The sequence below is a fragment of the Myxine glutinosa genome, chromosome 13, assembly GCF_964187855.1.
Source record: "Myxine glutinosa chromosome 13, kmMyxGlut1.1, whole genome shotgun sequence".
Lineage (NCBI taxonomy): Eukaryota > Metazoa > Chordata > Myxini > Myxiniformes > Myxinidae > Myxine > Myxine glutinosa.
Window position 1 is genome coordinate 95,709,163 of NC_136273.1, and position 144,179 is coordinate 95,853,341.

At 42.7% G+C, this 144,179-nt stretch overlaps 1 protein-coding gene across 1 annotated transcript; it reads left to right on the plus strand.

Annotated features, from left to right (window-relative positions):
* Positions 1-508: 508 nt before the first annotated feature.
* Positions 509-67,252, plus strand: LOC137439126 (tyrosine-protein kinase Src42A-like). The gene is made up of 8 exons (XM_068134838.2): positions 509-1,202; positions 26,832-26,953; positions 29,331-29,494; positions 36,253-36,421; positions 36,905-37,063; positions 58,990-59,171; positions 61,079-61,238; positions 64,248-67,252. The coding sequence occupies exons 1-8, from the start codon at positions 901-903 to the stop codon at positions 64,457-64,459; spliced, it is 1,470 nt and encodes a 489-aa protein (XP_067990939.2). The 5' UTR covers positions 509-900; the 3' UTR covers positions 64,460-67,252.
* The last annotated feature ends 76,927 nt before the right edge of the window (positions 67,253-144,179 follow it).

Consider the following 144,179-nt stretch of genomic DNA (forward strand, 5'->3'; position numbering starts at 1 on the left):
CTGGTTTGGAGGAGGAGCCATCATGTGTTTGCTGGTGTGGAGGAGGAGGGGCCATCGTGCATTTGCTGGTGTGGAGGAGCCATCGTGTGCTTGCTGATGTGGGGGAGGAGCCATCGTGTGTTTGCTGGTGTGGAGGAGGAGGGGCCATCGTGCATTTGCTGGTGTGGAGGAGCCATCGTGTTTGCTGGTGTGGAGGAGGAGCCATCGCATGCTTTCTGGTTTGGAGGAGGAGCCATCGTGTTTGCTGGCGTGGAGGAGGAGGAGCCATCGTGTTTGCTAGTGTGGAGGAGGAGCCATCGCATGCTTTCTGGTTTGGAGGAGGAGCCATCGTGTGTTTGCTGGTGTGGAGGAGGAGGGGCCATCGTGCATTTGCTGGTGTGGAGGAGCCATCGCATGCTTGCTGGTGTGGGGGAGGAGCCATCGCATGCTTTCTGGTTTGTAGGAGGAGCCATCGCATGCTTTCTGGTGTGGAGGAGGAGCCTGCTCTTGAGTTTGTTGGTGTGTCCGAGGAGCCACAGTACCTGTTTGTTGGTGTTGAAGGATTTAAAGAGTAGGCTGAGCGTCAGCCACGTGGAACGCGGAACAACGCGCACCCAATCGTATCACATACCTGTAGTGCACACGATACCTGGTACTGCACGGCTTCGCACGGAAACTTTCTTGCGGAGAGGAGAAGCGACAAAACGTTCGAATAACATCCAGCGAATCATGGAATAAAAGTATCAACGGTGGAGAAACGAAAAAAGAAGGTTTTATAAAGATACGAATCGTCGGAGAAACAGCTGTCATTCGCACCTGGAACAACACCAATTCTAACCTCCTTGGTTGGAAGACCGGCCAGTGAATCATAGTCCATCCGATGCTACCTGGTCCTTATCGCAGAAGGACGTACTTGTTGCCATGGGATCCTGTCTGCATAAGTTCGGTAAATTGTGCTGCTGCTGCTGCTACTACACCCCTGATCAACCGGAAGTCTCGGTACCACCTGCACCACCTGTACCACCTCCATGGAACATCTACATCGCCATGTTCGATTACCAACCTCGTACCAGTGAAGATCTGGGTTTCAGACGCGGGGAGAGCCTAACTATTATCGACCGGTCCAAAAACTCGTGGTGGTTGGCACAGGTGGTGGGCACCGATCGCAAAGGTTACGTGCCGTCCAACTATTTGGCACAAAAGTCTGATCTGCGGGCAGCACCGTGAGTCTCGTCTCTTTCCTCTCTCACTTTTGCTGTTTAAACCACCAGGTGCGAAATAGGAATGGACAAACATTATTATACGTTGTTTGCAAGTAAAAAGGTGTGCGAAGCTCAATGACCATTGGACCGTGCCCCTTTGTGTGGTGGTTCATGGTGCCTCTCGTGGAGATTCAGGACTTGCACACTTCGCCTTAAGCAAGGGAATGGGTGGGGGGAAGGGGCATGGGGGGGGGGGGCTATGGGAGGGAGATTAATATTTAATTATTATCTACCTGGATAGCCGTTTTCAATGGGTTGTTATCAATGGTCAGGAGTCAATATAAAGAGCTTTCTCACACCTGCAGGGAGAGGGTTAACCCTTCCTCTCAAAGAGGGTTACCTCCTCCCTTCCCCTCTCCGCAAAAATATTTCCATGACATTCCCAGGTCTGAGACTCTTCCACAGACGAGTTAAGAGAAATGCCCTCCTCAGGAATTGGGGGTGACCCCCAGGGAAAAAAAGTAGCCATGACATTCCAAGATCTGGACGTATCCATGGAGTTATTACATGTTGATCCGTTTAGGAGTTTAACACACACACACACACACACACACATATATATATATTATATATATATATATATATATATATATATATATATATATATACATATATATATATATATATACATATATATATATATATATATATATATATATATATATATACGTATATATATTGTATATATATATATATATTGTATATATATATATATATTGTATATATATATATATATTGTATATATATATATATATTGTATATATATATATATATATATTGTATATATATATATATATATATATATATATATATATTGTATATATATATATATATATATATATATATATATATATATATATATATATATATATATATATATTACACACACATAGGTGTGCGCAGACACAAACACCACTCACACACATATACGTGCGCGCACACACACACACACACACACACACACACACACACACACACACACACACACACACACACACACACACACATATATATATACACGTACACAAACACATTCTGCACACACACATATAAAAGTACACACACACATATACACGTACACACATATATATGTACACACACACATACACACGTACACCCATATATATATGTACACACACATATAAAAGTACACACACATACACACGTACACACATACAGTCATGTGAAAAAGTAAGTACACCTCATGTAAAGTTTTGACTTTTCCAACATATTTCAACATATAGCTATTTGATCTTCATTTCAACAATATTGATAGATAAAGGTGATATAATATAACAAATATCATGAAACATTTACATTTTGTAGTCCATTGTATAATTTAAATAAACATAAATGCAAATTTCGCATGTGGAAAAAGTAAGTACACCCTTGGCTCTAATAGGTGGTATTTTAGCAGTTGCCGAAGACGATAAGAAGAGGCCATTTCGTTGGGTACAAAAGGTAGTTTATTGTACAGAAATCTCCAGCAACTGCCCACGAACGGAAGTCGTAATGGCTTATATAAAACAAGCACCCTCTTCGGAGGGCGTGGCTCCAACAGCCGCGCGTGCGTCACGACGACACAACCAAACGCCCGTGTGCGTGGGTTAGAACAAACCCATCGTAATGGTAACCGTCACATGCGGATAAGTGAATAAGGTAACCGCGACATGTGCATAAGGTAACCTCTACATGCGCCCCCCCCCCAGAAGGCACGCCACGGGCGTGTACGTAGTTCGCGGGTGGAACAGAGCCGGGCCGCGGGTGGAACCGAGCCGGGCCGCGGGTGGAACAGAGCCGGGCCACGGGTGGAACAGAGCCGGGCCGCGGGTGGAACAGAGCTGGGCCGCGGGTGCTGAGCAGCAGTAGCAGTTGTAGGTGCAGCAGTAGGAATTGCGGGAGTGGCGAGCAGCAGCATCAGCCTCGGGATCCGTCGTAGGAGCAGTAGTAGGAGTTGCAGGAGTGATGGACGGGGCGTGGCGGCGCCCACGAGGTGTGCAGCAGCATCAGCCTCAGGATCCGCCGTAGGAGCAGTAGTAGGAGTGGCGAGCAGCAGTACTCGGCCTGTATGCACGGAGGCGACGAAGTAGCAGTACTCGGCCTGTGTGCGCGAAGGCGATGGGCAGCAGTACTCGGCCTGTGTGCGCGGAGGCGACGAGCAGCGGTGCTCGGCCTATGTGCGCGAAGGCGACGAAGTAGCCGTGCCCGGCCTGTGAGCACGGAGGCGACGAAGTAGCAGTACTCGGCCTGTGTGCGCGAAGGCGACGAAGTAGCCATGCCGCCAACGCCCCGTAACGGCGTCCTTCGGAGGGTCCCGGAGCTGGTTCGCCCCTCCAGTGTGGAAGAAATTGCGATCGCAATCCTGCCGTGTTCATTCGGCCCCCGAATACGTTCGGGGGCAACGGGGTCACCAGTTTAGCGGTTGCCGAAGATGATAAGAAGAGGCCATTTCTTTGGGTACAAAAGGTCGTTTATTGTACAGAAATCTCCAGCAACTGCCCACGAATGGAAGTCGTAACAGCTTATATAAAACAAGCACCCTCTTCGGAGGGCGTGGCTCCAACAGCCGCGCGTGCGTCACGACGACACAACCAAACGCTCGTGTGCGTGGGTTAGAACAAACCCATCGTAATGGTAACCATCACATGCGGATAAGTGAATAAGGTAACCGCGACATGTGCATAAGGTAACCACTACAGTATTGCCCCCTTTGGCAGGAACAACCTCAAGTAGGCGTTTCATGTAACTGTCTACCAGTCTCTGACATCAACTGGGAGAAATTTTTGCCCACTCCTCCATGCAGAATTCTTTCAGCTGTGCGATGTTTGAGGGGTTTCTTGCATGCACAGCTCGTTTCAAATCCCCCCACAACATCTCAATGGGATTTAGATCCGGGCTTTGATTTGGCCGTTCCAGAACCCTCCATTTCTTTCTTTTCAGCCATTCCTTGGTGGATTTACTGGTACGTTTAGGGTCATTGTCATGTTGCAAGAAGTCACCTTAGGTTGATCTTCAACTTTCCGACAGATGTCCTCACATTATCCTCAAGCACCCTGTGGTACAATGAATAATTCATAATGGATTCTATGATAGTGAGCTGCCCAGGCCCTGATGCAGCAAAGCTGCCCCAAACCATAATATTTCCACCACCATGCTTTACAGTTGGTATCAGGTTCTTGTGGTCAAATGCTGTCTTTGGTTTTCGCCAAACATGTCTTCTGGTACTGTGGCCAATCAGCTCTACCTTTGACTCATCTGTCCAGAGCACATTCTTTCAGAAGTGCTAGTCTTTGTCTCGGTGTTCATTGGCAAACTTTAGTCTTGCCCTGATGTTCTTTCTGGACAGCAAACGTTTCCTCCTGGCACACCTCCCATGTAGATCAAATTTGTGCAGCCTCTTTCTAATGGTAGACGCGTGCACTTTGACATCAACAGTGGCAAGAGCTACCTGTAGGTCCCATGATGACATTCTGGGGTTCTTCGAGACTTCTTTCAGCATTTTGCGGTCTGCTCTCGGGCTGAACTTGCTGGGGCGGCCTGGCCTGAACAAGTTGGCAGTTGCTTGGAATCTTCTCCACTTGTAGATGATCTTCCGGACAGTCGAATGATTGATTTCAAATTGTTTGGAGATCTTTTTAAATCCCTTCCCAGACAAGTAGGCATCTATAACCTTCTTTCTGAAGGCCACAGAGAGCTCTTTTGATCTAGGCATGGTGACGCCACACACTTCAACAACAAAGAGCAAACCAAACTAAATGTCTGAGGTTTAAATAAGACAGGTTCCTCCAAGATCCTCTCTTAACGATGTTCTAATCATTTGCACCTCAGCTGGTGCACCTGATTCTAATTTTAGGTATTTGAAGTAGTGATAAATGTAGGGGTGTACTTACTTTTTCCACATACGAAATTTGCATTTATGTTTATTTAAATTATACAATGGACTACAAAATGTAAATGTTTCATGATATTTGTTATATTATATCACCTTTATCTCTCAATATTTTTGAAATGATGATAAAATAGCTGTATGTTGAAATATGTTGGAAAAGTCAAAAGTTTACATGAGGTGTACTTACTTTTTCGCATGACTATGTATGTACACAAACACATTCTGTACAAACACACACACACACACACACACACACACACACACACACACACACACACACACACACATCTCGGATTTTTCATTTCTGTTCCTTACTATTCTATCCCTCTCTTTCATTCACAGACACACACACACACACACACGCACACACACACACACACACACACACACACACACACACACACACACACACACACACACACACACACACACACACATGTTCGCCACTCCATCCTGTGATACCCTGAAAGTCACTTTACCCCTGATACATTCCTCACACTCCCCCCCTTGGTGTAAGTAGTAGGAATGAGCGCATATAGACACAATGATTGATCCATTATTGGAAGTCCTCCACAATAAAATCTGTGTATTGAAAGAGTTTGGCAAATGGGAGGGGGTAAAGCGACTTTCAGACCACCCTGTAACTCCGTAACTGCTCAGGTATGCTCGTCTTGAATTAAACTTGATTTTTGCACCGACTAAAACTCACCTGTTTTCATCAAAGACATCGTCACATTACGGTGAGTCATATTCACCCTTTGGTTGAAGAATGTAGTTGTTTCACATTCTCCCTCCCTCCCTCCCCCCAAAGCATACGGGATTTGCATACGGGATTTGCATACGGGATTTACACGAATTCCTACCTGCCTGTGAACAATGCCCAATATTTCATTCTTCATGAACCCACACGAACCCATTGTTCATTTACACTGTGAAAGGGCATCATTTCACTGCTACGTGCATACCGTGGAACGTTCAACTAGTTCTCGGAACAAGAATCACACAATAGTGCAACACCTGCAACATTTCACCTGCCAACATAGAGGTATATATGAAAAGTTAGAAAAAAAAATCCATTACTAATCATATACATAGAACTACATACATGTTGAAAAACCCCTAAAAGTTGGCATTTATTGGGTATCTTGTTCTTGGAACTTTTTGAATGGCAATCATACAATCTCATCGACCAAATACTCCTGAGATGATAACGTAGTCTGCATAGTTATTCCTTCGATCGTATGTATGACAACACAACAGATACCAGGTAACTCACCTGCCTTAGCAAGCAGTCACTGAATTGTCTTTGGCAAAAGAACTTAATGTCGAGGATTTACCTGCGGGTTTGGGAAACATGAGGCTGTTTGCTGCAGTAAAACACGATCTACCGGTTCGGTAGCTTGTAGTGGTAATATGAGACACAATAGATAGCTTCTAGTACTTTTATAGGGGACCAAAGTAATCCCGACATGTTAAGTGGTCGCCCGGGATGGAAGTTTTCGTCCTAAGTCTTTCACGAACCGGCTGGCCAGGCTTCCCGTTTGACTAAATAGTCCGGGCAGGATTTGGAATTTGTTCATGGTGCCGGCGATGGCTCGCACACTCTTCACGAAGGACACCGTGGGGTCTTTAACGTCCATCGACTAATGCTGGCATACAGGACAACCGGCTTAACGTCCATCGACTAATGCTGGCATACAGGACAACCTGCTTAACGTCCATCAAATATCTAAGCGATGGTGCTCTTTGCGATGGAATGCGCTGCCTGTGAAGCACCTGCCTTTAGACCCTTCTTCTTCTTCTCCCACTCTTCCCTTTATAAGGTGTGTGCTCCAATGAGGCCAAGCTCCTGCCCTGTCTCGACCACGATACTCCTCCACCCCCCTCTGTCCTCAGCCAACTCCCTCCACCCTCCAAACACCCCACCTTACCTCTTCACACAATCCTCCCATCTCAACCGCGGTCTACCTTTTTCCTCCTATCTTGCTGCTTCAACCTATCCGTTCTCCTTGCCATTCTCTTCCCCCTACCCCCATCCGCACCAAGTATCCAGCCCATCTCAGCCGACATTTCACCAATCTCCCCGTCAAGCTCATCCGCACACCAATATCCTTTCTCAATTCATTCATTCTCCTTCTATCCACTCTCTTCACTCCTGCAACCCTCCTGACCGGGTTGTTCTCCCAAACCTGCAGCCTCTGTTGTTGTCTTTCTGTCAGTGCCACCATATCCAGACTGTAAAGGTAGGCCGGCGTTACGCAAGACATCAGAACCTTTCCTTTAAATGTCCTTGAAATATTTCTGTCTGAAATTACACCCTCCGCCCTCCTCCACGCATTCGCATCCATCACCATGATAAACAGGAGTGGGCTGACAGCGCTTTCTTGTCTCAAACCGATGTTCACACTGAGCTCCTGCTGCATCCCAGGACCAACCAAACTCTTCCCTTCGTCCACTAGTACATCCCTTCCACCAACCTAACTTCTGCTTCCGGCACTCCCATCCATCTCAGTGTCGCCATCACCATCTCTCTCAGGAGAGTGTCGTAGGCCTTCTCCAGATCCACAATTCCCAATGCCATTTCACCATGCACCTCCAATGTCTTCGCCACCAGCTGTTTCAGCACGAACATCCCATCTGTCATTCCCCTACCCTTTCTAAACCGCTGCTGCTTGTCTCCAATCTCCTTCTCAACACTTCCTTATCCTCCCATCCAGAATCCTCTCCGGCACCTTCATGACATGACTAAGGAGTCCATTAAGGAATGCCCCTGTACTTCCCCAGATCTTGAACATCCCCTTCCCCTTCCACAACGGCACAATTAACCTTGTCCTCCACCCCTCTGGAATTGACCCATCTCTCATATAGACATTCAACAACATCTTCGTCCACCTGACTCCGACTTCTACCGCTGAAATTGTCATCTCTGTACACATCTCATCTCTGCCTTGTGCCTTTCCCATTTTCACCCTCTTCAGTGCCGTCCGCACTTCCTCTTCCATGATCTCTACCAACTTCACTTTCCCCTCCACATAACTGACTAGCCCTCCCGGTGCAGCAGCTCTTTGAAATATCCTTCCCATACCTTCAATACTGCCCCCTCTCTGTCACTTGCTTCCCGCCACCATCCCTTAATTACTCCCCACCCCCCTTCATGTCCTTGCTATCCTCATACCTGTCACAAGCCAATTTATAGATCATCTTTCTCCCACAATCCTCTTCCATATAATTCCTTGCCTTATATCCACAGCCCACCTTGCTGCTTCCTTATTTTGCTCATACAGGGGCAGCAACCCCACATCCGGTTGCCTCCCTCTATCCTTCATCTTCTCTATCTTCTTCCAAACCTCCTTCTTTTCACCAACTGCCTCCACTACTTCCTCCGTCCACCATACCTGGTTTCTATCCCTCGACGATGCACCCTTTCATGATGTTCTTCCACACAACACTTTTGCTATTCCCCTAAATGCCTCTCCATACTTCTTCCACGTCTTCACTAAGTTGCTCATACCTGGCTCTCACCCTCTCCTGTACACTGCAGCGACATTTCCCCGACACTTTCCCCACCTAATAACCTTCAGACCCCCTGTTCTTAACCTTGCTCCTTTTCTTTATTTGTACCACAAATACCACAGGCTCACGCTAGGTGGTAACATGCTCACCCACCACTGGCATGTAATCCTTAACCCTCCACAGCTGTTGCTTCCTTACCACCACCAAATCCAGTTCTCTTCTGTACTGTCCACTCCTACAGGTAATCTTGTGGCTTTCCCACTTTTGAAGGAATGAATGAGCTACAGCCATCCCATTCCTTGCCACCAGCTACACCAGCTCTTGACTCTATTCCTCATTCCCCAACCAAATTTACCAACACATTCCACTTCACCTGGCTCCGCTATTCCCACACGCATGTTAAAGTCCCCCGCAATGCACAGCATCACCTCCAGGTCAACCATTCCCATCAACCTCTCCAGCGCATCCCTGAATTCCTTATTATCCATCCTAGACCTTCCCATTTGTAGCCAATATACTGACATAGCACACACCATTTGCCTCTGTATCACCACCCATGCCATAATTATCCGACCCTCCCATCTTTCCACTCTCACCACCTGCTTGCTGATCTCTTCTGATACTATTATTCCCACACCATTTCTCCTTCCATCCCCACTTGTGTGCATGGGTCACAACAGCTTTTATGGTATGCTCTAACAGCTAACTACCAACCTCCTCGCTCTGTCTCCTTTCCAGAGAAGACAGAGCGAGGAGACTCCTGCACGCACAATACTTCCAACCTCCTTCTCTGCATCACCTCCACCACCTCAACTCATCTCCACCCCAACATTGATCCCACATTCAATCTACCCAGCCTGACTTCGCTTCTGAACTACTGTCCATCTTTATTACTTTGGGAAGATAACCATTCAATTGACCCAACATGTAAATTCTTAAAATGTCAGGGCAATTGGATGAAAAGTGATGATTTTATGTGATGCTGACCTTTGACCTTTTGATCAAATTATTAATTTGGCTTCTCCATATTCTCATAATGCTTTGGTGAAAATTTGATGACAAAATATCAAATGGTAAAAAGGTTATGGCCCCCCACACACACACATACACACACACACACACACACACACACACACACACACACACACACACACACACACACACACACACACACACACACACGTGAATGCAAAACCATTTCTGTGACCCAATATGCAAATTATAAAAAATTCAGGACAGTCCAATGAAAATGGACGATTTTATGCAACTTTGACCTTTTGATCTAAAAAAAACCTATCAGCATCTAGCTTTTGATTGGTGAACCAATTTAATGATGCAATATGCAAATTCTTTAAAATTCAGGTCAATTCAATGAAAATGGATGATTCTATGCAACCTTGACCTTTGACCTTTTGATCTAAAAAAAACCCAAAAACAATCAGCTTCTAGCTTTTGATTGATGAACCAATCCAGTGACCCAATATGCAAATTATTTTAAACTTCAGGTCAAACAGATAAAAATTGACGATTTTATGCATCCTTGACCTTTTGACCAAATTATCAATTTGCCTTCTTCGGCAAATTCACATTTGTCATGTGTCTACCCTGTAGTGAAGACCTCAGGGCGACAGATGACCAAACCAGTGCCGTGTATATTGAGAGTCTGGCCAACAGAAATACTGGCGCCATGTTGCATACATAACTTCGTGCGCTGGCACTGCGAGATGTATGTCAGCTGTGGCAATCCTGTAGTTCTGTGACGAGGGAATCGATGTTATTACTGTTTGGTCGCAGATTTAATGAGGAACAACTAATTCAAGTAAAAGTGACGTGTTGTTTGTTATTGGAATAATAAAATCTGCAAGCGGCGTCATTTATTCACACGAATTGTTTGCCTGTCGCGGCACACGATTTATTGCACACGTGCCGCAAAAAGCGGCACGGCCGATCGCAGCACAACCCACAACGTTGTGCAGAGTCCTATCTATTGAAACAATCCAAATTAACTGCTTTTTTTGGCAATATAATATTTGGAAACAGTATTATTTTCCCCCCAAAAATGCTACGTTTTCAAAGAACACTTTACTCAGGAAACTGACACAAACAGTGACAAATATTGCATCATAAACAAGTATTTCCTGATATATAAGCATATATAAACAGTGCATGTTACAGGGTATATGTATAATAAGGGAATATGTATAATACCTGATTTTCAGTTATTATACTGTTATGGGGTCCTCCCCTACCCTCTGGTCTCGGTAAACCTCCGAACCCCGAGAAAGTCCCCGGCAGAAAGATGTGTGGTCCTTAGTTGAAAACAAGCCAATAAATAACGAGTCCACACCAAGGGTTATGAACAAACCACAATATATTATAAATCCCCCACAGGAATCACGACCCCAATTAGTACAGCACTTCACCATATAATTCCTATCTACAGGTGGCACCACCTTATCGAGTCCCTTAACCCCCAAACTCACGGCCCTTTCCCCAATGTCTCTGTACTCCTCCCAGGCGACGTTGATTCACTCCAGCGATCGTGGCATCAATCTCTGATTCCAATCAGTGGAGGTGTAGACGATCGAACCAACCCGCAGGTCACGTGGTCCAATCCCCAACACGATAGCGGTAGAATGGGAAACCTCCCAAAGACGATTTCTGGTACGTACACGGTTGCGGTTCAATCCGCGAGTCTCCTCAATAACCCTCCAAAAGCCACTGTCTTGTACAGCCGTCCCCGGCACACCACCGGAGAATAACGCCGGCCGACGCGACACAAAAACCTGGTCACTGCCGGTTGTGCGTGTGGCGAAGATGGCGGACGGCTTTCTCTCGCACCCGGGTTTGGAGGTAAGGATACTCGGCAACCTCAGTGAGGATACCCGACTACGCAGGCTCCGCAGCAATCCGGCGGTCTCCTATCGCGCGGACCTCTTTTCAAGGAGGCAAAGTTCCCTTGTACTGTACGTGTGACTGCTCGGTCTGGAGCTGCAATCAGAAACGTCTGCTTATGATCTTCCCCCGCTTCTTCTACCCCCCCTCCCTATCTCTTCCGGGTCACGATCCGATTTCCAGCCACCTTTTACCAGGAGCGCTTTTAACCCTTTTAACCACAATAAGCATCATCTAGAATCGACCATGATAACAAGAACCACCATAATTAGGGCCGGTATCCGTAACAATACATAATCCCTTATATATATATACCCTATACACTGCATATGTACACGAAAAATGTTACAGGGAATAAGTATAATATATATATATATATATATATGGTTGACTATATAAATGTTAAGCTCACCAGAGACCTAATACACACATGTCATGTCACTTTTGATTTGAAACCAATATATATTAAGCGATTTCACTTACCGAACATAAATATGAGTAAGGTGATGGATTCCATCCAAATCGGCGTATTTTAACCGCCCAAATAGCACTTCGTTCCTTGTCTCGAGGAAATCTGTGCATTATACGACCTTGTCCTGGTCTAACAGAACATCCCCAAGCGGCACAACACACCATATTCGTTGATTTTATTGAAATATTACTCAAATGAAATATGCAACGATACGAAGCAATGGCACTGAATGGGTGCAGCGGGAAAGCTGCTCGGCTGAGGTGGTATGCAAAATGGCGCCTGTAAACCACGTGACGCAGGCTCGACCAATCACGGCGGTAGTTGAGCAGATCAAAGGCTGGCCAGACTCTGTTAATATACGGCACTGGACCAAACGAGCTTTAACTCTGAGGTGTTTTACCCAACTATGGCGGTAACTTGTGCACTCGCGGGGGATGGAAGGTAGCAAGGGCTTACCTGCACGGCCGGACTCGACTGGGGTTATCCGATCCCCACAGACAAATAAACGCAAAAGACAAGGAATTGAAAATGTAACAAATAATGGGTTTAATGAAAATATATGCAATACAATGAAAAGGTAAAACAAAATTTCTGAATGAGGGACCCTCCATTCAGACTCGATTACATGACACAGGGAGAATTAAATGAATGTAAAAATTAATGTGTAGTGTGGTGCGTTGACTGGTACTCAGCTCTGATCTCCCTCACACGACCCTCAAACCATGATGGTTGTCAACTGGGTCCCAGGTCCTGCACGGGAAAACGCCCAAGGGTGTGATGTCGTGCTGCAACCAGCCGGTCTCCGTGAGGTAGCCAAAATCGCTCCTCCCCCGATGGCCCAGGGAGAGAGAGAGAACAATGGCGTGACCGCTTTCACCAAACCAGAGAGAGAGAGATAGAGATAGAGATAGATAGATAGATGCGTCCACTTCCACCAGCTAGGAACAGAGAGAGACAGGGAAGTGTGACTGCACGTGATCAAGCCCAGAGCCTAGACCAAGAGAGAATGTGACTGCTTGCGATGAAACACAGGACAGAGAGAGAGACAGAGACAGACAGAGACAGAGACATTAATAGACAGACAGAGACATGAATAGACAGACAGAGACAGAGACATTAATAGACAGACAGAGACAGAGAAAAAAAAATGGCGATGCCCTGCCTTTTTACTCCTCGGTCTCGAACTTTCTCTCTGACGTCACACATGGTCCAATCACCGAGCGTCACTTGCTCACCTCATTGTTCTTCAGGACGTGGCCTCACGGCCACATTTGGCGCCCATCGAGAAGATTCACTGGGTGGTGTCAGTAGTAGTGTCCGGATCCGATTGCGTAATTAAATTTCGGTGCTGATCGCGTGGCTGGTTGTGTAAGTGTCATAAGAACAAAGGGAGAACTACAGAGGCATTTGCACATAGTAAATTTACCCTAATACCCTAACTAATTAGCATCGCCCCACCCCTCACCATGGAGACACATAACACTTCCACCACATCTGGACCTGACTTAAATATAGGAAGGTTTCTTCTTTGCGACATTCAGAGCACATTACCCTATACAATTCTACCTTAACTAAGGTATTTCATTACCTAGCCCCATACACATAACACAGCTCCCTCCCACCCCTGGAACTGTAGCTCCTGCAAGGTTCAATGCAGGCGTTACCGTTCCAGCCTTAACACTTACCGACTCACACAAATTAGCCTATGAAATAAATTAGGCGGGGTTGTGGGAAGCGAACCATCGCTAACTTAGCTGTTCTCTTTACCATTCTACACCCCTTAAGCAACAATTCACATATTTACACCGTTGAGTCCTCCGTCAATTCCTGGGGCGGGTAGAAAATGGTCAACACACAAAGTCTACCATAACCACAAAACTTTAATAAAATTCAAAAAAACATTTCTACAAACCCTGGGTCCCGCTAAAGACCACGTCCCCCCGGTGGATGCCACAATGCCCAACTTTACCTGGGGAGTGTCGTGGAGGTGTGTTTGGGACTCAAGACTCCAATGACCGGAAACAGGTTTTACAACAGGTCTAGACTTTATTAACTGGTTGTTCACTTCATTCCAATACCAAATAACTACCGTTTAACTCAATGGACCAGATAACTCTATCCGCATAGTCCCTCTTCCTTGGCCGATGTCTTCTCCGCAGCGCCGTACTCATGGTACGCGTTCATTCCATCGGGCAGAGCTTCTGATGACAAGTGTCTTGACTCAAAGTTTGCTCTGGTTTATATGGATAAATTGGAGTTAATCCCCTGTGCGCTAAAAGTTAATCCTCCGTGCGCTGAAGCTCCTTGGTCATCCACAATCGCCCTGCTGGCACCAACTCGCTCCCCTCCTGCTGTGAGTTCCATTTACCTCACAATAGGAGGGTGCTCTAGCCCGGGGCTGTACAGGAGGTGGACAACGGACTCCCAGCTTTAACAGAGCGAGATACATTCCTAACATTCTTACGACCACCTATTGGTTCACTCACCAATCTCATAACTAGTTACATAGTATAAAGATTTATTCTACCACAATCCCTCATCTTTTTGTTTTATGTTTATATTAACCATTAATCTAAACATCAATTTAAGTAAACAATAAATCACTACAAGTAAACATCAATACAAGTATAAGTAAACAATCAATCACTACAAGTAAACATCAATACAAGTATTCAAACCATAACTTTGGTAATCCAATTTCCTTAGGCATACACCGTCATCCTGCAAGAATCACAAAACATTTCGTTGGTCATTGACTCCTTCCATATTGTTAATTCAATCTATTTCACTTGCATCACAAATATCTTTGCAAAACAACACTTCACCATCACCAAGACGCAACAATTTCACTTCATTTTCAAGTTTTGTAAAGCATCTGCAACATCTGGCAAAAAACGTTTGCCTCCACACAAATGTTGACTCTTTGTTTGAAAGGAAGGGCTGATCACTTGTGTTTGAATCCAGGTATGAAACATTTTCTCCTAATGTCTTCATAAACACCTGCACTACTTCGTGTAGGGTCTTGCTGTTTGTAATAACTGCACGGAGTCATAGACTGACCCTGCTCTCCATGTAGCATTCTTGCCACTCTTGCTGTAAACCATAGTAATTCCTGAACAAGGCCTTCGCCCAGTTGTAGTCGACTTGCCTCCTCCCTCATTATGAGTGGGCAGCAAGTATTGGTGTGACGTTGATTGGCCAACAAGATGTGGAACAGGGATGCCGGATGCATCCACAATGATGTTGGGACCATGGTGTTCAGGTCATTCATGATCCATACCAGGAGCAACCAGCAGAATCGTGCACAGCTGTTGTGACAAGGGCACAGCCGTTTGTTTGCAGCTCCATGCTGGTTCCCCGGAAGTTGGTGAAGTAATAACATATGTCCCCGCATTTCACAGAGGTTGCAGGTAAAATGTCGTTGTCCTGCAACTTCTGATGTGATGAATGTTCGAAGCCTTCAAACAAGAGTAAGTGATCGCCTTTCTTTCATATGTTGCAGTGTGATCCAGGCAAATGGTCACATAAATTTCCTTGGTGAAGGTAAGCATCCATCTCCAAGTTACATGGGAGAATGTCTTCATCATTCTTTGAGAAAGAGGGTGTATGCCGCGATTAACTTCATTTTAGCCACAAATTTTCTTTCTCGAACTTCTTCCCAATTCCATTAGCACTCCCTTCAAAATGTGATCTCGTCTTATCCTTATGCTCAGTCACATCTGAATCTGCTTTCCACACACACTGAATCAGATAGGGTACGTCTTACCATGAAATCAGCATAATCATGTATGTCTTCCGACAGTTTCACATTCAACAATTTGTTGTTTTTCCTTAAAACATTGAAAAGTTATATTCATTTATATGCGTCACACAAATAATATTCAATCAGGTATGTATTTCACTACTAAACTAAGAATAGCATCCACAAATGCTTTCAGGTTAATATAGTTCAAAAATTAACTCATGCAGGTATTTTAGCACTACTCTAAGAAAATAAATTGTATATGATTACAATCACAAACGGGAATATCTAATTCCCAACAACAATTTTCCCAAACCAACAAATTAAGCATAATGTATTATTACCATAATTCCTCTCCACTTTTTCTTTTCTCCTTTTTTTTTCTTCTTTCTAACAGTGTGTCACTCGTGGTGATATGAGTTCACTGATCTTGTAATTGACACAACTCATAACATTGTCGTTATGCCATTATCTTAATTCTACTGTATTCATTTGCAACATCACTTGATTTAATCTTTCAATCTCAGTATTTATGTCGCCATAAAAGTCTTCCTCTTGTGGTTCCACATTTCTTTCCTCATTTGTCACTTCATGCGTTATCATCGTGTTGTTGGTTACCTTATTCAAACACACCGTCACTAAGGCTTTCAAGCAAGCCACCACTAAACAATTGCCAATATAACTACTAAACCAACAAACAAATATTGGAGTATCTTAGCTGCCACTCCTCCAAATGTGTTTCCCAACCATGCAAAGGCACCCCCTTTTATATAATCGTGGTATCTTGCTCCCTCTTGTCCCACCTGTAGCCATCTGTAAAACATGTGAGCTACCCCTTGTATATGTTCATACCTATAACATAATTATATGTCAATGACATTCAACATTATATACCAAACTAACAAGCTTCCTAAAAGGTAAATAAAGAAAATCCCTTAATATGTAACATAAATCAGTTTATTTGTCTTACCCTGATCCCCCTATCTCCCGGGGTTGAACGAAATCCCCTGATCATGAGTGTAGTTGTGATACATTATCACTCATGCTGTATTTATATCAGTAGGTAATTGTATGTCATGTAGGCAAATAAATGTCACTATCTTCCCTAATTCAAGTAGGAATATTAAATGTTGAAAATGTAATGTTTATCAATGCAAGGGGTGTTAAAATGTAATTCAAATGAATGTAAATCACGACTATCATTTATCCGCCACTGAATGTTCTGCTGGGCTGCTAAGTGCAGCCTCATTTTCTGTGGGATCAACCACCTTAGCCCCATGTGCGTGCTTGCAATGAGAGGCATGAATCCAACTTTCTATCTTGGGTCCATATTTGTTTCTATTCTTATCAATCTCCTATGGTTTATCAATTTGTTCCAAGATACCGCAACCAAAGGTTTTAACCAAAGCTCTACCAAACTATTTCCAATGTGAACAAAAAATGCCAGTGAAACAATGATTCGAAGAATTATCTTCAAGGGGTCAATAAATTTATTCTATAACCAGATCTAATTTTCCCATCCAATAGTTTGCCTTGCCACATGCCATATTATAACACTTTAATAAACCTTCGAAAAATGTTTCCCATCTCCACAAATTTCCTTTTTACAAATAGCCATGTGTAACTTACGTATTTAACTACAATTTCCTCTCAATTTGTTTGGCCTAACTGGCCGCAAAAGTGGCTGCCAGCCTGCAGTACCGTTTTTTATCTACCAAGGAAGTGCTCGTCCACACAAGACCTCTACCAAAATGTTGTTTGTAAAAACAAATCTGGGATTTCTGATTACATGGGTGCACACTCTCAGGACATTTTCAGGCTGCTGTTAACAATCCACTACGATAAATTAATTCCTTTACCCACAATCAAATAATTAGTACAAATTGAGGATATTATCCCTATCACATTCTTTTATAGATTCATTATGTTGGATCTAATTTTTTTCAATAATTTTCCACTGCTGTAAGGAAGAACAATAGCTCTCATAAGTCTTAGTAATATCGTACTTAATTTACCCAGCATCGAATAATTTATTTACTATCCTTTCTCATCTGTTAACCAGTGACTTTGTTTGAACTCCAGAACTCAAAACTCACAATAGTTCAAACCAGCAAAATTTTCTTTACTATTTTCCCATATCATCTATGCCTAATACACATCCATACATACAGCACAATTTATATGCTGATAAAATTCAAGTTTATATATATAAAAATCCGTGAGCAGAGTACTCTGGGAAGTCAGTGTAAGACCTCTCCCAAATTTGGCTAATTTTGTACTCCCACATTTTTATGAAGCTCATATCCATAAATAGCTTTGATTCTCATATAAATTCTATCAAAATGGAATCTCAAGATTACTCCCAATTTTTTTTTTATCAATGAATTTACTATCAATGAATGGCTGCTCATAACTCAGCAAATCAAATCTTTATTCTCCATCTCCCTTGACAAAAGTGATAATTTTCATAATCAAATTATATTTCTATTTTTTTTTTTTTTTTTTTTTTTTTTTAACGAATTCTCTCGATATGCGATCCCATCCCCATGGAACTATCTATTTTCAGACAAGGCACACTGTCGGTGTCAACAATCTTGTAAGATTGATACACAAAAACAAAAACACTAACATTGACACACAAAAATACCCACACACGCATGCATTATGCGTATTTGTTTGCGTTGAAACCATTATTTACAGATCAGGATGGGTGTCAATTTTATTTCATTTTCATAAAATTTGTCCTTCAATTTTATAAATGCTAATACGCAAATGGACCAAAAAGTTTATTTTTTAGAAAACCCCTATGATGTCACATTGAAATTACCCTTTCAGTTCCCACCATAATTTATCCAAATTTGACTACAAACCCATTTGCATGTCAGTCGACCACTGACCGATCAATCATGCGGAACACTAGTCCGAAATTCCCACCTGATCATCATGTGACTCTTGTCACTTGGTTTGCCAAAAAAATTGCAAAGCAATTGTTTCAAACTTTGTAAATTTAAAATTTTGTGCCCAACATAAAAGATCCAATTTCGGCATTTGATCAATTAATTATCAATTTGCTTACAAGCAAAAGAAAATGAATAATTCTTGCTCCGAAAACTTTTCAGACACAAGAATCATCGACAGTTATTCATGTTTGTCCAGTAATCTAATTTGTTGAGGCCAATCGTCATTTGGGATTTGTCACAATGAAGGCCTAATCGTTGTCTGAGGTATCGGTAAGCACTGGTACCCTTGATCTTGGTTTACCCTATGAACTTGTCTTCCTGTTGGTATACGGACATCTTCTTTTCCAATGTCCCATCTGTCCACACTTGAAACACCGGTTTCTGTCGTTGCCTGGTCTGTGCACCTGTGCACTTGTATTGCTGGGCTGCATCTCTACATCCCTGAGTTGCCACTGCAATCTCTCGTTATCTCCTGAAACACGAAAAAATTCTCTGTACCGTCCTTTTTGGGGAGACAAATGGGAATCAGATGGGACAACTGTCACTTTCATTCCTAATTTCGAGGGCAGTTGTGCATTTGTCTCCTCCACTGTATCTTGTGGCCTTTTTATTTTAAGTTCTAGATCCGTTATCCGTTCTTGCTGTTCCCGTTGTCTGGATTCACCATTCCAAAGATGGAATGCAAGCCAGTCTACCGTTAGATTCTGTCTCTTCCTGGCTTTCAATCTTTGTTCCAATCTTTCCAATCGACTTCGCTCAAATGTACCATCTCTTGGAAACTCCTCATCATGTCCCTTTGTCCACAAATACCAATTCTTGAGCTGCCTTATAGCTTCGGCACCATAATGGTCGTACATATGATGTGTACAAGTACCTTTTTGTGGAATCTCTGGTTGTCCTTGTGTATTCTTGCAGGCTCCATTTTCCATTCTGCCTTTTATCAAAGTAGCGTTGGATGTGTTGTAGCTTGTTCCTCTAAAGCTTCACTCGTACCTCCAGGAAGGATCTCTCCACCTGTTCAAACGGTGATTTCCAGAGAATCTCTCTCACCTGTGGCTTTTGCACAATCCAATCTCACAGATCAGTATTTGCAGATGAGCCAAAGGGTCAGTATGAAATGGGTGAATCCTCAGGTGTCCGCTCTGTTGAAGGGGAAATCACACAATGGTAACCGCACATATATATCTATATATAAACTCACCACCTTGCTCAATTTTCCAAGGTTGTCTTCACATTGATAATATCTCACAAAGATATCAAAGCTTCTTTCTTGAGACCGCATTTTCATCAATCAAACAATCAATATATTCAATTCAATTTATTCAGTTCAATTTATTCAGTTAAATTTATTCAATTAAATTTATTCAGTTCAATTCAATTATTCAATTTCAATTAATTTATCAATATTCATCAATAAATCAAATTAATCATTTTGGATGACTCCTTGCATAAGCCCTTTCCCCAATGATGTCAGGACAGGTCCATCTATTGACTGAGATTGAAGATCATCGGTCGTCACCTCTGGTTCATACCTCATGTCAATTGACGAATCACTGTTCTGTCCTAGGGTCATATCTGACATATTTTCCCATTTTGCCTGGTCTCCACAAATTTTCTTTGAAACCACTAAAGGCAACTCATCCTTCATTCGTGAGACAGCCAAAATGGATGGCAGATATTACAGTTCTTTGGGAAAAATATCTCATCATTTTTCTTTTAATAGTACCCAAAATCTCTTGGCAATATAAATTTCGTAAAACTCCTGAAATGGGACTGTCAAATTCCTTCAATCATGCTAAATTTTGAAACTCCATCACTTGTAATACCCAATTTATCCCATAGGGCTTGAAAGTTCTTTTCCAAGTTCGTGCAATCATTCTGCATTGGAACCCTATGATATCATTCATTATAATCATCATGATTTTATAATCATGGTCATATCATAATCATCTATTTGAAAAACAAACATTTCCTTTATCACCACAGCTATGTGGTATAATCAACAATAAAATAAACTGTACATAGCAAAAGGCTACCTCCTGACCACTTAATCATCTATTTGAAAAACAAACATTTCCTTTATCACCACAGCTATGTGGTATAATCAACAATAAAATAAACTGTACATAGCAAAAGGCTACCTCCTGACCACTTAGTATACCTATTGACAATAAGTCATAACAATATCGAATAATCATTAAACAATTAAAAGAAAAATCGCTTCTACTGCTCCAGCCGCAGCATTCGTCATTTTGTCTGCTCATCCGCGTGACCAAAACGAAATAAAGGGAGCTCAACCATTACACAGCGCTTTTAATGGCGCATGCCATAGGAACTCAACGCAACTTCGACTCGGCCAGAAAAATGAGCAAATTTTGCAGGATGTTAACTGGAATTTGTTGTGAAAATATATACAAGTTACACAAAAATATATACCCACAAAAATAAACAACAAACCCAAACAAACCCAAGGTCGACCATATTACACAATATTACACCATTCCAGGTGACATGAGAAAATCGTCATGATTGCTGAAATGTTCCAGGGTTTATGCACACCTTAAAAGAGGTATGCTTTGTGGTGTTGCCCACCTACCACGTTTAATTAAATTACACCATTTCAGCATCGTATTGATTGCTGAAATGTTCCAGGGTTTATACACACCTAAAAGAGGTATGCTTTGTGGTGTTGCCCACCTACCACATTGATTAAATTACACCATTTCAGTATCGTATTGATTGCTGAAATGTTCCAGGGTTTATACACACCTTAAAAGAGGTATGCTTTGTGGTGTTACCCACCTACCACATTGATTAAATTACACCATTTCAGCATCGTATTGATTGCTGAAATGTTCCAGGGTTTATACACACCTTAAAAGAGGTATGCTTTGTGGTGTTGCCCACCTACCACATTGAATTAACCATAAACATTTCTTCCGTTCAACAGAACAAACATTTCCTATATCATGACATGCATGTCTTCAAAAATTGTATGACCAAGAGAACAATGAACAGAAAGAGTGAAAGGTAAAAGTAAAACTAATTAAAACTGCGGGCAGTGATGATCCGGGGACCATACCGCTCCATCCTGATTGGACGGGTGCGTGCCAGAGTCGTTAACGACAGTCCAGATCCGATTGTTCAAAAGCTGAGCACATGTTCAATGGTGGTTTTGGGGCGAAATCAGCAACCCACCGCTGTAACAAACCTGGCAAACTGCCCAGTGCAGTTGGCAATGGAGACTTGGAGGGGATGTAGCTGGAAATGGAGATTTTGGGAATGGGAATGAAAGGGGATCTATCTTGTTTCACTTGGTGCAATGGAGTGTCATCTTAATGGAAGACAAGGCCTTACCCTAATACACATAATAAAGATATAACTATCAGCAAGGGGGAAATCTATGATTGGTTGACGTGATTGTTTATGACCTAATTATGGGACGCCCTTTGACCTTTATACATAACTGGAGTAAGGAGGGTCCAGAATAAAGCAATAATAACAAAAAAACACAATAAAAAAACCACAATCCTCATATCCACAACAATATATATATATATATATATATATATATATATGCTATCAACTCAGGCTAGACAGAATATACAAGCTTAATCCGAAGACATGGTCTAAGCAAGTACTTATTACATCAAGGTTTCTACACGACATTCGGAGCACCTACTTATACAAATCTACCTTGACTAAAGTATCCCTACCCCCACAAACGTAACAATATGTATGTATATATCCGATCCGCTATATCATAGTCTATTACAGAGCGTTGGTTCTGCTGAAGCAGTTTCTAGGTCAGGGATCATGCTAGGCGGTAGTTTTGGCAAGAATTTGGAATTTGTTCACGGTGCCGGTGATGACTTGTCTTGTGTTAGCAAAGGACCTTTAAAGTGAACCAACGATTGACAGCAGATGGGACGCCAGTGTAACTAACATCCATCCAAGGGACGATACATTGCTGAATCCACCGACCTGTGAAACACCGGGATGACAGTTTATAGTTGGGTCGGGATTCAAACTCAGGCTAGACAGTTTAGAGGTGAGTGAAGAGTCCTTTCCAAAATTATTATTTTAACTCGGCATGCCTCGGTCACTTCGGTCTTTGGTTTAATCAAAATACAGCATGTTGTACTTCACACACATATTTACCTCCATACTTGTCAATTTGGAGCTGCCTAGCTGACTGTGTTTCTTAATTGTCCAGTGATATGCTGTTGATTTCAGATGCGGACATTTTGAAAGTCATCAATTTCCTCGTGGGGTCATTGAATTTTTTATTTATAGTTGTGCTAGGCCTTCACACGGCAGAATATAAATTTATCATTTAGGTATCTAAGGGGGAAGTGTGGGGTGGGAGGGTGGTGATGTGTGGAGGGTGGTTGCTTCATAAAGTTCTGCAAGCACCATGCTCATGACACTCGAAAAAAGTATCACGAGGCATGGAATATGTACAAGAAACCTCCAAATATTTTCTTCCAAATTGAATATACTGATATATTGAATACTAGAACATATTGCAGCTTCTTGGAGTACTTCTTGGAGAATTACTACCTTTGAATACTCTTGAATATTTGATTGTCCCACATATATGATGGCAAGATTGGCAAAATGACCTTCTTCAGGGTGGCCTGAAAGTAGCTTTACCCCTGATAAAGGTATTGCACCTCCCTCCATCCATCCCTTCCACTCCACCTCCCCCATCATATGCCGCAACACTGATTTCACATTGGAATTGGAGTATCATCCTTCACACGTGATGATATGGGCAGCAATTGCCTCGAGACATGTATTTGGTCCATATTTTTGATGGACCAATAAACGGCATAGGTTAAGACATTTTTATTTTTTATTATTTATTTATTTTTTGTATACAAGATCGAGGCTCGTGAAAGAGCTAACATTAATCACACAAAAAGACAAAGCGACACACAAAACACAAAAAACAAGGGGAGCGGCAGACAAGATGGGGAGAGAGGGGGAAGGACACAAAAGAGAGGGGGAAGAGGGGGAAGGACACAAACACAACATTTGAGAGCAGGGACATCGGGAGGACTTGGGGGGAGGTGGGAGAGGAATAAAACATATGAACACTGCAAGGACTCTGGGGTGAATTACCGGGGGTAGAAAAGATCAAGGTTTTCGATGGGGGAAGATAAGAGATGGTGGTGAACAGCTGTTTTAAAGACCTGGAGGGAGGAGTGGGATTGAAGGGAGTGGGGGAGTTTGTTCCAGATGCGGGAGAAAAGGGGAATGAAAGAGTGAAGGTGAGCAGAGAGCCTGGACTTTGGCAGTTTAACCATAAGAGGGTTGCAGGCAGATCTTGTGCGACCTGAAGGAATATTGGGGGGACAGAGCACAGAGAGAGCTGGGGGAGCAAGGCCGGAGAGGAGTCGGTAGAAGACAGAAAGACCACCAACCTGCCTGCGGTGAGTGAGTGAAAGGCCCTCGGTGTTGACTACATCGCAGGAGATTCCAATGATTCTGAAAGCTTTGGCCTCAACAGCGTGAAGCCGAGCAAGGTGTGAGGCAGGAGCACCAGCCCAGAGGGGGGAACAGTATTCCATTGAGCTGCGGATGAAAGCCTTGTATGTGGTAAGGAGCTCAGGTGTGCCAAGGAAGGACTTCGCACGACGGAGGATGCCCAGTCGGCGACTGGCTTTGGAGGCCAGCTTGGAAATGTGGTTTTCCCAAGAAAGATCATGGCAGATAGTGAGACCCAAAAGCTTGAGCGACAGAACTTCTTGGAGAGGATTGTTGAGAAAGTAGATGGGAGGGTTGTCCAGTCGGTCCTTTCGGAGAGACATTGTAAGAGTGTGAGATTTGTCAGGATTGAAAGACATGTTCCACTTCTTTGACCAGTCTGTGATTTTGTCCAGGTCTGCAGAGAGTGAGGAGGCTGCAGACTGCCGATCTGAGGGATGAGGAATGGAGCGACAGAGAGTAGAGTCGTCAGCAAAGAGATAGAGAGGATTTTCAAGAGAGTCAGAGAGATCATTGATGAAGACCAGAAAAAGCACAGGGCCCAGAACACTGCCTTGGGGAACTCCAGCCTGAACAGGAAGAGGAGATGAGAGAAACCCATTCAGGGCCACACGTTGACTACGACCAGAGAGGAAGTCCGCCAGCCATGCGTGGAGGTTTCCATGGATACCAAAGGAGGAGAGTTTGGTGAGCAGAGCAGGGTGCCAGACCGTATCGAAGGCATGTGAAATGTCAAGGGAGACAGCTCTAATTTCCTGTTTGGCATTGAGGACCTCCATCCATTGTTGAGAAAGCAGAAGCAGCATGTCCAGAGTAGAGTGACCAGGTCTGAAACTAAATTGATGATCAGAGATCAAGCCATTGGAGAAGAGGAAAGATTTAATATCTGAAGCAATGATGGATTCCATGACTTTGCTGATAATTTGGAGAAGGCTGATTGGTCTGTAGTTGCTGGGATCTGTTTTTGCACCTTTTTTGTGCAAACCGGTGATGTTGGCTGATTTCCAAGCAGATGGCAGATGACCTTGAGCAAAAGAGAGGGTGAAGAGAACAGAAAGAGGGAGTGAAAGAGCAGAAGAACATGATTTTAGGACCCGTGGGCTGATGCCGTCAGGACCAGTTGCAGAATCAGAGTCGAGGGTTGACAGAAACTTTTCCACCTTGTCAGGAGGAAAGGACACAGAGTCCAGGAGCAGCTGGGTACGACTGGGTACGGTGGGTACAGAGAGGGATGGGTTTGGGACACAAGATTTAGAGGCAAACACAGAGTTGAGGCATTCAGCTTTTTCACGTGCGGAGTCAGCCGTTAAGCCGGTTGAGGTGAGGGAGGGGATGGAGGGGGAACAAACACCAGAAACAGATTTGACCAGACGCCACCAGGATTTGGAAGAGGGAGACAGATAAGAGAGTTCGGTCTTGAGAATGGTGAGGTATTGTTTCCTGGCTCTCCTGAGGGTGGACACACACTTGTTTCGGGCTTTGTGAAAGGAAATGAGATTTCCTTCCATTGGATTTGCTTTCCAGGAGACGAAAGCAAGTTGTTTCAGGGCAACAGCCTCACCACAAGATTCCGTGTACCATGGACGGGAGGAAGGGTATGACAACTGAAGACGAGATGGTATAAATCTGTGCATGAGAGAGAGCAATTTACTTTGAAAGAATTCCCAGGATGAGTTGATGTCACTCATCCTGGTGACATGATGATCCGCGTCCAAATATCTGGTGATGATCCGCGTCCAAATATGTTAAGAAATTGACTGGTACCTCGACTTTACTGCTGGAATAGCTGAAAGTGTCTGGTTTCAACAAGACAGCGCATCTTCACATGTTGCGTTGCATGTTTTCTGGATTGTGGATTTGACGCGGATCATCAACATCACCAGCTCTCTCCCACGGATACCAAGTAGTGCAGATCTAACAACTCCAGATAACTCTTTATGGGTCTTCATCAAGTAGAAAGTGTCGACAAACTGGAGTGGGGCATTTGAAGAATTTTGTGCTGCAGTCGTGGCCTCTTTCACACAGGTGACCCCACAAATGCTACACAATATGTCTAAGAGGCACCTAATTCATTAGTGAATTTCAAGTTCATTGGCAAATCCAGAAACGATTTCAAGTGATTCTTCAATATTGAGTGATGGGACCAAAAGCGATAATTATATAACACAATATCTAAAAAAGCTGTGGACGGATTGTGACAAAACTTGGTGGATGAGATGGGTGGGTGACAAGAACAAGCCGATTGTGGATCAGATCAGGATGGTTTCGTTGTTCTCTGTGCTGAACTTTTGTTGATGGATGATAAAGTTCGCTCAGTATTTTTGGCGAAGTGTCGGCGTATTATCGCTGGCTTTCTGAAAAAATTGTAAAATACCTGCTCAAATTACCTTCAATCAAACGTCAGGCCGGGCCTACCGGGATGCAAAAGACTTGGGACAAAAATAAAATAAAATCGTTGCCCGGTCAACCAAAAAAGAAGGTGGGAATACTTGGAGCTCGGGTCAATGAAATCGTTGAATTTTAATTTGGTGTGCGGATATCAGTCAGATATCAAAACACACTTATAATTTAAATATAAAGTGTTTTGTTTTAATTTGGTTGAATTGTCACCTCTTCTTTTCCACAGCTGGTTTTTTGGAAAAATGAGTAGAGCTGACGCTGAAAAACTCCTGCACACAGCACCAAACAAAAGTGGTTCTTTCCTCATAAGAGAGAGTGAAACAATCACAAACTCCTATGCACTTTCAGGTATGTTTGCACACTACCTATGAGGTGATTGCATCACTTTCCCCCTTCCTACAGTCACACATACACACAGTCACACACACAAACACACACACACAGTCACACACATAAACACACACACTGTCACACACACAGTCACACACACAGTCACACACACAGTCACACACATATACACACACAGTCACACACATAAACACACACAGTCACACACACAGTCACACGTACACAGAGTTACACACATATACACAGTCACACACACAAACACACACACACAGTCACACACATAAACACACACACTGTCACACACAGTCACACACACAGTCACACACACAGTCACACACATATACACACACAGTCACACACATAAACACACACACAGTCACACGTACACAGAGTTACACACATATACACACACATATACACACACAGTCACACACACACACACACACACACACACAGTTGCACACATATACACACACAGTCACACACACAGTCACACACATATACACACACAGTCACAAACACAGTCACAAACACACACACACACACACACACAGTTGCACACGCAGTCACACACATATACACACACAGTCACACACATAGACACACAGTCACACACAGTCACACACACATATACACACACACACAGTCACACACATATACACGCAGTCACAGAGTCACACACAGCCACACACATAGTCACACACAGTCACAGTCACACACATATAAACACAGTCACACACAGTCACATACACAGTCACAGACACAATCACACACAAAATTACATTTTTACTGTGAGTAAACTCACACATTCAATTCTGACAGCTCAACAAAAAAGCCTCAGTCTCCCCCTCCCAACTCCACCCCGTTTTTGCTCTCTCCCTCACCCACCCCAACCCCAAGTCCTCACCCTTCCACTCGCAACCCTAGGACATCGATCCCCTCTCCACACTCCAAGCCTTCAAACCCACACCATCGCTACACCATCCCCCGCCCCCCCCCCCCCCAACCGGGTGTCTTGAACACTGGTCCAAAGCAGTCCCATCTTTAATCTCACCCTCCTCCATCCCACTCATAAAAGTGAATGGGCATTCGCACGTTGAAACATGGAATATGTAACGCTTTCTGCCCCGCGATCATGCCATTACCGACTTCACAGAAACCATCACAATATAAAGACGAAATAGTTAGAAATAATAGCAAACCTGCGTAACCTCTGCAGTAAAAGCGCAGCTTGAGAGGATAGGCTTTCGAAGGGTAATTCTAAAGGGTAATTCTAAAGGGTAATTCTAAAGGGTAATTCTAAAGGGTAATTCTAAAGGCTAATTCTAAAGGGTAATTCTAAAGGGTAATTCTAAAGGGTAATTCTAAAGGGTAATTCTAAAGGGTAATTCTAAAGGGTAATTCTAAATGGTAATTCTAAAGGGTAATTCTAAAGGGTAATTCTAAATGGTAATTCTAAAGGGTAATTCTAATGGGTAATTCTAAAGGGTAATTCTAAAGGGTAATTCTAAAGGGTAATTCTAAAGGGTAATTCTAAAGGGTAATTCTAAAGTGTAATTCTAAAGGGTAATTCTAAAGGGTAATTCTAAAGGGTAATTCTAATGGGTAATTCTAAAGGGTAATTCTAATGGGTAATTCTAATGGGTAATTCTAAAGGGTAATTCTAAAGGGTAATTCTAAAGGGTAATTCTAAAGGGTAATTCTAAAGTGTAATTCTAAAGGGTAATTCTAAAGTGTAATTCTAAAGGGTAATTCTAAAGGGTAATTCTAAAGGGTAATTCTAAAGGGTAATTCTAAATGGTAATTCTAAAGGGTAATTCTAATGGGTAATTCTAAAGGGTAATTCTAAAGGGTAATTCTAAAGGGTAATTCTAAAGGGTAATTCTAAAGTGTAATTCTAAAGGGTAATTCTAAAGTGTAATTCTAAAGGGTAATTCTAAAGGGTAATTCTAAAGGGTAATTCTAAAGGGTAATTCTAAAGGGTAATTCTAAAGTGTAATTCTAAAGGGTAATTCTAAAGGGTAATTCTAAAGGGTAATTCTAAAGGGTAATTCTAAAGGGTAATTCTAAAGGGTAATTCTAAAGGGTAATTCTAATGGGTAATTCTAAAGTGTTCGGGTTAGATGCACGCACGCACGGGAGCACGCACGGATGCACGCACGGATGCACGCACGGCCCCTTTTATGGTACAGATTAACATAACCTTGTAAGTCAATTGAATGTACCATTAACTCGGAGTTTAGTTATATGTTAACCTAAAACAAACACAATCCAAATTTAAGCTTTAACCCTGTAAAACTCACCCAAACTTTCAATCGCAGTTAACCCAGTTAAACGAAATTATTACGAATTGGCCACTGTGTATTCCGCCCCGCAGTGCGCTCTCCGGAGAAGATCCGCCATTACAGAATATTCCCCATGGACAATCACCACGTGTGCATCTCACGGAACCGAACATTCGAGAATCTCTACGAGCTCGTGGGGTTCTACCAGAGACAATGCGATGGACTCATCACGCTTCTCATCAATCCATGTGTGCAGGTAACTGTTGTTTGCTGCTTCTTGATTCATGATGTGTTCAAGGGGAGAGATGAATCAATTTATAGACAAATGATCAGTGATTAGGTTGCATTTATAAATCATTCAGTGATGGATGGCAGTTTTGTTACATCATCTGCCATGAAAATAAAAATGTCATACCACGATTGGTGGAGTTGGAATGCATCGTAGTTTATGAGCAGGAAAGTCATTAATTAACTAGAACAATGCGACTGTGTCACCAATATGCCCCCACATAGTCCCATAACAGGTAGATGCCATCACTCTCCATATGTATGGGTAGGGGATCACGTTTGTGAAGTTTCGTGTTGATCGGATAAGGTTCGTTTTTTTAATCCAAGATGGCTCCCAAACCACGTGACCTATGACATCATCATTTTCAATCCATATGCAACAGTTCTGTTAAAGTCACTCAATAATCTTAATAGCAACATTTGATGGAAACCCCGAGCGAACTGTAATACAGTATATCTTACTATAATTCACCAAATGTATGTCCGTCTGTCTGTATTTCTGTCCGTCCGTCCGTTCGAAGGTACCACAAAAACGGCTGAACCGATCGCAACGATATTTTGGGTGGGTAATCCTGGGACCCCTTGGAGTAAAATAGGCTTTATTGGTTTTCCAATTTTTTTCTAATTTTTACAATATTTTTCCAATTTTCCAGTTTTTCCAAACACGATGGAATACTATTTACCGATATGAACAGTGATGTGGCTTTTATTGAAATTCTACAAATACTGTTTAGATTTTGATGATTTGCGTGTGATATGATTTGATGGATGTTTATATAAATCGTTTAAAATAAAAAAAGCCTTAAATTTCTGATATTTTGCCTTTTCATTTGGGCCTCCCCATTGAAGCCCCGCCCACAGGGCGGGTACCGTTGCTAGTTGTTATAATCCAACAAACACATCAGGTGTTGGGATAAAGGCTTAAATCAGGAAACAACTAATGTTCATAAACACATCTGATTAGTTGGTGGCTATTTTAATGCTAAACTAGAAAGGTACTCGGTAGATCGCATACCTCCACCAGGTTGAATAGTTTACGTTTTGCATCCCACTGACAGGTAAGATCTGTATTCGGACCTGAACCAAAATCTAATCGGCTTGTTCTTGTCACATAACCAACTCATCCACAATGTTTTGTTATAACTCGTCCGTATCGATTTTGTCCCTATCTATCAATGGTGAAGAATCACTTAAAGAATTTTTTTTAAATCTCCATTCTGGATCCGGATCTTCACCAAAACCGAACCAAGTCGTTCGTGTGACACACGCAACCTGTCCACCATGTTCCGTCCAAATCCTTCAGTCCACTTTCGGTGGTGGAGGTAACTACGTTTGCGTCTTATAAACACATTTTGCAGAAAAACAAATCGTAATTGTCATTATCTCATTGATTTATGAGCGAATTTACATTATTAGCGGCTAATATATTATTGTTCGACATGAAATAAACTACCAACCTTTACTTATCCTTCAAGGTACAAACCCCAACAACCTTCATGGTTACATGTTATTGTGAGAAACAAATGCAGAAACAGTATTATAAATACAGAGGCATGTTATTCTCTCAGGATCATTGTCTCCAACCATCAAATTCTCATCTGTCACATCAAAGGTAGTCGACATGCATCATCATGAAATAACACTGATAGGCCTCGAAAATCTCGAGATTCAAATGAAGACACGAGCATTCGCTTAACAATCCATTCGCTTCACAATTGAGGTTAACAATCCATTTGAGGCCTTGCGTAGGGAGCAGAACGGTAAACAACCCTCGCCATGAATCCCCATTACCGGAAAGAGCAAATCATGAAAAAGATTAAGCCTGGATTATCCCGAACGGGAAATCAAGTCAGCAGGATCAACACTTATCAGAGGAGAAATGAAAGCTACCACAGATAAAGTGAAATTAGATGGATTGAAAGAAGAATGCACGTTTATTTTTTATTTATTTATTTATTATTATTATTTTTTTTCATACAAGATCGAGGCTCATGTAAGAGCGAACATTAATCACAAAAAAAACAAACGGACACACAAAACATACAATAAAGGGAGCGGGAGACAAGGTGGGGAGAGAGAGGGAAGCACACAAGTACAACAGCAGAGAACAGGGACATCGGGAGATCTGTGGGAGAGTGAGGGCTTGGGGGGGAGGAGGCATGAAACGGGGGGAGAGGTATAAAACACAAGGACACCGCAAGGACTTCCAGGAAAAAAGTCGGTATTTCAAAAAAGTGGATCTGGGGTGAATTAACAGGGGTAGAAAAGATCAAGGTTTTGGATGGCGGAGATAAGAGATGGTGGTGAACAGCTGTTTTAAAGACCTGGAGGGAGGAGTGGGATTGAAGAGAGTGAGGGAGTTTGTTCCTGAGGCGGGAGTAAAGAGGATTGAAAGTGAAAGTGAGCAGAGAGTCTTGATTTTGGCAGTTTAACCATAAGAGGGTTGCTGACAGATCTTGTGCGACCTGTAGGAATATTTGGGGGACAGAGCACAGACCGAGTTTGGGGAGTAAGGCCGGAGAGGAGTCGGTAGAAGACAGAATGACCACCTACCTGCCTGTGGTGAGTGGGTGAAAGGCCCTCGGAGTTAGCTTCATCGCGGGAGATTCCAATGATCCTGAAAGCTTTGGTTTCTACAGCGTAAAGCCGAGCTAGGTGTGAGGCAGGAGCAACGGCTCAGACCGGAGAGCAGTATTCCATTGAGCTGCGGATGAAAGCCTTGTATGTGGTGAGGAGCTCAGGTGTGCCAAGGAAGGACTTCGCACGACGGAGGCTGCCCAGTCGGCGACTGGCTTTAGAGGCCAGTTTGGAAATGTGGTTTTCCCAGGAAAGATCATGGCAGATAGTGAGACCCAAAAGCTTGAGCGACAGAACTTCTTGGAGAGGATTGTTGAGAAAGTAGATGGGGGGGTTGTCCAGTCGGTCTTTTCGGAGAGACAAAGTGAGTGTGAGATTTGTCAGGATTGAAAGACATGTTCCACTTGTTTTACCAGTCTGTGATTTTGTCCAGTACTGCAGAGAGTGAGGAGGCTCCAGACTGCCAATCCAAGAGATGATGAATGGAGCGGCAGAGAGTGGAGTCATCAGCAAAGAGATAGAGAGGATTTTCCAGAGAGTCGGAGAGATCATTGATGAAGACCAGAAAAACCACAGTGCCCAGAACACTACCTTGGGGAACTCCAGCCTGAACAGGAAGGGGAGATGAGAGAAATCCATTCAGGGCCACACGTTGACTACGACCAGAGAGGAAGTCCACAAGCCATGTTTGGAGATTTCCATGGATACCATAGAAGGAGAGTTTGGTGAGCAGAGCTGGGTGCCAGACCGTATGGAAGGCATGTGATATGTCAAGGGAGACAGCTCTGATTTCCGGTTTGGCATTGCGGACCTCCATCCATTGTTGAGACAGCAGAAGCAACATGTCCAGAGTAGAGTGACCTGGTCTGAATCCAAATTGATGATCAGAGATCAAGCCATTGGAGAAGAGGAAGGATTTGATATCCGAAGCAATGATGGATTCCATGATTTTGCTGATAATTGGGAACAGGCTGATTGGTCTGTAGTTGCAAGGATTTGGTTTTGCACCATTTTGGTGTCATGCGGTAATGTTTGCTGATTTCTAAGCTGATGGCAGATGACCTTGAGCAAAAGAGAGGGTGAAAACAACAGAGAGAGGGTGAGATAGAGTGGCAGAGCAGGATTTTAGGACCCGTGGGCTGATGCCGTCTGGTCCAGTTGCAGAATCAGAGTCGAGGTTTGACAAAAACTTCTCCACCTTGTCAGGAGAGAAGGACACGTAGTCCAGGAGCAGCTGGGTATGACTGCGTAAGGTGGGAACAGAGAGAAAGACATGTTCCACTTGTTTGACTAATCTATGATTTTGTCCAGGTCTGCAGAGAGGGAATTGTTTAAATCTGCAGAGTTTAAATGCTGAAGCTAACTACTTTGATGAAAATGTTTGAATAAATGAATGGCTCTTTAAATATAAAAATATTATATTTTATGTTTTCCAAATATAAATAAATATAAATATAAATATTGTGTTTTTTTTAATATAAAAAGATTATCAATAATATTACAGGAAATAAATATAGAAATAAAAATAGGCTCAATAATAAAAACCGTAAATATTGCCTATTCTTGTGGGAAAATATTTTACAAAAGTTATTTGGAGAATTAGAAGCACCTCGTATAAAATCAATGCGGATGAACCAGTAGATAGGATTACTGATGAAGACCTACCAATAAGTACTGATCCTTTCACTGTGCAAAGGCTTAAGGATGTTATTAAAGCCAAAAAATTTGAAAAGCAACTTTGCTTGATGAAATACCTTCTGAATTCTGGGAAATAGAAGAATTTTCTATCATCCTTCTTCGATTTTGCATCCATTTATTTAAATACAATCAAAAACCCGATGTCTTTAGAAAAGGTGGTGCAGTTCTTGTTCCCAAAAATGGAAACCTAAGCAACTAGATGGAATTCATAAAATACTAACCCTGCGCAGTCCACTTGGTGGGAGCCAACTCTTCTAATTTTGAAAACTGTTTTTTGGTGTGATCAAATATGGCTGCCAGACCACATGATCAATGACATCATAAATTTATATTCTCTAATATAATTGTTGTGTAGATCACACTCAATAAATTTCAAACTGATCAGGCTAAGTGTTGTCCCTGTCGAATTATGACGTCATAATTATGGCACCAATGACGTCATCGGTAGAACACTTACTCCCTATGTGGATTACTTGACAACGCACAATGTTTCAATTATTTCCATGGAGCGATTTTCTGAGATATATAGGTGCAACGTTTTTCAGTTTTTCCAAGATTATGCCTGTACCACGTGACCTATGACGTCATAATTATCATTAAAATATTCTACAGGAGGAGGTGCTCCTATGGTGAATATTTCGTATTCATCAGACCAACAGTTGGTGAGAAACAAAAATAATACTGATGGGATCAAGCGTTATACTTGTCGAATTATGACATCATAATGAAGGCAGGGATGACATCATCATTAACATACCTTATTCCCCATGGGGAGTACTTAGCAATGAGCCATGTTTCATTTTTTTCCATTGAGCGGTTTCGGAGATATAGAGGTTAACGTTTTCCCAAGATGGCGTCTGAATTATGACATCATAATTATGAATATAAATATTCTACAGGCGGAGGCACTCCTATGGTGAAAATTTCGTGTCAATCGGACAAACGGTAGCCGAGGAAAATGAGTTTTTAAACTGCAGACACGCACGCCACATGTCCGGACGCAACCAAATGCCTAACCCTGCTTTTCGCTTTACAGGGAGCATGGTTGGAAATTATCATGGAAATTCTTTAACACCAATTGCTCTTAAGATGTGCAATCGTATTACTTTGGTCAACAGTCGTGATCATATTGGAAAACCTCTTAGATGGAACCAAAACTGTTTCAGGAAAAGGAAATGCCACCCTGATCACATCCTAGCGCAACGACGTCTCCTTGAGGGTTCTGTGACGTCATAATATGGCACGTTCTCTCACTTTCATCGTCTTAAAAAAAACAAAAAACATTTGACCCAATGAAATTTCCAATCATTCGACATTCCCGAAAAGATTGCTCATGCTCTCAGTTTTTATGGGGACAATGAAGCAATTCTCTTGACAGAAGGTGGAGAAACAAAATGTTTCATCATAGTTCTGTTGTACCGCAAGGAGACGCCATTGCTCCATTTGGATTTACAATAATACTTGAAGAACAAGAGCTTGGATTAATCATTCAATGTAGATGTAGCAGAAGATAACCTGCTAAGGTTATCAATCACTTAAATTATGATACTGATGACATTTTCTTTGATTAACAACCGCTGAAAATAATAGCAATTATTGTTACACAAAGTTGAATTCTTGTTGCACAAAGCTCACAAAAGCCTCAATGTAGTCCCATGTCCTCAAAAGCCTCAATATAGTCCCATGCCCTCAATAGCCTCAATGTAGTCCCATGCCCTCAATAGCCTCAATGTAGTCCCATGCCCTCAATAGCCTCAATGTAGTCCCATGCCCTCAATAGCCTCAATGTAGTCCCATGCCCTCAATAGCCTCAATGTAGTCCCATGCCCTCAATAGCCTCAACGTAGTTCCATGCCCTCAAACTCCTCAATGTAGTATTATGCCCTCAAAAGCCTCAATGTAGTCCCATGTCCTCAAAAGCCTCAATGTAGTCCCATGCCCTCAAAAGCCTCAATGTGGTCCCATGCCCTCAATAGCCTCAATGTAATCCTATGCCCTCAATAGCCTCAATGTCGTCTCATGCCCTCAAAAGCCTCAATGTAGTCCCATGCCCTCAATAGCCTCAATGTAGTCCCATGCCCTCAATAGCCTCAATGTAGTCCCATGCCCTCAATAGCCTCAATGTAGTCCCATGCCCTCAATAGCCTCAATGTAATCCCATGCCCTCAAAAGCGTCAATGTCGTCCCATGCCCTCAAAAGCCTCAATGTAGTCCCATGAAGCACATAAACAAAAGGGATACCGACATTTCCAGGTCTTTCAACTAAAGTCCTTAATGTTCGATAAATATAGAATAAATTGTGCAGTTTGTGAAGTCCCACGACTAATACTAAAAGTTTTAGAATGTTCTACAAAGTAAGGTGGATCAAGCTGGAAGGCAAAATGGTGGGGGAGGTTTGGGTTCCAACGACGTCCAAATCATTTACACACTTTGGGTCATTTATCTTTACAGATGGAGGTTCCAACCACTGAGGGACTTTCCTATGACACAGTGGATCACTGGGAGATTGACAGGTCGTCAATAAAGATGGTGAAGATCATCGGAACAGGGAATTTTGGCGAGGTCTGGGAAGGGCTTTGGAATGACACCACACGCGTCGCAGTGAAAACTCTCAAAAAAGGTAAGCATGTTTGGGGCCTTCAAAACGCTAAATATTGTGTCTGAAAGAAAGGTAAGTAGAAGTAAATTGATAAATATATATTAAAATACGCTGGGTATAGTGGGAAGGTAGGGAGGGTGGGAACAGAAATGTGAGAGGGTGAGGAGGGGGTGATGCAAAGGAGGATGGGAGAAAATACGAGTTATGGAAGGGAAGGAAATGGGGTGCACTTGGATAGTATTCGGTGTTGTACCCAACACCATGTTCTTGGGTATAACACCAAGTACTGGTAGTGAAACAAGAAAGATCACACCATGACCAGCATTTCTGATTCAAGTAATCAGGACTCGAGCACCGATTGATATAGATTGATGGTCTCGGAGCAGTTTTATGGAGGGATCTTTTATGGAGGGACCAAATGTATGGAGGGAGAAGGAAGTATTTTTTGTCTATCATGAGTGTAAGTCGCCATTTTTAAACTTACGTTTGGACTGTCATTCGCAGGTAAAATGGATAAGAATGACTTTCTACAGGAGGCACAATTGATGAAGAAACTTCGTCACAAAAACTTGATCCAACTTTATGCAATATGCACCCTGGAGGAACCGATCTACATTATAACAGAGATCATGAAGAACGGCAGTCTACACGATTACCTGAAACGTATGTAGCAACCTTGATGACTTGGTCAATTCCTATGTGATGCGGACTTGGTCAATGTAATCTGCCAGGATACTTGACTTGCATGGATGCCTCCTATAGGAGTGATGTTACAGAGGATGGCATTCTTAACGATATCTTTTCAAAGAGCATTGAAAATCCAAGTGATTTAGCAAAAGGCACTTCACATCCCTGAGAACGGCCTTTTGATGGGAATGGGTTGGAGGCCTGTACTGGTGTGGGGTCGATTCCATTGGCTGCTCACAAATCGGGTTCTCAGAGGAGACGGACACAACAGATCTCCTTGCCTATTAGTAGCGGTACTTAAACGACCTGTAAAAGGAGTCCTATAATTCCCATCATCTTCCAAATGAATAAAAGGCATCGGACATTGCTAAAATGCTGCGCTGAGTAGGTCTACCTTTCACCTTCTTTGAGCTCGGACGCCTAAGCCCACTCATCCATTGTTGCATTTTGTCCCCCTTTACCAATCAAAAGCAGCTTTTGAAATTTACGGTCACACCTCCTATTACCCCTTCCAACTGATCTTCTGCACTCTCAAAGGGTCTCGTGTTCAATCAACCACACACTCCATATATTCTCCCAAATGTACAGCATCATTTTCCTGTGTCCATCTAATCCTGCTTTTTACACCTGTCCTTGGAGATGGGAGTGCAGCCCTAATTTATCATTTCCCCCTTCCTGTCCATTAAGGTTTACACTCTTGCGACCTTTGCTTCCTTGTCCACTCCCAATCTACCCAAGTCAGCATCTTGCACCATCCCTTAAAATAGTTATATGTCCAAACATACAGGCCATCCTTTAACAATGTAATATCTCCTCTTTAGTCACAGGTAAGTTTGAATGTATTCAACTCTGTTTTTCATTCCAAAATGATATTCTTGTTTTGAAAGAAAAATAACAAATAACTTCTTAATTTCTCTTATATCGTGTCTCTTCTCCAATATCTGTGTCATTCTTGAACAACTCAATGATATTGTTACGTTTGTGGGGGGTAGATGAAGAAATACCTTAGGAAAGTCAGGAATGTATAATTTAGCATGGACCGTGTGACGCATAGAAAGCCCATTTTGATGTACAGGCACTCCCCGGGTTACGAACGCCCGACTTACGAACGCCCCTACTTACGAACCGACCTCCGTAAAGCCTATTATTAAATATATATATATATATATAAATTTTAATTTTTTTTTGTTTGTTTTGTATACAGAATCGAGGCTCGTGAAAGAGCTAACATTTATCACACAGAGAAAAAATCAAACAGACACACAAAGTATATAATAATGGGAGCGGTAGACAAGAGAAATATGAGAAAAGCTCTGTTCAAGCCACCCTTGATGTTTACTTTAAGAAAATTGACCAGCACCAGGTCAATCCTCTCCAGCACCAGGTCCATCCTCTCCAACACCAGGCCCATCATCTCGGAGAGATATATCAAGGTATGATCGTTTCAAGGTTTGCAAGACATCAATTGGAACGAGAGTAAGTGTTAACCTTTAATCATTATCTTTTCTTTTCTATCTAAACAGTTTAAGAAATGTTTCTTTCATGTTTTTTATACCTATAGATGTTTTAAGTAAAATACATACTATATACTAAGACAACCATTTGACTAATTGACGCTAGATGTGAACCGTACGCAACTGTTCCGACTTACATACAAATTCGACTTACAGACAGACTTAAAAACAGAACTCGTTCGTAACCCGGGGACTGCCTGTACATAAGCAGGGTAAACGTGCAGGTTAAGAGTGTTTGCATGTCCCCATAAGGGGTGTGGCTTTTGTGTTAACTAGTTCTCGGGCATAAGATTAATAAACCGAGTGTGTAATTGGTCTCCTGTCATTTTTCCCTTTGTTCTTATAAAATTCACTCAGCCATCCATGCAATCGGCCCATTGCCACAACCACATCGACAAGCCCAACAGAAACCCAACACATTTGCCGATCGGCAAGGGAATCCCGCACCCAAACATTCTCGATGGGCGTCAAGAAAGGCCGCAGGGCCTCGCACCGAAGGGAATGATTGGTCATGGCCATGGACTGAAGTGGTGGGGCGTGGGGATTGGCTTTGAGTGTGATGTCAGCAAGAAGAGGGGAGGGTGTGTTTCCCCCCTCTCTCGCTCTCTATTGGTTTTGGCTTTGTGGCGAGCGGACGCTTTTGTCTCATTCTGGCTCTCGGCTCGAGTGGGCGCTATTGTCTCAGGTGCGCTGGCGATGAGATGTGTTGGGGCTTTGGAACTTTTGCAACGTTGGAGGAGGTCCAGATAGAGCTGACGGTGGTGTTCGGTGATGCTGGTTGACGGCAGTGCTCTTCGGAGACGGAGGAGGTCACGAGCGAAACATAGAAGGATCCTGCCTGCTTGCCTCACACCAGCGGCTGGATATGGGTGCAATTCCATGCCATCTTGTGCGCTTCCCACGTGATGACTCTGGTTCAATGACCAGCAAGCCCTGCCAGCTATTTGGGGATGCAAAGCTGAGCGCCAGACGATTATAAGCGCATTTTATTTTCTTTATCTTTCCCTGTGTCTGTAATTGAGTCCGCATGGAGGGTCCCTCACCTTAGCCTATTTTTTTTATTTTTTTTTGTATACATAATCGAGGCTCGTGAAAGAGCTAACATTTATCCCACAAACAAATCAAACAGACAAACAAACAAAGTATATAAAAAGGGGAGCGGTAGACAAGATAGACAAGAGCCCAGAGAGAGCTGGAGGAGCAATGCCGGAGAAGAGTCGGTGGAAGCTAGAAAGACCACCAACCTGCCTGCGGTGAGTAAGTGAAAGGCCCTTGGAGGTAGCTTCATCACGGGAGATTCCAATGATTCTGAACGCTTTGGTTTCAACAGCGTGAAGACGAGCTAGGTGTGAGGCAGGAGCACCAGCCCAGAGGGGAGAGCAGTATTCCATTGAGCTGCGGATGAAAGCCTTGTATGTGGTGAGGAGCTCAGGTGTGCCAAGGAAGGACTTCACACGACGGAGGATGGACAGTCAGCGACTGGCTTTGGAGGCCAGATTTGAAATGTGGTTTTCCCAGGAAAGATCATGGCAGATAGTGAGACCCAAAAGCTTGAGTGACAGAACTTCTTGGAGAGGATTATTCAGAAAGTGGATGGGAGGGTTGTCCAGTCGGTCTTTTCGGAGAGACATCGTAAGAGTGTAAGATTTGTCTGGATTGAAAGACATGTTCCACTTGTTTGCCCAGTCAGTTATTTTGTCCAGGTCTGCAGAGAGTGAGGAGGCTGCAGACTGCCGATCTGAGGGATGAGGAATGGAGCGGCAGAGAGCGGAGTCATCAGCAAAGAGATAGAGAGGATTTTCAAGAGAGTCGGAGAGATCATTGATGAAGACCAGAAAAAGCACAGGGCCCAGAACACTGCCTTGGGGAACTCCAGCCTGAACTGGAAGAGGAGATGAGAGAAACCCATTCAGGGCCACACGTTGACTACGACTAGAGAGGAAGTCCGCCAGCCATGTGTGGAGATTTCCATGGATACCAAAGGAGGAGAGTTTGGTGAGCAGAGCGGGGTGCCAGACCGTATCGAAGGCACGTGATATGTCGAGGGAGACAGCTCTAATTTCCTGTTTGGCATTGAGGACCTCCATCCATTGTTGAGACAGCAGAAGCAGCATGTCCAGAGTAGAGTGACCTGGTCTGAAACCAAATTGATGATCAGAGATCAAGCCATTGGAGAAGAGGAAAGATTTCATATCCGAAGAAAAGTTGGATTCCATGACTTTGCTGATAATTGGGAGAAGGCTGATTGGTCTGTAGTTGTTAGGATCTGTTTTTGCACCTTTTTGTGTAAAGCGGTAATGTTGGCTGATTTCCAAGCAGATGGCAGATGACCTTGAGCAAAAGAAAGGGCGAAGAGAACAGAGAGAGGGAGTGAAAGAGCGGAAGAACAGGATTTTAGGACCCGTGGGCTGATTCCGTCAGGTCCAGTTGCAGAATCAGAGTCGAGGGTTGACAGAAACTTTTCCACCTTGTCAGGAGGAAAGGACACAGAGTCCAGGAGCAGCTGGGTACAACTGGGTACGGTGGGTACAGAGAGGGATGGGTTTGGGACACAAGATTTAGAGGCAATCACAGAGTTGAGGCATTCAGCGTTTTCACGTGCAGAGTCAGCTGTGTAGCCGTTTGAGGTAAGGGGGGGGGTGGAGGGGGAACAAACACCAGAAACAGATTTGACCAGATGCCACCAGGATTTGGAAGAGGGAGACAGATAAGAGAGTTCGGTCTTGAGAATGGAGAGATATTGTTTCCTGGCTCTCCTGAGGGTGGACACACACTTGTTTCGAGCTTTGTGAAAGGAAATGAGATTTCCTTCCATTGGATTTGCTTTCCAGGAGATGAAGGCAAGTGGTTTCTTGGCAACAGCCTCACCACAAGATTCCGTGTACCATGGACGGAAGAAAGGGTATGACAACTGAAGACGAGATGGGATAAATCTGTGCATGCGAGAGAGCAATTTACTTTGGAAGAATTCCCAGAATGAGTTGATGTCAGAGGTGGTAGAGATGGGAGACCAGTCCAGATGATTGATGGCTGCTTGAAGACCATGTCAGTTGGCCTGACTGAAATGCCATACTCGTCGACGCTGAGGAGGCTCCCTGAGAATGGTCAGAGAGATGTCCACTTTAACAAGCACATGATCAGATGAGCCGATTGGAGTAGAAGAAGAGCAGCAGACATTTTCAGGGAAGTTAGTCATAACCAAGTCCAGAAGAGAATATGCTCCGTTGACTGAGATCCATGTCGGGAAATTGACAGATTGTGTCAGTCCCAGTGAGTCGCAGAATTCCTTTGCTGAGGAGCCATGGCTGGTGAGAGAGGTACCCACACCCAGCCAACTGGCATGGTGACAATTGAAATCACTACATATGAGGAAGAGAGAGTTGGGATGAGTAGATAGAAGTTGGTCCATATTATCAGACAGCGAGATGGAGATGGAGTCATCACTGTTTGGTGGACGGTACAACACACAAATGAACAAGAGGTGGGAGCGAAGGGGAAGCCATAGCCAGAGGTATTCCTGGGGATAAGGTGGAGACAGGGCAGTGCAGGGAGAGTGAGAAAGAGAGTTTTTGATAAAGATAGCAACCACACCTCCAGGACGAGGCTCAGGTCTATCATACCGGAGGAGGGAGTAACCCGGGAGAGATACTAAGGATTCAGAGACATCATGAAGGACGAAAGTTTCTGTTAAGCAGATCACATCTGGTTTGTCAAAAGCAACCTGTATGGAGAGATCAGTTAAGTTTGAACGAAGGCCCCGGATGTTTGAGGTCCATACCGTTAATGAAGAGGATGGGGGATTATTGGGGATGGGGATTACTATTCATTTTACCTCAACATTTTTATTGTCTTTGCATATATTTTCATTAAATTCATTATTTGTTGCATCTTACTTTTGTGTGTCTTGTTTCGTTTCTTCGTGATGTGGGTTCGAATGAACCCCATATGTTCCCGATTAGATAAGGCTTTGGGCCTTTCCCGTAAAGTTTCGAAATACACTTCGGAGTTAAAGCAACATTTGGCTATCTGCCACCCGTGATCTTAATCACCGGCGACACGACAATATATTAATTTATTATTTTTGTATCATGAAGAGAGACCCACCGTGGTCAGGTGGATCATTCAATCTGATGCTTGTGGAAAGAACTTCAAGTGCATGATCTTACACATTGGCATGATAAATATTTCTTGTTTTGTTGAACTCTCGTGTAACTGGGAATAATTTGGCAAAAATATATAGTCACGTGAAAAAGTAAGTACACCCCATGTAAAGTTTTGACTTTTTCAACATATTTCAACATACAGCTACTTGATCTTCATTTCAACAATATTGATAGATAAAGGTGATATAACATAACAAATATCATGAAACATTTACATTTTGTAGTCCATTGTATAATTTAAATAAACATAAATGCAAATTTCGCATGTGGAAAAAGTAAGTCCACCCTTGGCTCTAATAGGTGGTATTGCCCCCTTTGGCAGAAACAACCTCAAGTATGCGTTTCTTATAACTGTCTACCAGTCTCTGACATCGACTGGGAGAAATTTTTGCCCACTCCTCCATGCCGAATTTTTTCAGCTGTGCGCTGTTTGAGGGGTTTCTTGCATGCACAGCTCGTTTCAAATCCCCCCACAACATCTCGATGGGATTTAGATCCGGGCTTTGACTTGGCCATTTCAGAACCCTCCAGTTCTTCCTTTTCAGCCATTCCTTGGTGGATTTACTGGTATGTTTAGGGTCATTGTCATGTTGCAAGGTCCACCTTCGGTTGAGATTCAACTTTCCGACAGATGGCCTCACATTATCCTCAAGCACCTTCTGGTACAATGAAGAATTCATAGTGGATTCTATGATGGTGAGCTGCCCAGGCCCTGATGCAGCAAAGCTGCCCCAAACCATAATATTTCCACCACCATGCTTTGCAGTTGGTATCAGGTTCTTGTGGTCAAATGCTGTCTTTGGTTTTTGCCAAACATGTCTTCTGGTACTGTGGCCAAAGAGCTCCACCTTTGACTCATCTGTCCAGAGCACATTGTTCCAGAAGTGCTGGTCTTTGCCTCGATGTTAATTGGCAAACTTTAGTCTTGCCCTGATGTTCTTTCTGGACAGCAAAGGTTTCCTCCTGGCACACCTCCCATGTAGATCAAATTTGTGCAGCCTCTTTCTCATGGTAGACTCGTGCACTTTGACATCAACTGACAAGAGCTACCTGTAGGTTCCGTGATGACATTCTGGGGTTCTTGGAGACTTCTTTCAGCATCTTGCAGTCTGCTCATGGGCTGAACTTGTTGGGGCGGCCTGGCCTGAACAAGTTTGCAGTTGTTTGGAATCTTCTCCACTTGTAGATGATCTTCCGGACAGTCGAATGATTGATTTCAAATTGTTTGGAGATCTTTTTAAATCCGTTCCCAAACTCGTAGGCATCTATAACCTTTTTTCTGAAGGCCTCAGAGAGCTCTTTTGATCTAGGCATGGTGACGCCACACACTTCAACAACAAAGAGCAAACCAAACTAAATGTCTGAGGTTTAAATAAGACAGGTTCCTCCAAGATCCTCTCTAACGATGTTCTAATAATTTGCACCTGAGCTGGTGCACCTGATTCTAATTTTACGTATTTGAAGTAGTGATAAATGTCGGGCTGTACTTACTTTTTCCACATGTGAAATTTGCATTTATGTTTATTTAAATTATACAATGGACTACAAAATGTAAATGTTTCATGATATTTGTTATATGATATCACCTTTATCTATCAATATTGTTGAAATGAAGATCAAATAGCTGTATGTTGAAATATGTTGAAAAAGTCAAAACTTTACATGGGGTGTACTAACTTTTTCACGTGACTGTACCTTTTTGCACATAGGTCGTCCCTGAATGGCCCAGAAGGGGAATGCTGAACTGTTTTCGTATAACCTTAAGGACGCAGCAGGACGGGATGATGTTTGACTACATCACAGCATTTTGTCATGTTGTTTCCTCAGGCCATACTGACTCAAAGAACAGAATAACTCTTTTTTCAGTCTTGTTAACCCTACATGAATCAATTGACTTGATTAAATATGACTAAATATGAAACATCTTTCTAAACTGCCTATCTGGTCCCAGCATAACTCCATAGCAGAAAGAGAGGTAAAGATACACCATGCAATGGGTTGCACTCACTCTCAATGATCTTTCTAGGCCACTGAACGAGGTATGGTATTGTTATGAATTTGGTAATGCAACATCTAGAGCTAGGTAGATCTGAATAGGTAGGTATTCGGCTGTCGTGACAGGGACTCTACATGTAATAAGTTATTGATGTTCAGGCGGTTGTCGGGGTAAGATGTATGAGTGTGGATCTACCTGGAGATTCGAGTGTTAAATAGTGAGGGATTAAAGGTAACGCCCCTGTGAGTATCACCTAGTAATCAAACCTTTGTCCTTTATGGCACTGCAAACCACATAAACATTAGTTAGGTCCTTAGCGCAACATTAAATAATCCCCTTTCCCTGACAAGGACTTCGTAATAAATTGACAGGAAACCAGGTCAAAAACACCGCCACGATTGGCCGCCACCGTGTACACCTCCAAAGGCCTACAAACCTGGCCGGCACGTGTTATGCCAGGACCGCAGGGTCGCGTAACGGGGGAGATGTCAGGAGTCGCGGGAGGCTTTGATTGGCTGAGGAGTGCGCAATGTGACGTCATCGGCCACCAATATAGGCGACGGTCGGACGCCATTTCAGGAGTTGAGTTGAGTTCGTGGCAGGCACTGGGAGACGCAGGCAGGCACCAGAGAGTTGAGCGGTGGTGGAGAGTTGGAGAGGACACGCCATTCCAGTCGCAGTTCGAGTGCAGTTCGGGTTGTAGGGAGTCGCAGGAGACACACGAGAGCACACCCAGTTGGCACTGAGCAGTTCGTTGGCACTTGGCTGCCAGCACTCCCGCGTCGAGTCGAGTGGAGTTGAAAGGAGTCCTTCCTGTCCCTGGTCAAGTGGAGCCGCTGGCCTGCGTCGGACGCGTGGTGCTTGGAGCGAGGGGCCTCGTGGTGTGCGATCGGGCCGGAAGGAGCGGTGCTGGACACCAACAATACAAGACGACAAAGACAGATAAGCCCGATCTCCGCGTATATTTTGAACGACGGGACGTGTTATTTTCGTGATTAATCTCCCTCGTTTGTGTTTGCTGTCAGTCGTGTGGGGACGTCCCGATTTAGGTTTATTAGAGTTATTAGATTTACCGGCGGGCTTTTTCACTGGCTTTACTTTTCCTAATAAACCCTTATATTACTTTTTGTACATAATATCTGAACGCAGTTTTCCTGGGTGTTTGATTTTAATAGATAAGGTTGCGGAGCCTTCGCTGCGGCCCGCCATTCCGCGCGTTGGTGTTGAACTTGAGTCCGCCATTGAGTGTTCGCCTCGGGAGTTAAAGTCTCGCAAATCGGTCATCCGTAACTGTGGTGTTAACCACGGTTACGCGACAAGTGGTGTCAGGAGTGTAGGATTTGAACCCGTCGGACAAATTTTTTTGTCCGCGGCGAGACATCGACACGGTCGGGCGTACATTGCGTCCGACGTTCGAACGCAAAATTTGTATAGGCGAGGCGGAGAAATTTAATAATCAATTGGGCATACGGAGCGCGATATCGCGTCTTCGTCAAATTTAAATTGTGTTTTTGGTATTAAAATAAATACGCGCGCGGGAAACAACCTTCCGAAAGGCGGATGTCGGAGGTCGACGAAATGGAGGTGCGCAGCGAGGCCTCCGTCAGCGTCGGGAGTGAGCCGGAAATGGGGGATAAGGAGGATAGCGTTGGAACTTTCCCCGCCGGTGGGACGGCCCCGATAGATCTCCAGACCATAGTAAATTTAATAAATGCTCAGAGGGCCGAGGGTGAGCGAAACCTTGCAGAAATTCGGGGAGACATGAGGGCTCAGAGTGAGCGATTGGGGAACCGGATGGATGCTCAGGGTGAGCGATTAGAGGGCCAAATGGGGATAATGAGGGACGAAGCGAGGGGTACTGGTGAGAAGTTAGACAATAATTTTGAGGAGTTAGACAAGAAAATCGGGAAGTTAGACAATAATTTTGAGGGGTTAGACAACGGGATAAAAGAGGTGAAAAATGGGTTAATGGGGGTAGAAAATAGAATGGCTGCCCAGGAGAATCAGATAGAGGGAGTGAAAAATGGGTTAGAGGGGTTAGAAAACAGTATGGAAGGAAAAATTGGGGAAATGGCACAGCAGCTGGGGGAACGAATTGATGGCATAGAAGGGAGAGTGCAAAACCAAATTACGGACAGACTGGGGAAATTTGAGGGTAAAGTAGAAACTCAAATGGGGGAGATGGAAAAAGCCATAGGGGTGGAAATTGAATTGAAACGGGAGGAATTAATGTCGAAAATAGAAGAGGGCGTGACGCAGGCTGTCCAAATGGGGGAAAAGTTGGAGGGTCAGATTGGTGCCACAAATGCTCGAATTGATAAAGCAAATGGAGACCTGGAAGGCTATCGGGGCCGGGTGGATGCCAGAATGCTACAGCAGAGTGAGGAATGGGGACTGCTCAACCGACAAGGGGGCAAATTGGCCGAGGAGGTGAGGGGGTTGGAAACCCGCATAAAAGAGCAGGAGCAAGGGTTAATTGAGAAAGGCCTGTGGGGGCCACTAATGGATAATGAAAGGGTGAGTGATTTTATGCAGGAGCGACTGGAGATCTGGGACAATACCATCAAGCAGGAGGTTGGTCGGGTTCAAGAGAGCCTGAAGGAAGAGGTGAGTAGGTCGGTTAAACATCTTCAGGACCAGATTAAGGTGACCCAGGAGACCCTCACCACGAGCCACATTTGGACACCAGAGGCTCCGAAACGGAATACCCAGTTGGGGGGGTGTTTTGGCCCCGGACTGGATTTGGACAGAGAGGAATCGGGGAATAGAGTCTCTGGAAAAACAATCCCCCTCGTACATTTTGACGGATCAGGGAGCCTCGAGGCTTTCCTGACACAATTTGAGTGCGTGTCTCAGCTCAATGGTTGGGGAGAGCGGGAGCGCATGGGGAATCTGGTGGCGACACTGCGTGGGTCAGCCGCCGACGTGTTGAACGTAGTCCCAGAGGGAATATTGACCAGCAAGGCCATTTGTGAGGCCTTAAATAACAGGTACGGGACAGGCGCAAGGTGCGACCTGGTCAGGGCACAGCTGCTGCATCGCAGGCAAAAGCCTAATGAGACGTTGCAGGAGCTGGCCCAGGATATATACCAGTCTGTGAGGATAGCATACAGGGACCTACCAGCACAGGCGTGGGACAAGCTGGCGATAGAAAAATTTATGGCGGCTCTCCCTGATCCTGAGGTCCAGACGTTGGTGGAGTTACAGGACCCACCCACGGTGCACCGGGCAGCGGAATGCGCGGCGAGACTGACCTTTTTGAGAAGGTCGAACCGCGCATCGGAGAGGGCACCTGTGACGGTACGGCAGACCGAGGTGCGGGATCGGGAAAAGCCAGAGGATGACATCGGGCGAATGTTAAGGGGAATCAGCCGCCAGCTGACAAATTTGATGGGGGGACAAATTGCAGGGAGCGAGTCACGACAGGGTGGTCCAGGTTGGCCATCAGGACGGCCTGATTTTTATCGGGCTGGGCCGGGAGAAAGGGGGGCTCCACCTGGCTACCAGAGGGGTCCGTTCTTGGGGACTTGTTTTAGATGTGGGAGAAGAGGGCACAGTCAGAGGAATTGTCGGCAACCATATGGGCCCCCACCTCCTGACAGGCTTCGCAGTCCAGAAAGGAGGGGGCCCCCAGTAGGTCCACAGATGCCAGACAGAGGACCACCACCTCCGCCTGGGCCAATAGAGGTAGAGTGTGCGGGAAACTAGAACGAGCCGAGCATACGGGGCCATGCTCGGCTGGCAAGTGTGTGGAGAAGCGCCCTCCTTTGGTGGAAGTAGTGAATTGCGGACAAATTGGCACGGGTAATCTAAGGGTTAGATGCAAAATTGAGGGAGAATTTTGTGAGGCTGTGGTGGACACTGGAGCCAGTGACACCATTATCAATCCGGGTGTGCTAGACCAGAGTGTTGGAGGCTGGGACAAAATTGATAGGGTAGAAGGACACAGCCTTCAACTGGCTACGGGGGCAACGGCACCAATATTGGGACGCGGAGTGGTGAGGATGGGGTTGGGTGGCCTGGAGGTCAGCGTGGTTGTGTGGGTGGCGGGGGTGTGCGATCAGTGTCTGTTGGGACTGAGTTTCCTGGTGGAACATGACTGCCAATTAGACCTTGGGCGTGGTCATATGTGGTTGGGCACCGAGAGGCTGCAGTTAATGGGACTGGGGGATGACGAGGAGGTGCAGGGGACGTGGCTGGAGGTGCCGCGCACTGTGACCGTGCCTCCCAGGTCCGAGAGAGTCGTGATGGCAGAGTTAGCAGCAGGTGCTCAACCCATTGGCCAGCTGGGGCTAGTGGAGTCGTGGTCCTCGCAGGGGACGGAGGAATTAATGGTGGGTCGCACCCTCATAGACACCCGTGGGCCTATGCTGGCAGTCAGGCTGCTCAACTTGTCCGACAGCCCCCGCACTATAAGGGGCGGAGCCATCGTAGCCAAATGCAGTAGTGTAGTAGAGGTCACCGGAGGAGGTGGATCCACATGCTTGCCAGTACAGCCGGAAGGAGGGCAAAATTTGGGGAAATGTGATTGGTCAGAGGGAGTGCGGGACATGATGGCGCGCTCTGAAGAGGGCCTAACATCGGAGCAGGTAGAGACGTTGCACAATTTGGTTGGTAAGAACTTGGGTGTTTTTTCTCTCTCCCCCGAGGATGTTGGACGTACGAGTCTCGTCAGGCACAAAATTAGCACTGGCGAGGCTCGGCCTGTTCGCCAACCGCCGAGGCGGCTCCCTTTCGCTAAGAAGGAGGAGGCAGAGGAACAGGTGAGCAAAATGGAAAGAGCCGGATTTATCGAGCCCTCGGTGAGTCCTTGGGTGTCACCCATTGTGCTGGTGAAGAAGAAGGACGGGACCACTCGGTTCTGTGTGGACTACCGCCAGCTCAATCATGTGACACTCAAGGACTCGTATCCCCTGCCAAGGATCGATGACACCCTCGATGCCGTTTCAGGCTCAACGTGGTTCTCCACGTTGGATTTAAAGAGCGGTTATTGGCAGGTGGAAATGGATAAAGAGGCGAGGGAGAAAACGGCGTTCACCACAGGAAAGGGTCTCTGGCAGTTTGTCGTCATGCCCTTTGGATTGTGCAATGCCCCTGCCACGTTTGAGCGTCTGATGGAACGTGTTTTAATTGGCTTACCGTGGCAGACTTGCCTCGTCTATTTGGATGATGTATTGGTCCACGCTCCCACATTTGAACAGGCTGTCGAGAATTTGTCAGACGTATTTGGGAGATTAAGGGGTGCCGGGTTGAAATTAAATCCGAGCAAGTGTGAAATTTTCAGGAGGGAAGTGACTTACCTGGGTCACGTGATCAGTGAGAGCGGCGTGGCCACTGACCCAGGAAAGGTAAAATCTGTACAAGAGTGGCCCGCCCCTAAAAATGTAAGGGAGGTCCGAGGATTTTTGGGCCTCTGCTCGTACTACAGGAGATTTGTGGCAAATTTCGCGGAAATTGCAAGACCTTTGCACAAATTGACAGAGAAAGGAGCCAAATTTGTATGGTCAGAGAGCTGCATCGAGGCATTCAGTCACTTAAAACAACGTCTGGTGGAGGCCCCAGTTTTGGCATACCCAACGGATGATGGCAATTACATCCTGGACACAGATGCGAGCCAGGAGGGATTGGGAGCTGTGTTGTCACAAATGCAACAGGGAGTCGAGAGGGCTATTGCGTATTACAGTCGGGCACTTTCGAGGCCCGAACGAAATTATTGCGTTACCCGCAAAGAACTATTGGCCTTGCTGTCTGCAGTTGGACACTTTCACCCTTACCTTTATGGGAGGGAGTTTGTGATCCGAGTGGATCATGCCTCCTTGCAATGGCTCCTTCGGTTCAAAGAGCCGGAGGGACAAATTGCAAGGTGGCTTGAGAGGCTGCAGCAGTATAATTTCACTGTGCAACATCGGCCTGGCAAAGCACATGCCAATGCAGACGCTCTCTCTCGGCGCCCCTGTTGGGAGGCACAGTGTAAATTTTGTGATAGACAAGAAGCCAAGGATCCAATTGGGCAGGGCCAAATTGATGCATGCCTATATGCAGCGAGAGTGACCAGGCGAACTTTGCCACAACCCCCACAGGAATTGGGCGATGTGAATTGGCAAGAGAGTCAAAGGGAGGATCCCGTTTTGGGGCCCCTTTTTCATTGGCTAGAGGAGGACAAAAGACCCTCTTGGGAGGAGATTGCTCCACACGGAGCCCAGGTAAAGGCCTATTGGGCACAGTGGCAGATGTTGGGGTTGAAAGAGGGCTATTTGTTCAGAAAGTGGGTGACACCAATGGGTGATGTAGCTTCCTGGTTGATAATTGTACCTAACAAATTGAAGGAAGTGGTTATGGGGCACGTGCATGGGACTAGGACAATGGGACATTTGGGCGTGGCCAAGACTTTGTCCAAATTACGACAGAGGTTCTACTGGGTGAATTCGGGCAGAGACATTCAAAATTGGGTGAGATCCTGCGACCTCTGCCGCGGTAAGAAGGGACCCCCACGGGCGCGCAAGGCCCCGCTCCAGGTGTACAATGTCGGGGCACCGCTCGAGCGGGTGGCAGTAGATGTGGTGGGGCCCCTGCCAGCCACCCGCCGAGGGAATCGGTACATTATGGTGGCAATGGATTACTTCACCAAGTGGCCAGAGGCCTACCCATTGCCCAACCAGGAAGCCCGGCTGGTAGCTCAAGTTCTAGTTGAGGGATTCTTCTCCCGATTTGGCGTCCCAAGGGAGCTACACACTGACCAGGGCCGGAACTTTGAATCTGCCCTCCTGCGGTCGGTGTGCGAGCTCCTCCAAATTCATAAGACCCGGACGACTCCCCTGAGGCCTCAATCGGATGGGATGGTAGAGAGGTTCAACCGGACACTGTTGACACAATTGGCCCTCTTTACATCTGAAAACCAACAGGATTGGGACGAGCACCTTCCCTTTATATTGATGGCATACCGGACCGCCCAGCATGCGACCACTCGGTGCACCCCCGCCTTGTTGATGTTCGGTAGGGAGATGCGAGTCCCCACAGATTTGTTGATGGGACCGTCACCAGGGGAACCGGGTGAGCCAACTGTGGAGAGCTATGCAACCAATTTGAAAGCGAGCATGGAAAAGGCTCATGAGTTTGCGAGGAAGCAAATTGGCTTGGCTTCTTCGCAGATGAAAACGCGGTATGACGCTCGGGCTCACACACCTCGTTTCCTTCCTGGAGACCTTGTTTGGCTCTACTGGCCCCGGAGAAGGAAGGGGGTGTGCCCAAAACTCACTTCACCTTGGAAGGGCCCTGGGGTGGTGCTTCGGCAGGTGACTGATGTGGTGTTCAAAATTCAGATGGGCCCGCATGCCCTTCCACAGATAGTTCACGGGGATAGATTGAGCTCCTACATGGGTCGGGAGGCTCCGGAGTGGATTGGAAGGGTGAGGGGGAAATTAGGTGTGGTGGATGGCACTCTTGAACCTGACCAACCTGCAACTACCTGCACTTGAGGTGAGTGTTTTGAGGAGTACTGTCCCAGGCTTCAGGATTTGCTTTGGGAAATTGGGGACATGTAATTTGGAGTTGGGAGGCGGGTGTGAGTGATGACATGGCCGGTGAGGGGATGGAATGGGAGCCACAGTGTCTTGTGGGTGGCGTATGTTTTTGTATTGTGGTTAGGTGTTTTGATGTGGTCGTGAGAGTGGAACCTGGAGAGTGAGTGATGATTATTGGAGATAATGAGGGGTGATAATTGTGCTTTTGGAAATGTGCTTTTGGGAAGATGTGATGGTTTAAATGTGAACTGGGGGAATTTCACATGTAGCAGGCCATGGCAAGCCTTGTAACACCTTTTACACCATCTATGAATTGTACTGAATTGTGCTGAGTTGTGTGGAGAATTGAATGGCAGCGGGGGAGGAAGTGTGTTTTGGGGACCATGGGTGGGGAAGGTGTGTGTGTCCGCAGGTACAGAGCAAGCTCTGAGGAGCGATGCCTGCGGGCCCCCCTCTGCGGCAATTACCCCTGGCAGCCGGTGGTAACTGGAAATTGGAGCTCGTCGGTGGAGGGTCTGGTTGGGCGCCGCGGGGTGAGGAAGTCCCCCGGTGACCCGTGTTGCTGCGTGAAAGCAGGAGGCAAAGGAGCCTGGTGTGTGTGGAGACCCTCACCGGCGAGGTAACGGCGGAAAGGGGCTGTTGGGCTGTCACGGGGCCAAGAGGTAAAGGGGGGGGGGGGGCAATGAATTTGTAAGTCGGTTGACTTGTTTTTGGGACTGCGGGCACCACAGCCTGATGCGCCCCCACCATCTTTTGTGCGGTACCTCCCCGCTGCCTAGTTGAGGAATGCACACACACGTGAATGACATCAATGCCATGGTCCTGCAGGGGGGTGTATTGAAGAAGAACCTTATTGATTTTTGAAATGCCTTGATGACCTATGGAATGAGAATGAGTGGTTAAGGGGTCTGTGTAGCATGAATGTGGGCGAAATCCACCGAGCCGTGTCACTCACCTGTAACATCTGGACAGGGCCCGAGGAAATTTAGGGGGATGCATTGGGGATGGCCCCGCAGGTAAGGTTGAGTCTTGTGGCATCCACCGGGGGACGCGGTCTGTAGACCGGGGTATGTACAAAGGTTAGAGTTTTGAGTTTTGGAAAGATGGTTAAGTTTTGTGGTTAAGTTAGTGTTGTGTGTTGTTGTTTCCTCCCTCCACAGGAACAACGAAGAAGATGTACATACTTGCATGATGGTTAAGGGGTTCAGCATGTTAAGGAAGTGTAGGTAGGTAGTCCGACTCACTTCCCACAGCCCTTCCTGATTTATTTCATAGGTTAATTAAGTGTGTGACAGTAAGTGTTAAGGCTGGAATGGTAGCCCTGCGGTGAACCTTGCAGGAGCTACGGTTCCAGGGGGGGGGCTGTGTTATGAATTTGGTAATGCAACATCTAGAGCTAGGTAGATCTGAATAGGTAGGTATTCGGCTGTCGTGACAGGGACTCTACATGTAATAAGTTATTGATGTTCAGGCGGTTGTCGGGGTAAGATGTATGAGTGTGGATCTACCTGGAGATTCGAGTGTTAAATAGTGAGGGATTAAAGGTAACGCCCCTGTGAGTATCACCTAGTAATCAAACCTTTGTCCTTTATGGCACTGCAAACCACATAAACATTAGTTAGGTCCTTAGCGCAACATTAAATAATCCCCTTTCCCTGACAAGGACTTCGTAATAAATTGACAGGAAACCAGGTCAAAAACACCGCCACGATTGGCCGCCACCGTGTACACCTCCAAAGGCCTACAAACCTGGCCGGCACGTGTTATGCCAGGACCGCAGGGTCGCGTAACGGGGGAGATGTCAGGAGTCGCGGGAGGCTTTGATTGGCTGAGGAGTGCGCAATGTGACGTCATCGGCCACCAATATAGGCGACGGTCGGACGCCATTTCAGGAGTTGAGTTGAGTTCGTGGCAGGCACTGGGAGACGCAGGCAGGCACCAGAGAGTTGAGCGGTGGTGGAGAGTTGGAGAGGACACGCCATTCCAGTCGCAGTTCGAGTGCAGTTCGGGTTGTAGGGAGTCGCAGGAGACACACGAGAGCACACCCAGTTGGCACTGAGCAGTTCGTTGGCACTTGGCTGCCAGCACTCCCGCGTCGAGTCGAGTGGAGTTGAAAGGAGTCCTTCCTGTCCCTGGTCAAGTGGAGCCGCTGGCCTGCGTCGGACGCGTGGTGCTTGGAGCGAGGGGCCTCGTGGTGTGCGATCGGGCCGGAAGGAGCGGTGCTGGACACCAACAATACAAGACGACAAAGACAGATAAGCCCGATCTCCGCGTATATTTTGAACGACGGGACGTGTTATTTTCGTGATTAATCTCCCTCGTTTGTGTTTGCTGTCAGTCGTGTGGGGACGTCCCGATTTAGGTTTATTAGAGTTATTAGATTTACCGGCGGGCTTTTTCACTGGCTTTACTTTTCCTAATAAACCCTTATATTACTTTTTGTACATAATATCTGAACGCAGTTTTCCTGGGTGTTTGATTTTAATAGATAAGGTTGCGGAGCCTTCGCTGCGGCCCGCCATTCCGCGCGTTGGTGTTGAACTTGAGTCCGCCATTGAGTGTTCGCCTCGGGAGTTAAAGTCTCGCAAATCGGTCATCCGTAACTGTGGTGTTAACCACGGTTACGCGACAGTATTATGGTGATGGACATTAAGCAGAATGGTGAGGGTATGGCAAATTTAACACACACTTAATGTGAAACCTTAAAAACCTGACCAGGAGGAGGGTGGTGAATCAGGGGGACCTCAATCGTTCAATTCATTAGAATATATTGTTCTGCATACTTCAACTAGTGACTGGCAGTATGGCCTAGAAATCCGCACACTCACTTCTGCCATACATAGCCTGGGTTCAAATCTCAACCCAGCTATAAACTGCCACCCTGGTGTTCTGCAGGCAGGGCAACACATCAATGCGTGTCGTCCCTCGGATGGACATTTAACAGGGCATCTAGTCTTCCAGCACGTGTGTATATATATATATATATATATATATATATATATATATATATATATATATATATATATATATATATATATTATGTATATATATTGCTACGGTTTTGAGATTGGCACATATTGATCATTAAAGGTTAAAGGGTTGCCCCCATAGTTAGTCCACGAGCAACACGTAGGCCACCTTGTAGTATTAGTTATGTCATAGTATGTGTAAGAATAGGCCATTTCCCCTAGTAATATCTGCGTTGTGTAAAGACATGAGTTTAGGTTACCCTTTCATTTTGCGCCACCCTCCAAGTCCACCTCCATGGGCAATGGGCATAATTGATCCCACGCCCCATTTGGCTGACCCCCTCAGTTTGTTACGCTTTGGTTACCCGCAGCATTTATTACGCTTTGGCTGCCAGCAGCGTTTGCTGCCCTTTGCTCGCTCACTAGTCGAGTAACACGAGGTAGGCATAAGAGGGAGGAGCGCGGGGGTCCAGGTGGGGCGGCGTCAAACCAGTGCATCAGAGGCGATGGCGGTAAGGGCCACCAGCCAACCAGGGCTCCAACGGCATGGCGTGACAGGGTGTGGTAAGGCACGTCTGGTAAGTGCTAGAAGGTTCGCGGGGCGTGCCTATAAAAGTCTTGGCACAAAGCCCTTGAACAGGACTTGCACAGAGGACTCGGTCAGGACTTGCCAGGGCTTGAGAGAATGAACAGAGAGCACGAGAGAGAACGAGGAGGACTGATTTGCACGAGAGAACTCGCAAGGAGAGAGGACTTGGAAGAGCCTGATTGGCAGCGCTTGCTTTGGAGGCATTGCGCTATATCTCAGTATTACGTACGTGCCGAAGGAAAGGCAGCCAGATGCGCCGGTGGCGAATATCGCCTATTCAGTATTCAGCCAGGCGAGGTGAACGCGGAAATAGCCGCCAGTGTTAACCGCCAACCGCCAGATCCCAGACCCTACCGTTCGCCCCGTAATATCCCGTGTGCACCAAACGACACGCAGAGAGCTCCTGCCCCTCTACTTACCATCTGCCCGGGACGAGCCGGAGGCCAGAGGGAGCTGCACGCACTGAGCTTTGAATCCACTGCAGCTTTGAATCCACCGCAGCTTTGAATCCACCGCAGTATTGCATATTGCCGACGATCCGTGCCATCCTTGGACGCGGAACATCATCCTGCAGCTGCAAGCTCCGTGTGAGTGTGTCTGTGTGTGAGATGGGCCCGTTTGTCCTGGGGATTAAATTAAGACTGTTTTTAAGGCTGCACTGTGTCCTCTTTTCTGGAATCATAGTAAATAGTGTAAATAAATCTTGTTTATTGTAAATATGTTGTTGTTTACATTTATGTAAACATTTATGTAAAGGGGGGAGGGGGGGAGGGGAAGGGGGGGAGGGGGGAGGGGAAGGGGGGGAGGGGGAGGGGGGAGGGGAACGGGGGGGGAGGGGAACGGGGGGGGAGGGGAGAAGAGGGGGGGAGGGGAGAAGGGTGGGGGAGGGGAGGGTGAAAAGGGAGGGGAGGGGGAGATTGGGAGGGGGTAGGGTGGAGGGGGAAGGGAGGGGGAGGGGGGAGGGGGAGGGGGAAGGGAGGGGGGAGGGGGAGGGGGAAGGGAGGGGGGAGGGGGAAAGGGATGGGGAGGGGGAAAGGGAGGGGGAGGGGGAAAGGGAGGGGGAGGGGGAAAATGGAGGGGTAGGGGTGAAGGGGAGGGGAGAAGGGGAGGGGTATGGTGGAGGGGGTAGGGTGGAGGGGGAAGGGAAGGGGGGACGGAGGGGGGAGGGGGAGAAGGGGGAGGGAAGGGGGATGGCCAGTCAACAATGACGTTGCAGTTCTCATGGTCGGAGAGCAGCACAACAATCGGACATAGTCCTACATATTCGCAACAGCACGAAGCGGATTTTGGAGACTCACCGATCCTGTGACGTCCTCCAGTACGGCGTTGCCGGGCGGGGGGAAGGGAGACCTGTACATTCCCAACCCGTACATTCGCCCTCTCGACTCAAGCTCACTCGGACAAAAGCCTCGCACAAATTACACCGTGAAGGCCCAATGGTCATGTCTATGCCACAAATCACGGGCGCACTGAATTGAAAATATATAGAACGCTCATACTCCGTGAAAAGTGAAGCCGCTGTGTCGCCATCTTGGTCAGCACGACTCGACCAACTCGCTCGCGGATCTCGTTTTGTGCGGCAAGAAACTGCTCCAATCGGTTACGGAAGGGTTGTGGAAAGACGTTTCACAGCTGTTTCAAAGACATTTAATTCATATCGCACAAAATCGATACAAAACACGATCGCATAAAAGGTGAAGTGACGTGTGACGGAATGGAACATCACGTGATCGCTCTGAGCGAATCAGTTTGGCGGCGGGAATGGAACATCACGTGATCGCTCTGAGCGAATCAGCGAGCTGCTCTGGAACCGGCTGAGATTAGCGGGTACTTCGCTGAAATGCGGTGAGGTAAATATGAATAAAAAATATGGATCGTCAAATATTTTGAGTTCGGCCATGTTCGTCCCACGCTCAATGGCCATGTCTATGTCAAATATCAAGCACGTAAGCCTCTCCGTTTAGGAGTCTATCGGTAACATTACACACATACACACACACACACACACACACACACACACACACACACACACACACACAAGCTGTGTTTTATATATATAGATTATTCACCATTGAGTGATGGTGACGTTAAACGATATGGGGCATGATATTTCAAAAAGTTGTGGACGGATTATGACAAAACTAGGTGGATGAGTGGGTTAGGCCACAAAAACAACACAATTCGATTTTGGCTCAGGTCTCAATCCAGATCCGGCCAATCAGAGGGATACAAAATGTAAACTGTTCAGCCTGGCGGAGGTATGCTCTCTACCGAGTACAGATCTAGTTACCTTTGCCACCAAAGGTGGATGGAGGTTATGTTTTCACCCCTGTCTGTCGGTTTATTTGTTTGTTTGTGAACAAGATATCTCAAAAAGATGTGGACATATTCGGACAAAATTTGGCAGAGATGTGGCGTATGTGACAATGACCAAATTATCCGATTTTGGTGAAAATCCGGATTCGGATCCGGCTACTAGAATTTTTTTAGTGATTCATCACCATTGGAAGATGGGGCCGAAAACGGTACATAGCAGCATATCTCAAAAAGTTGTGGACGGATTTCGACAAACTTGGTTGAGAGATTGGGTGTGTGATAAGGACGAATCAATTCGATTTTGGTGAAGATCCGGATCCGGATCAGGCTAGTATAATTTTTAAAGTGATTCTTCACCATTGAGTGATATGGCCAACCAGGTGGAGGTATGCTCTCTACTGAGTGCCATTCTAGTTTATTCTCTGTTTTGATCCCTGTAATCCTAAGTCTCCGCCCCCTGGGGCATGAACCGAGGATCAAATCCAAAGAATCGTTACATATTCCTTGTGTCCCCCAATGTTGAATGCGTATACAAAGTTTCATTAGAAATGTTTAAAAACGTACCCATTTTTAGTATTTGACCTTCTAATCTTGCCCCAGTGGATGTGGCCAAAGGTGATGCTGCTCTTACACCTTCATGCCATATTGTGATCATTACCACCAAGGTTGGCGAATTACTGCACAACTGTTTAGGAGGAGCTACTGTGACAGACGGACAAATGGACGGACGATGCCAATTACAATTAATTTTTCCCCCGCATTAATATTTTCAAAAAGCGTGGAGATAATAACGATTGTAAAGTATACAGATCTGATTGTGACTTCTTGGTTTCAGGGCCTGAAGGAAGATCTCTCCAGGTCTCGCAGATGGTGGAAATGGCATCGCAGGTGGCCTCAGGAATGGCATATCTGGAAAGTCAGAATTACATTCACCGTGATCTTGCTGCAAGGAATATTTTGGTGTCGGATGCAAAATTATGCAAGGTGGCTGACTTTGGATTGGCTAGACTTCTGCAGGTGAGATATTAGAAATTTGAGTCTACTTTCAAGGGTGTCTTTTATTACCTACACCACCAAAGGTGGACGGAGGTTATGTTTTCACCCCTGTCTGTCTGTCTGTTTGTTACTTGGCAAAAAAAATTTTCTTTCCTTTTGCAAGTATGTTGCTCACTCCAGTTTGTGTGTGTGTGTGTTTGTTTGTGTGTCCGTTCATTTATACTTGCCAACAGGTCACAATTTTAAACCGATCTTCACGAAACTTTAATAAATGGTAGAGTTCGCGGTCCGACAAAATCCTATATATTTTTGGGGTCAAAAGGTCAAAAGGTCAACATAGGGCCAAGGTCAACCACTTTTTTCAAATTTCTAAAATCCTCAATTTTCATCCGATTGACTTGAAATTTGAATAGGATATACATATCGGCAAACTGAATTCAACCACCAACTATTTTTGAGATCAGCATAGGCCAAAAGGTCAACATAGGCCAAAGGTCAACAACCATTTCAAATTTCTAAAATCCTCAATTTTCATCCGATTGACTTGAAATTTGAAGACGATTTACATATCGGCTAACTGAATTCAACCACCAACTATTTTTGAGATTAGCTTAGGTCAAAAGGTCAACATAGGCCAAAGGTCAACCACTTTTTTCAAATTTCTAAAATCCTCAATTTTCATCCGATTGACTTGAAATTTGAATAGGATATACATATCGGCAAACTGAATTCAACCACCAACTATTTTTGAGATCAGCATAGGCCAAAAGGTCAACATAGGCCAAAGGTCAACAACCATTTCAAATTTCTAAAATCCTCAATTTTCATCCGATTGACTTGAAATTTGAAGACGATTTACATATCGGCGAACTGAATTCAACCACCAACTATTTTTGAGATTAGCTTAGGTTAAAAGGTCAACATAGGCCAAAGGTCAATCACTTTTTTCAAATTTCTAAAATCCTCAATTTTCATACGATTCACTTGAAATTTGAATAGGATATACATATCGGCAAACTGAATTCAACCACTAACTATTTTTGAGGTTAAAAGGATGCTATATTGAGTGCCATTCCACTTTGTTCTGTTTTGCCAAGTCTCGCTCTGAGTGATTTTTCATTTGTCTGTCCGTTGATGAACAGAATATCTCAAAACGTTGTGGACGGATTTGGACGAAATTTGGCAGATATGTAGGGCATGTGACACGGCCGAAATGATTAGATTTTGGTGAAGATCCGGATTCGGCTAGTATAATTTTTTAAGTGATTCTTCACCATTGGGAGATAGGGCCAAAAACGACACATAGCAGGATATCTCAAAAAGTTACAGACGGATTTGGACGAAACTTGGTGGAGATGTTGGGTGTCTGACAAGGGCGATTCGATTTTGGTGAAGATGTGAATATGGATTCGGATGTGAGACTTATTTAATTTTTTAAGTGATTCTTCACCATTGGGAGATAGGGCCAAAAACGACACATAGCAGGATATCTCAAAAAGTTATGGATGGATTTGGACAAAACTTGTTGGACAGGTTGTGTGTATAACAAGGAAGAATCGATCCAATTTTGGTGAAGCTCCCGATCCGGATCCGGCTAGTATAAATTTTTTAAGTGATTCTTCAACATTGAGTGATATTGCCAACCAGGCGGAGGTACAACTTGCTCTCTACTGAGTGCCGTTCTAGTTTATTTATAGAATAATCATCTGAACCAGTGTTTAGACTCTTGGAGGATTACGTTTATCAGACACAGGACTTGTCTGTAAAGGTACTCATTGTTTTGCATTGAAAGCAGCTCCATCTGCAATGAAATGAGCACACACTTTCCTTCTTAAAAACCCCTGATATTGTCCACCTTCTGAAATGAGAGGATTAATAAAATTAAGTTTCACAAGACGCATTTCATTTTACTTTTCCTGTCGTTCAAGGAAAATGTTTTTCGAGAAAACAACTTGGGGAAGTTTCCCGTTCGTTGGACTTCACCTGAGGCAGCCAAGCCACCAAACCTGTACAGCATCAAGTCGGACGTTTGGTCATTCGGGATTCTTCTCTATGAAATATTTACTTTTGCAGCACTTCCGTACAGAGGTGGGAATCTGTCGACGTCTCTTATGTGAAAATGTACTTGTTTAATATATATATATATATATATATAAATGTATATGTATACAGTCATGTGAAAAAGCAAGTACACCCCATGTAAAGTTTTGACTTTTTCAACATATTTCAACATACAGCTATTTGATCTTCATTTCAACAATATTGATAGATAAAGGTGATATAATATAACAAATATCATGAAACATTTACATTTTGTAGTTCATTGTATAATTTAAATAAACATAAATGCAAATTTCGCATGTGGAAAAAGTAAGTACACCCTTGGCTCCAATAGGTGGTATTGCCCCCTTTGGCAGAAACAACCTCAAGTAGGCGTTTCTTATAACTGTCTAAAAGTCTCTGACATCGACTGGGAGAAATTTTTGCCCACTCCTCCATGCAGAATTCTTTCAGCTGTGCGATGTTTGAGGGGTTTCTTGCATGCACAGCTCGTTTCAAATCCGCCCACAACTTATCGATGGGATTTAGATCTGGGCTTTGACTTGGCCATTCCAGAACCCTCCATTTCTTTCTTTTCAGCCATTCCTTGGTGGATTTACTGGAATGTTTAGGGCCATTGTCTTGTTGCAAGGTCCACCTTCGGTTGAGCTTCAACTTTCTGACAGATGGCCTCACATTATCCTCAAGCACCGTCTGGTACAATGAAGAAATCATCATGGATTCTATGATGGTGAGCTGCCCAGGCCCTGATGCAGCAAAGCTGCCCCAAACCATAATATTTCCACCACCATGCTTTACAGTCAGTATCAGGTTCTTGTGGTCAAATGCTGTCTTTGGTTTTCGCCAAACATGTCTTCTGGTACTGTGGCCAAATTGCTCTACCTTTGACTCATCTGTCCAGAGCACGTTGTTCCAGAAGTGCTGGTCTTTGCCTCGGTGTTAATTGGCAAACTTTAGTCTTGCCCTGATGTTCTTTCTGGACAGCAAAGGTTTCCTCCTGGCACACCTCCCATGTAGATCAAATTTGTGCAGCTTCTTTCTAATGGTAGACTTGTGCACTTTGACATCAACAGTGGCAAAAGCTACCTGTAGGTCCCGTGATGACATTCAGGGCTTCTTAGAGACTTATTTCAGCATCTTGCAGTCGGCTCTCGGGCTGAACTTGCTGGGGCGGCCTGGCCTGAACAAGTTGGCAGTTGGTCTGAATCTTCTCCACTTGTAGATGATCTTCCGGACAGTCGAATGATTGATTTCAAATTGTTTCGAGATCTTTTTAAATCCCTTCCCAGACTCGTCGGCATCTATAACCTTCTTTCTGAAGGCCCCAGAAAGCTCTTTTGATCTAGGCATGGTGACGCTGCACACTTCAACAACAAAGCGCAACCCAAACTAAATGTCTGAGGTTTAAATAAGTCAGGTTCCTCCAAGATCCTCTCTAACGATGTTCTAATCATTTGCACCTGAGCTGGTGCACCTGATTCTAATTTTAGGTATTTGAAGTAATGATAAATGTAGGGGTGTACTTACTTTTTCCACATGCGAAATTTGCATTTATGTTTATTTAAATTATACAATGGACTACAAAATGTAAATGTTTCATGATATTTGTTATATTATATCACCTTTATCTATCAATATTGTTCAAATGAAGATCAAATAGCTGTATGTTGAAATATGTTGAAAAAGTCAAAACTTTACATGGGGTGTACTTACTTTTTCACGTGACTGTATATATATATATACATATATATACATATATAACAGAATGGCCTTGTCCTAGAGATATCATGCTTTCTGGTATCCTTCCTAGTTTTAAATCCACATGGATTATAATCCCCACTTAAGTTGAACTTAAACATACACAAGCAGAGGCTTTGTAATGAAGAATTATTCTTCTTTACCATTTGCTTGCTAAATCATCATTTTAAAAGCCTTTCTTGAAATTCATATTTTTCCTGAAATTCAATTTCATAGGACTCGGATGGAGGTTATGTTTTCACCCCTGTCTGTCTCTCTGTCTCTTTGTCTGTTTGTCTGTGAACAAGATACCTCAAAATGTTGTGGACAGATTCAGACGAAATTTGACAGAGAAGTAGTGTATGTGACAAGGACGAAATGATTAGATTTTGGTAAAGATCCAGATTCGGATCCTGCTAGTAGAATTTTTAAAGTGATTCTTCACCATTGGGAGATAGGGCCAAAAAAGATAAATAGCAGGATATCTCAAGAAGTTGTGGAAAGATTTGGACGAAACTTGGTGGAGAGGTTGCAGAAGTGACAAGGAGGAAATGATTCAATTTTGGTGAAGATTCAAATCCGAATCTGGCTGGTAGGATTTTCTAGGTAATTCTTCACTATTGGGAGATACGGCGAAAAACGATGTATAGCAGGCTAAAAAGTTATGGATGGATTTGAACGAAACCTGGTTGACCGGTTGGGTGTCTGACAACACCGAATCATTTCCATTTTGGTGAAGATCTGAATATGGATTCGGATACGAGAATTATTTAATTTTTAAAAGGTTATTCTTCACCATTGAGAGATCGGGCCAAAAGCGATATATATAACATGCCATTATTGGGCAAATTGCCAGGGGCATAGAAAAGGCCCTTTTACATGGTATGTGCCTTGTGGAAAAGAAAAGACAAGAAGGGACATTCCATAATTTGTCGAAAATGTCAAACAATAGAAAATATGGGACATTCAAAAAATCTTGTGTGCATTTTGGACTACCCTTGTGTTCTTAGGAGGAACCAAGTAATGCTCCAGAAAAGTTCATATAAAGGGGAATCTTTATCATCATACATCTGGCAAATAAAATACATTTACTTATTCATGCAGTTGTGATTCAACCCCCGCTCTTGCAGGCAAAATGGCCGTAAAATTCCTGTTGTTGTTGCATGCAGTTGTATGAATCAAATTGGCATTTTATAACTGGCTGATATATAATCATCTCTAGGGCAGGCGACATTAAGTTAATCTTCTTAAAATGATGCTTTGTGATACTTTTCTTCAATTCATTTTTCAATCCTACAGGTATGACTAATGGGCAGGTTATACAGCAGCTAAACATTGGATACCGACTGCCTATCCCGAAAGATTGTCCTGAATTGCTGCACTCCCACATGATGAAGTGTTGGGACTCCGACCCGAACAATCGGCCAACCTTCGACACCCTCAAGTGGCAACTCGAGGAATTCTTCATGATGGATGCAACGGACTATTTCAACACATCAGAACAAATGTAGAGCATCTTTTGCTGCAGTGCCAATGACCTTTCTCTTTTGGTATTGAGTTTTTACTCGTTTTATTATATCATTCATTCTTTTTGTTTCGACAATATTTTTGTCACTTTCGTTTTTGCACTCACTGTTGTGTTTGCTCGAGTTTCTGTCAAGGTTTCGACAAACCTGTTTAAATACCGTGAAGGGCGTAACCGGTAATGATCGCAGGTTCTGTCATGTGGTCCTTTTTAGCACTTTGAGAGACCAACGTCAACCTGCAAATGTCATTCTCTTTTATTTTTCTGACTCGTCCCTCTACAATAATGGTTCATCCTCTTTAAGGCAAGAATGATTGGGCAAGTCAGTCATCGGTCCACTCCAAAGAATGATTGGGCAGGTCAGTCATCGGTCCACTCCAAAGAATGATTGGCCTGGCCAGTCATCGGTCCACTCCAAATAAGGATTGGGCAGGTCAGTCATTGGTCCACTCCAAATAAGGATTGGGCAGGTCAGTCATTGGTCCACTCCAAAGAATGATTGGGCACGTCAGTCATCGGTCCACTCCAAATAATGATTGGGCAAGTCAGTCATTGGTCCACTCCAAAGAATGATTCGGCAGGTCAGTCATTGGTCCACTCCAAATAATGATTGGGCAGGTCAGTCATCGGTCCATTCCAAAGAATGATTCGGCAGGTCAGTCATTGGTCCACTCCAAAGAATGATTCGGCAGGTCAGTCATCGGTCCACTCCAAAGAATGATTGGCCTGGCCTTTTAAATGTCTTTTCTTTTTCTTTGTTTATCATATCCTTACCTCATATCATATGCTATCATGCCATACGCATATTGGGTCAGGAGTCAATTACAAGTTTGACCCAAAGATATTATTTCTGGTGGAGGAGGAGGTGCTTGATTATATAACGCTTGTACAGTGTTCCAGGTAGGCTAGGTAAGGAATTTGAAATTTGTTTTCTTCAGGGTGCCAGCAATAGCTCACCTACTGTTTGTTTACAGAAATGATGGGATCATTCATGTCCACCAATCAAAATCTGGTAGAGGGGTCCCCCATCTTAAATGTCCATCCAAGGGACAGCACACTTTAGGAAGCAATGTCTGGCCTGCAAAGCAATCAATAGTTTATAGTTGGGTGGGGAATCGATTGCAGTCTAGACACCTCAAAGTTAGGTGAACTACCTCCGTCCATCAGATGGATGTTAAACTGAAGGAAAATTAATTGTTGGACTTGAAAGATTCCATTATGTTTTTCAAGTTATTGTCAGAATCCTGATCAATTAAAAAGTCCCTGCCACCTTCAGTCAAACCTCAGGCCTGGGAAGCCCGTTCTTGAAAGAAGAGTCTCATAAACACTTCCCAGTCTCTCTCGCAAGAACGTGGAAATAATTGCGGTTGTTAAAGAAGAAGATTAAAAAGTAGTAGTAGTCGTAGTAGGACATATTGATTTTCCTATGTTTTTGTTGTTCTCATTTATTTGTTTACTTGCTTGTGGGGATATTTCCAGCAATTTTGTAAATTTTATCATAGTTGGATCTTTTTTAACAGTGAACTGCTTCGTTGTACCCATTGACATGTTACAAGCTCAGTTTCTTAACTCTAATTACCCCTCAGTCATCTGAAATGCAGATGGAATCATGGTCTCTCGGGCAAATTTTTTTATTTTTTTTTTGTATACCGAATCGAGGCTCGTGAAAGAGCTGACAACCGCGAGGGAAAGACAGCACAGGGGGACCACGAGGGAAAGACAGCACAGGGGGACCGCGAGGGAAAGACAGCACAGGGGGACCGCGAGGGAAAGACAGCACAGGGGGACCGCGAGGGAAAGACAGCACAGGGGGACCGCGAGGGAAAGACAGCACAGGGGGACCGCGAGGGAAAGACAGCACAGGGGGACCACGAGGGAAAGACAGTACAGGGGGACCATGAGGGAAAGACAGCACAGGGGGACCACGAGGGAAAGACAGCACAGGGGGACCACGAGGGAAAGACAGCACAGGGGGACCGCGAGGGAAAGACAATACAGGGGGACCACGAGGGAAAGACAGCACAGGGGGACTGTGAGGGAAAGACAGCACAGGGGGACCACGAGGGAAAGACAGCACAGGGGGACCATGAGGGAAAGACAGCACAGGGGGACCGCGAGGGAAAGACAGCACAGGGGGACCATGAGGGAAAGACAGCACAGGGGGACCGCGAGGGAAAGACAGCACAGGGGGACCACGAGGAAAAGACAGCACAGGGGGACCGCGAGGGAAAGACAGTACAGGGGGACCGCGAGGGAAAGACAGCACAGGGGGACCGTGAGGGAAAGACAGCACAGGGGGACCGTGAGGGAAAGACAGCACAGGGGGACCGCGAGGGAAAGACAGCACAGGGGGACCGCGAGGGAAAGACAGCACAGGGGGACCGCGAGGGAAAGACAGCACAGGGGGACCACGAGGGAAAGACAGCACAGGGGGACCGTGAGGGAAAGACAGCACAGGGGGACCGTGAGGGAAAGACAGCACAGGGGGACCACGAGGGAAAGACAGCACAGAGGGACCGCGAGGGAAAGACAGCACAGGGGGACCGCGAGGGAAAGACAGTACGGGGGGACCGCGAGGGAAAGACAGCACAGGGGGACCACGAGGGAAAGACAGCACAGGGGGGCCGCGAGGGAAAGACGCACACAACACACACAAACACACGACCACACACACACAAATGCCCTATACATTGCGTCTCGGTGTCTCTTAGACTTCTGCCCCTCAAAATCTTAAATCCATTGCCAAACCACACTTTTACTAAACTCCATTTCAAAAATCCTCTTTTCTCACTTGAATTCTTTGAATAGCCTCATTGTGTCCATTCACTGTATGTATGTATGTATATATATATATATATATATATATATATATATATATATATATATATATATATATATATATACATATATATATATATATATATATATATAGTCACATATATATATAGTCTGCATATATATATATATATAGGCACACTACAACACGTAGCCTCGCGATAGTTCATTTATGTCTTAGTAAATGTAAGCATAGTCCTTTTCCTGTGTTAGTTTTGCGTTGAGTAGAATAATGAGAGTTAGGTCCTTCCAATGCTTTATGCTGCCTCGATGCTTTGAGTTTTGGCGCAAATTAACACGAGGCAGGCCTGACGAGTCGAGGCAAGACCGAAGGAAGGCGGAGGAGAAGCCGACGGTAAGCACGAGCCGCCAATCAGGGCTCGAAGGGAGTAGCTTAGCACTGCGTCAAAAGGCGTGGTTAGAACATTCAATGGGGGCTAAGGGGGTTGGCAATATAACCCGTTGCGCAAAAGCCCCCACCGCAGTTCTGCGGAGAGGTGAGCTGAACCAAGTTCTGAGGGAGGTGCGCTGAACCAAAGAGAAGAGAAAGAGGGTTCAAGAGTTGAGAGAGTTCAAAGAGAGAGAGAGCATGCGCATGAACCAAGTTATAAGGCGCTCTTACAAGTTAAATGCTCGGTTGAGCTTGAGGCAGAACCTCTATTGACTTACGCGAGTGAGAGCGCGCCGTTAATTAATCGCGCTGTGAGAAACCGCCAAGCCTGGCGAGAGACGCATACATTTTCCCGCCTGCCTGCTCTGCCCTTTGTTCAAGAGACGTGCTGCAAGGATCCCTCCCGCCGCCTGCTTGCCTTCATCGAGTGACGTGCTGTGACCGGGGAGAGCCACACCGGGTGAAGCCGTTCCTGGACGACCAAGTCGGCGCGTTCAGCGCGTGAACATCATCCTTTCTTCATTTCCCCCTGTGAGTGTGAGTGGGCCCGTGTCTGGGAATAAATTAAGACTGTATAAGACTGCTCTGTGTCTCTGCTTTCTAACGATCCTTGTACATAATAGTGTAAATAATTATTAAACCTGTGTTCTTCCTTTTACTCGACCGTCTCGTCCCTTCCATCTATTGACTAAGCGTGGTATGAATAAAACCGCTCGAATCGGGTTCCAATACCAGAGTTCTGCATGGACCACGTGGTACGTCATCTGCTCGGACGTACTCAGATTACACGTGGCTCGTGCGAAGCTTGATCCCCGCTTCCGCGGTGGTGCAGGTATTTTGGTGTGTGCGAGAATTGTCCCGGAACCCTACCCTGCGTCTGCCCGGGAGGGGCGATTCAAGTCTCTCGGTTGCGACGACCCAAAAAGAACAAGCGGCTTAATCTCCCCTTGGTAAGGGCAGGAGGGTCGTGCGTAAACCGTAACAACATATATATATATATATATATATATATATATATATATTATATATATATATACCAATAATATGATTATGTTATAGGTGTATAAATATCATTTCTAATTGCCCAAACTTCTGTATGTATTAATGTGTAAAAATTTGAGAAATATGGAGCATGACATGGATGTGAATGTTTCAGGCCTTGCTGAAATATTGTCCTTTCTGATTGGTGCCTAATGATGATGATTGTCTTACTCATTTTCGTCCACTCCCTAACGAGAGAGCAACCTGGGAGACAACACCATCGACCTTGATTTGACCTATAATTTCATGTTATACTCAAAAAAGTATAACGGAAAGTAAATAGTTTGTATATATTTCACCAACAGGACTTTTCTGTGTAAGTTGGGGCTAAAGTGAAGGTGAGGGGGAGGAGATATTCCCTTCCATTTCCCCAAATGTGTGTTGTGCAATGATGGAGCCGCCGTGGTATAAAAACCTCAATGATGTCATCGGTCCACTCCATGAAAATTTACAAGGTACCAGGTGCATGTTAGTTGCCAATGGTTGAAAAAAGTTATGTTGGTGACATTTTTCCCAAATCAAGAGGGAAGTAGGAGGAGGGTATGTTGTGTCATGTTGCCCCCAACGTATTCTATCTCCGAACTCGTTATTAAACTTTACATTGTACCACATGTGATGCAAGTTCAACAACTGTTATTTCATTAATCAAATGTGATGTGTAAATTACTTTGGAATCGAATTAATGTATGTGCAAATCAATTTTTAATGACGCCTTTTAAAATACCACTGCAAAATTTTTATGGTTCTTGATTAAAAGATTGTGATGAAAGCTTTTGATTAACGGATGGTGATAAAAGGAATCGGAAAGGGGACGGAGTTACATCAATGTTCAACACTGTTGCCAAGGGTTATGAGGTATCAGGTCAGAGTCGATCAGTCAATCTTCCACCTTGGATCTCCACAATTGTCTATTGAATCTGGAAAAGTCCAACTTCCCTGCTGATCCTTTCCAGCTTATTTTTCAGTCTCACTCGGCTCCTCGAATCCGGTCCTTTTTGGGGTTTCAATCTTGTTGGCTGTAAACAGAATGGTTCCCAAGTTTCAAGGAGTCTGATTGGTTGACAAGATCTTCAATCTGCTATTGCACTCAATTACTCTTCGATCATATCCTTTTCACCTGATATTGATTCCTCTTTGTAATTCTTTCACAGACGCTGGCTTTATTTGAGGCACAGGTTCATTCCATCCTATACCTGGGACAATTGCTTCCACAAAGATCACTTTGTCAATTTAGAAAGCAAACTCGACCTAAGGAAATCTTAGGTCACTGTACAAAGCCCTTAATTAATGTGTCTGTCCTTGGGCAAGGCAGAATCACTACCTGTGACAAGGCAGAATCACTACCTGTGACAAGGCAGAATCACTACCTGTGACAAGGCAGAATCTTAGATTTCATCATTTGTTTCCAAAGCAAGTCCTTTTTTTAATATATACAATATGGAGGCTCGTAGAGGAGCTAGAACATAACAACAGACCAGGATGTAACAGGGCAAAAGGAACAGCAGAAGTGGACAATATGGATACACAAGGTATGAAAAAATGGAAATTTGGAAGGAGGAATTGGGATGGGGTTGGGAGGTTAACGGGGGTGGAGAAGATCATGGTTTTGGATTGGGAATGATTTGAGATGGTGATGAATAGGTATCTTGAAGACCTCGAAGGAGGAATGAGATTGAAGAGGATGTGGAAGTTGGTTCCACAGGTAAAAATTAAAAAGTTCCACAGGAGTAAAAAGAGGCTCAAATGAGTGGAGGTGAGCAGTGATGCTGGAAATCCTGATCAAATCCCTCCCTTTCCTTTATTTGTTTTAATGAATCATGTAAATGATGTATTTATCCATTGTTTCCTTTCTCCCAAGAGGTGGGATGACATCTTGCCAAAAAAGCTTCTAAAGTCACGTTTGCTGACTGATACTGCGGTTAGCAGTGGAGCACCGGAAACTGCATTGAGCAGTGCCTCACCGCTCGTCATTTCAGAGTGATAGGCATCTTTGACCATTTCGGTGTCTTTTGGGTCTTCAGTGCCATTTGGGTCTTCAGGGTGTTTTGGAGCTTCAGTGCCTTTAAGGGTATTTTGGGTCTTTGGGGTGTTTTACGTCTTCGGGGTATTTTGGGTCTTTAAGGGTATTTTGGGTCTTGGTGGTCTTTTTTTTTTTTTTGTATACAAGATCGAGGCTCGTGAAAGAGCGAACATTAATCACACAGAAAGACAAACCGACACATAAAACATATAACATCGGGAGCGGTAGACAAGATGGGGAGAGAGGGGGAAGGACACAAACACAACATTTGAGAGCAGGGACCGAGAGACATGGAGACATCGAGAGATCTGAGAGAGGGCGAGGGCTTTGGGGGGGGGGGTGGGGCATGGGAAGGGGGCGGTGGGAGAGGTATAAAACATATGGACACTGCCAGGACTTCCAGGAAAGAAGTTGGAATTTCAAACAAGGTGGATCTGGGGTGAATTAGCAGGGGTAGAAAAGATCAAGGTTTTGGATGGGGGAAGATAAGAGATGGTGGTGAACAGCTGTTTTAAAGACCTGGAGGGAGGAGTGGGATTGAAGGGAGTGAGGGAGTTTGTTCCAGAGGCGGGAGAAAAGAGGAATGAAAGAGTGAAGGTGAGCAGAGAGCCGAGATTTCGGCAGTTTAACCATCAGAGGGTTGCTGGCAGATCTTGTGCGACCTGTAGGAATATTTGGGGGACAGAGCACAGAGAGAGCTGGGGGTGCAAGGCCGGAGCGGAGTCGGTAGAAGACAGAAAGACCACCTACCTGCCTGCGGTGAGTGAGTGAAAGGCCCTCAGAGATAGCTTCATCGCGGGAGATTCGAATAATTCTGAAAGCTTTGGTTTCAACAGCGTGAAGCCGAGCTAGGTGTGAGGCAGGAGCACCGGCCCATAGGGGAGAACAGTATTCCATTGAGCTGCGGATGAAAGCCTTGTATGTGGTGAGGAGCTCAGGTGTGCCGAGGAAGGACTTCGCACGACGGAGGATGCCCAGTCGGCGACTGGCTTTGGAGGCCAGCTTGGAAATGTGGTTTTCCCAAGAAAGATCATGGCAGATAATGAGACCCAAAATCTTGAGCGACAGAACTTCTTGGAGAGGATTGTTGAGAAAGTAGATGGGAGGGTTGTCCAGTCGATCTTTTCGGAGAGACATAGTAAGAGTGTGAGATTTGTCAGGATTGAAAGACATGTTCCACTTGTTTGACCAGTCTGTGATTTTGTCCAGGTCTTCAGAGAGTGAGGAGGCAGCAGACTGCCGATCTGAGGGAAGAGGAATGGAGCGGCAGAGAGTGGAGTCATCAGCAAAGAGATAGAGAGGATTTTCGAGAGAGTCAGAGAGATCATTGATGAAGACCAGAAAAAGCACGGGGCCCAGAACACTGCCTTGGGGAACTCCAGCCTGAACAGGAAGAGGAGATGAGAGAAACCCATTCAGGGCCACACGTTGATGACGACTAGAGAGGAAGTCCGCCAGCCATGCGTGGAGATTTCCATGGATACCAAAGGAGGAGAGTTTGGTGAGCAGAGCGGGGTGCCAGACCGTGTCGAAGGCACATGATATGTCGAGGGAGACAGCTCTAATTTCCTGTTTGGCATTGAGGACCTCCATCCATTGTTGAGACAGCAGAAGCAGCATGTCCAGAGTAGAGTGACCTGGTCTGAAACCAAATTGATGATCAGAGATCAAGCCATTGGAGAAGAGGAAAGATTTCATATCCGAAGCAATGATGGATTCCATGACTTTGCTGATAATTGGGAGAAGGCTGATTGGTCTGTAGATGCTAGGATCTGTTTTTGCACCTTTTTTGTGCAAAGCGGTGATGTTGGCTGATTTCCAAGCAGATGGCAGTTGACCTTGAGCAAAAGAGAGGATGAAGAGAACAGAGAGAGGGTGAGATAGAGCGGCAGAGCAGGATTTTAGGACCCGTGGGCTGATGCCGTCGGGTCCAGTTGCAGAATCAGAGACGAGGGTTGACAGAAACTTTTCCACCTTGTCAGGAGGAAAGGACACGGGGTCCAGGAGCAGCAGGGTACGACTGGGTATGGTGGGTACAGAGAGGGATGGGTTTGGGACACAAGATTTAGAGGCAAACACAGAGTTGAGGCATTCAGCTTTTTCACGTGCGGAGTCAGCTGTGTAGCCATTTGAGGTAAGGGAGGGGATGGAGGGGTAACAAACACCAGAAACGGATTTGACCAGACGCCACCAGGATTTGGAAGAGGGAGACAGATAAGAGAGTTCGGTCTTGAGAATGGAGAGATATTGTTTCCTGGCTCTCCTGAGGGTGGACACACACTTGTTTCGGGCTTTGTGAAAGGAAATGAGATTTCCTTCCGTTGGATTTGCTTTCCAGGAGATGAAGGCAAGTTGTTTCTGGGCAACAGCCTCACCACAAGATTCCGTGTACCATGGACGGGAGGAAGGGTAGGACAACTGAAGACGAGATGGGATAAATCTGTGCATGAGAGAGAGCAATTTACTTTGGAAGAATTCCCAGGATGAGTTGATGTCAGAGGTGGTAGAGATGGGAGACCAGTCCAGATGATTGATGGCTGCTTGAAGACCGTGCCAGTTGGCCTGAGTGAAATGCCAGACTCGTCGACGCTGAGTAGGCTCCCTGAGGATGGTCAGAGAGATGTCCACTTTAACAAGGACATGATCAGATGATCCGATCGGAGCAGAAGAAGAGCAGCAGACATTTTCAGGGAAGTTAGTCATAACCAAGTCCAGAAGAGAAGATGTTCCGTTGACTGAGATCCGGGTCGGGAAATTGACAGATTGTGCCAGTCCCAGTGAGTCGCAGAAGTCCTTTGCTGAGGAGCCATGGCTGGTGAGAGAGGTACCCACACCCAGCCAACTGGCATGATGACAGTTGAAATCACCACATATGAGGAAGAGAGAGTTGGGATGAGTAGATAGAAGTTGGTCCATATCATCAGACAGCGAGATGTAGATGGAGTCATCACTGTTTGGTGGACGGTACAACACACATATGAACAAGAGGTGGGAGCGAAGGGGAAGCCGTAGCCAGAGGTATTCCTGGGGGTGAGGTGGAGAGAGTGCAGTGCAGGGCGAGTGAGGAAGAGAGTTTTTGATAAAGATAGCAACCCCGCCTCCAGGACGAGGCTCAGGTCTATCATACCGGAGGAGGGAGTAGCCCGGGAGAGATACTATGGAATCAGAGACATCATAAAGGAGGAAAGTTTCTGTTAAGCAGATCACGTCTGGTTTGACAGAAGCAACCTGTATGGAGAGATCAGTTATGTTTGAACGAAGGCCCCGGATGTTTGAGGTCCATACCGTTAATGAAGAGGAAGGGGGAGCATCAGATACAGAACAGGGGGGAGGAGGGGTAGGGTAAGATGTGGAAGAGGTGGAAGAGGTAGGGAGAGCTGTTGAAGGTGTGTCAGAGATTTCAGAATAGCTCGGAGAAAGGGAAGGATGGGGCGGACAAAAGGTTTGATGGTGATTGGGTGAGCCACAATGAGGTGTTATTTGAGGAGGGGGAAGAGCGAGGCAGAAGGTTGGGGGAGATGGAGGTGAGAGTTTGAAGGGGGAAGAAGCGGGGAGGACGCTTTGAGGAGGGGGAGTGAGAGGGGGGAAATTGAGAAGCAATGAGGGTGGGGAGATTTGAAGGGGAGGGGTGAGGGGGGAGTTTGGGAGGGAAGGGACAAGGGGAGGGATTTGAAAGGGATGGGATATGGGGGAGATTTGGAGGGGAGGGGTGAGGCAGGAGTCTAGGAGGGGAGGGGCGAGGGGGTGTCTTGGTGGGGAGGGGTGAGGGGGGAGTTTAGGAGGGAGGGGGCTAGGGGGGAGATTTGAAAGGGATGGGTGATGGGGAAGATTTGGAGGGGAGGGGTGATGGGGAAGATTTGGAGGGGAGGGGTTATGGGGAAGATTTGGAGGGGAGGGGTGAGATTGGATTTTTGAAAGTGTATGATTTATGGGAAACGAACATTTATTGCAAAATGAGTTTCTTGTGACCTTCGAGTTAAAAATACGTTTAAGGACGCTGGATGGAGGATGGAGTGCAGGAGAGTTTAGGGAATGTAGAAAAAAGGCACTATAGGAGATGGATATTTTTTTTGGGATGAATTGATTTGGTGAGCAAGTCGAAAGCAGCCTTTTAAAGAAGAAGAAGAAAAAGGTGTTATAAAATATGACGGAATACATAACTTGAGGGGAAAGTGTAAACATTGAAGGTCAATGAGTGAAAACTATCTGGGGAAATGGGGGAGAAACACGTGGTCGAAGAACGAACGAACGAATAAGAATGAATAAACGAATGAGAACAGAGAAGGAAATGTTTTTTTTTTTTTTTTTTTTGTTTAAGTTGAAATTTACACAAGGAAGTAGGCTATGGGTGAAAAGGCTGGGAATACAGAGAACGAAAGTTATTGGATCACAAATGACGGACCGCTGAGAGAAAAACAAAGCCTCAAGGTTGTACAGTGCACACTGTACAAGGCCTCAAGACACGACACGAATTAACACGATTTTCAATACAGGTATGAAAGATTTGCACCGAAAAATCTTCGTCGGGACACAATATACGTACAACACCATAAATAAATACAGTTTTAACGAAAATACAAATGGGAACAATCACTTAACTTCGATTTCAAATCGTTCGCGACGCGGCAAAGGCCTTGCTCGCGACACGGCAAACAGACGATCAATTTATGAAAGATAAACACCGAGAAACAACCAAAGTTGCACACAATAACTTCACACACCGAAAGATAAATACAGTTTCGACAAAATACAATTGTGAACAGACTTAACTTCGAAAAACGTGGAGACCGTGTGGAGCTTCGAAAATCCCTCCCACCGTCTCCGAGATCTCGCGAGTCTTAAGGGTATTGGGGGACCTTCGGGGTATTTTGGGTCTTTAAGGGTATTTTGGGTCTTGGTGGTCTTAAGGGTATTGGGGGACCTAAAGGGTCGTCAAAGGTCTGAGGGGTCTCAGCAATCTCAACATAATTAAGAGTTCACAGACTGTGTTTTGGGTGTTAATTTTATTTGAAGAAGAAGACGTTTTGGTCCACATAAACAAACATACATAACCATATATGTTTGCTCTATTATAATAAGATACAGGGAAGACGAATTAATAATTTGGTCAAAAGCTTTTATCCAATTCACCTGACATTTTAATCATTTGCATATTGGGTCACTGCATGAGGTGCACCAATCAAAAGTGAGAAGCTGATTGTTTTTTTTTTTAGATCAAAAGGTCAAAGTCACATAAAATCGTCAATTTCCAACCGATGCATGAAATTTCAACAGGGTTTGCATATTATATCACTGAAGCCTGTTGCTGTTGAGGTCAAAAGGTTTAGGTCGCCTAAAATCATCAATTGTTGATTCTTTAGCTGTTTCCGTCATGTTTAGCATACGGAAATATAAGTCGGAAAAGAAAGCGGATGCAGACGGGCTTTGCATTTTCAGATGCTTTCTCATTAGCTTTGTGATATTGTTTGATTTTTAAAATAATTTTTTTCTATAAAAAAGGTCTTCTCAACACATCCAATGGCCCCTGACGTTTATGGTTCGGGAAAGATGCCTATCCCTCTGAAATGACGTGTTTTGCGTCTTCAGGGTCTTTTGGGTCTTTTTGGTATTTTGGGTATTTTTGGGTCTTCAGGGTCTTTGGGGTGTTTTGGGTCTTCGGGGTGTTTTGGGTCTTTTGGGTTTTTGGGGTGTTTTGGGTCTTCGGGGTCTTTTGGGTCTTCCACGCATTCTGGCCCTGTGGATGAGGATGTATGAGTTTATGCATGACCATGACTATATCCACAGGTGAGTCCAGACTAATGGGCGGTGATAATGCTGCTTGAAAACAGGAAAGACGACATCAGCAGTAATGATGGATTCCATGACTTTGCTTCTCATTGAAAGTAAGTTTACTGGTCTGTAGCGTGGACAGGAGTCGCTTTTTGCTGCCCTACATGCAGATGCAAGATCTTTGAAGAAGGACAAACAGAGAGTGATGCAAGCACAGAAGAACAAGTGCATACAGAGCAGAAGCAAGTGCAGCAGAGCAATATTTTGGATCATGAGCACTGATGCCATTCTGGGCCCGACACCGACGCGGTGCCGAGGTAGGACAGTATTTTTACGACCTACTCAGGTGATAAAGACATAAAGTCTCGTAGACAGTGGGTATAGGATGGGATAACACGGATATATAATATGGGATTGGTTGGGTGCAAGATATTTGAAGGCAAATGCAGAATTAAGAAAATTTGCCTTATCTCAGGCAGCATCTGCGGAGTTGCCATATATTGAGGCAAGAGAGGGGATGGAGAAGGGGAGCATACTCCAGAGAAGGTCTTCACAAGGTGCCAACTTTGAGGAAGGAGACTGTTCAATATATGTTTGGAGATTTAAACTTTCAGATTTGGGAGATGGCGGTTTCTGGCATGGCTCAGGATGGACACACGTGAAGCAAGCGTTACATGGTGACCGATAGTTACCCTCATCTGGGTTAGTTTTCCGTGTTGCGAAAGCTTCCATGTTGGATTCAATGTACCATAGGTGAGAGCATGGATAGAACAGCCGCAGATGACCTGGGATGAAGCGACATTTGAAATTCAACCATTTCAACTAATCGAGATTTTCAGGTCCAAACCACTCCAGACAGAATTTCAACCAATCAAGACAAGACTTGATGTAAAACAAAATTGCCATGGCACCTTCAGGCCACTTCAGGTAGATATTGTCCGATGTATGGCCTTTGTAGAATGACGAACTAGTCTTGCAGGTCAGGCTAGTGTCAATCTGTGAAGTCACAACGAATCTGGTGCTTGGACTTGGTGGGCGCAGGAGAAAGTTTTGTGATTCTGATGTACCTTGTATACCAAACTCCGCTGCGGATCGTCGGAGCTGCTGAAGCAGTTTCTTGGCAAGGGTTATGCTGGGTGGTTTGCCATTGCCTTCCCAGCAGTAGTTGGAGCAGCAATTTGTATGCTTGTTCGTCGTGCCGGTGAGAGCTCCAAGGACACTGTGGGATCTTTAACGTCCACCAACAACGCCGGCAGACGACATTGATGAATCAGCCTGCATGTGAAACACCAGGATGAGACTTTGTACCTGGGCCGGGATTCGAACCCAGGCTAGACAGCTTAAACTTTCGAGGCAGGTGTGCGAACCTCTCAGCCATCCTGCCAGCTGTTCGGGGAAGGCTTAGGTGGTAAAATACCCCATTTCTAGAGGAATTAACCCGTTTGTATTTCTGGTGGAATTGACCCATCATGTAATTGTGGTCGTCATGGTGACCTGTCCAGGATTGTGACCCGAACCAAATACACAACTTCGGCAGCACCGACGCTCTGCGTAGAGCTTGCTTCATCATCTTTCTCATCGTAATTGTGGAGAAATTAACCCATCAGTACTTATCTGGGAATTAAGGCGTTCATGAGGACAGGTCACTCGCTAGTGGATGAAGCAAGAAGGAGATGACAAGGTCCTTTTGGGCGACGAAGGGCTAACTCCCGAATCGTCAGCACATCTCAATCAACAATTTGTTCATTCCATCCACTATTTATGGCCTGATCTGGCAATTGATGACAAATCGAAATCTTGTTCATTCCATCCACTATTTATGACCTGATCTGACAATGGATGACAAATCGACATCTTGTTAATTCAATCCACTATTTATGGCCTGATCTGTCAATCTATGACAAATCAACATCTTGTTCATTCCATCCACTATTTATGGCCTGATCTGTCAATCTATGACAAATCAACATCTTGTTCATTCCATCCACTATTTATGGCCTGATCTGACAATTAATGACAAATCGACATATTGTTAATTCCATCCACTATTTATGACCTGATCTGACAATGGATGACAAATCGACATCTTGTTAATTCAATCCACTATTTATGGCCTGATCTGTCAATCTATGACAAATCAACATCTTGTTCATTCCATCCACTATTTATGACCTGATATGTCAATCTATGACAAATCGACATCTTGTTCATTCCATCCACTATTTATGACCTGATATGTCAATCTATGACAAATCGACATCTTGTTAATTCCGTCCACTATTTATGACCTGATCTGACAATTAATGACAAATCGACATCTTGTTAACTGCATCCACTATTTATGGCCTGATCTGACAATTGATGACTAATCGACATCTTGTTAATTCAATCCACTATTTATGGCCTGATCTGTCAATCTATGATAAATCAACATCTTGTTCATTCCATCCACTATTTATGACCTGATCTGTCAATTTATGACAAATCAACATCTTGTTAATTCCATCCACTATTTATGGCCTGATCTGAAAATTTATGACAAATCAACATCTTGTTAATTCCATCCACTATTTATGGCCTGATCTGAAAATTTATGACAAATCAACATCTTGTTCATTCCATCCACTATTTATGGCCTGATCTGTCAATCTATGATAAATCAACATCTTGTTCATTCCATCCACTATTTATGACCTGATCTGTCAATTTATGACAAATCAACATCTTGTTAATTCCATCCACTATTTATGGCCTGATCTGAAAATTTATGACAAATCAACATCTTGTTCATTCCATCCACTATTAATGGCCTGATCTGACAATTTATGAAAAATCAACATCTTGTTAATTCCATCCACTATTTATGACCTGATCTGAAAATTTATGACAAATCAACATCTTGTTAATTCCATCCACTATTTATGGCCTGATCTGACAATTTATGAAAAATCAACATCTTGTTCATTCCATCCACTATTTATGGCCTGATCTGACAATTGATGACTAATCGACATCTTGTTAATTCAATCCACTATTTATGGCCTGATCTGTCAATCTATGATAAATCAACATCTTGTTAACTGCATCCACTATTTATGGCCTGATCTGACAATTGATGACTAATCGACATCTTGTTAATTCAATCCACTATTTATGGCCTGATCTGTCAATCTATGATAAATCAACATCTTGTTCATTCCATCCACTATTTATGGCCTGATCTGACAATTTATGACAAATCAACATCTTGTTCATTCCATCCACTATTTATGACCTGATCTGACAATTTAAGACAAATCAACATCTTGTTCATTCCATCCACTATTTATGACCTGATCTGACAATTTAAGACAAATCAACATCTTGTTCATTCCATCCACTATTTATGGCCTGATCTGACAATTAATGACAAATCGACATATTGTTAATTCCATCCACTATTTATGGCCTGATCTGACAATTAATGACAAATTGACATCTTGTTAATTCCATCCACTATTTATGGCCTGATCTGACAATCTATGATAAATCAACATCTTGTTCATTCCGTCCACTATTTATGACCTCATATGTCAATCTATGACAAATCGACATCTTGTTAATTCCATGCACTATTTATGGCCTGATCTGTCAATTTATGACAAATCAACATATTGTTAATTCCATCCACTATTTATGGCCTGATCTGACAATTTATGACAAATCAACATCTTGTTCATTCCGTCCAGTATTTATGACCTGATCTGACAATTTATGACAAATCAACATCTTGATTATTCCATCATATTTATGGCCTGATCTGACAATTTATGACAAATCAACATCTTGTTCATTCCGTCCACTATTTATGAACTGATCTGTCAATTGATGACAAATCAACATCTTGTTAATTCCAACCACTATTTATGACCTGATCTGACAATTTATGACAAATCAACATGTTGTTTATTCCATTCCCTATTTATGGCCTGATCTGTCAATCTATGACAAATCAACATCTTGTTCATTCCATCCACTATTTATGACCTGATCTGACAATTTATGACAAATCAACATCTTCTTCATTCCATCCACTATTTATGACCTGATCTGACAATTTATGTCAAATCAAAATCTTGTTCATTCCATCCACTATTTATGACCTGATCTGACAATTTATGACAAATCAACATCTTGTTCATTCTGTCCACTATTAATGGCCTGATCTGTCAATTTATGACAAATCGACATTTTGGTAATTCCATCCACTATTTATGAACTGATCTGTCAATTTATGACAAATCAACATATTGTTAATTCCATCCACTATTTATGGCCTGATCTGACAATTGATGACAAATCGACATATTGTTTATTCCATCATATTTATGGCCTGATCTGACAATTTATGACAAATCAACATCTTGTTCATTCCATCCACTATTTATGGCCTGATCTGTCAATTTATGACAAATCAACATATTGTTAATTCCATCCACTATTTATGGCCTGATCTGACAATTGATGACAAATCGACATATTGTTCATTCCATCCACTATTTATGACCTGATCTGACAATTTATGACAAATCAACATCTTGTTTATTCCATCATATTTATGGCCTGATCTGACAATTTATGACAAATCAACATCTTGTTCATTCCGTCCAGTATTTATGACCTGATCTGACCATTTATGACAAATCAACATCTTGATTATTCCATCATATTTATGGCCTGATCTGACAATTTATGACAAATCAACATCTTGTTCATTCCGTCCACTATTTATGAACTGATCTGTCAATTGATGACAAATCAACATCTTGTTAATTCCAACCACTATTTATGACCTGATCTGACAATTTATGACAAATCAACATGTTGTTTATTCCATTCCCTATTTATGGCTTGATCTGTCAATCTATGACAAATCAACATCTTGTTCATTCCATCCACTATTTATGACCTGATCTGACAATTTATGACAAATCAACATCTTGTTCATTCCGTCCAGTATTTATGACCTGATCTGACAATTTATGACAAATCAACATCTTGATTATTCCATCATATTTATGGCCTGATCTGACAATTTATGACAAATCAACATCTTGTTCATTCCGTCCACTATTTATGAACTGATCTGTCAATTGATGACAAATCAACATCTTGTTAATTCCAACCACTATTTATGACCTGATCTGACAATTTATGACAAATCAACATGTTGTTTATTCCATTCCCTATTTATGGCCTGATCTGTCAATCTATGACAAATCAACATCTTGTTCATTCCATCCACTATTTATGACCTGATCTGACAATCTATGACAAATCAACATCTTGTTCATTCCATCCACTATTTATGACCTGATCTGACAATTTATGACAAATCAACATCTTGTTCATTCTGTCCACTATTAATGGCCTGATCTGACAATTTATGACAAATCGACATCTTGTTAATTCCATCCACTATTAATGACCTGATCTGACAATTTATGACAAATCAACATCTTGTTCATTCTGTCCACTATTAATGGCCTGATCTGACAATTTATGACAAATCAACATCTTGTTCATTCCATCCACTATTTATGACCTGATCTGACAATTTATGACAAATCAACATCTTGTTCATTCCATCCACTATTTATGACCTGATCTGACAATTTATGACAAATCAACATCTTGTTCATTCTGTCCACTATTAATGGCCTGATCTGACAATTTATGACAAATCAACATCTTGTTCATTCCATCCACTATTTATGACCTGATCTGACAATTTATGACAAATCGACATCTTGTTAATTCCATCCAGTATTTATAACCTGATCTGACAATTTATGACAAATCAACATCTTGTTCATTCCGTCCACTATTTATGACCTGATCTGACAATTTATGTCAAATCAAAATCTTGTTCATTCCATCCACTATTTATGACCTGATCTGACAATTTATGACAAATCAACATCTTGTTCATTCTGTCCACTATTAATGGCCTGATCTGACAATTTATGACAAATCAACATCTTGTTCATTCCATCCACTATTTATGACCTGATCTGACAATTTATGACAAATCGACATCTTGTTAATTCCATCCAGTATTTATAACCTGATCTGACAATTTATGACAAATCAACATCTTGTTCATTCCATCCACTATTTATGACCTGATCTGACAATTTATGACAAATCAACATCTTGTTCATTCCATCCACTATTTATGACCTGATCTGACAATTTATGACAAATCAACATCTTGTTCATTCCATCCACTATTTATGACCTGATCTGACAATTTATGTCAAATCAAAATCTTGTTCATTCCATCCACTATTTATGACCTGATCTGACAATTTATGACAAATCAACATCTTGTTCATTCCATCCACTATTTATGACCTGATCTGACAATTTATGACAAATCAACATCTTGTTTATTCCATCATATTTATGGCCTGATCTGACAATTTATGACAAATCAACATCTTGTTCATTCCATCCACTATTTATGACCTGATCTGACAATTTATGACAAATCAACATCTTGTTCATTCCATCCACTATTTATGACCTGATCTGACAATTTATGACAAATCAACATCTTGTTCATTCTGTCCACTATTAATGGCCTGATCTGACAATTTATGACAAATCAACATCTTGTTCATTCCATCCACTATTTATGACCTGATCTGACAATTTATGACAAATCAACATCTTGTTCATTCCATCCACTATTTATGACCTGATCTGACAATTTATGACAAATCAACATCTTGTTCATTCCATCCACTATTTATGACCTGATCTGACAATTTATGACAAATCAACATCTTGTTTATTCCATCATATTTATGGCCTGATCTGACAATTTATGACAAATCAACATCTTGTTCATTCCATCCACTATTTATGACCTGATCTGACAATTTATGACAAATCAACATCTTGTTCATTCCATCCACTATTTATGACCTGATCTGACAATTTATGACAAATCAACATCTTGTTCATTCTGTCCACTATTAATGGCCTGATCTGACAATTTATGACAAATCAACATCTTGTTCATTCCATCCACTATTTATGACCTGATCTGACAATTTATGACAAATCGACATCTTGTTAATTCCATCCAGTATTTATAACCTGATCTGACAATTTATGACAAATCAACATCTTGTTCATTCCATCCACTATTTATGACCTGATCTGACAATTTATGACAAATCAACATCTTGTTCATTCCATCCACTATTTATGACCTGATCTGACAATTTATGTCAAATCAAAATCTTGTTCATTCCATCCACTATTTATGACCTGATCTGACAATTTATGACAAATCAACATCTTGTTCATTCTGTCCACTATTAATGGCCTGATCTGTCAATTTATGACAAATCGACATTTTGTTAATTCCATCCACTATTTATGAACTGATCTGTCAGTTTATGACAAATCAACATCTTGTTCATTCCATCCACTATTTATGAACTGATCTGACAATTTAAGACAAATCAACATCTTGTTAATTCCATCCACTATTTATGAACTGATCTGTCAGTTTATGACAAATCAACATCTTGTTCATTCTGTCCACTATTTATGAACTGATCTGTCAATTTATGACAAATCAACATCTTGTTCATTCCATCCACTATTTATGAACTGATCTGTCAATTTATGACAAATCAACATCTTGTTCATTCTGTCCACTATTTATGGCCTGATCTGTCAATTTATGACAAATCAACATCTTGTTCATTCCATCCACTATTTATGAACTGATCTGTCAATTTATGACAAATCAACATCTTGTTCATTCCATCCACTATTTATGAACTGATCTGTCAATTTATGACAAATCAACATCTTGTTCATTCCATCCACTATTTATGACCTGATCTGACAATTTATGACAAATCAACATCTTGTTCATTCTGTCCACGATTTATGAACTGATCTGTCAATTTATGACAAATCAACATCTTGTTCATTCCATCCACTATTTATGAACTGATCTGTCAGTTTATGACAAATCAACATCTTGTTCATTCCATCCACTATTTATGACCTGATCTGACAATTTAAGACAAATCAATATCTTGTTCATTCCATCCACTATTTATGAACTGATCTGACAATTTAAGACAAATCAACATCTTGTTCATTCCATCCACTATTTATGGCCTGATCTGACAATTTAAGACAAATCAACATCTTGTTCATTCCATCCACTATTTATGACCTGATCTGACAATTTAAGACAAATCAACATCTTGTTCATTCCATCCACTATTTATGGCCTGATCTGTCAATTGTTGACAAATCGAAATCTTGTTCATTACATCCACTATTTATGAACTGATCTGACAATTTAAGACAAATCAACATCTTGTTCATTCCATCCACTATTTAAGACCTGATCTGACAATTTAAGACAAATCAACATCTTGTTCATTCCATCCACTATTTATGGCCTGATCTGTCAATTTATGACAAATCGACATCTTGTTCATTACATCCACTATTTATGGCCTGATCTGACAATTAATGACAAATCGACATATTGTTAATTCCATCCACTATTTATGGCCTGATCTGACAATTGATGACAAATCGAAATCTTGTTTATTCCATCCACTATTTATGGCCTGATCTGACAATTAATGACAAATTGACATCTTGTTAATTCCATCCACTATTTATGGCCTGATCTGACAATCTATGATAAATCAACATCTTGTTCATTCCGTCCACTATTTATGACCTCATATGTCAATCTATGACAAATCGACATCTTGTTAATTCCATGCACTATGTATGGCCTGATCTGTCAATTTATGACAAATCAACATATTGTTAATTCCATCCACTATTTATGGCCTGATCTGACAATTGTTGACAAATCGACATATTGTTCATTCCATCCACTATTTATGACCTGATCTGACAATTTATGACAAATCAACATCTTGTTCATTCCATCCACTATTTATGGCCTGATCTGACAATTTATGACAAATCAATATCTTGTTCATTCCATCCACTATTTATGACCTGATCTGACAATTTATGACAAATCAACATCTTGTTCATTCCATCCACTATTTATGGCCTGATCTGACAATTTATGACAAATCAACATCTTGTTCATTCCATCCACTATTTATGGCCTGATCTGACAATTTATGACAAATCAACATCTTGTTCATTCCATCCACTATTTATGAACTGATCTGACAATTTAAGACAAATCAACATCTTGTTCATTCCATCCACTATTTATGACCTGATCTGACAATTTAAGACAAATCAACATCTTGTTCATTCCATCCACTATTTATGAACTGATCTGACAATTTAAGACAAATCAACATCTTGTTCATTCCATCCACTATTTATGACCTGATCTGACAATTTATGACAAATCAACATCTTGTTCATTCCATCCACTATTTATGGCCTGATCTGACAATTTATGACAAATCAACATCTTGTTCATTCCATCCACTATTTATGAACTGATCTGACAATTTAAGACAAATCAACATCTTGTTCATTCCATCCACTATTTATGACCTGATCTGACAATTTAAGACAAATCAACATCTTGTTCATTCCATCCACTATTTATGAACTGATCTGACAATTTAAGACAAATCAATATCTTGTTCATTCCATCCACTATTTATGGCCTGATCTGACAATTGATGACTAATCGACATCTTGTTAATTCAATCCACTATTTATGGCCTGATCTGTCAATCTATGATAAATCAACATCTTGTTAACTGCATCCACTATTTATGGCCTGATCTGACAATTGATGACTAATCGACATCTTGTTAATTCAATCCACTATTTATGGCCTGATCTGTCAATCTATGATAAATCAACATCTTGTTCATTCCATCCACTATTTATGGCCTGATCTGACAATTTATGAAAAATCGACATCTTGTTAACTGCATCCACTATTTATGGCCTGATCTGACAATTGATGACTAATCGACATCTTGTTAATTCAATCCACTATTTATGGCCTGATCTGTCAATCTATGATAAATCAACATCTTGTTCATTCCATCCACTATTTATGGCCTGATCTGACAATTTATGACAAATCAACATCTTGTTCATTCCATCCACTATTTATGACCTGATCTGACAATTTAAGACAAATCAACATCTTGTTCATTCCATCCACTATTTATGACCTGATCTGACAATTTAAGACAAATCAACATCTTGTTCATTCCATCCACTATTTATGGCCTGATCTGACAATTAATGACAAATCGACATATTGTTAATTCCATCCACTATTTATGGCCTGATCTGACAATTAATGACAAATTGACATCTTGTTAATTCCATCCACTATTTATGGCCTGATCTGACAATCTATGATAAATCAACATCTTGTTCATTCCGTCCACTATTTATGACCTCATATGTCAATCTATGACAAATCGACATCTTGTTAATTCCATGCACTATTTATGGCCTGATCTGTCAATTTATGACAAATCAACATATTGTTAATTCCATCCACTATTTATGGCCTGATCTGACAATTTATGACAAATCAACATCTTGTTCATTCCGTCCAGTATTTATGACCTGATCTGACAATTTATGACAAATCAACATCTTGATTATTCCATCATATTTATGGCCTGATCTGACAATTTATGACAAATCAACATCTTGTTCATTTCGTCCACTATTTATGAACTGATCTGTCAATTGATGACAAATCAACATCTTGTTAATTCCAACCACTATTTATGACCTGATCTGACAATTTATGACAAATCAACATGTTGTTTATTCCATTCCCTATTTATGGCCTGATCTGTCAATCTATGACAAATCAACATCTTGTTCATTCCATCCACTATTTATGACCTGATCTGACAATTTATGACAAATCAACATCTTCTTCATTCCATCCACTATTTATGACCTGATCTGACAATTTATGTCAAATCAAAATCTTGTTCATTCCATCCACTATTTATGACCTGATCTGACAATTTATGACAAATCAACATCTTGTTCATTCTGTCCACTATTAATGGCCTGATCTGTCAATTTATGACAAATCGACATTTTGGTAATTCCATCCACTATTTATGAACTGATCTGTCAATTTATGACAAATCAACATATTGTTAATTCCATCCACTATTTATGGCCTGATCTGACAATTGATGACAAATCGACATATTGTTTATTCCATCATATTTATGGCCTGATCTGACAATTTATGACAAATCAACATCTTGTTCATTCCATCCACTATTTATGGCCTGATCTGTCAATTTATGACAAATCAACATATTGTTAATTCCATCCACTATTTATGGCCTGATCTGACAATTGATGACAAATCGACATATTGTTCATTCCATCCACTATTTATGACCTGATCTGACAATTTATGACAAATCAACATCTTGTTTATTCCATCATATTTATGGCCTGATCTGACAATTTATGACAAATCAACATCTTGTTCATTCCGTCCAGTATTTATGACCTGATCTGACCATTTATGACAAATCAACATCTTGATTATTCCATCATATTTATGGCCTGATCTGACAATTTATGACAAATCAACATCTTGTTCATTCCGTCCACTATTTATGAACTGATCTGTCAATTGATGACAAATCAACATCTTGTTAATTCCAACCACTATTTATGACCTGATCTGACAATTTATGACAAATCAACATGTTGTTTATTCCATTCCCTATTTATGGCTTGATCTGTCAATCTATGACAAATCAACATCTTGTTCATTCCATCCACTATTTATGACCTGATCTGACAATTTATGACAAATCAACATCTTGTTCATTCCGTCCAGTATTTATGACCTGATCTGACAATTTATGACAAATCAACATCTTGATTATTCCATCATATTTATGGCCTGATCTGACAATTTATGACAAATCAACATCTTGTTCATTCCGTCCACTATTTATGAACTGATCTGTCAATTGATGACAAATCAACATCTTGTTAATTCCAACCACTATTTATGACCTGATCTGACAATTTATGACAAATCAACATGTTGTTTATTCCATTCCCTATTTATGGCCTGATCTGTCAATCTATGACAAATCAACATCTTGTTCATTCCATCCACTATTTATGACCTGATCTGACAATCTATGACAAATCAACATCTTGTTCATTCCATCCACTATTTATGACCTGATCTGACAATTTATGACAAATCAACATCTTGTTCATTCTGTCCACTATTAATGGCCTGATCTGACAATTTATGACAAATCGACATCTTGTTAATTCCATCCACTATTAATGACCTGATCTGACAATTTATGACAAATCAACATCTTGTTCATTCTGTCCACTATTAATGGCCTGATCTGACAATTTATGACAAATCAACATCTTATTCATTCCATCCACTATTTATGACCTGATCTGACAATTTATGACAAATCAACATCTTGTTCATTCCATCCACTATTTATGACCTGATCTGACAATTTATGACAAATCAACATCTTGTTCATTCTGTCCACTATTAATGGCCTGATCTGACAATTTATGACAAATCAACATCTTGTTCATTCCATCCACTATTTATGACCTGATCTGACAATTTATGACAAATCGACATCTTGTTAATTCCATCCAGTATTTATAACCTGATCTGACAATTTATGACAAATCAACATCTTGTTCATTCCGTCCACTATTTATGACCTGATCTGACAATTTATGTCAAATCAAAATCTTGTTCATTCCATCCACTATTTATGACCTGATCTGACAATTTATGACAAATCAACATCTTGTTCATTCTGTCCACTATTAATGGCCTGATCTGACAATTTATGACAAATCAACATCTTGTTCATTCCATCCACTATTTATGACCTGATCTGACAATTTATGACAAATCGACATCTTGTTAATTCCATCCAGTATTTATAACCTGATCTGACAATTTATGACAAATCAACATCTTGTTCATTCCATCCACTATTTATGACCTGATCTGACAATTTATGACAAATCAACATCTTGTTCATTCCATCCACTATTTATGACCTGATCTGACAATTTATGACAAATCAACATCTTGTTCATTCCATCCACTATTTATGACCTGATCTGACAATTTATGTCAAATCAAAATCTTGTTCATTCCATCCACTATTTATGACCTGATCTGACAATTTATGACAAATCAACATCTTGTTCATTCCATCCACTATTTATGACCTGATCTGACAATTTATGACAAATCAACATCTTGTTCATTCCATCCACTATTTATGACCTGATCTGACAATTTATGACAAATCAACATCTTGTTCATTCCATCCACTATTTATGACCTGATCTGACAATTTATGACAAATCAACATCTTGTTTATTCCATCATATTTATGGCCTGATCTGACAATTTATGACAAATCAACATCTTGTTCATTCCATCCACTATTTATGACCTGATCTGACAATTTATGACAAATCAACATCTTGTTCATTCCATCCACTATTTATGACCTGATCTGACAATTTATGACAAATCAACATCTTGTTCATTCTGTCCACTATTAATGGCCTGATCTGACAATTTATGACAAATCAACATCTTGTTCATTCCATCCACTATTTATGACCTGATCTGACAATTTATGACAAATCGACATCTTGTTAATTCCATCCAGTATTTATAACCTGATCTGACAATTTATGACAAATCAACATCTTGTTCATTCCATCCACTATTTATGACCTGATCTGACAATTTATGACAAATCAACATCTTGTTCATTCCATCCACTATTTATGACCTGATCTGACAATTTATGTCAAATCAAAATCTTGTTCATTCCATCCACTATTTATGACCTGATCTGACAATTTATGACAAATCAACATCTTGTTCATTCCATCCACTATTTATGAACTGATCTGACAATTTATGACAAATCAACATCTTGTTCATTCTGTCCACTATTAATGGCCTGATCTGTCAATTTATGACAAATCGACATTTTGTTAATTCCATCCACTATTTATGAACTGATCTGTCAGTTTATGACAAATCAACATCTTGTTCATTCCATCCACTATTTATGAACTGATCTGACAATTTAAGACAAATCAACATCTTGTTAATTCCATCCACTATTTATGAACTGATCTGTCAGTTTATGACAAATCAACATCTTGTTCATTCCATCCACTATTTATGAACTGATCTGTCAATTTATGACAAATCAACATCTTGTTCATTCCATCCACTATTTATGAACTGATCTGTCAGTTTATGACAAATCAACATCTTGTTCATTCCATCCACTATTTATGACCTGATCTGACAATTTAAGACAAATCAATATCTTGTTCATTCCATCCACTATTTATGAACTGATCTGACAATTTAAGACAAATCAACATCTTGTTCATTCCATCCACTATTTATGGCCTGATCTGACAATTTAAGACAAATCAACATCTTGTTCATTCCATCCACTATTTATGACCTGATCTGACAATTTAAGACAAATCAACATCTTGTTCATTCCATCCACTATTTATGGCCTGATCTGTCAATTGTTGACAAATCGAAATCTTGTTCATTACATCCACTATTTATGAACTGATCTGACAATTTAAGACAAATCAACATCTTGTTCATTCCATCCACTATTTAAGACCTGATCTGACAATTTAAGACAAATCAACATCTTGTTCATTCCATCCACTATTTATGGCCTGATCTGTCAATTTATGACAAATCGACATCTTGTTCATTACATCCACTATTTATGGCCTGATCTGACAATTAATGACAAATCGACATATTGTTAATTCCATCCACTATTTATGGCCTGATCTGACAATTGATGACAAATCGAAATCTTGTTTATTCCATCCACTATTTATGGCCTGATCTGACAATTAATGACAAATTGACATCTTGTTAATTCCATCCACTATTTATGGCCTGATCTGACAATCTATGATAAATCAACATCTTGTTCATTCCGTCCACTATTTATGACCTCATATGTCAATCTATGACAAATCGACATCTTGTTAATTCCATGCACTATGTATGGCCTGATCTGTCAATTTATGACAAATCAACATATTGTTAATTCCATCCACTATTTATGGCCTGATCTGACAATTGTTGACAAATCGACATATTGTTCATTCCATCCACTATTTATGACCTGATCTGACAATTTATGACAAATCAACATCTTGTTCATTCCATCCACTATTTATGGCCTGATCTGACAATTTATGACAAATCAATATCTTGTTCATTCCATCCACTATTTATGACCTGATCTGACAATTTATGACAAATCAACATCTTGTTCATTCCATCCACTATTTATGGCCTGATCTGACAATTTATGACAAATCAACATCTTGTTCATTCCATCCACTATTTATGGCCTGATCTGACAATTTATGACAAATCAACATCTTGTTCATTCCATCCACTATTTATGAACTGATCTGACAATTTAAGACAAATCAACATCTTGTTCATTCCATCCACTATTTATGACCTGATCTGACAATTTAAGACAAATCAACATCTTGTTCATTCCATCCACTATTTATGAACTGATCTGACAATTTAAGACAAATCAACATCTTGTTCATTCCATCCACTATTTATGACCTGATCTGACAATTTATGACAAATCAACATCTTGTTCATTCCATCCACTATTTATGGCCTGATCTGACAATTTATGACAAATCAACATCTTGTTCATTCCATCCACTATTTATGAACTGATCTGACAATTTAAGACAAATCAACATCTTGTTCATTCCATCCACTATTTATGACCTGATCTGACAATTTAAGACAAATCAACATCTTGTTCATTCCATCCACTATTTATGAACTGATCTGACAATTTAAGACAAATCAACATCTTGTTCATTCCATCCACTATTTATGAACTGATCTGACAATTTAAAACAAATCAACATCTTGTTCATTCCATCCACTATTTATGACCTGATCTGACAATTTAAGACAAATCAACATCTTGTTCATTCCATCCACTATTTATGGCCTGATCTGTCAATTTATGACAAATCAACATCTTGTTCATTCCATCCACTATTTATGACCTGATCTGACAATTTATGACAAATCAACATCTTGTTCATTCCATCCACTATTTATGACCTGATCTGACAATTTATGACAAATCGACATCTTGTTAATTCCATCCAGTATTTATAACCTGATCTGACAATTTATGACAAATCAACATCTTGTTCATTCCATCCACTATTTATGACCTGATCTGACAATTTATGACAAATCAACATCTTGTTCATTCCATCCACTATTTATGACCTGATCTGACAATTTATGTCAAATCAAAATCTTGTTCATTCCATCCACTATTTATGACCTGATCTGACAATTTATGACAAATCAACATCTTGTTCATTCTGTCCACTATTAATGGCCTGATCTGTCAATTTATGACAAATCGACATTTTGTTAATTCCATCCACTATTTATGAACTGATCTGTCAGTTTATGACAAATCAACATCTTGTTCATTCCATCCACTATTTATGAACTGATCTGACAATTTAAGACAAATCAACATCTTGTTAATTCCATCCACTATTTATGAACTGATCTGTCAGTTTATGACAAATCAACATCTTGTTCATTCCATCCACTATTTATGAACTGATCTGTCAATTTATGACAAATCAACATATTGTTCATTCCATCCACTATTTATGAACTGATCTGTCAGTTTATGACAAATCAACATCTTGTTCATTCCATCCACTATTTATGACCTGATCTGACAATTTAAGACAAATCAATATCTTGTTCATTCCATCCACTATTTATGAACTGATCTGACAATTTAAGACAAATCAACATCTTGTTCATTCCATCCACTATTTATGGCCTGATCTGACAATTTAAGACAAATCAACATCTTGTTCATTCCATCCACTATTTATGACCTGATCTGACAATTTAAGACAAATCAACATCTTGTTCATTCCATCCACTATTTATGGCCTGATCTGTCAATTGTTGACAAATCGAAATCTTGTTCATTACATCCACTATTTATGAACTGATCTGACAATTTAAGACAAATCAACATCTTGTTCATTCCATCCACTATTTAAGACCTGATCTGACAATTTAAGACAAATCAACATCTTGTTCATTCCATCCACTATTTATGGCCTGATCTGTCAATTTATGACAAATCGACATCTTGTTCATTACATCCACTATTTATGGCCTGATCTGACAATTAATGACAAATCGACATATTGTTAATTCCATCCACTATTTATGGCCTGATCTGACAATTGATGACAAATCGAAATCTTGTTTATTCCATCCACTATTTATGGCCTGATCTGACAATTAATGACAAATTGACATCTTGTTAATTCCATCCACTATTTATGGCCTGATCTGACAATCTATGATAAATCAACATCTTGTTCATTCCGTCCACTATTTATGACCTCATATGTCAATCTATGACAAATCGACATCTTGTTAATTCCATGCACTATGTATGGCCTGATCTGTCAATTTATGACAAATCAACATATTGTTAATTCCATCCACTATTTATGGCCTGATCTGACAATTGTTGACAAATCGACATATTGTTCATTCCATCCACTATTTATGACCTGATCTGACAATTTATGACAAATCAACATCTTGTTCATTCCATCCACTATTTATGGCCTGATCTGACAATTTATGACAAATCAATATCTTGTTCATTCCATCCACTATTTATGACCTGATCTGACAATTTATGACAAATCAACATCTTGTTCATTCCATCCACTATTTATGGCCTGATCTGACAATTTATGACAAATCAACATCTTGTTCATTCCATCCACTATTTATGGCCTGATCTGACAATTTATGACAAATCAACATCTTGTTCATTCCATCCACTATTTATGAACTGATCTGACAATTTAAGACAAATCAACATCTTGTTCATTCCATCCACTATTTATGACCTGATCTGACAATTTAAGACAAATCAACATCTTGTTCATTCCATCCACTATTTATGAACTGATCTGACAATTTAAGACAAATCAACATCTTGTTCATTCCATCCACTATTTATGACCTGATCTGACAATTTATGACAAATCAACATCTTGTTCATTCCATCCACTATTTATGGCCTGATCTGACAATTTATGACAAATCAACATCTTGTTCATTCCATCCACTATTTATGAACTGATCTGACAATTTAAGACAAATCAACATCTTGTTCATTCCATCCACTATTTATGACCTGATCTGACAATTTAAGACAAATCAACATCTTGTTCATTCCATCCACTATTTATGAACTGATCTGACAATTTAAGACAAATCAACATCTTGTTCATTCCATCCACTATTTATGAACTGATCTGACAATTTAAAACAAATCAACATCTTGTTCATTCCATCCACTATTTATGACCTGATCTGACAATTTAAGACAAATCAACATCTTGTTCATTCCATCCACTATTTATGGCCTGATCTGTCAATTTATGACAAATCGACATCTTGTTCATTACATCCACTATTTATGGCCTGATCTGACAATTAATGACAAATCGACATATTGTTAATTCCATCCACTATTTATGGCCTGATCTGACAATTAATGACAAATTGACATCTTGTTAATTCCATCCACTATTTATGGCCTGATCTGACAATTGATGACAAATCGAAATCTTGTTTATTCCATCCACTATTTATGGCCTGATCTGACAATTAATGACAAATTGACATCTTGTTAATTCCATCCACTATTTATGGCCTGATCTGACAATCTATGATAAATCAACATCTTGTTCATTCCGTCCACTATTTATGACCTCATATGTCAATCTATGACAAATCGACATCTTGTTAATTCCATGCACTATTTATGGCCTGATCTGACAATTTATGACAAATCGACATCTTGTTCATTACATCCACTATTTATGGCCTGATCTGACAATTGATGACAAATCGAAATCTTGTTTATTCCATCCACTATTTATGGCCTGATCTGACAATTAATGACAAATTGACATCTTGTTAATTCCATCCACTATTTATGGCCTGATCTGACAATCTATGATAAATCAACATCTTGTTCATTCCGTCCACTATTTATGACCTCATATGTCAATCTATGACAAATCGACATCTTGTTAATTCCATGCACTATTTATGGCCTGATCTGTCAATTTATGACAAATCAACATATTGTTAATTCCATCCACTATTTATGGCCTGATCTGACAATTGATGACAAATCGACATATTGTTCATTCCATCCACTATTTATGACCTGATCTGACAATTTATGACAAATCAACATCTTGTTCATTCCATCCACTATTTATGGCCTGATCTGACAATTTATGACAAATCAACATCTTGTTCATTCCATCCACTATTTATGACCTGATCTGACAATTTATGACAAATCAACATCTTGTTTATTCCATCATATTTATGGCCTGATCTGACCATTTATGACAAATCAACATCTTGTTCATTCCGTCCAGTATTTATGACCTGATCTGACAATTTATGACAAATCAACATCTTGATTATTCCATCATATTTATGGCCTGATCTGACAATTTATGACAAATCAACATCTTGTTCATTCCGTCCACTATTTATGAACTGATCTGTCAATTGATGACAAAACAACATCTTGTTAATTCCAACCACTATTTATGACCTGATCTGACAATTTATGACAAATCAACATCTTGTTAATTCCAACCACTATTTATGACCTGATCTGACAATTTATGACAAATCAACATCTTGTTAATTCCAACCACTATTTATGACCTGATCTGACAATTTAAGACAAATCAACATGTTGTTTATTCCATTCCCTATTTATGGCCTGATCTGTCAATCTATGACAAATCAACATCTTGTTCATTCCATCCACTATGTATGACCTGATCTGACAATTTATGACAAATCAACATCTTGTTCATTCCATCCACTATTTATGACCTGATCTGACAATTTATGACAAATCAACATCTTGTTCATTCTGTCCACTATTAATGGCCTGATCTGACAATTTATGACAAATCGACATCTTGTTAATTCCATCCACTATTTATGACCTGATCTGACAATTGATGACAAATCAACATCTTGTTCATTCTGTCCACTATTAATGGCCTGATCTGACAATTTATGACAAATCAACATCTTGTTCATTCCATCCACTATTTATGACCTGATCTGACAATTTATGACAAATCAACATCTTGTTCATTCCATCCACTATTTATGACCTGATCTGACAATTTATGACAAATCAACATCTTGTTCATTCTGTCCACTATTAATGGCCTGATCTGACAATTTATGACAAATCAACATCTTGTTCATTCCATCCACTATTTATGACCTGATCTGACAATTTATGACAAATCGACATCTTGTTAATTCCATCCAGTATTTATAACCTGATCTGACAATTTATGACAAATCAACATCTTGTTCATTCCGTCCACTATTTATGAACTGATCTGTCAATTGATGACAAATCAACATCTTGTTAATTCCAACCACTATTTATGACCTGATCTGACAATTTATGACAAATCAACATGTTGTTTATTCCATTCCCTATTTATGGCCTGATCTGTCAATCTATGACAAATCAACATCTTGTTCATTCCATCCACTATTTATGACCTGATCTGACAATTTATGACAAATCAACATCTTGTTCATTCCATCCACTATTTATGACCTGATCTGACAATTTATGACAAATCAACATCTTGTTCATTCTGTCCACTATTAATGACCTGATCTGACAATTTATGACAAATCAACATCTTGTTCATTCTGTCCACTATTAATGGCCTGATCTGACAATTTATGACAAATCAACATCTTGTTCATTCCATCCACTATTTATGACCTGATCTGACAATTTATGACAAATCAACATCTTGTTCATTCCATCCACTATTTATGACCTGATCTGACAATTTATGACAAATCAACATCTTGTTCATTCTGTCCACTATTAATGGCCTGATCTGACAATTTATGACAAATCAACATCTTGTTCATTCCATCCACTATTTATGACCTGATCTGACAATTTATGACAAATCGACATCTTGTTAATTCCATCCAGTATTTATAACCTGATCTGACAATTTATGACAAATCAACATCTTGTTCATTCCGTCCACTATTTATGAACTGATCTGTCAATTGATGACAAATCAACATCTTGTTAATTCCAACCACTATTTATGACCTGATCTGACAATTTATGACAAATCAACATGTTGTTTATTCCATTCCCTATTTATGGCCTGATCTGTCAATCTATGACAAATCAACATCTTGTTCATTCCATCCACTATTTATGACCTGATCTGACAATTTATGACAAATCAACATCTTGTTCATTCTGTCCACTATTAATGGCCTGATCTGTCAATTTATGACAAATCGACATTTTGTTAATTCCATCCACTATTTATGAACTGATTTGTCAGTTTATGACAAATCAACATCTTGTTCATTCCATTCCCTATTTATGACCTGATCTGCCAATTTATGTCAAATCAACATCTTGTTCATTCCATCCACTATTTATGACCTGATCTGACAATTTATGACAAATCAACATCTTGTTCATTCTGTCCACTATTAATGGCCTGATCTGTCAATTTATGACAAATCGACATTTTGGTAATTCCATCCACTATTTATGAACTGATCTGTCAGTTTATGACAAATCAACATCTTGTTCATTCCATCCACTATTTATGAACTGATCTGACAATTTAAGACAAATCAACATCTTGTTCATTCCATCCACTATTTATGACCTGATCTGACAATTTAAGACAAATCAACATCTTGTTCATTCCATCCACTATTTATGGCCTGATCTGTCAATTTATGACAAATCGACATCTTGTTCATTACATCCACTATTTATGGCCTGATCTGACAATTAATGACAAATCGACATATTGTTAATTCCATCCACTATTTATGGCCTGATCTGACAATTGATGACAAATCGAAATCTTGTTTATTCCATCCACTATTTATGGCCTGATCTGACAATTAATGACAAATTGACATCTTGTTAATTCCATCCACTATTTATGGCCTGATCTGACAATCTATGATAAATCAACATCTTGTTCATTCCGTCCACTATTTATGACCTCATATGTCAATCTATGACAAATCGACATCTTGTTAATTCCATGCACTATTTATGGCCTGATCTGTCAATTTATGACAAATCAACATATTGTTAATTCCATCCACTATTTATGGCCTGATCTGACAATTGATGACAAATCGACATATTGTTCATTCCATCCACTATTTATGACCTGATCTGACAATTTATGACAAATCAACATCTTGTTTATTCCATCATATTTATGGCCTGATCTGACAATTTATGACAAATCAACATCTTGTTCATTCCGTCCAGTATTTATGACCTGATCTGACAATTTATGACAAATCAACATCTTGATTATTCCATCATATTTATGGCCTGATCTGACAATTTATGACAAATCAACATCTTGTTCATTCCGTCCACTATTTATGAACTGATCTGTCAATTGATGACAAATCAACATCTTGTTAATTCCAACCACTATTTATGACCTGATCTGACAATTTATGACAAATCAACATGTTGTTTATTCCATTCCCTATTTATGGCCTGATCTGTCAATCTATGACAAATCAACATCTTGTTCATTCCATCCACTATTTATGACCTGATCTGACAATTTATGACAAATCAACATCTTGTTCATTCCGTCCAGTATTTATGACCTGATCTGACAATTTATGACAAATCAACATCTTGATTATTCCATCATATTTATGGCCTGATCTGACAATTTATGACAAATCAACATCTTGTTCATTCCGTCCACTATTTATGAACTGATCTGTCAATTGATGACAAATCAACATCTTGTTAATTCCAACCACTATTTATGACCTGATATGACAATTTATGACAAATCAACATGTTGTTTATTCCATTCCCTATTTATGGCCTGATCTGTCAATCTATGACAAATCAACATCTTGTTCATTCCATCCACTATTTATGACCTGATCTGACAATTTATGACAAATCAACATCTTGTTCATTCCATCCACTATTTATGACCTGATCTGACAATTTATGACAAATCAACATCTTGTTCATTCTGTCCACTATGAATGGCCTGATCTGACAATTTATGACAAATCGACATCTTGTTAATTCCATCCACTATTTATGACCTGATCTGACAATTTATGACAAATCAACATCTTGTTCATTCTGTCCACTATTAATGGCCTGATCTGACAATTTATGACAAATCAACATCTTGTTCATTCCATCCACTATTTATGACCTGATCTGACAATTTATGACAAATCAACATCTTGTTCATTCCATCCACTATTTATGACCTGATCTGACAATTTATGACAAATCAACATCTTGTTCATTCTGTCCACTATTAATGGCCTGATCTGACAATTTATGACAAATCAACATCTTGTTCATTCCATCCACTATTTATGACCTGATCTGACAATTTATGACAAATCGACATCTTGTTAATTCCATCCAGTATTTATAACCTGATCTGACAATTTATGACAAATCAACATCTTGTTCATTCCGTCCACTATTTATGACCTGATCTGACAATTTATGTCAAATCAAAATCTTGTTCATTCCATCCACTATTTATGACCTGATCTGACAATTTATGACAAATCAACATCTTGTTCATTCTGTCCACTATTAATGGCCTGATCTGACAATTTATGACAAATCAACATCTTGTTCATTCCATCCACTATTTATGACCTGATCTGACAATTTATGACAAATCGACATCTTGTTAATTCCATCCAGTATTTATAACCTGATCTGACAATTTATGACAAATCAACATCTTGTTCATTCCATCCACTATTTATGACCTGATCTGACAATTTATGACAAATCAACATCTTGTTCATTCCATCCACTATTTATGACCTGATCTGACGATTTATGACAAATCAACATCTTGTTCATTCCATCCACTATTTATGACCTGATCTGACAATTTATGTCAAATCAAAATCTTGTTCATTCCATCCACTATTTATGACCTGATCTGACAATTTATGACAAATCAACATCTTGTTCATTCCATCCACTATTTATGACCTGATCTGACAATTTATGACAAATCAACATCTTGTTTATTCCATCATATTTATGGCCTGATCTGACAATTTATGACAAATCAACATCTTGTTCATTCCATCCACTATTTATGACCTGATCTGACAATTTATGACAAATCAACATCTTGTTCATTCTGTCCACTATTAATGGCCTGATCTGTCAATTTATGACAAATCGACATTTTGTTAATTCCATCCACTATTTATGGCCTGATCTGAGAATTTATGACAAATCGACATCTTGTTCATTCCATCCACTATTTATGAACTGATCTGACAATTTATGACAAATCAACATCTTGTTCATTCCGTCCACTATTTATGGCCTGATCTGTCAATCTATGACAAATCAACATCTTGTTCATTCCATCCACTATTTATGACCTGATCTGACAATTTATGACAAATCGACATCTTGTTAATTCCATCCAGTATTTATAACCTCATCTGACAATCTATGACAAATCAACATCTTTTTCATTCCGTCCACTCTTTATGGCCTGATCTGACAATTTATTACATATCAAAATCTTGTTCATTCCATCCACTATTTATGGCCTGATCTGACAATTTATTACAAATCAACATATTGTTAATTCCATCCACTATTTATGGCCTGATCTGACAATTTATGACAAATCAACATATTGTTAATTCCATCCACTATTTATGACCTGATCTGACAATTTATGACATATTGTTCATTCCATCCACTATTTATGGCCTGATCTGACAATTTATGACAAATCAACATCTTGTTCATTCCATCCACTATTTATGGCCTGATCTGACAATTTATGACAAATCAACATATTGTTAATTCCATCCACTATTTATGACCTGATCTGACAATTTATGACATATTGTTCATTCCATCCACTATTTATGGCCTGATCTGACAATTTATGACAAATCAACATCTTGTTCATTCCATCCACTATTTATGGCCTGATCTGACAATTTATGACAAATCAACATATTGTTAATTCCATCCACTATTTATGGCCTGATCTGACAATTTATGACAAATCAACATCTTGTTCATTCCATCCACTATTTATGGCCTGATCTGACAATTTATGACAAATCGACATTTTGTTAATTCCATCCACTATTTATGAACTGATCTGTCAGTTTATGACAAATCAACATCTTGTTTATTCCATTCCCTATTTATGACCTGATCTGTCAATTTATGACAAATCAACATCTTGTTTATTCCATCCACTATTTATGAACTTATCTGACAATTTATGACATATTGTTCATTCCATCCACTATTTATGACCTGATCTGTCAATTTATGACAAATCAACATCTTGTTAATTCCATCCACTATTTATGACCTGATCTGACAATTTATGACATATTGTTCATTCCATCCACTATTTATGGCCTGATCTGACAATTTATGACAAATCAACATCTTGTTCATTCCATCCACTATTTATGGCCTGATCTGACAATTTATGACAAATCAACATATTGTTAATTCCATCCACTATTTATGGCCTGATCTGACAATTTATGACATATTGTTCATTCCATCCACTATTTATGGCCTGATCTGACAATTTATGACATATTGTTCATTCCATCCACTATTTATGGCCTGATCTGACAATTTATGACAAATCAACATCTTGTTCATTCCATCCACTATTTATGGCCTGATCTGACAATTTATGACAAATCAACATATTGTTAATTCCATCCACTATTTATGGCCTGATCTGACAATTTATGACAAATCAACATCTTGTTCATTCCATCCACTATTTATGGCCTGATCTGACAATTTATGACAAATCGACATTTTGTTAATTCCATCCACTATTTATGAACTTATCTGTCAAGTTGTGACAAATCAACATCTTGTTCATTCCATCCACTATTTATGACCTGATCTGTCAATTTATGACAAATCAACATCTTGTTCATTCCATTCCCTATTTATGGCCTGATCTGTCAATTTATGACAAATCGACATTTTGTTAATTCCATCCACTATTTATGGCCTGATATGCAATTTATGACAAATCAACATCTTGTTCATTCCATCCACTATTTATGATCTGATCTGACAATTTATGACAAATCAACATCTTGTTTATTCTGTCCACTATTTATGGCCTGATCTGACAATTTATGACAAATCGACATCTTGTTCATTCCATCCACTATTTATGACCTTATCTGACAATTTATGACAAATCAACATCTTGTTTATTCCGTCAACTATTTATGATCTGATCTGACAATTTATGACAAATCAACATCTTGTTTATTCTGTCCACTATTTATGGCCTGATCTGTCAATTTATGACAAATCGACATCTTGTTCATTCCATCCACTACTTATGGCCTGATCTGACAATTTATGACAAATCGACATCTTGTTCATTCCATCCACTATTTATGAACTGATCTGACAATTTATGACAAATCAACATCTTGTTCATTCCGTCCACTATTTATGGCCTGATATGCAATTTATGACAAATCAACATCTTGTTCATTCCATCCACTATTTATGATCTGATCTGACAATTTATGACAAATCAACATCTTGTTTATTCCGTCAACTATTTATGGCCTGATCTGAGAATTTATGACAAATCGACATCTTGTTCATTCCATCCACTATTTATGAACTGATCTGACAATTTATGACAAATCAACATCTTGTTCATTCCGTCCACTATTTATGGCCTGATCTGTCAATCTATGACAAATCAACATCTTGTTCATTCCATCCACTATTTATGACCTGATCTGACAATTTATGACAAATCGACATCTTGTTAATTCCATCCAGTATTTATAACCTGATCTGACAATTTATGACAAATCAACATCTTGTTCATTCCGTCCACTATTTATGAACTGATCTGTCAATTGATGACAAATCAACATCTTGTTAATTCCAACCACTATTTATGACCTGATCTGACAATTTATGACAAATCAACATGTTGTTTATTCCATTCCCTATTTATGGCCTGATCTGTCAATCTATGACAAATCAACATCTTGTTCATTCCATCCACTATTTATGACCTGATCTGACAATTTATGACAAATCAACATCTTGTTCATTCCATCCACTATTTATGACCTGATCTGACAATTTATGACAAATCAACATCTTGTTCATTCTGTCCACTATTAATGGCCTGATCTGAGAATTTATGACAAATCGACATCTTGTTCATTCCATCCACTATTTATGGCCTGATCTGAGAATTTATGACAAATCGACATCTTGTTCATTCCATCCACTATTTATGAACTGATCTGACAATTTATGACAAATCAACATCTTGTTCATTCCGTCCACTATTTATGGCCTGATCTGTCAATCTATGACAAATCAACATCTTGTTCATTCCATCCACTATTTATGACCTGATCTGACAATTTATGACAAATCGACATCTTGTTAATTCCATCCAGTATTTATAACCTCATCTGACAATCTATGACAAATCAACATCTTTTTCATTCCGTCCACTCTTTATGGCCTGATCTGACAATTTATTACATATCAAAATCTTGTTCATTCCATCCACTATTTATGGCCTGATCTGACAATTTATTACAAATCAACATATTGTTAATTCCATCCACTATTTATGGCCTGATCTGACAATTTATGACAAATCAACATATTGTTAATTCCATCCACTATTTATGACCTGATCTGACAATTTATGACATATTGTTCATTCCATCCACTATTTATGGCCTGATCTGACAATTTATGACAAATCAACATCTTGTTCATTCCATCCACTATTTATGGCCTGATCTGACAATTTATGACAAATCAACATATTGTTAATTCCATCCACTATTTATGACCTGATCTGACAATTTATGACATATTGTTCATTCCATCCACTATTTATGGCCTGATCTGACAATTTATGACAAATCAACATCTTGTTCATTCCATCCACTATTTATGGCCTGATCTGACAATTTATGACAAATCAACATATTGTTAATTCCATCCACTATTTATGGCCTGATCTGACAATTTATGACAAATCAACATCTTGTTCATTCCATCCACTATTTATGGCCTGATCTGACAATTTATGACAAATCGACATTTTGTTAATTCCATCCACTATTTATGAACTGATCTGTCAGTTTATGACAAATCAACATCTTGTTTATTCCATTCCCTATTTATGACCTGATCTGTCAATTTATGACAAATCAACATCTTGTTTATTCCATCCACTATTTATGAACTTATCTGACAATTTATGACATATTGTTCATTCCATCCACTATTTATGACCTGATCTGTCAATTTATGACAAATCAACATCTTGTTAATTCCATCCACTATTTATGACCTGATCTGACAATTTATGACATATTGTTCATTCCATCCACTATTTATGGCCTGATCTGACAATTTATGACAAATCAACATCTTGTTCATTCCATCCACTATTTATGGCCTGATCTGACAATTTATGACAAATCAACATATTGTTAATTCCATCCACTATTTATGGCCTGATCTGACAATTTATGACATATTGTTCATTCCATCCACTATTTATGGCCTGATCTGACAATTTATGACATATTGTTCATTCCATCCACTATTTATGGCCTGATCTGACAATTTATGACAAATCAACATCTTGTTCATTCCATCCACTATTTATGGCCTGATCTGACAATTTATGACAAATCAACATATTGTTAATTCCATCCACTATTTATGGCCTGATCTGACAATTTATGACAAATCAACATCTTGTTCATTCCATCCACTATTTATGGCCTGATCTGACAATTTATGACAAATCGACATTTTGTTAATTCCATCCACTATTTATGAACTTATCTGTCAAGTTGTGACAAATCAACATCTTGTTCATTCCATCCACTATTTATGACCTGATCTGTCAATTTATGACAAATCAACATCTTGTTCATTCCATTCCCTATTTATGGCCTGATCTGTCAATTTATGACAAATCGACATTTTGTTAATTCCATCCACTATTTATGGCCTGATATGCAATTTATGACAAATCAACATCTTGTTCATTCCATCCACTATTTATGATCTGATCTGACAATTTATGACAAATCAACATCTTGTTTATTCTGTCCACTATTTATGGCCTGATCTGACAATTTATGACAAATCGACATCTTGTTCATTCCATCCACTATTTATGACCTTATCTGACAATTTATGACAAATCAACATCTTGTTTATTCCGTCAACTATTTATGATCTGATCTGACAATTTATGACAAATCAACATCTTGTTTATTCTGTCCACTATTTATGGCCTGATCTGTCAATTTATGACAAATCGACATCTTGTTCATTCCATCCACTACTTATGGCCTGATCTGACAATTTATGACAAATCGACATCTTGTTCATTCCATCCACTATTTATGAACTGATCTGACAATTTATGACAAATCAACATCTTGTTCATTCCGTCCACTATTTATGGCCTGATATGCAATTTATGACAAATCAACATCTTGTTCATTCCATCCACTATTTATGATCTGATCTGACAATTTATGACAAATCAACATCTTGTTTATTCCGTCAACTATTTATGGCCTGATCTGAGAATTTATGACAAATCGACATCTTGTTCATTCCATCCACTATTTATGAACTGATCTGACAATTTATGACAAATCAACATCTTGTTCATTCCGTCCACTATTTATGGCCTGATCTGTCAATCTATGACAAATCAACATCTTGTTCATTCCATCCACTATTTATGACCTGATCTGACAATTTATGACAAATCGACATCTTGTTAATTCCATCCAGTATTTATAACCTCATCTGACAATCTATGACAAATCAACATCTTTTTCATTCCGTCCACTCTTTATGGCCTGATCTGACAATTTATTACATATCAAAATCTTGTTCATTCCATCCACTATTTATGGCCTGATCTGACAATTTATTACAAATCAACATATTGTTAATTCCATCCACTATTTATGGCCTGATCTGACAATTTATGACAAATCAACATATTGTTAATTCCATCCACTATTTATGACCTGATCTGACAATTTATGACATATTGTTCATTCCATCCACTATTTATGGCCTGATCTGACAATTTATGACAAATCAACATCTTGTTCATTCCATCCACTATTTATGGCCTGATCTGACAATTTATGACAAATCAACATATTGTTAATTCCATCCACTATTTATGACCTGATCTGACAATTTATGACATATTGTTCATTCCATCCACTATTTATGGCCTGATCTGACAATTTATGACAAATCAACATCTTGTTCATTCCATCCACTATTTATGGCCTGATCTGACAATTTATGACATATTGTTCATTCCATCCACTATTTATGGCCTGATCTGACAATTTATGACAAATCAACATCTTGTTCATTCCATCCACTATTTATGACGTGATCTGACAATTGATGACAAATCGACATGTTATTCATTCCATCCACTATTTATGGCCTAATCTGACAATTTATGACAAATCAAAATCTTGTTCATTCCATCCACTATTTATGGCCTGATCTGACAATTTATTACAAATCAACATATTGTTAATTCCATCCACTATTTATGGCCTGATCTGACAATTTATGACAAATCAACATGTTGTTAATTCCATCCACTATTTATGACCTGATCTGACAATTTATGACATATTGTTCATTCCATCCACTATTTATGGCCTGATCTGACAATTTATGACAAATCAACATCTTGTTCATTCCATCCACTCTTATGGCCTGATCTGACAATTAATGACAAATCGACGTCTTGTTCATTCCATCCACTATTTATAACCTGATCTGGCAATTAATGTCAAATCAACCTCTTGTTAATTCCATCCACTATTTATGGCTTGATCTGTCAATTGATGACAATTTCGGGAAATTCAAAACCTTGATTATGTGATTACTTGTGTGGCCGCAATACCTGGCATCCAGGTTTTCATGGGGAAATATTTTCCAATTTGCATGACGTCGAATAGCAACTGCAGTTTCCATTTTGTACGGGTCAATGGTCATCCTCTCTCACGACAGAGTAATGAGAAGTCAGCGCTACTGGAACACATATTCTGTACTCTCTTCATGTTTTTCATTCTATTTATTTTATGAACGACGACGACTGCAATGTGTGCGAGACGTTGTTTGGTCCTCGCCTACTCGCTTGTGAAATGCCTGCGATTCCAGTTCAGATCTCGATCCATTTACCTAATTAGTAAAAGCAGTAATTATTTTCCAGCAACATAAATTGCCCCTCAACTCAAGGATGGACAATAACAGCTCGTAAAGGAATGGGATCGACGTTACGTGACGTTTCTGAACAATTATCGACCGGGCCCGACAGCACCACATCTGTCGACACCGTAATCAATGGGTCAACCTATGCAGAGTGTATTGATTTTGGGCGCGAAATCTATTTGGAAGTTTAGGGCTACTCCACTGAATGAATGGCCCTTTAACCAATTGCCAAGAATCATAAAGGACACGTGGCTCACTAATAGCCTGTGTCGGTATGCAGACACTCAGCCTCGCCAAGGTTTCCATTCGAACTGTAATCACGTGACATCTTCAGCATTTCACCTTCTTTGGCCCTTCGGTGTTATTACAATCCGACGCTATAATCTATATGATTGAAGGCAAAGCCGTTGGTTCTCTGACTGCTTGTGAATTATTTATGCCATTTTTTTTGTCTGCATATTCCGACAACTTTGCCGAAATAAATCAATGCGCAATATGAGAAGGAAAATATTCTTTTCGTTCTTATTAAAGGAATCGTCCTTTTACCAGCACAGGCAAACCCAGCTATAAACTGCCATCCTGGTGTTTCACCAGCAGGTGATTCATCAATGGGTGTGCCGTCCCTCGGATGGACGTTAAACTTTAAAATAATTAATTTTTACCTTGTATAGTGTTTCAAATATTTATATTTAATATAAAGCTCATTCTAACCGCTGACTCAATCACTGATATTAATGTTCGGTACTTTCCGGGTGTCGTAGAAAGCTGAGATTTCGCGTGCGTCAGCGAAGGGCAATGAAGCCAGTACACCGGGGAAAAATCACGGAAGCATTGGAAAGCGTCCGTAAATGAAAAAAAAACAAAAAAAAAACTTTTAAACCAAAAAGTTAAAAAAATTTAAATAAAAAAAACTTCAACGCATCCCTCCAAAAAAACTCCCCAAAAAACCTCAATCAATACCTAGCATTTGAAATTTTTAATTTCTACAAGTGTAAATTGTGAATTAAAAACAGTCATGAAAATCTAAGTAAACAACCGTAAACGCATCCATAAATTAAAAAAAAAAAATCTAAATTAATATCTAGCAAGATGTCAATGATACTTGCCGAAAATCATAAAGCTTCTATTTATTATACTAGCAACGGTACCTGCCCTACGGGCGGGGCTTCAATTGGGAAGCCCAAATGAAAAGGCAAAATATCAGAAATTGAAGGCTTTTTTTTATTTTAAACGATTCATATAAACATCCGTTAAATCATATCACACGCAAATCATCAAAATCTAAACATTACATGGCGCCCATTTTGAAAAAAGATTGAATTCTGCAAAACGGAAGTGGCTGCTACACGTCTTTCTCAGTCGCACATTTATGTGTGAAGAGTGCGCGCCGAATCTGTAGCACGGAAGCGGCCGCTACACCTGTTTCTCAGTCGCTTTGCACACGCTGCCATGTTACTTCGGGAACTGCACGTTTATATAGGAAGAGTTCGTCAGGAGTCGATCTACTCTCTCCTGGTACGTAGAATAAACAGTATTTGTAGAATTTCAACAAAAGCCACATCACTGTTCATATCGGTAAATATTATTCCATCGTGTTTGGAAAAACTGGAAAATTGGAAAACTTGGAAAAATTGGGAAAACAATATAGCCTATTTTACTCCCAGGGGTCCCAGGATTACCCACCCAAAATATCGTTGCGATCGGTTCAGCCGTTTTTGTGGTACCTTCGAACGGACAGACAGATGGACGGACGGACATTTGGTGAATTATAGTAAGATACTTACATACGAAGCACAGTTTGTTATTGCTTATCCCTATTGTAAGCATACCGCATGAGTATTTAATAAAATTAATTACCTCTTCTTTCATTCCAGATAAGTGATGGCAGTAACATTAACCAAAAAAATGAGAGAGTGGAGATTGCTAAGAAATGTCCAAACATCACGTGTACATATAACCACCTTTAGAGGCCTTTAGAGGCCAAACATCACGTGTACGTAGAATCGAAAAGTATCTGCAAGTTGATGGCCAACAATTCCAACATTTACTGTAATTTACTCTATCAGTGCTAATCTCACATTAGTCAATAAATAAAGAAATGATCTTTATCATCATAAATATGTTTTTAATCCATATACATATTGTTTACTCAATGCAATACTGGACATGTCTCACGTTGCTTCGCTGATGGGTTTAATAAAATGACATCAAGTTGTACTTCAAGAACATTTTGCATGTCTACCTGTGAGTGCCAATGAAGATGTAAAATGAAGTAAAACACACGTAAAAACGATCTTTTACAACACATAATTGTTGTTGTCACGGCTGTGGTTGGTGTTGTTTGTGTGCTCCTTCTGTGTACTTTTATATATTTTTATATTCCTTTGAGAATTATTACTATATTTACTTTTGTGTGCTCCTCCTGTGTCCTTGTAAACGTAAAGGGATCCTGCTGTCGTAGAATAACAAGAATGACTGTACTGTGGTCATGACCTGTGACTCAAAATATATATATTTTCACCTTCTCTGTCCACTCAACTCCCTTAACCTTGCTGTTGAAGGTGTTATCCAATTCATCTCCGAGGGTCTTCGTGGTTTGGTTCAATATAAATTACGAATCTGATGGACAGCTTTTTCTTTTGTAGTGTAGCAGCATAGCAAACCTGTTGTGCATTTTGTGATACAAGCACCAAATTTGGCACAAATGTACATTAATATGTTGCGAACATTTTCAGATATTGGGCCACTTGAAATTCCGTAATTTTTTTTTTCAAATTTTTTCAAATTTCGTAATTTCAAATTTTTCGGGTGACACCGTCACAATTTCGGTCTTCGAGGCCGGCCGATATAGTGGGGCGGCTTAGCCCAAATATTCAAAAGAATTGTGCATTTTGTGATACAAGCACCAAATTTGGCACAAATGTACATTAATATGTTGCGAACATTGTGTGGTCAGCAATGAAGACGAGAGTCTGAATTACATGTATGCAAAAGACCTTGTGAACCAGTGAAGCAAATACACGGGTAAGCATGAATTAAATCTAGGGCATGATATAATTTCCATGATGTTTACCTCTACACTCAATGGTGGAAGGAGGTAATGTTTTGATCCCATCTTGTCTGTATGTCTGTTTGTCTGTTAGTCCACAAAATTCCAGACAAAGCTTGTAGTAGTGGTAGTTGTAGTGGTAGTGGTGATAACAGAAATTGTTATATAGAACTGAACTTATATTATTATTATATGCAGAAAATAACTTCATTTCTATATGCCCTGCAGTGGACAGGTTAATTGGTTTATGCACTGAAGGGGTCACCCTGGTGTGCACTGCTGTGTTCTGCCTCACTGAGTTGTTCAGGTATGATGTACTCAGCACAAGCTTCCGGTCGGCCCGGAGGTGGGGGTGCGGGGCCTGTCACGGAACGTCAAAACAAACGGCCTGCCGGGGCCGCCCAAAAGTCGGGCGTGAGGAGCGCGTCCACTAATGGAACGCCTCTCGCTTCCCAGATCGAGGGCCACGTGGTCAGGAGAACCTCGTCCCTTCCGGTCACACTTTGCCTATCGGCCGGCCTCGAAGACCGAAATTGTGACGGTGTCACCCGAAAAATTTGAAATTACGAAATTTGAAAAAATTTGAAAAAAAAAATTACGGAATTTCAAGTGGCCCAATATCTGAAAATGTTCGCAACAATATTAATGTACATTTGTGCCAAATTTGGTGCTTGTATCACAAAATGCACAATTCTTTTGAATATTTGGGCTAAGCCGCCCCACTATAGGTATATAGATTACAGTAGTTCTAGGCTTGGGCCTCAATAGCATCAGAGGTGTATTCATTTACCAAGTTTCTGCCCTCACACACTCTCTGTGGTAATGAACCTTTTGTTCATAAAAGCCTGTACGTGGTCATTCGAAATACGGAACTTTATCAATAAGTGCGACTGAATTGGCTTAAAAAATCCGGAAACAGACCGATTGGGAAAAATGCAAATAACGCGCATATGGCGCTGTTCAAAAATTACGCAACACCATTTTTTTTAGGGAGGAGTGTACAGGCTTCATTAATCCCTATCAATTAATTGAACACTCGAGCCAAACAAAGCCAATGCAAATGTGACGCAACAAAGCCAGATGGTGTATAATCAGCAGAGGCCTATAGGCCTAACATGTTAGGCCCACAAGGAAACAAGATGGCGGCCATATAATTTTGCCTCAGCACTATGTTGGGTGGAGTCAAGTAACAGATGTGGGTGTGGTTCGGCAGCTGGCCAATCAATGGGTGCACATTTCAAAAATCGACCCACAACAAGATCCCCAACAACAACAGCAACGGAAAGCTCTTGTAGACCTGCGACTAATAAAAGTTACCAGTGGACCAGTATATATATATATATATATATACATGTATGTTTTGGTCTCAAATGTACATACATATCCATATACATTTGCTCCATTATAATAAGATTTTTGTGCAGTGTACTGCACAAACATATACATCATTGTGAAAGACATGGGTGCATCTATCCCCACCTTTCCAACTGCCAGCGGCGGCACTTTGCTCCACCTTTTCTCTCACTTTAAGTGACAATCATCACCACATTGTGCAGTCATTCCTCTGTAAGTCTTAACTGGCTTGATGATGTTTTCTGATGTTTCTGTGAAGAAATTTCATCATTATTCCTTATTCCACCATCTTTGTTTATCTTGTTTGCCACCATCTTGTTTTCATCACATGTGTTAAAGCATGAAACATGTACTGTCGGTTGTTTGAGGCCAACAATATAAAGACAAATGCTGTCAACGTTTATTCTTCCTTTTAGAAAAAAGTATAGAAACAATTTAAACACTCTTAGATCAAATTCGTGATAAATTCTCGACTTTTCGAAATGCAGGCTGACTGCACACCTTAATTATTTTGTCCCTCGCTTTTCCCATCTGTGGAACCATCTTCACGAGGCTGTTCAATCCAACACAGCCGAAGGCCATGGCAAGGTAGAGTGGGCTGCCCATCCTTTCCAACCATGGCGTCAAGAATACCAGGCACCAAAGTGTGTGGCCCCTTCATCCCAAATTAACTCAGTGGGTGGTTGCGATTCAAAAGGACCCACTGGACCCTGCGGAACATGTCCCTTTTGAGCTTTTGAGGGATGGTTTTGCCTCTCCAGGTAACCTGACGGGGCACATGGGTGGAGGTTCAAGGGAAGTCTTAGCTGCCAACATTTGTCCTCCACTGGTAGGCATTGGAAACGGGGAATGGAATTTTAAGAGACAGGTGACCGCAGTGTTGGCGAGGAGAAAACCACCGGAACTTGAAATGCCTCCCCACTCCTTCTCGGGCAGTTGAGTTAGGACCCTGCATTCCCGGGAGAGGCCAACAAATCTGAGGTACCCACTTTTGTGGTGTTCCCAAGGGGGAGGCCTGATCATCTCTGAAAAGTCTCCATAGATTCCACAGTAATGTCTCTGTGCAAGCAGTGGCACTGGTGCAGGATCCACAGCCATGTTGTTGAAACATGGTCGCCCCAAGACTTTGAGCAGATGCTGTATTACCATCTGACGTCATCCCCAATCCTTACCAAAATCCTTTTTTACACCCATTTACCCAACCTAATCCTACCCTCGTATTTACAGGTTACTTATTTCCTCCCTCCTTCTCTCTCTCTCCTTTTTTTCCTTTTGATTTATTCCCTTGCTTGTCTAACTGTAGCCGCACTCTAAGCCCATTACCTTTTACCCTTCGTTACCTGACTTCCGTTAGACTCGATATTGGATAGATAGATAGATAGATGAGCAAAAATATACATACAGTAAATTTGAGCGACCTGAGTATCATAAGACACCATATAGTTAAAAGGAATTGTTTGTGTGTTCCTCACAATTTTCATTCCAAATCATTGAAATGTGCAAAACCGCACAGAACCGACTGAGGGCAGCAAATCACTTCTTTAAACTGGAATGACTCGATGAGCATCATTGCCCATCAGGTCCCAAGCAAAGGGTCTCACCACATCCCCTCACTCAGGATGCCAATGTCCAAGGATGGATGGCACCAGGTAGAGCAATAATCGAACGACTGCGCCAATGCAACATTCAACCTTATTGATCACATCTCCTCCAACGATTGCATGATCCATCGTATATAGTCTCGAAACGCTTAGCTGTAAAGGATATCCCACTCCAGTCTTCCAGTTTATGTTCCCAATAAAACCCAGGTCCTTGTCGACTCGGCCGCAGCAGTTCGATTGTCCAAGGTGGTTCAGGCATCGCCGTTGGCACCTGACCGCGGACTTCTATCGCCCACCAAATAATGCTGGCAGACTAGACATCCAGGTTAACATCCATTTAAGGGACGGTGTACTTTATGATCTGACAGGTAATATTTGGGCTGGGAATCAAACCCGCACGACACATTGAAAGGTATAAGTGCACGATCTCTGTTCCACTTCGTCAGACCCCAAAGGGTCTTCTCCTAGCCATGGTAACAGTAATCAACAAAAAAACTACCTTTAATCCAGAAGCTGCCAACAACCAAAAATTATCCCAGCAATTCCAAATTGCTGAATTGCTGATCGGTTTCCCATCATTGGAGCAGGAGCGGGCGGTGGAGAGGGATTTTAACCGGACGACGCGGATGCCTAAATTGGGCGAGCGAGAGACTGAACCCGGGGACCTCTTATTGTAATTTCCAAGTACATCACCATTTAGTTTCTCGCCATTGATACCAAACCCCAGAGGCCAAATCAATGCTCGTACTCTTGGAAAGCGTTTCCTTTGCTCACCTATTCCATCAGGTGCCATTGCTCTCCACACGGTGCTTAGGAAGCTCCACGCAGTGCCTGGCCAGACGGTTCATGAAATACATGGACCAAAAACGTTCCTCGGGCAACCCCTCGAGAAGGTGGGAATAATTGCGACCGTTAAAACAAGTAGTTGTCACCACTTCATGAAGCGAAACTATTGGCTTGTTGATGTATTACTCCATCGATTGAACCATAACCCTTGGTAAAGTCAATTTGGAGTTTCTCACCAAACAGTTGATGTCTCCGAATAGTCAGTCTTTTCCCATCCTCTTCCCTCACCTTACCTCCATGTCGGATCTTGGGAATTCCTCATGAAAATTATTAAACTCCACCCCACATTATTACATCATTATACATACTTGTATTAAGTTTGATTTAAATCCCGTCAGCTGTTCTCAACTATCATAATTTCACCTGACATGACCTCTAACCTTTGACCTTTGATGCCGAAATCAAATCAGTTCATCTTTTCATCATAATATATATTTGGACCAAGTTTGGTGAAAATCCCATCACTGGTTCACAAGTTATCGTGGTAACAGGATTTTTGCCTAACATGACCTCTGACCTTTGACCTCGTAACCCCAAAATCGAATCAGTTCATCTTTACATTATTATACATACCGGCACCAAGTTTGACTTGGATCCCTTTGACTTGGATCCCTTCAACTGTTCTCAAGTTATCGAGCTAACGAAAACTTATCATGGACGGACGGACGGACAGCCGGACATAATGTCCATAGACGGACATAATGCCTCCAGCGACTTCGTCAGCGGAGGCATAAAAATATTTATCCAAGCCTAAACCATTTTCGGTTTATAATTGTTTGGATCACGGGAATAAAGACAACTGACACCCTCATCTTATTTTAATATATTGCCCCTGCATCACCTCCAGACATTCCACCGATGCTATGAACAGAAAGGTTCAGACTCCTTGTTCATTTTAATATGATTCTAAATGGAGGACTTCACATCCAATCGCTCTCCTTCACAAAATATACTGAATGTCAGACAGAGGATCATTTAAAAGAAGCTGGGTTTAAATGTTTTTGAACAAAGTTGTGCTTTTTCAAATATCTGATTTCATTGTTTTAACATTGGCCTCAAATGGATGAGGGTAAGCGCATGTAAGCGAGGTGGTCACAAGGACTGTATGTAGGTGACCATTAACAGATTGGATGGAGGTGACCACTAACCGACTGGGTGTTCATGACTCCTATCAGATTGGATGTAGGTGACCATGAACAGACTGGGTGTTCATGACTCCTATCAGATTGGATGTAGGTGACCATGAACAGACTGGGTGTTCATGGCTCCTATCAGATTGGATGTAGGTGACCATGAACAGACTGGGTGTTCATGACTCCTATCAGATTGGATGTAGGTGACCATGAACAGACTGGGTGTTCATGACTCCTATCAGATTGGATGTAGGTGACCATGAACAGACTGGGTGTTCATGACTCCTATCAGATTGGATGTAGGTGACCACTAACCGACTGGGTGTTCATGACTCCTATCAGATTGGATGTAGGTGACCACTAATGGACTGGGTGTTGATGACTCCTATCAGATTGGATGTAGGTGACCACTAACGGACTGGATGTTCATGACTCCTATCAGATTGGATGTAGGTGACCACTAACGGACTGGGTGTTCATGGCTCCTATCAGATTGGATGCAGGTGACCACTAAACGAATGGGTGTTGATGGCTCCTATCAGATTGGATGTAGGTGACCACTAACAGACTGGGTGTTCATGACTCCTATCAGATTGGATGTAGGTGACCACTAACAGACTGGGTGTTCATGGCTCCTATCAGATTGGATGTAGGTGACCATGAACAGACTGGGTGTTCATGACTCCTATCAGATTGGATGTAGGTGACCATGAACAGACTGGGTGTTCATGACTCCTATCAGATTGGATGTAGGTGACCACTAATGGACTGGGTGTTGATGACTCCTATCAGATTGGATGTAGGTGACCACTAACGGACTGGATGTTCATGACTCCTATCAGATTGGATGTAGGTGACCACTAACGGACTGGATGTTCATGACTCCTATCAGATTGGATGTAGGTGACCACTAACCGACTGGGTGTTCATGACTCCTATCAGATTGGATGTAGGTGACCACTAATGGACTGGGTGTTGATGACTCCTATCAGATTGGATGTAGGTGACCACTAACGGACTGGATGTTCATGACTCCTATCAGATTGGATGTAGGTGACCACTAACCGACTGGGTGTTCATGACTCCTATCAGATTGGATGTAGGTGACCACTAATGGACTGGGTGTTGATGACTCCTATCAGATTGGATGTAGGTGACCACTAACGGACTGGATGTTCATGACTCCTATCAGATTGGATGTAGGTGACCACTAACGGACTGGATGTTCATGACTCCTATCAGATTGGATGTAGGTGACCACTAACGGACTGGGTGTTCATGGCTCCTATCAGATTGGATGCAGGTGACCACTAAACGAATGGGTGTTGATGGCTCCTATCAGATTGGATGTAGGTGACCACTAACAGACTGGGTGTTCATGACTCCTATCAGATTGGATGTAGGTGACCACTAACAGACTGGGTGTTCATGGCTCCTATCAGATTGGATGTAGGTGACCACTAACAGACTGGGTGTTCATGGCTCCTAACAGATTGGAGGTAGACTGTATTCCTCCTGTGATATGAACTCAAAGCGTTTGGCTTATTTGCATGTTACGTCACTAAATGGATGACTTCACATCCAATCGCCCTTCCTCACACAAAATGTCCTTCTTGTCATACAGAAGATCATTTAAAAGGAGTTGTGTTGCTTGCACAAGTGGTTTTTAACTAAGTTGTGGTTTTTCAATGACCTAATTTGATTGTTTTGTCCCTTACAGACAATCTGTAGATGGCCACTTACAGAATGGGTGTAGGTGGCCACGAACATACTGGGTGTAGATGGCCCCTAAAAGACCGAATGAATCAAATACCAGGTTTCAAAGTCGATGCTCGTCTAAGTCAGAGCTCCGTTATCCTAGAAATGCTGATTCATTCTTTTTTTTATGAAATGTCAGAAATATGACGAACGTACTCCAACTTCTTTTGGCCATTTCCTGATCATCTTTCTACAAGCCAAATGACATGTGAATGAGTTATGGGTCCAATGAGGGTATACTCATTTCTCAACAGCTTGCACAAGAGCAGGCTCAGCTCGATTGTCATAAATAATCGACAATGATTTTTGCCATCACTTCCAAAAGCATGTCATCAAGAATTGCCATTTCCTGTAGAACTCATTCTCGAGATGTCCATTGATTTGCACAATCTCATCAACATCGTCGCAAATTGGTAAAAAAAATTGCAGCATACAATTAAATTTCAATTTTTAATACTGTCGTTCGCACCAACCATTTCGAATTCAATCTTTTAGTTGTTCTTCCAAAGCTATAAACACCTGACATTGAAGAGTATTTATTGATGGAATTCTGGAATGTGCCTTTTTGTTTGGGTTCTTCCTATTTCTATGAATTCTACTAGAAACACCCGCTGCCTTGGGGAGCAGTTTGACAGGGATAATGGGGGAGGTGGGGCAAATATATTTTGTGCCGCAGCTAATAATACCCCCCTTTCTGCAGCAGGGGTCAGTAAAACACTTGCACTGTGGCACGTGTAGCGGAAATCGTGAGTCATCTCCCCCCCACCCCCTTCATTTCTGGTGGGGGGTTGGAGGGGGATTTGTACACACAACCTGACCTGATTTGTACACATACTGCCAACACTATGCAATTTATTACCTTCGCAAAAGCGGAAGGTTATGTTTTGATCGCTGTGTATTTATTTGTATGTCTGTGTGTGTGTATGTTAATCGCATAACTCAAAAAGTATTCAACCGAATCGCATGAAATTTGGTGGGATGATTGGTTATTATACGGGACACATTTGATTACATTTTGGGAAACAGATTTGCTCAAATTCTGACTATTTTTAACTCGATCGTATTTCACTCAAAGTTATGAGCGACTGAAGAAGAAGATGTCCATCCAGGACGTCATCACTATAACGCGATCTCCCGCGATCATTTCAACCTCAAAAAAAATTATAATTGCAGATTTGACAATAGATGAGGCATATTAACAAACGAATGAAACAGATTTGCTCAAATTCTGACTATTTTTAACTCGATCGTATTTCACTCAAAGTTATGAGCGACTGAAGAAGAAGATGTCCATCCAGGACGTCATCACTATAACGCAAAATCCCGCGATCATTTCAACCTCAAAAAAAATTATAATTGCAGATTTGTCAAGAGATGAGGCATATTAACAAACGAATGAAACAGATTTGCTCAAATTCTGACTATTTTTAACTCGATCGTATTTCACTCAAAGTTATGAGCGACTGAAGAAGAGGATGTCCATCCAAGACGTCATCACTATAACGCGATCTCCCGCAATCATTTCAACCTCAAATGAAATTCAAATTGCAGATTTGTCAATCGGGGAGGCATATTAACAGACGAATGAAACAGATTTGCTCAAATTCTGATTTTTAAAAATCGATCGCATTTCACATAAAGTTTGAGGTACTAAAGAAGAAGAAGATTCGTTTAGCTTCTCAGATAAAATAAATAATTCTGTCTGCAATTTCAGGTTAATTACCTTCGCAAAAGCGGAAGGTTATGTTTTGATCGCTGTGTATTTATTACCTTCGCAAAAGCGGAAGGTTATGTTTTGATCGCTGTGTATTTATTTGTATGTCTGTGTGTGTGTGTGTATGTTATTCGCATAACTCAAAAAGTATTCAACCGATTCGCATGAAATTTGGTGGGATGATAGGTTATTATCCGGGAACCATTTGATTAGATTTTGGAATCGATCGGGTCAAAGGTCAAGGTCAAGGTCATGAAAAGGTCAAAATCGTCTTTTTACCATAGCGCGGTCAATTTGTGTCCAATTTGTATGAAACTAATGCCAAAATGTTCAGAATTCAATGCCCAATCTTGTGATATGCGACATGACACTCTGACGTCATAACCCTTGTTACCTTCGCAAAAGCGGAAGGTTATGTTTTGATCGCTGTGTATTTATTTGTATGTCTGTGTGTGTGTATGTTAATCGCATAACTCAAAAAGTATTCAACCGAATTGCATGAAATTTGGTGGGATGATTGGTTATTATACGGGACACATTTGATTAGATTTTGGGAAACAGATTTGCTCAAATTCTGACTATTTTTAACTCGATCGTATTTCACTCAAAGTTATGAGCGACTGAAGAAGAAGATGTCCATCCAGGACGTCATCACTATAACGCGATCTCCCGCGATCATTTCAACCTCAAAAAAAATTATAATTGCAGATTTGACAATAGATGAGGCATATTAACAAACGAATGAAACAGATTTGCTCAAATTCTGACTATTTTTAACTCGATCGTATTTCACTCAAAGTTATGCGCGACTGAAGAAGAAGATGTCCATCCAGGACGTCATCACTATAACGCAATCTCCCGCGATCATTTCAACCTCAAAAAAAATTATAATTGCAGATTTGTCAAGAGATGAGGCATATTAACAAACGAATGAAACAGATTTGCTCAAATTCTGACTATTTTTAACTCGATCGTATTTCACTCAAAGTTATGAGCGACTGAAGAAGAGGATGTCCATCCAAGACGTCATCACTATAACGCGATCTCCCGCAATCATTTCAACCTCAAATGAAATTCAAATTGCAGATTTGTCAATCGGGGAGGCATATTAACAGACGAATACCACCACATGGATGTGATTACAATATCAAACTTTTGGCGGGATAGAATGGTTTAATTTGAAACAAATCTTCCCGCATGACAACGTAGGTGTGGCTTTGCTACACAGATCTTGTAGTCTTTTATTTTGGCAACAAAAGTAGCTGCGGCGAAGGTATGCGCTCTACCGAGTGCCCGTTCTAGTTTTATTATGCTTTAACATGAATACAAACAACACGGATACACAACATATAAGGTGCCGTTAGTGCCTGGACACAGATACACTTTCACCGTAAATATAGATTGTGCCTCATTACAATGACATAATTTCATGGAAACAGAACAACAATTTTTCCTCCCTTTCTTCAAACGAGTTTCATTGTGTAGGCAGCACGAGTGTAGGAAGACAAAAATGACGTTCGATTTCGAACAAACGACGCGTGTTCATTATTGGAACACACACTAAATATTGTTATTTTATAGTGATTTGGACTCAAAGGAGTTTCACACGTTAGCTTTGTTTAGAGAAACATTCCTTTAGACTGAACAAAGAAACATCAAAGAATATATATATAAATTATATGCTTATTTTTCATCAACATTTTTAGGAAGAATCCGTTGTCGATCTTAATGAGAGTTGACAATACATCTATGACATCACATGCGGGACAAAGACATAAGCAAACAGACAAATGAACAGAGATTATGGGTTGTGACCCTGGAATCCCAGCATTTAAAAAGAACTGCGGGATCTATGGCTCAGAGTAGAGCTGCTGAACACACACAGACACAGACACACAGACTTTCAGACCTGGTAGGTCCCCGCTCCATCACCTGAAACCCACCCAGGTGTGGAGATATCAGCCAACAACAGTAACTTTCATGAGCGCACGCACACGCACACACACACACACACACACCCACACACATATATATTGTTGCGGATATGGCATTTGGCCTCCATATCCGCTTGTAAATATTCCCCTATTTCCCCAATACTCCCCAACTATCCCCAATCCCCCATTCCCTAGTCCCATTGCCTGTAAATAACACTCTGTAGAACCGACCTTCCCCTTTTTCCCCCATTAAATGTCGTGCCCAGGTCCACCGCATCTCACGTAGACAACTTTCGGACATCTTGCTAGTTATTCTTAGTCTATGTCAGTTAAGGACTCGTTTCCATTAATTCTAACTCTTCGTTGCACCAGAATGTGATTGTATGGCACCAGTAGTGAGTTTAGGACCTCCCCTTACCTCCTCCCATCTTCCCCATGCAACAACAACAACAACTACAACAACAACAACAACAACAACAACTACAACTACAACAACAGAGGAAATGGGGGCGGCGCGGCGCGGGGAGTGTGCGACTCACTCCGGCTCGGTTAGCCGCCATTACCCATGTGCGCCGACGGGGTTACCACGAAGGGGCTGCCTGTCGGCCCCTCATCAAGGGCGGAGCCGGTAACCCCCGCACCCAATGAGAAGCAACGGGCCGATTCCATCTGGGGCGGAGCTAACGAGCCGAGGGCGTGTCACTCCCCGCCGGATATACGCAGCGACTTACCGGACGTGACGTGAGATGCGCCCCCAGCTTGGAGAAAGAAAGTCACCTTCGAGCGCTGAGTGAGACCTCCCGCATCTCTGGACCGGAGCGGGTCGATTCTGTCCTTGAGCCAAGAGTGCACCTTGAGCCATCGACTACCCGCTTTCCTTGCCATCAATCCCCGTGTGAGTCAGTTTTGTCCCGTTTATCTGTCGTCTGTCGGGGCTAATATAAGAGTGTGTCTAAGTGCCTGCCTTTCTATGCTGTCCCTCTCATTCCTGTAATCTGACCTTCCGCAATATTATAACCTCCTCCGGAGGTCTTGAGAACTGAACCCTTGGTGTCGTGTCATTTTAATCCCAGCCGTTGTGTCCTTTTCCTTCATTGATCTAGTGTAGCGTGACTCGGCCAAGGTTCGAGTATAATTGGGTAAACGTGCAGACGCGGTCATACCAAACCGCTCGGTGAACCAACATCCACAACCGCGTCTGTAACATTTGGTGTCAGGAGTGGGATTCGGACCTGGGACTAAATTCATTTAGCCCAAATTTTGGAACACCAATTGTACCACTAGGGTAACAATTGGTGTTGGGGAGGTAGAATTCGATCCGGAGCGCGTTTCCCGCGCTCGAAATTATAACGGCGAAATTTGATTTTGTTTTACGGAAATAAAAACCCGAATTTTGAAAGTCGCGCTATGGCGGATCAAGACAGCTGGGTTCCGGTAGAGAAGAGTGAGGCAGGGTCGGTCCAGGACCAAATTGAGGGACGCGAGGAAAGCGAAGCAGCGAGGGTAGCAGACGCACAAAATAGCGTCGTTGCGCCCGACGTTGCGGGGGCGCAAAATGGTGCCTCGCTGGTCACCGCGCCCGCGACCGTGGCAGCGCCCCTGGTGGATTCGAACCTTTTCCTCCTGCAAATGAGGGCCCTTATGGAACGAATGGGAGACCAAATTGTGGGAATGAGGGCTCAGGGTGAGCGATTGGAGGGCCAAATGGGGGTAATGGGGAACCGGATGGATGCTCAGGGTGAGCGATTGGGAAACCAAATTGTGGGAATAAGGGCTGATAGTGAGCGATTAGAAAACCAAATGGGGGTAATGAGGGACGAAGCGAGGGGTACCGGTGAGGGGTTAGACAATAATTTTAAGGGATTAGACAAGAAATTTGGGAAGTTGGACAATAATTTTGAGGAGTTAGACAAGAAAATTGGGAAGTTAGACAATAATTTTGAGGAGTTAGACAAGAAAATTGGGAAGTTAGACAATAATTTTGAGGGGTTAGACAACGGGATAAAAGAGGTGAGAAATGGGTTAATGGGGGTAGAAAACAGAATGGCCGCTCAAGAGAATCAAATGGAAAGGATGCAAAAGGGGTTAGAGGGGTTAGAAAACAGGATGGAAGGCAAATTGAGGGACATGAGGGACCAAGCGGAAAGGGAAGTTAACCAAATGGGGCAGCAGATAGAGGGGGTCAGAATGGGGGTAGAGACCAAACTGGATGCTCACAGGGAGGAAATGGAGCAGATGAGGGTGGCATCTGGGCAGGAGATGCAAGTGATGGGAGAGGAGATCAGAAGAGGTGTGAGTGAGAAGGTCGGAGGAGTGCGCGAGGAGGTGAGGCACTGTAAGGAGCACATGGAGAAGGAGGTGAGAAAGGGGACTGTAAAGTTACAAGGGGGCATAGAGGACCTGACGCAGGAGGTGGAACAGCTGACGGAGGGACAAAAAGGACTAACGGAGCAGGTTCAAAGGAACACTGCGGTATTAGGAGGGTTAAAAGTGACACAGAAAGAACTAAAAGATGACTTGACAGCGACGAAGAGGGAATGTCAGATGGTACGTGAGGGACTGACAACGAGGTTGGACGAGGTGATAGAGGTAATGGAGACGAAGGACCGGCAGGTGAGGACGCACATGGAAACGGTCAAGGTAGCCTTGGAGGACGAGCTTGAGGAGACGTACCGGGGAATAAAGGAGGTGAAGCAGAAATTAGAAGAAGTGGAAGAAGGGGTGAGCGAAATTAAGAAGCGACGGAGAGGGGATAAGAAAGAGATAAAAGAGGAGATAAAAGAATTGGTCCAAAGTCTGTGTTTGGATCGTGATGATGTGCTCATTAACCGGATGAGGGATTCGCAGGTGATGGAGGAGAAGTGAAGAGGAAGAGGACCCGGTGTAAGTGGTGACCAATATGGTCGTGCGTATGATGCGCCAGGGGATTTAAGAAGCTTGGGGGTCGAGATGGACCCGGGTGTTCGTGAGAGGCCGTTGGTGAAGTGTGCGACAGGTCTGGTGTGCGAAAGAGGAGGTGTGTGAGAAAGTCCGACTCTGGGGTGTGTGAGGAAAAAGTGCGTGCCAAGGAGTGAGGGTGCTGGCGAGAGTGAGTCGGTCGTAGCGCGTGTGCGAGGGAGCACATGGAAGCGCGGTGTGGTAAGTGTTACAGAGGGTGTGACGGGAGAGTGTGCACAAGAGTGTGCGCGAGAAAGGTGTGTGACGGACGGGTGCATGGGGAAAGAGTGCGCTGTCAAAGGCAAGGAAGAATGCACACCTGTGGTGAGTGTTACAGAGGGTGTAACGGGAGAGTGTGCGCGAGAAAGGTGTGTGACGGACAGGTGCATGAGGAAAGAGTGCGCTGTCAAGAGTAAGGGTGAGTGCGCTGTCAAGAATGGAGGTGAGAGTAGTGAGAGTGACAAGGAGAGTGAGTTGGTTGTGACAGGTGAGCGAGGATGTACACCTGGGATGGAAGGATGCACACCTGGAATGGTAGAGCGTGAGTGGGAATGCACGCTGGAGTTGGTGGTGAGGCACGTGGTTGGGTGTGCGAATGAGAGCACACCTGTGATTGTCACAGAGGAGGTGACAGAGGAGGGGGCGCGAAGAGGTGTGTTGGTGAGGTGTGCGACCAACGAATGTGTGCCAAAGTGTTCGGTGGTCAGGTGTGTGACCAAGGCTGTGAGTGGAATGGGTGTACCTGGGTGTGTAAGGAAAGGTACGAGGAGCATGGGCACGGCTGGATGTGTGAGCAAGGAACGGGCTGCGGGGTGTAAGCATGCAGGTGAGGCATCGAAGGTAACCGGGTTAGAGGTTAGGTCGACTTTTAGCCGAATCGGGCCCTCGGTGCGTGCTGGGCCTCGCTTTGAACGGCTGCGTCCGTGCTCCACTAGGCGGAGCGGGCAGCCCGATAGAAAGGGTCGTCATGGCGACCACTTTTTGTTGAGGCAGTCCGGCAGGTCGAGATCGGGACATTGGATGGCTCCACGCCGAGATGGTGCGTGGGATCTCGGCCCGGGTAAGCCCCCGTCCCTGCACCGAGTGCCGGACGCATCCAGCCGCTGGCACAGAACAACCCGCATTCATGGCTTGGCTTTACGAAGCCGGGCTTTGGACAGGGACTGGCGCACCGAGAGGTATTAGTGAGTAGACTGGGTGATGAGGTTAGTGTTTTGGACCCAAAATTAGAGAAAAACAAAATTTGATGATTGGCAAGGGATTGTCAGTAGTGATTGGCAGATGATGGGTAGTGATTGGCCAAATTTTTGATTTGTTGAAATTTGATGTGCAAAATTGGTAGTGAGCGATGGGCCCGGTGGGTAAGGGGGGCATCCCTGCCACCCTTCCCATAGTGGGGCAAATGCGCAATAGCTTATGGGGTGTATGGCAGTGAAAACTAGCCCGGGTGGGTTAGGTTATATTGTAGGGATCTAGCGAAGATGACATTAGGTGACGTTAAGTTTAGTTAGTGACTGATACCTGTAGTGGGGACGCAGGTAGTTTAGTGTGGATGATAATGACGAGGGAGCGCAATAGGTTAAAGGGACGACTGGGAAGCGCAAGTTTCAGAAGGGAGTAGTTAGCTGAGATGATGCCGTGTGTGTGTGAGGATGGAACAGGTGTGATTGCACAGGTGTGCAACTGGACAGGTGTGATTGCACAGGTGTGCAACTGGACAGGTGTGTGGAGCAGTGTGTGAGTAATGAGTGTTGTGGATCAGCGCGAATGCGCTTGGGGAGAGAAGGGTGCAGGTGGCACCAGGTGTGAGAGCACAGGTGTGCAGGTACAGGTGTGTGGAGAGAGTTGGAGTAAGTGGTACGGAGTGGTGTGCATGGTGCGAAGGTGTGAATGGGGGAAGAGTGGACCCCCATCACGGATACCCGGGGCGGGTAGTGTAAGTGTTAGGTAGAGGGTATAGGTAAATTGTGGTTGGATATTGGCATTTGTGGTGCGGTTGCAGAATGGTGTTGTGGATGGGTGCATTAGTGTTGTGGAAATGGCTGGGCGTGTAGCCTGTTAGTGTGTGTAGTTGGTTGGGCACTCCACCACTGTGAGGATGTCGGCCAGGTGAGGCCGCAGGTGGGCTCTGGGAGCCGGTAGAGTTGTGGATGGGGCCCGAGGATCCGGAGGACGGACCCGGGTAGCCCAGTGCCAGAGAGGGCACCGAGTGGGGAGAGCGCCAGAGGGCCTTCCCCAGGTAGTTAGGTTAGGGTAAGGAGCAGGTAAGCTCGGAGGCAACTGCAGTGGTGGAGGTGTGCAGGTTGGTAGACCCGCTGGGAGAGGTACACGCCACAGCCCAGAAATTGTGCGAGGGCACCGGGAGATGAATCGGGGGAGTGAGACCCCAAATTGAAAAGCACCACAGTTTGGCCAATGGGAATTGGTTTTTAGAACCCATAGTGTAAGAGGGCCAATGGTTTGGCCGGAGAAAGACCCCGGGTAATGTAAAGTTGTTAAAGTCATTTAGGAAATAGTTAGGATTGATGAACCTGTCGCACCATACGCAGCCACTTACCTGTGGTGATGATGATGACTCCACACCTGTGTTTTCTTTGTTTTGTTGCAGGAAATGAGATTGCTGTGGATTGGTGAGACGCATCACGACGTGGATGAGACATTGGGGTGATTCCATCTCTCCCTCCTTAGGAGGGACTGATGATGAATTGGTAATGGCAAATTTTGATGAAAGTTGAAAATGGCAAATTTGATTGGTTAGGAGGGAGAGAAGACGAATTTGGTATATGGGAGGAATGGGGAAGACAGTAGGGACGTTTGTTGATTTGTAAAGTAGATGTTTATGGGTAGTGTTGTGTTTTGTGGATACAGTAAGGGGTAAGGGAGGGGCCATGTAGGTTACCTGGTGGGGGGGGGGGGGAGCGTACGGTAGGAACGTACCTGTCTCACCTGGTTCCCATGTGCCCCTAGTGTGCATTACCTTGTGTTGCGTGCACTTTTGCGCCCTTACCACCTTACTCACTTGTCTGCTTCTTTTGTCTCCCGCCTCCGAGGATCTGGCTTTGGGGCAGAGAGAGAGGAGAGAGAGGTGCTGGCTCCGCAGTTGTGGGCCTGCACTTTCGCTGCTTGCTGCCTGGATCGATACACCATATGGACCGCAATGTTTGTGGCCACCCACAATGGACCGCAGTTCTTTTGCGGCCAAGCACCACCCGTGGATGGACCTATGGGTCAACGTGGCACCTATGCCATACAGGTGAACCACTTTTAGTTGGCCCCCTGACGGCCACAATACAGAAATGGACGTGGTTGGCGCCTTTCTTTATTTTTAAAGAAGCCAGAAGGCCAAGTGCACCACATGAAGGCAAGACCAGCGGCAGAACATCGGCCGGCTGCGACACCACACCATGGTTATTAAACACTTTATTGGTGCACCGGATGGTGCTGACTGTGTGATGGAGTGGTGCTTTTGGTGCTGGGAAGGGGTGCTCTGCACATTATTAAAGGCCGTAGGGCCACAGAGCACTCGTGGGTTGGTGTATCGATGCTGGCATGCGTGCTCTCTCTATGCATAACATCTGCATGTGTTCCTCCAAAAACAGGTCCTGGATCGTAGTGTAAATAGCAGCGTAGTCTTGTAAATAATGCTCCCTACCGGCTGTATGTTTAGTTTGCGAATTCTTTCCGCAATTCGGTTATCCTGTGGGCGTGTTTCTGTGAGGAGAAGGGTGCAACGTCGCAGGGGGACATATTTACTCATTTGTGAATATCTGTAAAACTGTCGCATTCAGTGTAGAGTTAATAGTAGAGGGAACTACATCTGAGTGCCACACTAAAATAGGTAAAAATTTATCGGGTCGGGACGCCCCGAGGGTAGTGAAGGGTGCAATGTTGCTGATATGGCATTTGGCCTCCATATCCGCTTGTAAATATTCCCCTATTTCCCCAATACTCCCCAACTATCCCCAATCCCCCATTCCCTAGTCCCATTGCCTGTAAATAACACTCTGTAGAACCGACCTTCCCCTTTTTCCCCCATTAAATGTCGTGCCCAGGTCCACCGCATCTCACGTAGACAACTTTCGGACATCTTGCTAGTTATTCTTAGTCTATGTCAGTTAAGGACTCGTTTCCATTAATTCTGACTCTTCGTTGCACCAGAATGTGATTGTATGGCACCAGTAGTGAGTTTAGGACCTCCCCTTACCTCCTCCCATCTTCCCCATGCAACAACAACAACAACAACAACAACAACTACAACTACAACAACAGAGGAAATGGGGGCGGCGCGGCGCGGGGAGTGTGCGTCCTCACTCCGGCTCGGTTAGCCGCCATTACCCATGTGCGCCGACGGGGTTACCACGAAGGGGCTGCCTATCGGCCCCTCGTCAAGGGCGGAGCCGGTAACCCCCGCACCCAATGAGAAGCAACGGGCCGATTCCATCTGGGGCGGAGCTAACGAGCCGAGGGCGTGTCACTCCCCGCCGGATATACGCAGCGACCTACCGGACGTGACGTGAGATGCGCCCCCAGCTTGGAGAAAGAAAGTCACCTTCGAGCGCTGAGTGAGACCTCCCGCATCTCTGGACCGGAGCGGGTCGATTCTGTCCTTGAGCCAAGAGTGCACCTTGAGCCATCGACTACCCGCTTTCCTTGCCATCAATCCCCGTGTGAGTCAGTTTTGTCCCGTTTATCTGTCGTCTGTCGGGGCTAATATAAGAGTGTGTCTAAGTGCCTGCCTTTCTATGCTGTCCCTCTCATTCCTGTAATCTGACCTTCCGCAATATTATAACCTCCTCCGGAGGTCTTGAGAACTGAACCCTTGGTGTCGTGTCATTTTAATCCCAGCCGTTGTGTCCTTTTCCTTCATTGATCTAGTGTAGCGCGACTCGGCCAAGGTTCGAGTATAATCGGGTAAACGTGCAGACGCGGTCATACCAAACCGCTCGGTGAACCAACATCCACAACCGCGTCTGTAACAATATATATATATATATATATACATACAGTATATATATATATATATATATATATATATATATATATATATATATATATATATATATATATATATATTGTTACGGACGCGGTTAAGATGTTATTATGGGCCGAGCGGATGGTCAACCGCGACCGTTACAGGATCCCCGATTGGCCCGACTCCCCCAACGTTGACCAGATCGCACCACAGATATTCAATTTGGAAACCTCTAAAGCGACCGAAAGAGAAGGAAGAGAGAAGAAGACAGAGTACGGAGGAATAACAGGATTTATTATACACACAAGCAAAAAGACGGAGCGATCAAAGTTATTTACAAGCAATGGATGGAAGAAGCAGTCACACAGTGAATCGTTAGCTTATACTAGTCAATTTACTTAACCCCAGGACAACGATTAGGACAGACGACGTTCACACTTACACGGGGGATATTGCAGGCAGGTATGGCTTGAGGATGGATGGTTGTTTTGGGAGGCAATGAAGGGTCCAGCGTGGATTGCTGCCTGGCGCATCCTTTTCGTGGCCTGCGGCCCCTTAGCTGCCCCCTTAGCTGCAGCGCAGCTGGTCGCACGATGGCTCGCACACACCTGCTCGTTCAGGCGTCTTCCTTCTCCCCAGCAACAACGAGCGACAGCAAGCAAGAGGACGGGGTCAGAGCAAGAGGACGGGGTCAGAGCAAGAGGGTGGAGTGCGTCCCGCGGCGGCTTATATTGGTTTCCTCACCGAACCTTCGCGCACTTTCTCGGGGGTTCCTGCTCCGCCCTCTCTTAGCCAAACCCCTTGTTGTGGGTTGGATGAGCGGGGCCGACTTACTCCTCCCCCCTATGACGAGGGGGGCGACCCGTCTTCTCTAGCCACTCCCCTTGTTCGTAATGGCCGCAAATGGCGAAAACCGGTGAGCAGCTGCAGGTAAGGCGCCGTCATGTTGCACAGCAGTTCAGTACTGCAATAAACGGTTGCTGTCAAAGCTCAAGTGGGGGAATCCCTGGCACTTGAGCTGCCATGGATCATCGGAGGGGCCTACGCTTTATTTCGTTTGATGCAATGCAGAGTCAATCTAGTGGGAAACACATATTTAGCCTACATAGAATAAGGAAATAAACTATTTAAAAAGATATATCGTGGCCTGTGTGTAAGTTTCATGGAATTAACTAGGAGGACGGCTGCGACCATTATTTACATTACGAGGGTGTTACACACAACAAAACCATACTTTTCACATTCGTTACACTTTCTCCAAAATTGTTACACTTCTCAAAACCGTTACACTTCTCAAATTCGTTACAATATATATATATATATATATATATATATATATATATATATATATATATATTGTTACAGACGCGGTGGTGGATGTTAGTTTACCGAGCGGTTTTGGTATGACCACGTCTGCACAAGTTACCCGATTATACCCGAACGTTGACTAATCGCGCTACGCTAGGTCAATGAAGGAAAAGACACACAGCTGGGATTAAAATGACGCGACACCAGGGATACGGTTCTCAAGACCTCCGGAGGAGATTATATTCGTTCGGAAGGTCAGATTACAGGGACGAGAGGTACAGCATAGAAAGACAAGCACTTAGACACAATCTTATATTAACCCCAACAGACGACAGATAAACGGGACAAAAGGCTGACTCACACGGGGATTGATGGCTAGGAAAGGCAGGATCGATGGCTCCAGGTGCACCTGGGCTCAGGGACAGGGTACTGTACGGTCCAGTAGATGCAGGAGGTTTCACAGCGCTCGAGGTGGCGTCTTGTCGTCTCAAGCTGGGGGCGCATCTGACCTCACATCCGGTGAGTCCTTCGTATCTCCGGCGGGGAGTGACACGCCCTCGGCTCGTTAGCTCCGCCCCAGATGGAATCGGCACGTCGCCTCTCATTGGGTGCGTGCGGGGGGGGTTACCGGCTCCGCCCTTGATGGGGGACTGACAAGGAGCCCCTTCGTGGTAACCCCGTGGAGCGCATGGTCCGGCGCGCATTGTCAATGGCGGCTAACCGAGCCGGTGTGATGATGCACACTCCCCCCGCGCAGCGTCGTTGTTGTTGTAATTGTTGTTGTAGTTGTAGTTGTAGTTGTTGTTTGGGGAAGAAGATGGAAGGAGGTATGGGAAAGGTCCTAAACTCACTACTGGTGCCATATAATCACATTCTGGTGCAACGAAGAGTCAGAATTAATGGAAAGGAGTCCTTAACTGACATAGACTAAGAATAACTAGCAAGATGTCCGAAAGTTGTCTACGTGTGATGCGGTGGACCTGGGCACGACATTTAATGGGGGAAAAAGGGGAAGGTCGGCTCTACTGATTGTTGTTTACAGACAATGGGACTAGGGAATGGGGGATTGGGGATAGTTGGGGAGTATTGGGGAAATAGGGGAATATTTACAAGCGGATATGGAGGCCAAATTCCATATTCGCAACATTGCACCCTTCTCTACCCTCGGGGCGTCCCGACCCGATAAATTTTTACCTACTTTAGTGTGGCACGCAATGTAGTTCCCTCTACTATTAACTCTACCCTGAGTGCGACAGTTTTACAGATATTCACAAATGAGTAAATATGTCCCCCTGCGACGTTGCACCCTTCTCCTCACAGAAACACACCCACAGGATAACCGAATCTGGAAAGAATCCTCAAACTAAACATACAGCCGGTAGGGAGCATTATTTACACAAGACTACGCTGATATTTACACTACGATCCAGGACCTGTTTTTGGAGGAACACATGCAGATGTTATGCATAGAGAGAGAACGCATGCTAGCATCGATACACCAACCCACGAGTGCTCTGTGGCCTACGGCCTTTAATAATGTGCAGAGCACCCCTTCCAAGCATCAAGCACCACCCCATCACACAGTGAGCACCATCCGGTGCACCAATAAAGTGTCTATAAATCATTGTGTGGTGTCGCAGCCGGCCGATGTTCTGCCGCTGGTCTTGCCTTCGTGTGGTGCACTTGGCCTTCTTACTTCCTTCAAAAAAATAAAGAAAGGCGCCAACCGCGTCCATTTCCTTATTGCGGCCGTCAGGGGGCCAACTATTAGTGGTTCACCTGTTTGGCATAGGTGCCACGTTGACCCATAGGTCCTTCCACGGGTGGTGCTTGGCCGCAAAAGAGCTGCGGTCCATTGTGGGTGGCCACAAACATTGCGGTCCATATGGTGTATCGATCCAAGCAGCAAGCAGCGAAAGTGCAGGCCCACAACTGCGTAGCCAGCACCGCTCTCTCCTCTCTCTCTACCCCAAAGCCAGATCCTCGGAGGTGGGAGACAAAAGAAGCAGACAAGTGAGTAAGGTGGTAAGGGCGCAAAAGTGCACGCAATGCAAGGTAATGCACACTGGGGGCACATGGGAACCAGGTGAGACAGGTACGTTCCTACCGTACGCTCCCCCCCCCCCACCAGGTAACCTACATGGCCCCTCCCTTACCCCTTACTGTATCCACAAAACACAACACTACCCATAAACATCTACTTTACAAATCAACAAACATCCCTACTGTCTTCCCCGTTCCTCCCATATACCAAATTCGTCTTCTCTCCCTCCTAACCAATCAAATTTGCCATTTTCAACTCAACATCATAATTTGCCATCTCCAACTCAACATCATAATTTGCCATCACCAATTCATCATCAGTCCCTCCTAAGGAGGGAGAGATGGAATCACCCCAATGTCTCATCCACGTCGTGATGCGTCTCACAATTCCAACAGTAGTCCTTACTTCCTGCAACAGAACAAAGAAAACACAGGTGTGGAGTCATCATCATCACCACAGGTAAGTGGCTGCGTATGGTGCGACAGGTTCATCAATCCTAACTATTTCCTAACTGACTTTAACAACTTTACACTACCCGGGGTCTTTCTCCGGCCAAACCATTGGCCCTCTTACACTATGGGTTCTAAAAACCAATTCCCATTGGCCAGACTGTGGTGCTTTTCAATTTGGGGTCTCACTCCCCCGATTCATCTCCCGGTGCCCTCGCACAATTTCTGGGCTGTGGCGTGTACCTCTCCCAGTGGGTCTACCCACCTGCACACCTCCACCACTGCAGTTGCCTCCGAGCTTACCTGCTCCTTACTCTAACCTAACTACCTGGGGAAGGCCCTCTGGCGCTCTCCCCACTCGGTGCCCTCTCTGGCACTGGGCTGCCCGATCCACACCCGGGATCCTCAGGCACCCACTCACAACTACCGGCTCCCAGAGCCCACCTGCGGCCTCACCTGGCCGACATCCTCACAGTGGTGGAGTGCTCAACCAACTACACACACTAACAGGCTACACGCCCAGCCATTTCCACAACACTAATGCACCCATTCACAACACCATTCTGCAACCGCACCACAGATGCCAATATCCTACCACAATTTACCTGTACCCTCTACCTAACACTTACACTACCCGCCCCGGGTACTCGTGAAAGGGGTCCACTCTTCCCCATCCACACCTTCGCACCATGCACACCACTCCGTACCACTTACTCCAACTCTCTCCACACACCTGTACTTGCACACCTGTGCTCTCACACCGGGTGCCACCTGCACCCTTCTCTCCCCAAGCGCATTCGCGCTGATCCACAACACTCACTACTCATACACTGCTCCACACACCTGTCCAGTTGCACACCTGTGCAATCACACCTGTTCAATTCTCACACACACGGCATCATCTCAGCTAACTACTCCCTTCTGAAACTTGCGCTTCCCGGTCGTCCCTTTAAACTATTGCGCTCCCTCGTCATTATCATCCATACTAATCTACCTGCGTCCCCACTACAGGTATCAGTCACTAACTAAACTTAACGTTACCTAATGTCATCTTCTAGGGCCCTATCAATATAACCTAACCCACCCGGGCTAGTTTTCACTGCCATACACCCCATAATCTAGTGCTCCTTTGCCCCCCCATGGGAAGGATGGTGGATTTGCCATCCCACCCCATCGGGGGTCTCTCTCTACCAATTTTGCACATCAAATTTCAACAAATCAAAAATTTGCCAATCACTACCCATCATCTGCCAATCACTACTGCCAATCCTTTGCCAATCATCAAATTTTGTTTTTCTCTAATTTTGGGTCCAAAACACTAACTTCATCACCCAGTCTACTCACTAATGCCTCTCGGTGCGCCAATCCCTGTCCAAAGCCCGGCTTCGTAAAGCCAAGCAATGGATGCTGGTTGTTTTGTGCCGGCGGCAGGATGCGTCCGGCACTCGGTGCAGGGACGGGGGCTTACCCGGGCCGAGATCCCACGCACCATCTCGGCGTGGAGCCATCCAATGTCCCGATCTCGACCTGCCGGACTGCCTCAACAAAAAGTGGTCGCCATGACGACTCTTTCTATCGGGCTGCCCGCTCCGCCTAGTGGAGCACGGACGCGGCCGTTCAAAGCGAGGCCCAGCACGCACCGAGGGCCCGATTCGGCTATAAGTCGTTCTAAACTCTACCCCGTCTAACGTCGATGCTTCACCTGGACGCTTACACCCCGCAGCCCGTTCCTTGCTCACACATCCAGCCGTGCCCATGCTCCTCGTACCTTTCCTTACACACCCAGGTACATCCATTCCACTCACAGCCTTGGTCACACACCTGACCACCGAACACCTTGGCACACATTCGTTGGTAGCACACCTCACCAACACACCTCTTCGCACCCCCTCCTCGGTCACCTCCTCTGTGACAATCACAGGTGTGCCCTCATTCGCACACCCAACCACGTGCCTCACCACCAACTCCAGCGTGCATTCCCACTCACGCTCTACCATTCCAGGTGTGCATCCTTCCATCCCAGGTGTACATCCTCGCTCACCTGTCACAACCAACTCACTCTCCTTGTCACTCTCACTACTCTCACCTCCATTCTTGACAGCGCACTCACCCTTACTCTTGACAGCGCACTCTTTCCTCATGCACCTGTCCGTTACACACCTTTCTCGCGCACACTCTCCCGTTACACCCTCTGTAACACTCACCACAGGTGGACACTCTTCCTTACTTCTGACAGCGCACTCTTTCCTCATGCACCTGTCCGTCACACACCTTCCTCGCGCACACTCTTGTGCACACTCTCCCGTCACACCCTCTGTAACACTCACCACACCGCGCTTCCACGTGCTCCCTCGCGCACGCGCTACGACCGACTCACTCTCGTCAGCACACTCACTCCTTGGCACGCACTTCTTCCTCACACACCCCAGAGTCGGACTTTCTCGCACACCTCCTCTTTCGCACACCAGACCGGTCGCACACTTCACCAACGGCCTCTCACGAACACCCGGGTCCATCTCGACCCCCAAGCTTCTTAAATCCCCTGGCGCATCATACGCACGACCATATTGGTCACCACTTACACCGGGTCCTCTTCCTCTTCGCTTCTCCTCCATCACCTGCGAATCCCTCATCCGGTTAATGAGCACATCATCACGATCCAAACACAGACTTTGGACCAATTCTTTTACTTCCTCCTTTATCTCCTTCTTATCCCCTCTCCGTCGCTTCTTAATTTCGCTCACCCCTTCTTCCACTTCCTCTAATTTCTGCTTCACCTCCTTTATTCCCCGGTACGTCTCCTCAAGCTCATCCTCTAAGGCTACCTTGACCGTTTCCAGGTGCGTCCTCACCTGCCGGTCCTTCATCTCCATTACCTCTATCACCTCGTCCAACCTCGTTGTCAGTCCCTCACGTACCATCTGACATTCCCTCTTTGTCGCTATCAAGTCGTTTTTTATGTCGTTTTGTGTCGCTTTTAAACCTCCTAATACCGCAGTGTTCCTTTGAACCTGCTCCACTAACTCCGTTTGTCCCACCGTCAGCTGCTCCACCTCCTGCGTCAGGTCCTCTATGCCCCCTTGTAACTTTACAGTCCCCTTTCTCACCTCCTTCTCCATGTGCTCCTTACAGTGCCTCACCTCCTCGCGCACTCCTCCGACCTCCTCACTCACTCCTCTTCTGATCTCCTCTCCCATCACTTGCATCTCCTGCCCAGATGCCACCCTCATCTGCTCCATTTCCTCCCTGTGAGCATCCAGTTTGGTTTCTACCCCCATTCTGACCCCCTCTATCTGCTGCCCCATTTGGTTAACTTCCCTTTCCGCTTGGTCCCTCATGTCCCTCAATTTGCCTTCCATGGTGTTTTCTAACCCCTCTAACCCTTTTTGCATCCCTTCCATTTGATTCTCTTGAGCGGCCATTCTGTTTTCTACCCCCGTTAACCCCTCCTGTATTTCCCCTAATCTATCGTCTAATTTCCCAAATTTCATGTCTAATCCCTTAAAATTATTGTCTAATCCCTTAAAATTATTGTCTAATCCCTCACTGGTACCCCTCGCTTCGTCCCTCATTACCCCAATTTCGTTTCCCATTACCCCAATTTCGTTTCCCATTACCCCCATTTGGTTTCCCATTACCCCCAATTGGCCCTCCAATCGCTCACTCTGAGCCCTCATTTGCTCACTCTGAGCCCTCATTTCCTCCCTATTCTGGGCCATAAGGGCCTTCATTTGGATGAAAAACAAGTTCAAATCCACCGGTGGCGCCACTACGGTCGCGGGCGTGGACGCCGTGGCCACCTCGTGCATGACAACGCTATTTTGCGACCCTGCCGCCCTCACTGCTTCGCTCTCCTCCCGTCCCTCAATTTGGTCCTGGACCGACCCTGCCTCACTCTCCCCTACCGGACCCCAGCTGCCTTGATCCGCCATAGCGCGACTTTCAAAATTCGGGTTTTTATTTTCGTATAACAAAATCAAATTTCGCCGTTATAATTTCGCGCGGGAAACGCGCTCCGAATCGATTCTAATTGTTACAAATTTGGGCCTAATAAATTTAGTCCCGGGTTCGAATTCCACTCCTCGACACCAATTGTTACAGACGCGGTGGTGGATGTTAGTTTACCGAGCGGTTTTGGTATGACCACGTCTGCACAAGTTACCCGATTATACCCGAATGTTGACTAATCGCGCTACGCTAGGTCAATGAAGGAAAAGACACACAGCTGGGATTAAAATGACGCGACACCAGGGATACGGTTCTCAAGACCTCCGGAGGAGATTATATTCGTTTGGAAGGTCAGATTACAGGGACGAGAGGTACAGCATAGAAAGACAAGCACTTAGACACAATCTTATATTAACCCCAACAGACGACAGATAAACGGGACAAAAGGCTGACTCACACGGGGATTGATGGCTAGGAAAGGCAGGATCGATGGCTCCAGGTGCACCTGGGCTCAGGGACAGGGTACTGTACGGTCCAGTAGATGCAGGAGGTTTCACAGCGCTCGAGGTGGCGTCTTGTCGTCTCAAGCTGGGGGCGCATCTGACCTCACATCCGGTGAGTCCTTCGTATCTCCGGCGGGGAGTGACACGCCCTCGGCTCGTTAGCTCCGCCCCAGATGGAATCGGCACGTCGCCTCTCATTGGGTGCGTGCGGGGGGGGGGTTACCGGCTCCGCCCTTGACGGGGGACTGACAAGGAGCCCCTTCGTGGTAACCCCGTGGAGCGCATGGTCCGGCGCGCATTGTCAATGGCGGCTAACCGAGCCGGTGTGATGACGCACACTCCCCCCGCGCAGCGTCGTTGTTGTTGTAATTGTTGTTGTAGTTGTAGTTGTAGTTGTTGTTTGGGGAAGAAGATGGAAGGAGGTATGGGAAAGGTCCTAAACTCACTACTGGTGCCATATAATCACATTCTGGTGCAACGAAGAGTCAGAATTAATGGAAAGGAGTCCTTAACTGACATAGACTAAGAATAACTAGCAAGATGTCCGAAAGTTGTCTACGTGTGATGCGGTGGACCTGGGCACGACATTTAATGGGGGAAAAAGGGGAAGGTCGGCTCTACTGATTGTTGTTTACAGACAATGGGACTAGGGAATGGGGGATTGGGGATAGTTGGGGAGTATTGGGGAAATAGGGGAATATTTACAAGCGGATATGGAGGCCAAATTCCATATTCGCAACAATATATATATATATATATATATATATATATATATATATATATATATATATATATGCATGACTTGGCACGTTTAGCGTGCCTCACCACACGTCGTTTCAGGGGGAAAGGAATCTTTGACCATTTTGGTGTCTTTTGGATATTTTGGGTCTTCATGGTGTTTTGGGTCTTCAGGGCCATTTGGGTCTTCAGGGTCTTTTGGATCCTCGAGGCCTTTAAGGTTATTTTGGGTATTTGGGGTGTTTTGGGTCTTCAGGGGCTTTTGGGTCTTCAGGGTCTTTTGTTTCCTCTGGGTCTTTAAGAGTCGTTGGGGTATTTTGGTTATTTGGGGGTATTTTGGGTCGAAAGGGTCTTTGGGGTCTTCAGGGTGTTCTTGATCTTGGGGGTATTTTGGGTCTTCAGGGTCTTTTGGGTCTTCAGGGGCTTTTGGGTCTTCAGTGCCAATTGGGTCTTCAGGGTCTTTTGGATCCTCTGGGCCTTTAAGGGTATTTGGGGTATTTTGGTTATTCTGGGTATTTAAGGGTATTTTGGGTCTAAAGGGTATTTAAGGGTCTTTGGGGTCTTCAGGGTGTTTTTGGTCTTTGGGGTATTTTGGGTCTTCAGGGTGTTTTGGGTCTTCGGGGTACCCGAAGGCCTCGCTCACCCCGGCTTCGTGGTGTCCTAGTCGAGACGCCCTCGGTCATGCGTCGTTCCTGCCTGGCAAAACTCTCCAAGTCTCCCCGTGGTGTCTCTGAACTCTTCGTATCTCCACCAATGTCCGAAGGCAAGAGAATATAGAGGAATGCAAGGGAAGTCCAGGGCAAGCAGAAGGTCCAGAGCAAGAGAGAGAAAATATCGGTCTCTTTCCACTTTTTATCGAACCCTTGTGACATCATCTGCCTCTCTCCACCAATGCCCGCAGGCCACCACTACTGTGTTTCACTCTCCACCTATCACACGCAATCCGCCCTTTGACATCATCGGCATGCCATGCCAATCAGCGTGATGCCCCTACACGCCTTTCGCTTCACCATTCACCAATCAGTCAGTCGATTCTTGCCTTCTTACGTCATTGGCCATGCTCTTCCAATTGGTCGACTCCCGCCCAATAGCGAGTCCTTCTGGGTGTGGATCCCGGCCTGCCTGTGCGATGTGTGTTCAACCAGGCGGGGTTGTTAGCCCTGGTATTGATGGTTGTCTTCCGGTTAGTTATTCTTTCTTAATTGTTTAATTAGTGTACTAATGGGCCTTTCTCACTAGCGTCTATGTGCAGTGCCATAAGGGACAACGGGATGATCACAACGTTTTACGAGCCGGGGAATTAACAAATAATAATCCCGACGATAATTAGAACAAGTACAGATACATTCAAAGTACACCGCCACCATGCCAAATAATTAAATATCCTACAGCGCCGCATTGCCGGGGCGCCTTTGGCGCCCGGCAATACCGCAGTGCAGCTCAGAGAGGCTGCATTGGAAGAGAGAGGTGTACACGAATTGATTGATTAATTATATAATTAAAATCAATAAAAGATTATCACAAAATATTTTCTTAATCAATTGGCTAATAGCATAACTAAACCACCAGTGCTTCATCCGAAGATGTATCTTTTAGAAATTTAATTAAATAAGTCATTAATAAAAAACAATTAATTAATTGATTAATCAATAAACAATAAATTAATCAATAAATAATTAATCGATGAAATGATTAATCAATAAATCAAAAATATCCTTGATAGCCAAATCACTTGGTCACTGTCATGTCCAAATATTAGCTTCCCAGCTCAAAAGGTGCCTGAGATATTGGCCAAATGCGGAAAAAAAAAAAAAGATTAATAATGAAAATAAATAAATAATAATCATTAAAAAATTAAATTATTAATCAATTCGGTCACAGAACACATAAACCACCACCATTTCATCAGAATCTGTAACTGAATTTTTTTTTAATTTTTTTTTAGTAATTAATCGAATAATTAAATAATTAATCGATTAATTGATTAATTCATTAATCAAGAAATCAAAAATATCCTTGATAGCCACATCACTTGGTCACTCATGTCCAAATATTAGCTTCCGAGCTCAAAAGGTGCCTGAGATATTGGCCAAATGAGAAAGAAAATAAATAAATGATTAATAATGAAAAGAAATAAATAATAATCATTAAAAAATTAAATTATGAATCAATTCGGTCAGAGAACACATAAACCACCACCATTTCATCAGAATCTGTAAGAAAAAAATAAAAATAATCATCATTAATCGAATAATTAAATAATTAATCGATTAATTGATTAATTCATTAATCAAGAAATCAAAAATATCCTTGATAGCCACATCACTTGGTCACTCCTGTCCAAATATCAGCTTCCTAACTCAAAAGGTGCCTGAGTTAATGGTCAGAAGAGAAATGAAATTTAATTAATTAAATAAGTACTTAATTAATCGCTAATAATTAAATAACTCATCAATTAATTGATTAATCAAAAAACAAAAAATAGCCTTTTTGACAAAGGACTTACTCACAATTGTGCCGAAATTTCAGCTTCCTAGCTCAAAGGATGGCTGAGATATCGCCCGGACAAGCAAACAAACAAACAAGAAAGAAAGAAAGCAAGAAAACAAACAACCAGAGTGAAAACTGAGTACTCCCTTTCAGCGTGCGTCACTGCCGAGCCCCCTTCGGTGCCCAGCAATGACGATTTGCAATGCCTGGAGATGGCATAGGAAAGGAGCGGTGTACAACAAGGGTCATCATTGTATGACCACGGAGATACCCTTACGCGAACAAACCGCCTAAACAAACTTATTACATGTGGGGTTCCCTATCAGGATAATCAGAGCACACTATCTATACAGATCTACCTGTCTTTATACAGTCAAGTGAAAAAGTAAGTACACCCCATGTAAAGTTTTGACTTTTTCAACATATTTCAACATACAGCTATTTGATCTTCATTTCAACAATATTGATAGATAAAGGTGATATAATATAACAAATATCATGAAACATTTACATTTTGTAGTCCATTGTATAATTTAAATAAACATAAATGCAAATTTCGCACGTGGAAAACGTAAGTACACCCCTACATTTATCACTACTTCAAATACCTAAAATTAGAATCAGGTGCACCAACTCAGGTGCAAATGATTTGAACATCGTTAGAGAGGATCTTGGAGGAACCTGTCTTATTTAAACCTCAGACATTTAGTTTGGATTGCTCTTTGTTATTGAAGTGTGTGGCGTCACCATGCCTAGATCAAAAGAGCTCTCTGAGGCCTTCAGAAAGAAGGTTATAGATGCCTACGAGTCTGGGAAGGGATTTAAAAAGATCTCCAAACAATTTGAAATCAATCATTCGACTGTCCGGAAGATCATCTACAAGTGGAGAAGATTCCAATCTGCCAACTTGTTCAGGCCAGGCCGCCCCAGCAAGTTCAGTCCGAGAGCAGACCGCAAGATGCTGAAAGAAGTCTCTAAGAACCCCAGAATGTCATCACGGGACCTACAGGTAGCTCTTGCCACTGTTGATGTCAAAGTGCACGAGTCTACCATTAGAAAGAGGCTGCACAAATTTGATCTACATGGGAGGTGTGCCAGGAGGAAACCTTTGCTGTCCAGAAAGAACATCAGGGCAAGACTAAAGTTTGCCAATGAACACCTAGGCATAGACCAACACTTCTGGAATAATGTGCTCTGGACAGATGAGTCAAAGGTAGAGCTATTTGGCCACAGTACCAGAAGACATGTTTGGCGAAAACCAAAGACAGCATTTCACCCCAAGAACCTGATACCAACTGTAAAGCATGGTGGTGGAAATATTATGGTTTGGGGCAGCTTTGCTGCATCAGGGTCTGGGCAGCTCACCATCATAGAATCCCCTATGAATTCTTCATTGTACCAGAGGGTGCTTAGGGATAATCTGAGGCCATCTGTCGGGCCATGTGTCGGAAATAAAAACATTGCCTCAAACAGGGAACCATGATTGTCATGGGGCCCGCAAGGCTAACCCCCGCTCTCACGGGGAAAATGGCCTTAAAACGATCATTCATTCATTCATTCATCTGTCGGGAAGTTGAAGCTCAACCGAAGCAACATGACAATGGCCCTAAACATACCAGTAAATCCACAAAGGAATGGCTGAAAAGAAAGAAATGGAGGGTTCTGGAATGGCCAAGTCAAAGCCCGGATCTAAATCCCATCGAGATGTTGTGGGGGGATTTGAAACGAGCTGTGCATGCAAGAAACCCCTCAAACATCGCGCAGCTGAAAGAATTCTGCATGGAGGAGTGGGCAAAAATTTCTCCCAGTCGATGTCAGAGACTTGTCGACATTTATAAGAAACGCCTACTTGAGGTTGTTTCTGCCGAAGGGGGAAATACCACCTATTAGAGCCAAGGGTGTACTTACTTTTTCCACATGTGAAATTTGCATTTATGTTTATTTAAATTATACAATGGACTACAAAATGTAAATGTTTCATGATATTTGTTATATATTATATCACCTTTATCTATCAATATTGTTGAAATGAAGATCAAAAGTATGTTGAAATGTGTTGAAAAAGTCAAAACTTTACATGGGGTGTACTTACTTTTTCACGTGACTGTATATCACTCTACCCCACCGACATAACAGCATTTCTGGGTAATCGGGCCATTTGGGTCTTTTTGAGCCTCAGGGCCTTCAAGGGTATTTTGGGTGTTTTGGGTGTTCGGTGTCTTTTGGGTGCTCGGTGTCTTTTGGGTCTTCGGTGTCTTCAGGGGCTTTTGGGTCTTCAGGGTCTTGGTGGTATTAAGGGTCTTGGGGGCTTTAAAGGTTCGTCAAAGGTCTGAGGGGTCTCAGTAGTCCAAATGTATTGATGAGGGTTAATTAAGAGAGTGTTAATAATTTTATTTGAAGAAGAAGAAGATGTTTTGGTCGCATACAAAACCATATACGTTTGCTCTATTATAATAAGATATATAAATGTGTGGATATATCCCTTCCTCACCCCTCCCTCGCCTGCCTCCTCCCCACCCCGCCGGGTACTCCTACTAGTATGTATGTATATGTATACACACATATATATATATATATATATATATCTATATACTAGGGCATTGCCCGTACTATATCTATATCTAAAATTATATCCCCCCCCTCTATTTACATGAAATGGTTTGGTCCAAAGCGAACGGCTTGCGAGTACGGTGACAATCCCCCCCCCCCTCTATTTACATGCAATGGTTTGGTCCAAAGCGAACGGCTTCCGGAGTTTGGTAAAGAAATCGCCATCGCGTGCACAAACGCGCAGGAAAGCGAATGAATCGCAAATTCGGTTTTATTAGTTTTAAAACATAGTTTAACGCCAACATAGTTTGCAAACGTGAAATAAATGAATACGCTCTCAAATGTGCCATCCGAGGCAGAGTGTGTCCTCCACGTTCGGCACACGCGATCGTTCGCTGCTCTCTGATTGGTTGAATCGTTTTTTGGACATAGCTCGGTAAGTAATTGTCCGATTAATATGAAACCTTGAAAAGGCACATCCTCGGGTCCCCAGCAATATACCTGGCAAGTTAAAAGTATATCGGACCCGTGGTTGTCGAGAAACAGCGGTCACAGACAAACAGACGTACAGACGTACAGACGTACAAACGTACAAACGTACAAACAGAGATTACTGGAATTATAGATAGATATAAAGTAGAGTTGGCCTC

Bases quoted from the DNA above. Each gene is read 5' to 3' on its own strand.
- LOC137439126 (XM_068134838.2), top strand. From the start codon at position 901: ATGGGATCCTGTCTGCATAAGTTCGGTAAATTGTGCTGCTGCTGCTGC. The intron at 36,422-36,904 runs GTAAGCATGTTT...TGTCATTCGCAG, and splicing joins AGTGAAAACTCTCAAAAAAG to GTAAAATGGATAAGAATGAC. The intron at 37,064-58,989 runs GTATGTAGCAAC...TCTTGGTTTCAG, and splicing joins TCTACACGATTACCTGAAAC to GGCCTGAAGGAAGATCTCTC.